This window comes from Lolium perenne, chromosome 7 (genome assembly GCF_019359855.2).
Source record: "Lolium perenne isolate Kyuss_39 chromosome 7, Kyuss_2.0, whole genome shotgun sequence".
Lineage (NCBI taxonomy): Eukaryota > Viridiplantae > Streptophyta > Magnoliopsida > Poales > Poaceae > Lolium > Lolium perenne.
This window is the reverse complement of record NC_067250.2, coordinates 286,482,633-286,626,811: the sequence shown is the minus strand read 5'-3', so window position 1 is coordinate 286,626,811 and position 144,179 is coordinate 286,482,633. Positions and strand designations below refer to the sequence as shown.

At 45.2% G+C, this 144,179-nt stretch overlaps 7 protein-coding genes, 1 long non-coding RNA gene and 2 pseudogenes across 8 annotated transcripts in view; 7 read left to right on the top strand and 3 right to left on the bottom strand.

The window, feature by feature from the left end:
* Window positions 1–4,890, bottom strand: part of LOC127312377 (adagio-like protein 1) — a 9,694-nt gene extending 4,804 nt beyond the window's left edge. Inside the window, exon 1 of the mRNA XM_051342908.2 lies at window positions 4,161–4,890. Within this exon, the coding sequence (XP_051198868.1) occupies window positions 4,161–4,462 (302 nt within the window). The 5' untranslated portion in view covers window positions 4,463–4,890. The remainder of the gene's footprint in view (window positions 1–4,160) is intronic.
* A 14,510-nt stretch (window positions 4,891–19,400) lies between these two features.
* Window positions 19,401–22,156, top strand: LOC127312379 (G-type lectin S-receptor-like serine/threonine-protein kinase At2g19130). Its single transcript, XM_051342910.2, has one exon. The coding sequence runs from the start codon at window positions 19,469–19,471 to the stop codon at window positions 21,932–21,934; it is 2,466 nt and encodes an 821-aa protein (XP_051198870.1). The 5' UTR covers window positions 19,401–19,468; the 3' UTR covers window positions 21,935–22,156.
* A 44,053-nt stretch (window positions 22,157–66,209) lies between these two features.
* LOC127312380 (G-type lectin S-receptor-like serine/threonine-protein kinase At2g19130) lies at window positions 66,210–69,035 on the top strand. Its single transcript, XM_051342911.2, has one exon. It carries the CDS (start codon window positions 66,379–66,381, stop codon window positions 68,785–68,787), a length of 2,409 nt encoding a protein of 802 aa, XP_051198871.1. The 5' UTR covers window positions 66,210–66,378; the 3' UTR covers window positions 68,788–69,035.
* Window positions 69,036–78,814: 9,779 nt separating this feature from the next.
* LOC139833064 (uncharacterized) lies at window positions 78,815–101,568 on the bottom strand. The gene is made up of 3 exons (XR_011748136.1): window positions 101,280–101,568; window positions 99,379–99,538; window positions 78,815–79,257 (listed from the first exon to the last, which is right to left on the bottom strand). It is a non-coding gene; the product is annotated as an uncharacterized lncRNA (long non-coding RNA).
* Window positions 87,934–89,751, top strand: LOC127315199 (G-type lectin S-receptor-like serine/threonine-protein kinase At2g19130; annotated as a pseudogene).
* Window positions 96,485–99,151, top strand: LOC127315201 (G-type lectin S-receptor-like serine/threonine-protein kinase At2g19130; annotated as a pseudogene).
* A 4,696-nt stretch (window positions 101,569–106,264) lies between the features above and the next one.
* LOC127312381 (G-type lectin S-receptor-like serine/threonine-protein kinase At2g19130) lies at window positions 106,265–108,996 on the top strand. The gene has a single exon (XM_051342912.1). The coding sequence runs from the start codon at window positions 106,347–106,349 to the stop codon at window positions 108,777–108,779; it is 2,433 nt and encodes an 810-aa protein (XP_051198872.1). The 5' UTR covers window positions 106,265–106,346; the 3' UTR covers window positions 108,780–108,996.
* Window positions 108,997–109,485: 489 nt separating this feature from the next.
* Window positions 109,486–113,704, top strand: LOC127312383 (uncharacterized protein At2g39910). The gene is made up of 7 exons (XM_051342913.1): window positions 109,486–110,061; window positions 110,270–110,356; window positions 110,499–110,689; window positions 111,491–111,686; window positions 111,897–111,961; window positions 112,053–112,154; window positions 113,379–113,704. The coding sequence occupies exons 1-7, from the start codon at window positions 109,555–109,557 to the stop codon at window positions 113,494–113,496; spliced, it is 1,266 nt and encodes a 421-aa protein (XP_051198873.1). The 5' UTR covers window positions 109,486–109,554; the 3' UTR covers window positions 113,497–113,704.
* Window positions 113,705–114,844: 1,140 nt separating this feature from the next.
* LOC127312384 (G-type lectin S-receptor-like serine/threonine-protein kinase At2g19130) lies at window positions 114,845–118,420 on the top strand. The gene is made up of 2 exons (XM_051342914.2): window positions 114,845–117,360; window positions 118,012–118,420. Exons 1-2 carry the CDS (start codon window positions 115,126–115,128, stop codon window positions 118,183–118,185), a joined length of 2,409 nt encoding a protein of 802 aa, XP_051198874.1. The 5' UTR covers window positions 114,845–115,125; the 3' UTR covers window positions 118,186–118,420.
* Window positions 118,421–130,013: 11,593 nt separating this feature from the next.
* On the bottom strand, window positions 130,014–131,964 carry LOC127312385 (acetylajmalan esterase). The gene is made up of 5 exons (XM_051342915.2): window positions 131,614–131,964; window positions 131,238–131,453; window positions 130,988–131,136; window positions 130,603–130,876; window positions 130,014–130,508 (listed from the first exon to the last, which is right to left on the bottom strand). Exons 1-5 carry the CDS (start codon window positions 131,876–131,878, stop codon window positions 130,267–130,269), a joined length of 1,146 nt encoding a protein of 381 aa, XP_051198875.1. The 5' UTR covers window positions 131,879–131,964; the 3' UTR covers window positions 130,014–130,266.
* Window positions 131,965–144,179: the final 12,215 nt, after the last annotated feature.

Below are 144,179 nucleotides of genomic sequence, written 5' to 3'. Positions count from 1 at the left end.
CTACTTTTTTAGATTTGTACGACCAAACTTGTAAAATCGACTAATGATAAGTTAACTTTGAGTCGATTAAGAATAATTTGTCCTCTAGATGAACAAATTAATACAACACAGTGGACTGAGATATTGTTACAAACCATAAGACGGGTTAAAGAAACACAACACAATGGACGACATTGAGAACCACTAGCACTATGACGTAGATAACGATTGCTAGGACGAGATGGGGATAACACTAGGAGACCTTCATTTTGATGGTGGAACATGCACCACCCACATGATGTTCCAATGAACACTCAAACCAAATAATAATGTACTAACTACACAATAGAAGTTAATAAATTATTCCCTTGCCTACTGTGGGCCTGGCCGTTGCTTAAGGCGAGGGAGCCGGCTATGGTTTGGAACGAAGGACGACATGTATCTTACTTTTCGCTGATGAAAGAACTTGAGTAGTCCAAACTAACGTAAGAAAAAATAACTGCTTAAAATCCAGGTATTAATAAAAAGGAAATAACAAGCCTTCGATCATCCACTATAATTAAGATTACGGGTCCGGTCAACGTGGTCACATACTGTACACATAGATTATTCCTAGAGAAAACAGATAGAAGCTACGTAATATGCTATATGTTAAACAAATATGGCCAAAGAAAGGATGTATATTAGATAATCTCAATAAAAAAATACACCCAAGCATCAATATAATGGATGTTGTTCTTATTAGTAGACTACAACCAATAGATTTCCTCAAGTGTCCAAACAGATCCTTCTTGTTGAAATGGTATCAGAGCCCAAGGTCTCAAGTTCGAGTCCTGGCTTTCGCAATTTATCCTAAAATTGTTGTTACCCCCTCGGAGTCCTCGTAGTCCTCGTATACGCACGTGTAGGCCTGTTGAGCCTACCTCTGACTCTACACGTGTTGACTTGTCTTCCTATCTTCCCGTCACATGTGAGGGGGGGTGTGGAAGTGTATAAGTAGATTGCCTAGCACTTTCCATCAGTTTCTTTTTTTTAACAAGTCCATCAGTTCGGACTTTTGGTTGCATTAGCTAGTGCATGAAGCTTAACACTTCTAACAGTTCATCATAACTTCAACCGGACATAAATAAATTAGACTCTATTTGGCAAGCACGATGTGTAAAAAAAAATATGCTGGAAATTCTTATATCAAAGAAAAACATCCGATCAAGCTAAAGAATTTGTAATTAATATACTACAAGCAATAGATTTGATAACTGTATGACCAAGAACAAAACAAACTGAGCATCAAACAAGTAACCAAAAGATCAAATATTGTAGATCTACATAGTTCTAATAATACATTAACTAGAACAATACTACTGGAGAAGGCAGCTCTCACAGGTACAGGCTAATATAACGACAAGCAATCACAAGGAATCTTCAGCATAACAGATGCACGACACTGTTCGATATTTTGCAACCAAAGCATGCATCCTCTAACAAACAAACTGAGCAATTATACTAATTCAGGAATGGAACTGAAGAAAAGCATATGGTGATCGATGGGGACCAACCAGTTCCCATCGATTAGTCACAGGCTAATAACCATAAACAATCACAAGGAATCTTTAGCATAACAGACACGCGTCACTGTTCGATATTTTTGCGGCCAAAGCATGCGTCCTCCAAAAAGTAACCTAACCAATTCGCCAATATAGACACAAAAAGTAACCTGACCAATTCCCCAATATAGGCACACTTCTAGTGCTACAAATCACTGCTACAGAGGCTCGTGACGGAACTAACTGTAGCAAGCCAAACTAACGATTTAGGTTTTCATTCGATTCCAATTGTAAGTGGTGGCAGAAATTCTACTAATTATGGAACCGAACTGAAGAAAATCATATGGTGATTGATGGGGACCAACCAGTTCCCATGGAATTACAGTCACATGCTAATAACAACAAACAATCACAAGGAATCTTTAGCATAACAGACAAGCGTCACTGTTCGATACTTTGCTGCCAAAGCATGCGTCCTCCGAAAAGTAACCTAACCAATTCGCCAATATAGACACAAAAAGTAACCTGACCAACTCCCCAATATAGACACACTTCTAGTGCTACGAATCTACAGAGGCTCGTGATAGAACTAACTGTAGCAAGCCAAACTAACGAATTAGGTTTTCATTTGATTCCAACTTCTAAGTGGAGGCAGCAATTCTAACAATTCAGGAACCGAACTGAAGAAAAGCATATGGTGATCGATGGGGACCAACCAGTTCCCATGGAATTACAGTCACATGCTAATAACCAACAAACAATCACAAGGAATCTTGAGCATAACAGACAAGCGTCACTGTTGGATATTTTGCTGCCAAAGCATGCGTCCTCCAAAAAGTAACCTAACCAATTCGCCAATATAGACACAAAAAGTAACCTGACCAATTCCCCAATATAGACACACTTCTAGTGCTACGCTACAGAGGCTCGTGATGGAACTAACTGTAGCAAGCCAAACTAACAAATTAGGTTTTCATTTGATTCCAACTTCTAAGTGGTGGCAGCAATTCTAACAATTCAGGAACCGAGCTGAAGAAAAGCATATGGTGATCGATGGGGACCAACCAGTTCCCATGGAATTTGGTAGGGGCTAGGGTTCTACCGGGTCTAGGGCGGAGGTTGTAAGGGTGGAAGTGAGGGCGGAGAGGCTGGAGAGCTCGGCGCCGGCGGCTGGGCGCCGTCGCGGAGGAAGGAGGCGGCGGCTAGGGTTGGTGCGGCGGGGCGCAGGGGTCTCCCGTCTCCCTTCAGGAGACGAGACAGTAATGATACTGAATATTGTCTGATTAATCTCGAAGGGGTACAAGTGTTTATATAGGAGGACGGCCTCCTCTAAACCCTAATTTAATTGGGCTAAGCCCCTAATTTACTTGGGCTAAGCCCACAACTAGCCACTAGTGGGCTTCCTGCGTGTATAGGTCAGACCGACCATAACAGAATTACAGTCACATGATAATAACAACAAACAATCACAAGGAATCTTGAGCATAACAGACAAGCATCACTATTGGATATTTTGCTGCCAAAACATGCGTCCTCCAAAAAGTAACCTAACCAACTCGCCAATATAGACACAAAAAGTAACCTGACCAATTCCCCAATATAGACACACTTCTAGTGCTACCAATCACTGCTACGGAGGCTCGTGACACTGTAGCAAGCCAAACTAACGAATTAGGTTTTCATTTGATTCCAACTTCTAAGTGGTGGCAGCAATTCTAACAATTCAGGAACCGAACTGAAGAAAAGCATATGGTGATCGATGGGGACCAACCAGTTCCCATGGAATTACAGTCACATGCTAATAACCACAAACAATCACAAGGAATCTTCAGCATAACAGACACGCGTCACTGTTCGATATTTTGCTGCCAAAGCATGCGTCCTCCAAAAAGTAACCTAACCAATTCCCCAATATAGACACAAAAAGTAACCTGACCAATTCCCCAATATAGACACACTTCTAGTGCTACCAATCACTTCTACGGAGGCTCGTGACAGAACTAACTGTAGCAAGCCAAACTAGCGATTTAGGTTTTCATTCGATTCCAACTGTAAGTGGTGGCAGCAATTGTAACAATTCAGGAACCAAACTGAAGAAAAGCATATGGTGATCGATGGGGACCAACCAGTTCCCATGGAATTACAGTCACATGCTAATAACCGCAAACAATCACAATCAGTGGCGGAGACAAGCCCCAGGCTGCACGGGCGTTGGCCCGGGGCGTGGGCGGAAAACACAGGCTTGATTGTAGCAAAAGTTACACTGTATCATACTTTAGCCCACTGTAGCAAGAAGATGGCCTGGGGCGTCGTGAGATCCTGGCTCCGCAACTGATCACAATGAATCTTCAGCGTAGCAGACAAGCGTCACTGTTGGATATTGCGTCCTCCAAAAAGTAACCTAACCAAATTCACCAATATAGACACAAAAAGTAACCTGACCAATTCCCCAATATAGACACACTTCTAGTGCTACAAACAAATCACTGCTACAGAGGCTCGTGATGGAACAAGCCAAACCAACAAATTAAGTTTGCATTCGATTCTAATTCCTAAGTGATGCGGTAGCGATTGTACTAATTCAGGAATCGAAGTGTAGGAAAAAAGCATATGGTGATGGATGGGGAAGGGACGAACCAGTTCCTGCCGAGCACCTCCTCGGCGCGGTACCCGGTGGCCTCCTCGAAGCCGCGGTTGACGTAGATGATGGGGCAGTCGGGCTCGAGCGCGTCGGTGACCACGAGCCCGTAGGGCCCGGCCCCGCGGAGCATGCCCTCGATGGCGAACGTGAACATCCCGCCGACCCCGTCGCCTCCTCCGCTGCCGCCCTCGCTGCCGCCAGCGCCCCCGACGACCACCTCCCCTCCCGTTTCCTGCTCCTCCATCTCGTCCCCGCTCCCCGCGCTGGCGGCGCCGTCGGACTCGCTGTCCCACTCCATGGCGCGCGCGCGCGGGCGGGCGGGCGGGCGGCCGAAAACCCTAGGTCCGGATCCGGGCTCCCCCGCCGCCGCGGCTCAGCTCATGGCGGCGCGCGCGCGTGCGGATTGAGGTCGGGATTGGGTGGGAGGTTTTGTGGGAATGGTGGGCTGGGGCTGGGTTGCTGCCTCGCTGTCGGGGGAGGAGGAAGACGAACGAGTGGACGGGGAAAGCGGCGGCACGCGCGGTGGCCTCGTCGACGTCGTCGCCCACTGGAGCCGTCCTCTGCGATGGATCTGGGCCGTCGGATCGGATCTGCGGGGCACGCGGACGGCTCCGATGGGCGGTTCCAGAAGTGACCAGGCGCGGCGAGGCACACGGACCAGGCCACCAGCTGCACGGGCGCCCCCGGAGTAGCCTACTGGCGTGGTTGGTTTGGTTTCCCCTCCACTTCTCTCAAAGCATCTCCCGCGCTATATAGGCCGCGCGAAGACGGAATCGCTCCTCCGGCAGACGCGCTATACGGGTGGCGCTGTAAAAGAATTGGGGTATGCGGCTTTTTGCACAATCCCGAGCGCTAAATGTGACGCGTCGGCTACAGCGTGTGGCATCGCTTCGGATACGCGCGAATACCCCAACGGCTGGAACCCCCCCCCCCCCCTCCTGCGCCCTCCATTTCCCACTGCGCCGCCTCCGGTCGATTCCGCCGCCGTCCCCGCTATTGCTCGCCGCCACGCCGTAGATTCACCTCGCCCGCGTCTCCTGCCAGCAGTACCGGCCGCTCCGCCGCGCTGTACCGACCGGGCACCATCACCACCGATGGGCATAAGGCCGACGCTTCTCCCCGCCTCGTCCGCGCCTTCTCCTCTCCATACCCCGTGCCGCGATCGCCATGTCGTCGTCTTCGAGCCTACTGTCAACATGGCACTGTTGGAGATATGCCCAAGAGGCAATAATAAAAGTAGTTATTATATATCTTTATGTTTATGATAAAAGTTTATATATCATGCTATAATTGTATTAACCGAAACATTAGTACATGTGTGATATATAGACAAACAAGAAGTCCCTAGTATGCCTCTTAAACTAGCTTGTTGATTAATGGATGATTAGTTTCATAATCATGAACATTGGATGTTATTAATAACAAGGTTATGTCATTGTATGAATGATGTAATGGACACACCCAATTAAGCGTAGCATAAGATCTCGTCATTAAGTTATTTGCTATAAGCTTTCGATACATAGTTACCTAGTCTTTATGACCATGAGATCATGTAAATCACTTATACCGGAAAGGTACTTTGATTACACCAAACACCACTGCGTAAATGGGTGGCTATAAAGGTGGGATTAAGTATCCGGAAAGTATGAGTTGAGGCATATGGATCAACAGTGGGATTTGTCCATCCCGATGACGGATAGATATACTCTGGGCCCTCTCGGTGGAATATCGTCTAATGTCTTGCAAGCATATGAATGAGTTCATAAGAGACCACATACCACGGTACGAGTAAAGAGTACTTGTCAGGAGACGAGGTTGAACAAGGTATAGAGTGATACCGAAGATCAAACCTCGGACAAGTAAAATATCGCGAGACAAAGGGAATTGGTATTGTATGTGAATGGTTCATTCGATCACTAAAGTCATCGTTGAATATGTGGGAGCCATTATGGATCTCCAGATCCCGCTATTGGTTATTGGTCGGAGTGAGTACTCAACCATGTCCGCATAGTTCACGAACCGTAGGGTGACACACTTAAAGTTGGATGTTGAAATGGTAGTACTTGAATATGGAATGGAGTTCGAATATTTGTTCGGAGTCCCGGATGAGATCCCGGACATCACGAGGAGTTAGGAATGGTCAGGAGAATAAGATTCATATATAGGATGTCATTTTATGTGAAATAAAATGTCGCGGAAGGTTCTATGGAAGGTTCTAGAAGGTTCTAGAAAAGTCCGGAAGAAACCACCAAGGAAGGTGGAGTCCACATGGGACTCCACCTCCATGGCCGGCCAACCCTAGTGGGGGAGGAGTCCCAAGTGGACTCCCCTTAGGGGCCGGCCACCCCCCCATATGGGAGGTGGAAATCCCACCTTTGGTGGGAGTCCTAGCTTGGCTAGGTTTCCCCCTCTTATGGAAGGTTTTTTGGTTCGGGTCTTATTCGAAGACTTGGACACCAACACTTGGGGATCCACCTATATAATGAGGGGCCAAGGGGAGGGGGCCGGCCACCCAAGAACCACCAAGGTGGCCGCACCCCTTAGTGGCCGGCGCCCCCTCTCCCCAAACCCTAGCGGCCTCTCTCCTCCACCACATCCTGCACGCTTAGCGAAGCTCCGCCGGATTTCTCCACCACCACCGACACCACGCCGTCGTGCTGTCGGATTCAAGAGGAGCTACTACTTCCGCTGCCCGTGAACGGGAGGTGGACGTCGTCTTCATCAACAACCGAACGTGTGACCGAGTACGGAGGTGCTGCCCGTTCGTGGCGCCGGACCCGATCGTGATCAAGATCTTCTACGCGCTTTTGCAAGCGGCAAGTGAACGTCTACCGCAGCAACAAGAGCCTCATCTTGTAGGCTTTGGAATCTCTTCAAGGGTGAGACTCGATAATCCCCTCGTTGCTACCGTCTTCTAGATTGCATCTTGGCTTGGATTTCGTGTTTGCGGTAGGAAAATTTTTGTTTTCTATGCAACGTTATCCTACAGTGGTATCAGAGCCGTGTCTATGCATAGATGGTTGCACGAGTAGAACACAATGGTTTGTGGGCGTTGATGCTTTTGTTATCTTTAGTTGAGTACTTTGCATCTTTGTGGCATAGTGGGATGAAGCGGCTCGGGCTAACTTTACATGACCGCGTTCATGAGATTTGCTCCACGCTCGACATGCAACTTGTATTGCATAAGTGGCTTTGCGGGTGTCTGTCTCTCCTACTATAGTAAAGATTCAATTTACTCTTCTATTGACAACACTAGTATCACCGTTGTGGTTCATGTTCGTAGGTAGATTGGATCTTACTCGAAAATCCTAAACCACGTAAAATATGCAAACCAAATTAGAGAACGTCTAACTTGTTTTTGCAGGGTTTGGTGATGTGATATGGCCATAATGTGATGATGAATATGTATGAGATGATCATTATTGTATTGTGGCAACCGGCAGGAGCCTTATGGTTGTCTTTAAATTTCATGTTGAGTAGTATTTCAAAGTAGTTGTAATAGTTGCTACATGGAGGACAATCATGAAGACGGCGCCATTGACCTTGGTGCTTCACCGACGATGATGGAGATCATGCCCGTTGATGATGGAGATCATGTCCGTGCTTTGGAGATGAAGATCAAAGGCGCAAAGACAAAAGGGCCATATCATATCACATATGAACTGCATGTGATGTTAATCCTTTTATGCATCTTATTTTGCTTAGATCGCGACGGTAGCATTATAAGATGATCCCTCTCACTAAAATCTCAAGATAATAAAGTGTTCATCCTTAGTAGCACCGTTGCCAAGACTTGTCGTTTCGAAGCATCTCGTGATGATCGGGTGTGATAGAATCAACAAGTGCATACAACGGGTGCAAGCCAGTTTTGCACATGCGGATACTAAGGTGGCCTTGACGAGCCTAGCATGTACAGACATGGTCTCGGAACACGTGATACCGAAAGGTAGAGCATGAATCATATAATTGATATGATGAACACTTTGAGTGTTCGCCATTGAAGTTACATCTTGTCTCGTGATGATCGGACTTGGTGTGGTGGATTTGGTTCGTGTAATCACTAAGACAATGCGAGGGATATTGTTTTGAGTGGGAGTTCACCTAGTTTTTTAATTATATTAAATTAAAATTTGAACTCAATTTATCATAAACATTAGTCTAAACTATTGCAAATATGTTGTAGATATGGCGTCCTCAATCAATTTTAACCAGTTCCTAGAGAAAGAAAAGCTTAAGAGCAACGGTAGCAACTTCACCGACTGGTTCCGTCATGTGAGGATTTTCCTCGCTGGCGGAAATCTGCAATATGTGCTTGATGCACCGCTAGGTGACCCTCCTGCAGAAACTGAAACCGATGAAGTAAAAGCTGTTTACGCAACTCGGAAAACTCGGTACTCTCAAGTTCAGTGTGCCATCTTATGCGATCGAAGCCGATCTTCAAAAACGTTTTGAGCACCACGATCCACATGAGTTAATCAATGAGTTGAAGACTATATTTGAGACTCATGCGGCCGTGGAATGCTATGAAGCATCGAAACACTTCTTTAGTTGCATGATGGAAGAAGGTAGCTCCGTTAGTGAGCACATACTCGTTATGACCGGGCATGCGAAGAAACTCAGTGACTTGGAAATAGTTATTCCTAACAGACTGGGGATTAATCGTATCCTTCAATCACTGCCACCTAGTTACAAGAACTTTGTGATGAACTACAATATGCAGAACATGAACAAAGAGTTACCTGAACTCTTCTCCATGCTTAAAGCTGCTGAGATTGAGATCAAGAAAGAGCACCAAGTGTTGATGGTCAACAAAACCACCAGTTTCAAGAAACAGGGCAAGTCTAAAGGCAAATTCAAGAAGGGTGGCAAGAAAGTTGCTACGCCTCCTGTGAAACCTAAGACTGGTCCTAAACCTGATGCTGAGTGCTATTACTGCAAGGAGAAGGGACACTGGAAGCGTAATTGCTCCAAGTATTTGGCGGATCTGAAGAGCGGCCTTGTCAAGAAGAAGAAAGAAGGTATATCTGATATACATGTTATAGATGTTTATCTTACTGGTTCTCGTACTAGTACCTGGGTATTTGATACTGGTTCGGTTGCTCATATTTGTAACTCGAAACAGGAACTAAAGAATAAACGAAGACTACTAAAGGATGAAGTGACCATGCGCGTTGGAAATGGATCCAAAGTCGATGTGATTGTTGTCGGCACACTTCCTCTACATCTACCTTCGGGATTAGTTTTAAGCCTCAATAATTGTTATTTTGTACCAGCGTTGAGCATGAACATTATATCTGGATCTTGTTTAATGCAAGACGGTTATTCATTCAAGTCTGAGAATAATGGTTGTTCTATTTTTATGAATAATATCTTTTATGGTCGAGCACCACAAAAGAATGGCTTATTTCTGTTAGATCTCGATAATAGTGATACACATATACATAACATTGATGCTAAGCGAATTAAATTGAATGATAATTCTACTTATATGTGGCAATCTGCCTTGGTCATATTGGAGTGAAACGCATGAAGAAACTCCATACTGATGGATTACTTGAATCACTTGATTTTGAGTCACTTGATAGATGCGAAGCATGTCTGATGGGAAAAATGACTAAGACTCCATTTTCTGGTATGATGGAGCGAGCTACTGACTTATTGGAAATCATACATACCGATGTGTGCGGACCAATGAGTGTAGCATCGCGCGGTGGTTATCGTTATGTTCTAACCTTCACAGATGATCTGAGTAGATATGGGTATATCTATTTCATGAAACATAAATCCGAGACTTTTGAGAAGTTTAAGGAATTCCAAAGTGAAGTAGAAAATCAACGTAACAAGAAGATTAAATTTCTACGATCTGATCGTGGAGGTGAATATCTGAGTTATGAGTTTGGCATGCATTTAAAGAAATGCGGAATACTTTCACAATTGACACCGCCGGGAACACCACAACGAAACGGTGTGTCCGAACGTCGTAATCGAACTCTCTTAGATATGGTTCGTTCTATGATGTCTCTTACTGATTTGCCGTTATCATTTTGGAGTTATGCATTAGAGACAGCCGCATTCACTTTAAATAGAGCACCATCAAAATCCGTAGAAACGACACCGTATGAATTATGGTTTAATAAGAAACCTAAGCTGTCGTTCCTGAAAGTTTGGGGTTGCGAAGCCTATGTAAAGAAGTTACAACCGGACAAGCTAGAACCCAAAGCGGAGAAATGCGTCTTCATAGGATACCCTAAGGAAACTATAGGGTACACTTTCTATCACAAATCCGAAGGCAAAATCTTTGTTGCTAAGAACGGAACCTTTCTTGAGAAAGAATTTCTCACTAAAGAAGTGACTGGAAGAAAAGTAGAACTCGATGAGATTAATGAATCTATACTCGTTGATCGAGTAGCGCGATGCGGAAGTTGTACCAGTACCGCCTACACCGGCAACAGAGGAAGCTAATGATAATGATCATGAAACTTCAAACGAGATAGCTACTGAACCTCGCAGATCGACAAGGGAACGTGCCACTCCAGACTGGTATGATCCTTGTCTAAATGTCATGATTGTGGACAACAATGATGAGGACCCTGCGACGTATGAAGAAGCGATGATGAGCCCAGATTCCAACAAATGGCAAGAAGCCATGAAATCCGAAATGGGATCCATGTATGATAACAAAGTATGGACTTTGGTAGACTTACCTGATAGCCGAAAGGCTGTCGAAAATAAATGGATCTTCAAGAGAAAAACAGATGCTGATGGTAATATTACTGTCTATAAAGCTCGACTTGTCGCAAAGGGTTTCCGACAAATTCAAGGAGTTGACTACGATGAGACTTTCTCACCTGTAGCGAAGCTAAAATCTGTGAGGATTTTGTTAGCAATAGCTGCATTTTTCGATTATGAGATTTGGCAGATGGATGTCAAAATGGCGTTCCTTAATGGAGACATTGAGGAAGAGTTGTATATGGTACAACCCAAAGGTTTTGTAGATCCTAAAAATGCTGACAAAGTATGCAAACTTCAGCGTTCAATCTATGGACTGAAGCAAGCATCGAGAAGTTGGAACCGACGCTTTGATAAGGTGATCAAAGACTTCGGGTTTATACAGTGTCATGGAGAGGCCTGTATTTACAAGAAAGTGAGTGGGAGCTCTGTAGCATTCCTGATATTATATGTAGATGACATATTATTGATCGGGAATGATATAGAACTATTAAGCAGTATAAAAGGTTATTTGAATAATAGTTTTTCAATGAAAGACCTTGGTGAAGCATCGTATATATTAGGCATCAAGATTTATAGAAATAGATCAAGACGTCTAATAGGGCTATCACAGAGTACATACCTGGACAAGATTCTAAAGAAATTTAGAATGGACGAAAGTAAGAAAGGATTCTTACCTATGTTACCAGGCAAGGTCTTGAGTAAGACTCAAGGTCCGGCTACGGCAGAAGAAAGAGAAAGGATGAGTCAGATCCCCTATGCCTCGGCAGTAGGCTCTATCATGTATGCCATGCTATGTACAAGACCGGATATAGCACATGCTGTTAGTTTGACTAGCAGATATCAAAGTGATCCAGGAATGGAACACTGGACAGCGGTCAAGAATATCCTGAAGTACTTGAAAAGAACTAAGGATATGTTTCTTTGTTATGGAGGTGACCAAGAGCTCGTTGTAACTAGTTACACCGATGCAAGTTGGAACACTGATCCTGATGACTCTAAGTCACAGTCTGGGTACGTGTTTATATTGAATGGTGCTGCAGTAAGCTGGGCAAGCTCGAAGCAGTGCACGGTGGCGAAATCCTCAACAGAATCGGAGTACATAGCGGCTTCAGAGGCTTCATCAGAAGCGGTATGGATGAAGAGGTTCATTGTAGAGCTCGGTGTGGTTCCTAGTGCATTGGACCCACTAGTCATCTATTGTGACAACATGGGTGCCATCGCCAATGCACAAGAACCAAGGTCACACAAGAGGCTGAAGCATATCAAGCTACGTTATCATTCGATTCGCGAGTACATCGAAGATGGAGAAGTAAAGAATTGCAAAGTACACACTGATCTGAATGTAGCAGATCCGTTGACTAAAGCTCTCCCTAGGGCAAAGCATGACCAACACCAGAATGCCATGGGTGTTAGGTACCTTACAATGTAATCTAGATTATTGACTCTAGTGCAAGTGGGAGACTGTTGGAGATATGCCCAAGAGGCAATAATAAAAGTAGTTATTATATATCTTTATGTTTATGATAAAAGTTTATATATCATGCTATAATTGTATTAACCGAAACATTAGTACATGTGTGATATATAGACAAACAAGAAGTCCCTAGTATGCCTCTTAAACTAGCTTGTTGATTAATGGATGATTAGTTTCATAATCATGAACATTGGATGTTATTAATAACAAGGTTATGTCATTGTATGAATGATGTAATGGACACACCCAATTAAGCGTAGCATAAGATCTCGTCATTAAGTTATTTGCTATAAGCTTTCAATACATAGTTACCTAGTCCTTATGACCATGAGATCATGTAAATCACTTATACCGGAAAGGTACTTTGATTACACCAAACACCACTGCGTAAATGGGTGGCTATAAAGGTGGGATTAAGTATCCGGAAAGTATGAGTTGAGGCATATGGATCAACAGTGGGATTTGTCCATCCCGATGACGGATAGATATACTCTGGGCCCTCTCGGTGGAATATCGTCTAATGTCTTGCAAGCATATGAATGAGTTCATAAGAGACCACATACCACGGTACGAGTAAAGAGTACTTGTCAGGAGACGAGGTTGAACAAGGTATAGAGTGATACCGAAGATCAAACCTCGGACAAGTAAAATATCGCGAGACAAAGGGAATTGGTATTGTATGTGAATGGTTCATTCGATCACTAAAGTCATCGTTGAATATGTGGGAGCCATTATGGATCTCCAGATCCCGCTATTGGTTATTGGTCGGAGTGAGTACTCAACCATGTCCGCATAGTTCACAAACCGTAGGGTGACACACTTAAAGTTGGATGTTGAAATGGTAGTACTTGAATATGGAATGGAGTTCGAATATTTGTTCGGAGTCCCGGATGAGATCCCGGACATCACGAGGAGTTCCGGAATGGTCCGGAGAATAAGATTCATATATAGGATGTCATTTTATGTGAAATAAAATGTCGCGGAAGGTTCTATGGAAGGTTCTAGAAGGTTCTAGAAAAGTCCGGAAGAAACCACCAAGGAAGGTGGAGTCCACATGGGACTCCACCTCCATGGCCGGCCAACCCTAGTGGGGGAGGAGTCCCAAGTGGACTCCCCCTTAGGGGGCCGGCCACCCCCCCATATGGGAGGTGGAACTCCCACCTTTGGTGGGAGTCCTAGCTTGGCTAGGTTTCCCCCTCTTATGGAAGGTTTTTTGGTTCGGGTCTTATTCGAAGACTTGGACACCAACACTTGGGGATCCACCTATATAATGAGGGGCCAAGGGGAGGGGGCCGGCCACCCAAGAACCACCAAGGTGGCCGCACCCCTTAGTGGCCGGCGCCCCCTCTCCCCAAACCCTAGCGGCCTCTCTCCTCCACCACATCCCGCACGCTTAGCGAAGCTCCGCCGGATTTCTCCACCACCACCGACACCACGCCGTCGTGTTGTCGGATTCAAGAGGAGCTACTACTTCCGCTGCCCGCTGGAACGGGGAGGTGGACGTCGTCTTCATCAACAACCGAACGTGTGACCGAGTACGGAGGTGCTGCCCGTTCGTGGCGCCGGAACCGATCGTGATCAAGATCTTCTACGCGCTTTTGCAAGCGGCAAGTGAACGTCTACCGCAGCAACAAGAGCCTCATCTTGTAGGCTTTGGAATCTCTTCAAGGGTGAGACTCGATAATCCCCTCGTTGCTACCGTCTTCTAGATTGCATCTTGGCTTGGATTTCGTGTTTGCGGTAGGAAAATTTTTGTTTTCTATGCAACGTTATCCTACAGGCACAGCCAAGATGCTCGTCGATTTGCTCGCAAGGTATGCGCCTCCGTCGGGCGGCCGCCATGATTTTGTCGATTTCTTTTGCCACTAGTTAGTTGTAGTTAAGTCATTTCATATGTATGTTTGTAGAGTTCATCATACGGTTCATCGGATGACGAGTACGACCAAGAGGAAGAGGAGAACATATCCTTACTATTAGCATACCGCACCGTCAAGAAGCCAAAAATTGGTGGATCGGTGTTCGGTAGACAGAAGTTGTGAAGAGAAAGGATTAAAGGGCATGAGAAGTTGATGCGCGTATTTCAGTGAGAATCCGATATTTCCCGAAAGCTATTTTCGGCGGCGTTTTCGGATGAGCATCGACTTGTTCAAGCACATCGCAACGGAGGTGACCAAGCATGATCGATTCTTTGAGCAAAGGAGAAATGCCGCCGGAGAACTTGGTCATAGCACATATCAGAAGGTGACCGCTGCCTTGCGTATGTTGGCATATGGTATACCGGCAGATCTAATTGATGATCATTTGGCCATGGGAGAGAACACTTCTATATTTGTGTGTGAAGCGCTTTGTCGTGGCAATTGTGAATGTTTTCGGATCCACATACTTGAGAGCCCCCAATGCTCAAGACACGGCAAGACTTTTTGAGTTCAACGCCGACCGAGGATTTCCAGGTATACTTGGTTCCATTGATTGTACGCATTGGAGTTGGAAGAATTGTCCAGTGTCATGGCATGGACAACTCAAAGGGTACAAGAAGGATGCCACTATAGTCCTTGAAGCGGTCGCGATCATGAGACTTGGATATGGCATGCATTTTTTTGGAATGCCCGGTCTTGCAATTACATAAATGTTCTTCAACGATCACCACCAATGACAAGACTTGCAATGCAGGAAGGTCCATTGGTGGAGTTTGAAGCAAATGGCCACAAGTACAATTATGGCTACTTCCTGGCCGACGGCATATATCCAAGGTGGCAAACATTTGTGAAGCCGGTTATTCAACCATGAGGTAAGAAGCAAACCCAATTCCACAATGCACAAGCGACAGCTAGGAAAGATGTAGAGAGAGCATTTGGGATTTTGCAAGCTCAATTTGCCATTGTGAGAGGGTCGACTAAATTTTGGGACCAAGAGTGCCTTTGGTATATCATGACCGCTTGTGTCATCATGCATAACATGATTATAGAGGATGATCGTGGGAAAGATGTGGATCATACCCACTACGAGTTGATGGGGTTCCCGTGCAAGTGAGGAGGTCCGCACATAGGATTGCCCGGTCCATTGCCTCGTACCATGCCATTCGCTCCAACGACACACATGATGAGCTCCAAATCTCATGGAAGAATGGTGGAATTGGCATGGACGACAATTGCATACTTTTTGTATTTGTTTGATAACTATATGTTGTATTGTCTCAAAACTATATTATATTGTTGTATGTTGATCCTTAAACTTGTTGTATTTGGTGTGAACAATTTGATGTACTTATTTATTTGTTGTGAAAAAATTATTGTATTTGTATGGTACAGTTTATTTGTGAATTTATGATGCTTCTTTGATCTTCTTTGATGCATACTTGTGTGTGTTTGTTATTTGCGCCGCGCTGCTTGCTGCATAATGGAGTACCCGGCGGAGGAGCTTTTTTACCGCTTCAACACGCGTTGCAAAATAGAGCATCTGTCAGGGGAAATTTCAGCGCAGCGTGCTATACGTTTACAACGCGGTGGAACCGACGTTTAGTGCGCCGAAATTTAGTGCGCATGTGGAGATGCGCTCAGAGCACCTCTAGCAGCTACCTTAAAACATGAGCTGTAAATGGAGGAGTTCAGTTCACCGAATTCCGTATTTTTAGTTTGAGAAACTCGCGAGCAGATCACTGAATTTTAAACTGAGATTTTAAAAATTGGGTGTGCCTATATCTCAGTTGACTGAGATTTTTCTTAAGTCTCAGTCACCTTAGAAAAGTGCAACTGCAGTTCAAAAAAATGTGCAACTCGTATCAGTTGCACTTTTCTAGTAAAGTGCAATTGCACTTTTTGCAACTCAAGTTCATTTTTGTGGGTGACTGAGACTGAGACTTAAGAAATTCTCAGTTGACTGAGACATAGCAAAACCGTTAAAAATTTCTTGTTCATTGCATTCCCGAGAAAAAATCCAGATAAAATTCAGTAAGATCACACACACAGTTCAAGATCATAGTTCAAACGTCGCTAGGAACAGAGCGATCATACAGGGCAAAAGAAGCTAGCACGCATCTACCTACATTGGCTAGGTAACTACGGCAGCGACGGCGATGATTCATTCGATGACGATAATGTCCGCCGCACCCCTCCACCTTCTGGCGCTGCTGAAGCTGATGCACCGCCTCCTCCTCCGCCTTTTGGCGCTCGATGAGGCAGAGGACCTCCTCCAGCTTGGCGTCGTTGACGGCAACCTCGCAGAGGCGGGTGCGCTCGGAGCGCCGCTTGATCAGCACGAGGACGCGCGCCTCGGCCTTGTTCGTCGCCGTCGACGTCTTCTTCGGATTCCTCAGAGCTAAACCCCAAGGAGAGGGAGGGCGGCGGAGAGGGAGTATGGCGGCAACGGCAGCGGCTACTGTTGCTCCCCGCACCCAAAGAGGAGGAATCGCCGTAGGCATACGGTGTGCGAGGGAGGGAGGCACCAGCGCTCCCCATTTGGTTCAGCGCCGCGCTGCCCACTTCTTGCTGCTAACCAAGCGACTTGCTCGGAGCTCGGCGCTAGTCTTGAGGCGCTGGCCGCGGGCACCGAAGCGCGGCGGGAGGGCGGTGGGACAGCTCCATGTCAACACGGCGGAGCGATTTGCGTCGACGGAGGTGTGGATTAAGTGGTTGGGGTGGAGTATTTGGGCGTTGGAGGTTCGGCGGCGGCGGCGGCGGTGGATTTGGCAAGGGAGTGCAGTGGAGTAGATAGGGTTTCTGCTCGGGTCCGGCTAGCCGAGCGGCGTATGTACCATCCGAAGCGGGATTTTCTCGGGCCACTGAACAGCGCTGCACGAAGCGCAAAACAGAGAGCGGCCTGTATGTCGCCGAAGTTTTTGGTTTTGAGCCTATTTACGGTAGCTGTTAGAGCTGCTCTCGGTAGCGCCGTAGCAGCTGTTTACAACAATTGGAGGTCAACTCGTAGCAAGAGACACACCAGTTCAGATTGACTCGAGTTAAGGGGAAGAGTTAAAAGGGTCTCAGCACAAAAAGGTCAAACAACAACTAGCTTCCAAACTCATGCTGGGTTGTGAGTTGTGACGATTTCGAGCTACTTTCAGGAGGATAAATAATTGAGAAAATTCCATGATCACATGTTCCCAAGTAACTATCAAAGTCTCAAAAACCTGTCTGCTCTCCCTCTCCCCTATCTCTTGCTACAGTAGAAGACGCGAAAAGGGAGGAGCCCCATTTCCCTTCGTCCACCGCCGCCGGCGAGGGCGCTGGCTCCCTCTCTCTTCTCTCGTCGCTCCGGCGGTGAGGGGAGAGTGGGGGAGCTCCAGCTCCTTTGGCCCGACGTGTAGATAGGTTAGGGTTAGGCTTTGGGGGCGGCGTTGCCATGATGGCGGCGGCGACGACGCTTACCATAAATAAGATCCACCACCTCCGGCCCCATCTCGATTTCTTCGAGGGGAGTGGTGGCGTAGTCTCCAGCCGTTCCTGCTGGACGGTGTGGCTAGGGTTTCCCAGGATGCGTCGGCGAGGCGGCGGCGGCGCCGCATCCAGGGGATTTTGTTCTCAAGCTTCGGCCCCATTTCGATGGCGTTTCCTCCGGCATTGTCGCGAAGCTTGGAGATCCTGCCCATGAGTGAAGATGACGGCTGGCGTCCGTTGCTTTTGGCGGCGGCGGCGTTGGCCTTCAGGAGAGGATGGCGGCTCGGGAGCAGGATGGTGGCTTGATGGTGGCAGGTTCGCCGGGTTTCCCCGACGTAGTCGGCGTGTTACGGTGGATCTGGGGTCTGATCTGCAGCATGGGGAAGATCCCCGGTCGACGCTCCCCAACGCTCATGGCTCCTCCGTCTGCGAGGAGCTTCTCCTTCGATCCGTAAAGCCAGCAACGGCGATGGTGCTCGCTCGGATCCGGCGACGATTGGAGAAGACGATGGATGCAGGGTCCTCAAGGAGCTTTTCTTTATTTTCCTTTGTTGGGGGGTCTTTCTGCAATTGTTCCTCGACGTGTATCCTTTCCAGTCTCTTCCTGAGGTTTCCGCGTGTGTGTGCTTGTTCTGTGTGTTTTAATATATGAACGTGGTTACTTTCTCAAAAAAAACTATCAAAGTCTCATTCTATCATTTCATATGTCAAATAGGAGTACAAGTCTTCGTGGAATGTTAGCAACAAATCTTTTCTAACTTTAGCCATCTTTTCATAAAAAGAATGGGTGAGCTAAGCCGTTGCTCATACGTACAAGGCGCATTTTTCAAGTCTATCCAGAGTCGAACGAGTCGGAACAACAGCACTATCTACAGTGATACGTTATGTAAAAAAGATAGATAAAAAAAAGTACTGCACATTTTAATGCGAAGCCATGCACCTACTGGAGAAGGGGGTGCTAAGATAGGAAATGTAGGAATATCTCAAAATGTTAGAACCAATGCAAAGTTGGATATAACTGACGAATGAATTCAGACCAAAATTTTCTATCGATTGTAATCCTACAAATCAAAGAGTCCACACCGGAAAAATTACTGAGGATTACAATCCTTAGAAAGTCCTCCCAAGAGAACATAATGAGAATATCCACAAGGTTATTTGTTATAGCTAAACTAAAATACGTCCTGGCTGTTGCCCTGTTTTTAATATGTCAAAAACATACTGACAACGACAGAGGTGATAAATAGGGCACTACGCATCAGGGTAATAATGCTAACGACAACCTTACACGACCTGTATCAACTGACATCTGTTTGCATATATGAAGTCTGTCTCATAGGAGCAATTTGTAGCCTTACAAAAGAGGAAATCGTGATAATTTGGTGAATATAATGAACCTCTAGAAATCAGCTAAAACATGACAACTTATGATCAGGATAGCACCTGAGCTGTTCACAGGCTTGCGAAGTTGTGATGGTAAATACCTTGATGTGGACCAGTAGCCAAATGTTAGGATCTCATGCCCCACGCGTTCATCTTCATTCACTCCTCTCCTCTACACCACTCAAACCCAGTCCAGAACAAGACCAGGTTACATCGTTGCCCTTCTGTGATTCCGTGGATGCGACGCAGTTGATCATATAACCACTACTAGCATAAATGTCAATTCAAATAGTCTGTGCTGTTTTAATTGACTGTTGACTCCACCGTGTGCTTATTTACTGCAATGGCCAGACTTTCGAGCACCCATCCTATATTTGCAGCCTCCTCATCCGCACGCTTGCCTCCTCTTCAGTTCATCATGCCTCTCCTCATTCTTTTCACCTTGCTCTTGTACCTACGCATCCCAGCAAGTTCTGCCGCGACGGACACCATCTTGGCAGGCCAAGCACTTGGCATCAACAACAAGCTCATCTCCAAAAATGGCAGGTATGCTCTTGGCTTCTTCGAAACAAATGGCAAATCCTCTGGAAACACGAACAACTGGTACCTCGGCATATGGTTCAATACAGTCCCAAAATTTACTTCTGCATGGGTTGCAAATAGAGACAAGCCAATCAAGAACACCACCTCATTGGAGCTCACAATATCCCAGGATGGCAACCTTGTCATCTTAAACCGGTCTACCAAGTTCATCATCTGGTCAACACAAGCAAACATCAAAAGAAATAGCACCACTGCTGTGCTGTTAAATAGTGGAAATCTCATTCTGTCTAACTCTTCAAATTCATCAGAATTTTTGTGGCAGAGTTTTGATCAGCCAACAGATACATTTTTCCCAGAGGCAGAGCTTGGATGGGACAAGGTCACTGGCCTGAACCGCCGTATTGTTTCTTGGAAGAACTTGGTCGACCCAGCTACCGGTGTGTATTGCTATGAGTTAGACCCTAGTGGTGTTGACCAGTTATTGCTTGCACGACTGGGCCACTCTGTACCATATTGGTCCAGTGGTGCATGGGATGGCAAATCCTTTGCCTTGGTTCCAGAGATGGCACGAAATGTTAGATGGATTTCAAAATTTGTCAATAATATCCATGAGAGGTACTACACATATAGCTTACTAAATGAAAAAGCGGTTACTCGTCATGTAATTGATGTCTCCGGTCAATTAAAGGTGTTCGTTTGGTTCGAGGGCTCAAAGGATTGGCAAATGGTCTTCGCCAAACCAAGAACTCCATGTGACGTCTATGCGGTTTGTGGACCTTTCACAATTTGCAGTGATAATTCACTTCTAGATTGCAAGTGTATGAAGGGCTTCACCATCACATCCCGTAAGGACTGGGAGGTAGAAGATCGAACTGGTGGGTGCTCGAGAAATACTCCATTAGACTGCAGTAGCAACAAAAGCACAACACATACCACAGACAACTTCTACTCCGTATCATGTGTTATGTTGCCCCACAATGCCACAATAGGAGAGGCTGCTAAAAGCAAGAGTGAGTGCAAACAATTTTGCCTGAATAATTGCTCTTGCACCGCGTATTCCTTTAGCACCAATGGATGTTCCATCTGGCATAATGAATTGCTCAACATAAGACAGGTACAGTGTGGTGTCAGTATCAATGCAAACGGAGAAACTCTTTACCTTCGCCTTTCTGCTAAAGATATCCAAAGTTTGAAAAACAAGAGAAAAGGGATCCTTATTGAAGTTGCAGTTGGTACAGGTGTTTCTGCCCTCGGCTTATTCGCACTCATCCTCCTACTAATGTTTTGGAGCAACAAACAGAAGAGGTCTGTCCACGTAGTGCATGATGCTCAAGGTTGTAATGGAATCATTGTATTTCGATACACTGATTTACACCGTGCAACGAAAAATTTCACAGATAAGTTGGGGAAAGGCAGTTTTGGTTCTGTATTCAAGGGGTTCATAAATGATTCAGTTTCCATAGCAGTGAAGAGGCTTGATGGTGCTTATCAAGGAGAGAAGCAATTCAGAACAGAAGTGAGCTCGATTGGAGCCGTTCAGCACATCAATTTAGTTAAGCTTGTTGGTTTCTGTTGTGAGGGTTCTAGGAGGTTGCTTGTTTATGAACACATGTCAAACCGGTCTCTTGATATCCATCTATTTCGAACCAATCCTATGATGTTGAATTGGACTGCTCGTTATAAGATAGCCCTGGGAGTTGCTAGAGGGTTAGCCTACTTGCATGAGAGCTGTCGAGACTGCATCATACACTGTGATATTAAGCCAGAAAACATACTTCTTGATGCTTCATTCCACCCGAAAATTGCAGACTTTGGGATGGCAAAGCTTTTAGGAAGGGATTACAGCCGAGTCTTGACTACAATTAGAGGAACTGCAGGGTACCTTGCACCTGAATGGATTACTGGCGTTCCTATTACACCAAAAGTTGATGTTTATAGCTATGGGATGGTGTTGCTGGAAATGATATCTGGAAGAAGGAACTCGTGTGCACCATCTTCTAGTGGTGGCAACCTTGATGTTTATTTCCCTGTGCATGCCACACATAAGCTTCTTGAAGGAGATGTGGAGAGTTTGCTAGATAACAAATTACAGGGTGGTGTCAATCTGGATGAGGCTGAGCTGGTTTGCAAGGTTGCATGTTGGTGCATCCAAGATAAGGAGTTTGATCGACCAACAATGGGAGAGGTGGTTCAGATTCTCGAGGGTCTAGTTGATATCAGAATGCCCCCGATACCAAGGCTACTTCAAGCTATTGGTCGAAGCTAGCATTCTACGTGATCATTTACCTTTTTTCAAGCAAAACTAGCTCGATTGAATGCCTAGGTGTTACGATTAAACACCAGACTTATGTTTATATTTGAAGTGAGAGTTGTATTTACTATACAAATGTGATGCTTGTAACCAGAAATATAGTTGTGTTAGTTACAACATTGTAACTCTTTTGATGTACTCTTGATAAAATGCCCAGTATAATGTTAGCCATGAAAACAGCAGTTTGTAATTACTGACTCTGTTATGGTCCCTATATGCTTTTAAAATATATTATTGACTCCCGGTGATGTATCTTCTGATAAGAGTCAGACGGTTTCCACGACAACATAGATCGGCTTAAACATGACTTTGACATTATCACATTACAACACAATGGAGGTCTGTGGATGTAACAAATGGAATCCCGGTGCATGTGCAAAGATGTGGGTTGCTGTGGCGCTCATATTGGACTATTGGTATAGGGCGATGTGGTAGTGACGGCGTGAGGCAACCTCATGGTGCAGCCATCACCAAAGCCAAACATATGGCAATGCTACCGCTAAATTGTACTGCACTCAAAAGGCCCTACGGCTATGGGTTTTACAACATTACCAGCATACGAAGCAGACGCCAGGATGGTCTGAGTTGGGGTGGGTTGCTGGGGTGATGGTGGGGGGCTCGGCCTCTGATTTTGTGAAGTGAAGCAGATCGCGGGCATGGCGAGTCACCAGGTGCTCGACTGCGAGCACTGTGAGGGAGCGCGCGTACACACGGGAGAGGGAGAGAAAGTATCCTGTAATCTGTACTCAGATGGCGCAGGTAGGTTGAGCAGAAGGCTGGAGCGCAGGCGGCAGCAACGGGAGAGGCTTGGGCGCACTCGGGGGACGCTTGAAGCTGGGTAGATTCGACGCGAGCGCGCGGGAGTTGAGCCCTCATCGCGCGCTGATGCCGGTGACTGGTGAGGGCGGCGCTGCTTCGCCGCCGTTACCGGGGGCAGCAGAAGAGGCGGAGATGGAGGTTAGGGACATGGCAGACTTTTCTTCCGTGGCGCCCTGGGCAGCGTCGGGCCAAGTCAAGTCCGCCACGTTTTGCAACCAAACGCCGCACCCGCACAGGGCGTGGGGTGTTTCCGGGGCGTTTCCTATACACCGACCTGGTCGGCGCGTACCGCGCACCACACACCCCGCGCGGATACGGGCCGGCCCAGTTAGTTAGGTGCTGTCCCTTTTTTTTTTCTATTTCTATTTCTGTTTCTGTTTTCTTTTTTGTTTCTTTTTCTTTTTTCTTTAAGATTTAATTTAGAACGTTAAATTTTGAAATTCTGCATATTCAGAAAGACATTTTTAAAAAAACTAATATTTTCAGTAAGTATGCAGATTTTAAATTGTTTAAATTTCAGAAAAATGAAATTTGAAAAATGTTTAAGTTAGAAAAATGTTTAAGTTTTCATAACCATTTCTTCAAAAGGTTGCTTTTATTCAGAAGAACTATGTCCGTCAGCCTTCACCGGTTTACTAGAACTTCATGGAGCTCCTTTCCGGCCGCGTTCGCAGTTCCATATCCCGGAACAGGGAGTGACAGGTCACGGTTCTTTACACTCTGCAGAGGTGTGTTGCTTTACCCATAAGAGATCTTAACCTTGGTGCCAACCGGGCGCGCAACCCGTCCACACTTCCTATGGTGTGAGGCCCGGTATAAGGTCTAGCCAATCATGTTCCTCCGCTACCTCGAACACCCACCCTTTGTTGCATACCCCGACCCTGGGTCCTCGTCGGTCCTCTTATACCACTTAAGGATGGACCCCGACCACGACAACAGTTTGGGACTCGTTAACCAAACTCCTTCGCCGGTAGCTGCAACCCATCATAGACCGCAATACCGTGGGGACTTTAAGCTTCCCCAGCCCACCGCTTGCACTTCGAGCGACAAGTGTCTACGGACTATGCCGTGGGGACTTAAGGCTTCCCCAGCCCACCGCTTGCCCTGACAGATACAAGTGTCTACGGTAAAGCGCATCCGTTGATGAACGAGAGGTGGAAACACTTTTGACTACTCTGTCCCACTCCGGATCTTATGGTTAACACGGATATTACGGCACAAGAATCACTGGCGACATTTGTTGTTTAATCCTAGATGGATATAAGCCCATGCAATGGAACCTCCACCATATCAACACAATCCATGGTTCCATTGCCCACCACATAGTCATATTCATAGTTATGAAAGTAGTGGTTTTGATTTTTGTGTAATAGTGATAACCATAATACTTTGCATATAATTTGGTAAAAATACTCAAATGACATGAGCAAGTGATGAACTTGCCTTTCTTGACTGCAAGATTATGCAGACAAGGTCTTCGATACGCAACAACTCCAAATTCTGAAATAGCATCATCGTCCGGTAAGGACGATGTTTAAAAGATTGGCAAGGATGCAATAATGCATAAGTATGAGATGCAATCGTTCTAAGCGTGATCTAACCCCGATGATTTAGGATTAGTGAGTGGTAATGATTAGGGTAGGGTGTGTTACACTTTTAGAGTGATTCTCATACAAGGTTCTTATTCAAGTGTGGTTACATGGTATCTTAAACAAGTGCTGCAATGTATCATATTAATAACACTAATAGCATATAACAATAACATTGAGTATAATCCTTACATGTAATGAATGGTGGTTGGTTTTAGCACTATATGGCATGGTTAATGATTAATTATCATATACTTCAAAAGAATAACTTTTGAAGAACATGTTCTTTAATAAAGAACAAGTATGATAATTAGGGTTGTGGAGTTCTAGGGTTTACTATGGTTTTCCACTAGTTTCTAGGGTAAGGATTAGATGGATCCCAACCTAGTTGGATTCATCAACACCTGTGTCTTGTAAGGTTGAGTTAAGTCTAGGTATCCTAAGCACTGATTTATACATGGTTGTTGTCAAGGTTGGTACAACTTGCTGGTGATAGGTAGCTAGGGTTTATAGGTCCTGTTAGGTGGGGTTGATGATGATTCCTTATTTACTTCAAAAGAATAACTTTTGAAGAACATACTTCTTAAGAAATAAGAAGTATTACAATTAGGATTGAGGTTGTCTAGGGTTTGTTACTTGATCCATTAAGTAAGGAATGATTGACTTCTAAATAGGATGGTTAATAAGTATCCAACACTAGTGGGTTTTAGTGGAGTATGGTTAGGTAATGTAAGATAATAAGCATAGTTGCTATTTGGTTTCATCACAATGGTGTGATGCTAATCATGGATAGTTAAGGATGGTGATCTTGGGAATAGGGACTAGGGTTTTACACTTAGTTGATCCTACTAGATCAACAAGTTGTATTTAAATGAGAATATAGCATAGCAAGTAACTAGTGATATGGTTCTTACATTTTATGTGGTCATGGCAGGTTTTTATTTGCTACTATGGTTCTATGATTTGAAAGGAGGTACCATGATCACATGTTCTAACCTAGGGTTTTAGGTTTAGGACAATTTAGGGTTCACATATACTAATGGAACTAGGGTTTTAGGGTTCCACATGAAATCATAGAGTTAGGTTTTTAGAGTTAAAACAATTTGGGGTGATCACATAAAATAATGGGATCAAGATTCTTACTTAAAGTAGTATTAGGGTTTCTAATTTGTGTTACAATTCTTAAAATAAGAATTGGTGATAGATTTGAAATCATTAACAACTTTGAGATAGAAACAATAATGAGTTTAACATTATATTACTTTTTAAAAGACTTAGTAAAATATGATAAATACTATTAGGGTTTAGGATTTTAATTAATAGTTGAAGTATTTATCAATTAGGATTTTCATGTGATTAAACATAACCATTAAGAAACAATTGTTGTTTTATATGGCACCTTAAGGTGAAGTAAAATTTAATATCTTCTTCATGTGAAGAATTGAAACAAGAAATTATAAGCTTAATTTTTAGGTTTTAATATTTTAAGATTTAAAATTTGGTCTTTTAAAACTTTAGAGGAAATTCATATTGTTGTTCTTTTAAACTTTAAGTATTTGTTTTCTATTTTATTTATAGAGGTCATTTTGTGATACTCACTTCTATTTATTGACTTATTTTTATTTTACTTAAATGTTTAAAATATTTTCCTAAAAATAACAAATACAAAAAAAAAAAAAAAAATAAGAATGCAAATAGACCAAGTGGTCCGCTGGGCTGGCCCAATTGGGTTTGGCCCAAACCTGGCCCAGCCGAATTGGTCAGGTTGGGTCAGGTGAACCCAACCCCGACCCAGCCCCACAGTTCCTCGACGACCTCATCCTCTCTCGTCCCTCTCGCTCCTGCCCAGGCGACCCTTGCTCCGCCGCGCCGCCTCTCACTCCTACCCGACTCTGGTCCTCCTCGACGCCGGTGTGGTGGGGTTATGGACCGTCTCGTCGAGCTCTACCACTCTGTCCAAATCGATTTGATTTCCATTGTCTCTCGCGGTCGCCTCGACCCCGAAACCCTAGTGGTCACCGGCGGGTCTACCGTCGCCTGCTGCTGCTCCGGCCGTCGTCGGTCTCCTCCTCCGACGCTGCTCCCTGGCGTGGCTTCACCACGGACCTCCCGGCCATCAGTCGCTACCTCGGCGCCGCCTCCTTTCCCGCACGCGTTCCTCATGGCCACCCTAGCCCACGGATGGCTCAGTCGCCGGCGTGTTTCCGACGCCGCCGCGGCCAGGCTGCTGTGATGACGGTGAATTGGTGGTGTGGCGGCTACTTCGTCCCCGATGCCGGCTGGACGGTGCCGTAGACGCAACCCCGGCGTCGATGGCTGCGACTACGCCTCTACTACCCTGTGAGCAATTCCTCTTTTCTTTTTGTGCTCATAGCTAATGCTATCTGGTTACTACTAGATTGTAGTTGTATTGGTTCATTCAATTGATCATTGAAAGCTTATGGTCATGAGGTGATATTGGTGAAATATATGGGTATAATGCTGCTAGAGGATACCTGTTTGTAGCTGTCCTGGTTCATCCATTTGCTGAACTGAATATACTGGTTTTGCTATTGCTAGCTAATCCAACACACTTTGTAGCACAAGTTTAGGATCAGGCGATGTATGGATAATTGGCCAGTGTGCAGCTATGGCTCTAATGATCTATGCCTTATATCTATGTATTGCTGCCTCTATTTGATATCTGCATAAGTATCCCTAGCATGTGCAGCTGGTTGTGTTGCTTTTACTGATGAAAAGGTGTATTATTTACTTGATGGTTTGTGGGTGAGCATGTATGCATATTCATGGTAGCTTTGCTGGAGATTCGAGATGGTCCATTAATGGTCTGAAATTTATGTGTTGAGCAGTGTTGATTGTTTAGCAATTCCATGATGGATTAACTATTGCTGCTACTTGGGTTACTTGGTTGGCCTGGGAATAATTCCTGGACCCCAAGTAAACCCTGGTAACATGTTGACAAATGATGGCTGCTTGAATATGATCTAGTTGCTGGTTAGCAACTAAGAAATGATTTTGGTATTGTTGGATTTTACTGGTGGATCTTGCTGTCCCTTATTTGATAGTTTCAACTGATAAGAACATGTATAGCTTGATTCGTTGGCCCTGCCTATGATGCAAAGGCTGAGGCACAACCTTGGATAAGAACAGATACTATTTATGCCCATAAACTCTGTGATGAGACTAGCATACCATTTGTATGCAAATCTGAGAGTTTCCCCCCTACCAAAATGCCTGGAACTAAACTGAGAATAATAATATGCTAGATGATCTAAAGATCAACCTGCTGTAGCAGAGTGGACTAGCTTGTGGTGATGTTGTTCCAGTGGTGAATCTTAATCAGCTGTAACTTGTGGTTAGCCTGCTCCTCCTCGCTGCTTGTATATTTCCAAAGATCTACCAATATATTTTTGTGGTTGGTTTGGCTATTCTTGTTATTCCTCTAATGGATCTTGGTGTTTGTTTAATGGGGATGGATGTGATCTAGCTGGTAGATCATGTACTAGGCTGGCAAGAGGATCTATTGATGCTGTTCTTGATATTTGGGTAGATCTTGCTAGTGCAAGTGATGGCTAGCCGGGCTGCTTGTGCCTAATGTGAATGTGAGCAAAGTGTGATGCGGTTGGCTGTTGTCATGTTTTTATATTGCTGAACTGATGTTGTGGTGATGACAGCACACAGGCTGCATGTTGTGACTGTGCTGCCTGTGTGTACTATTCAGTGTATGTGGTCAAATTGGCCTCCTTTGCCTACAAGGCACGGCTAGCTTGTAGTTATCCTGGATTGGCTTTAATTTGTGGCTGCCAACTGTATTACTTTGATTGGCTGTGATGGTTTTGTGCTGATACAAGATGTGAGTTATATTACTTAGTATTTGTGGCTATTGATTCATCTTGACTAACTATTGTCAATGGTGAATTACTTAATTTGAAACTTGTGGCTTTTAATAGACACTAGCTAGATTAGAGGGAAATGAAAAATAATTGCCTTGTTGCCTCAATTAGTGTTGCCTTGCCATCTGGATCTATTGTTGTTGCCTAAGTGATAATCAATTCCTGATGTTGCCTCTAGTCCTTGTTGCCTCATGATACTTCTGACCCTGCCTCCTAATTGATGTTCAATCCCTCTAATCACCATTTGGGTATTAAGACAAGTTCTTAATTCCTAATAGCTAGTTTCCAATATTAAAATGTCTCCCAAAATGTGGAGACAAACATTTAACCTTAACAAAACATTTCTTTGTCTTTATTGTTTCTTTTGCAGGAAAAGAAGAATTAGAGGATTGAGAAGATTAGATTTAGGAATTCTTTTATTTCCATTTTCTATTCTTTGTAGTTTGGTTTCTTTTCATGGAGTTGTAAATAATTGAATTATGATATTTGTAATAAGGTTTAGATTATCTATCTATTTTGAATTATCAAATGTGTTAACTTTTACATATTGTATTTCATATTATAGTTTGGAATTCAAATCCATTTCAATATCTTATTTGAGTTCATGTTATTCATATTTGATTTGAATTCAAACTTGTTCTCCCCAAAACACATGAATGCATAAAGGTCATGTCGAAATTTGTCGCACTTACATCGATGACTAACTCAATTCCACCGATGGAAGAGAAACCTCGATCACTTTGACAATTTTAAACAAAAGCGCGAAAATTCCCCGGATTTTCTATGCATGAATGCAATGCACACATATGTTTCCTCTATTTTTGTAACCCCAAATCCTGGGATATTACAGTCTCTACCCCTTAAACTAAACTTCGTCCTCGAAGTTTGAACTCTCTCACGTTTCCGAAGTGTGGATCTGACTTGTGCAGACTACGACTTTTCTCGAACTCCGTGGTGATCTTACTGGATATAATTGAATATATCCCTTGTCCAGATTTTTCCTGGAATCCATTAGGGTTTGTCTCTGAACATTAGTTTCTTATTCCAGTTCTATGATTTTCTTCCTGGAATCTAATAATACCTGTCTCTGAGCCATGGCTTCTAACTTTAATGATTTGATTTCTTTCAACCCTATAGTCCTGTTTCCTTTCTCATTGAAGAATCAATGATTAGGACTTCTTCTTGTCCTGACAGTCTTAATTGAGGGCTAATTGGATAACATTCTCCTATTTGATAAAATAGGTCTTTGTTTTCCCTTACTACCAAAACTGCAATAATGGTACTTGGTAAGGTACTAAACATGGAATAGTCGTGATGGTTTATTTTCCTAAGAATGGATTAGACTATTTTAGTCCATCCAATCATGGTTTATAGTTGATACCTATAACTATTTTATGTTCTTTAGGTTCCATGAAAGGAATCTTTCAAATAGACTTTAATTTTGGTATAGTCAATCTTCTCCAGTCTTTGGTCTTCTTGTGCTATATTTGGTCTTCAATATTTCCTTCATCCAACTTCATTAACCTTAGTTTACTTGAGCTTTCGTACTTCTGAGTAAATCTTACTCACTTTCTCAAGTTGTAGTCCAATTCTTACTTCCTCGAGGTATGAACCTCGGCTTCTGGTCTGACATCCTTCTGAAAGTAGTGTTCAACAATCTTATGAAAATAAGATCGAACTTCCTCTCAGTTCAGACCTTCTTCAACTTTCTTGCTCAAAATATTGAGTTATTGTACATTCAACTCCATGTTTACTCTACCCCTTGGAGTTTTCTTATGGTCGCCAACTCCTTTTCTTCCAACCATTAGACTTATGGTTAGAATATTGGTCTGGGTCTAACTTATGGTTTATACTTTTCCAAAAGTCTCACGAAGACTGTTTGTGGTGTATCCACTCAATTGTGGACATCCAATGTGAATCCTTCGACTAAATGATTATATGTCATGGTTATTTGGCTAACAAAATTTTATTTGTTCACAACTTCTTGGTACAAATAATCCAATGGTGGACTACTTAATACCAATCGTGGCTATTTGTTATCTAAAAATGGATTCTAATATAGGTTCTGAGCAACTGGACGAGACATCTTCTACTCTATCTTCCAGTATTGATCCTATACCAACTGTGGTCTTCTGATACCAACTGTGGTCTTCTTATATCTACTATGATTTCATATATCATTTACCTTCATTCAGGGTTTATTTTGCAAGAAAACCACTAGCTGACACTAGGAATATAGTATCCTAGGTGATTTCCCATGCATTCCCTCTTCCTTAATGACTATGGATCTGCTTGAGCTTTACCATAATCATCATATTTCTCACCTTCATGCTTCTTCTGTACTAAAGTACTCCTCTGTTGAGGTAAGCATGAGTTTCTGATTGTACTTCTTTCAGAGTATTGTGGTTACTTCCCACAACTTTACTTCATTTCTCCGATGAACCTTCATCTTGTCTTCGGAATCTTCCAGAATTCGTCGCTTCCTCACACGAATACTATTACCCTCTAGATCTATAGCATCAAGTCAGAACTTGATATTACAACATGCATTTGCATATCAAAGTCGAACTTAATGTATGGATCTAGTCAATCAATGAAAATCCAATAAAAATCCAAGAAGATTCAGCTTTGTGCTTATAATACACATCATCGTAAGCCTGAATATAATAGTTGAGTAAGACATCTCTAAACATCAGGCTCTGATGTGTAGTATATAACACCACATAAGATAGGTTTATATCGTGATACTTAGCACGAATATTTGGGATTCTACTATTTGTCTCAACCTTTACCTTAATTGCACAATTGCAATGAGATAAGCTTGAAACAAAGGGGTCTAGGATAGTTGAAGTTAACCTAATTTTCTTTGGAAGTACGAACTTAGCTTCCATTTTGGTGGAGGACTATTTCACATGGTATATCTGGGTTCTAACATTGCTACTCTTAACTCATAACAATTGGAATATTGCTCCGATACTTCAAAGTGTTTCTACCATAAACATATGGTCTTGATGTGCTTGGCACACTTCCCATTGTTTTGAAGCACAATTCTTACACTATTGTTTTGCACTTGGCTTCTTATTGTACTCCTCTTAATTAATTATGAGGTTCTAGTCCATCACATAATGATTCTCAGGTGAATCATATATGATTTCTATCTCTATCATGTAAGTAGGCATATTTTATTCCTATCTCTCTTCCTTACCTCCCATGATTGACTCGTCATGGTTTATACTACCTCGTATAACTTATATTCATCCCTTACTAACAGTTGTTTTACAAGTTTGGATAATTTACTTACCCATTACTTGTATTGGTTTACACCTTCTAATAGGATATTTTTCTTATACACCTATCTTCATTATTTGGTATTACTCTTATTACACATCTAAACAATTCTTACTTAACCATCACATGTGTTGGTACACATCTTCCAATAGGATATCTTCCTTATGGTTGTATCCTCTCTTTGGACTACCATGTATTGTATACCAACTGTGATCTACTCCTCTATTGTTTTAAGGTCTTCATGGTGTACTACATGTTTGGGATTAACTAACTAACTTTATTTTATCTTATTAAGCTGGTAAAACTGTTGACTCAAGTGTGTCAGGATTATTCTCAAGTGAATATCCATCTCAAGTCATAAGAAGCATTTGGTTTACCTAGGACAACTTCCTATAGACACTACCAATCCTATAGGTCTCCTTTAAAGGGTTTCAATCCTAAGGTCAAAGCATTTGCTCTGATACCAACTGTGGTGACCCGACATACCACTGCATGGTGTAGTATGCAAGTCTGATATAACACCAATGAAACACCGTTCCACTAGCATTATATCGCTCAGAGTGGTACAACAGAAACATATGCGGGTCCAAGGTATGTCTATAGAATTACAACAATGACTCTGTTACATAAGATCATCACAGCCTCCTACTTTACAATGAGGTAAAACTGCAGATAACTCCAGAAGAACGACTCGTAGTCTAATCCTATCACGAACTCTATTTGTAGAGTATTTAACTAGCTATAGAGGCTATGAATAGATTCTAGCTAAATAGGAGCTAGGTTTGGGAAACTAGTTCCTTTCTATTACTAAGCTAGGTTTTATCCTTGTTGGATGAGGTGTTTGCCTCTCCTGACAGGTTCCTGTCCCTTGAAGTAGTTGTTGATTCCTCGGTCTTCGAGTTGCACTGTAGAGCCTCCTTCGATGCCTTCATATCTAAGCAGGGGATTTAAGAGTGGTATGAGTACGAGCGTACTCAACAAGTTCATTATAGGAAAGAGGTGTTTAATGCACTAGCTACAGTATTAGACCAGAAAGTCTAATACCAATGCAAGTTTTCATAACCATTTCTTCAAAAGGTTGCTTTTATTCAGAAGAACTATGTCCGTCAGCCTTCACCGGTTTACTAGAACTTCATGGAGCTCCTTTCCGGCCGCGTTCGCAGTTCCATATCCCGGAACAGGGAGTGACAGGTCACGGTTCTTTACACTCTGCAGAGGTGTGTTGCTTTACCCATAAGAGATCTTAACCTTGGTGCCAACCGGGCGCGCAACCCGTCCACACTTCCTATGGTGTGAGGCCCGGTATAAGGTCTAGCCAATCATGTTCCTCCGCTACCTCGAACACCCACCCTTTGTTGCATACCCCGACCCTGGGTCCTCGTCGGTCCTCTTATACCACTTAAGGATGGACCCCGACCACGACAACAGTTTGGGACTCGTTAACCAAACTCCTTCGCCGGTAGCTGCAACCCATCATAGACCGCAATACCGTGGGGACTTTAGGCTTCCCCAGCCCACCGCTTGCACTTCGAGCGACAAGTGTCTACGGACTATGCCGTGGGGACTTAAGGCTTCCCCAGCCCACCGCTTGCCCTGACAGATACAAGTGTCTACGGTAAAGCGCATCCGTTGATGAACGAGAGGTGGAAACACTTTTGACTACTCCGTCCCACTCCGGATCTTATGGTTAACACGGATATTACGGCACAAGAATCACTGGCGACATTTGTTGTTTAATCCTAGATGGATATAAGCCCATGCAATGGAACCTCCACCATATCAACACAATCCATGGTTCCATTGCCCACCACATAGTCATATTCATAGTTATGAAAGTAGTGGTTTTGATTTTTGTGTAATAGTGATAACCATAATACTTTGCATATAATTTGGTAAAAATACTCAAATGACATGAGCAAGTGATGAACTTGCCTTTCTTGACTGCAAGATTATGCAGACAAGGTCTTCGATACGCAACAACTCCAAATTCTGAAATAGCATCATCGTCCGGTAAGGACGATGTTTAAAAGATTGGCAAGGATGCAATAATGCATAAGTATGAGATGCAATCGTTCTAAGCGTGATCTAACCCCGATGATTTAGGATTAGTGAGTGGTAATGATTAGGGTAGGGTGTGTTACACTTTTAGAGTGATTCTCATACAAGGTTCTTATTCAAGTGTGGTTACATGGTATCTTAAACAAGTGCTGCAATGTATCATATTAATAACACTAATAGCATATAACAATAACATTGAGTATAATCCTTACATGTAATGAATGGTGGTTGGTTTTAGCACTATATGGCATGGTTAATGATTAATTATCATATACTTCAAAAGAATAACTTTTGAAGAACATGTTCTTTAATAAAGAACAAGTATGATAATTAGGGTTGTGGAGTTCTAGGGTTTACTATGGTTTTCCACTAGTTTCTAGGGTAAGGATTAGATGGATCCCAACCTAGTTGGATTCATCAACACCCAGGTCTTGTAAGGTTGAGTTAAGTCTAGGTATCCTAAGCACTGATTTATACATGGTTGTTGTCAAGGTTGGTACAACTTGCTGGTGATAGGTAGCTAGGGTTTATAGGTCCTGTTAGGTGGGGTTGATGATGATTCCTTATTTACTTCAAAAGAATAACTTTTGAAGAACATACTTCTTAAGAAATAAGAAGTATTACAATTAGGATTGAGGTTGTCTAGGGTTTGTTACTTGATCCATTAAGTAAGGAATGATTGACTTCTAAATAGGATGGTTAATAAGTATCCAACACTAGTGGGTTTTAGTGGAGTATGGTTAGGTAATGTAAGATAATAAGCATAGTTGCTATTTGGTTTCATCACAATGGTGTGATGCTAATCATGGATAGTTAAGGATGGTGATCTTGGGAATAGGGACTAGGGTTTTACACTTAGTTGATCCTACTAGATCAACAAGTTGTATTTAAATGAGAATATAGCATAGCAAGTAACTAGTGATATGGTTCTTACATTTTATGTGGTCATGGCAGGTTTTTATTTGCTACTATGGTTCTATGATTTGAAAGGAGGTACCATGATCACATGTTCTAACCTAGGGTTTTAGGTTTAGGACAATTTAGGGTTCACATATACTAATGGAACTAGGGTTTTAGGGTTCCACATGAAATCATAGAGTTAGGTTTTTAGAGTTAAAACAATTTGGGGTGATCACATAAAATAATGGGATCAAGATTCTTACTTAAAGTAGTATTAGGGTTTCTAATTTGTGTTACAATTCTTAAAATAAGAATTGGTGATAGATTTGAAATCATTAACAACTTTGAGATAGAAACAATAATGAGTTTAACATTATATTACTTTTTAAAAGACTTAGTAAAATATGATAAATACTATTAGGGTTTAGGATTTTAATTAATAGTTGAAGTATTTATCAATTAGGATTTTCATGTGATTAAACATAACCATTAAGAAACAATTGTTGTTTTATATGGCACCTTAAGGTGAAGTAAAATTTAATATCTTCTTCATGTGAAGAATTGAAACAAGAAATTATAAGCTTAATTTTTAGGTTTTAATATTTTAAGATTTAAAATTTGGTCTTTTAAAACTTTAGAGGAAATTCATATTGTTGTTCTTTTAAACTTTAAGTATTTGTTTTCTATTTTATTTATAGAGGTCATTTTGTGATACTCACTTCTATTTATTGACTTATTTTTATTTTACTTAAATGTTTAAAATATTTTCCTAAAAATAACAAATACAAAAAAAAATAAGAATGCAAATAGACCAAGTGGTCTGCTGGGCTGGCCCAATTGGGTTTGGCCCAAACCTGGCCCAGCCGAATTGGTCAGGTTGGGTCAGGTGAACCCAACCCCGACCCAGCCCCACAGTTCCTCGACGACCTCATCCTCTCTCGTCCCTCTCGCTCCTGCCCAGGCGACCCTTGCTCCGCCGCGCCGCCTCTCACTCCTACCCGACTCTGGTCCTCCTCGACGCCGGTGTGGTGGGGTTATGGACCGTCTCGTCGAGCTCTACCACTCTGTCCAAATCGATTTGATTTCCATTGTCTCTCGCGGTCGCCTCGACCCCGAAACCCTAGTGGTCACCGGCGGGTCTACCGTCGCCTGCTGCTGCTCCGGCCGTCGTCGGTCTCCTCCTCCGACGCTGCTCCTGGCGTGGCTTCACCACGGACCTCCCGGCCATCGCCGCTACCTCGGCGCCGCCTCCTTTCCCGCACGCGTTCCTCATGGCCACCCTAGCCCACGGATGGCTCGCCGCCGGGCAGCAGCCCGACGCCGCCGCGGCCAGGCTGCTGTGATGACGGTGAATTGGTGGTGTGGCGGCTACTTCGTCCCCGATGCCGGCTGGACGGTGCCGTAGACGCAACCCCGGCGTCGATGGCTGCGACTACGCCTCTACTACCCTGTGAGCAATTCCTCTTTTCTTTTTGTGCTCATAGCTAATGCTATCTGGTTACTACTAGATTGTAGTTGTATTGGTTCATTCAATTGATCATTGAAAGCTTATGGTCATGAGGTGATATTGGTGAAATATATGGGTATAATGCTGCTAGAGGATACCTGTTTGTAGCTGTCCTGGTTCATCCATTTGCTGAACTGAATATACTGGTTTTGCTATTGCTAGCTAATCCAACACACTTTGTAGCACAAGTTTAGGATCAGGCGATGTATGGATAATTGGCCAGTGTGCAGCTATGGCTCTAATGATCTATGCCTTATATCTATGTATTGCTGCCTCTATTTGATATCTGCATAAGTATCCCTAGCATGTGCAGCTGGTTGTGTTGCTTTTACTGATGAAAAGGTGTATTATTTACTTGATGGTTTGTGGGTGAGCATGTATGCATATTCATGGTAGCTTTGCTGGAGATTCGAGATGGTCCATTAATGGTCTGAAATTTATGTGTTGAGCAGTGTTGATTGTTTAGCAATTCCATGATGGATTAACTATTGCTGCTACTTGGGTTACTTGGTTGGCCTGGGAATAATTCCTGGACCCCAAGTAAACCCTGGTAACATGTTGACAAATGATGGCTGCTTGAATATGATCTAGTTGCTGGTTAGCAACTAAGAAATGATTTTGGTATTGTTGGATTTTACTGGTGGATCTTGCTGTCCCTTATTTGATAGTTTCAACTGATAAGAACATGTATAGCTTGATTCGTTGGCCCTGCCTATGATGCAAAGGCTGAGGCACAACCTTGGATAAGAACAGATACTATTTATGCCCATAAACTCTGTGATGAGACTAGCATACCATTTGTATGCAAATCTGAGAGTTTCCCCCCTACCAAAATGCCTGGAACTAAACTGAGAATAATAATATGCTAGATGATCTAAAGATCAACCTCGTCAGAAAGCGAGTGGACTAGCTTGTGGTGATGTTGTTCCGGTGGTGAATCTTAATCAGCTGTAACTTGTGGTTAGCCTGCTCCTCCTCGCTGCTTGTATATTTCCAAAGATCTACCAATATATTTTTGTGGTTGGTTTGGCTATTCTTGTTATTCCTCTAATGGATCTTGGTGTTTGTTTAATGGGGATGGATGTGATCTAGCTGGTAGATCATGTACTAGGCTGGCAAGAGGATCTATTGATGCTGTTCTTGATATTTGGGTAGATCTTGCTAGTGCAAGTGATGGCTAGCCGGGCTGCTTGTGCCTAATGTGAATGTGAGCAAAGTGTGATGCGGTTGGCTGTTGTCATGTTTTTATATTGCTGAACTGATGTTGTGGTGATGACAGCACACAGGCTGCATGTTGTGACTGTGCTGCCTGTGTGTACTATTCAGTGTATGTGGTCAAATTGGCCTCCTTTGCCTACAAGGCACGGCTAGCTTGTAGTTATCCTGGATTGGCTTTAATTTGTGGCTGCCAACTGTATTACTTTGATTGGCTGTGATGGTTTTGTGCTGATACAAGATGTGAGTTATATTACTTAGTATTTGTGGCTATTGATTCATCTTGACTAACTATTGTCAATGGTGAATTACTTAATTTGAAACTTGTGGCTTTTAATAGACACTAGCTAGATTAGAGGGAAATGAAAAATAATTGCCTTGTTGCCTCAATTAGTGTTGCCTTGCCATCTGGATCTATTGCTGTTGCCTAAGTGATAATCAATTCCTGATGTTGCCTCTAGTCCTTGTTGCCTCATGATACTTCTGACCCTGCCTCCTAATTGATGTTCAATCCCTCTAATCACCATTTGGGTATTAAGACAAGTTCTTAATTCCTAATAGCTAGTTTCCAATATTAAAATGTCTCCCAAAATGTGGAGACAAACATTTAACCTTAACAAAACATTTCTTTGTCTTTATTGTTTCTTTTGCAGGAAAAGAAGAATTAGAGGATTGAGAAGATTAGATTTAGGAATTCTTTTATTTCCATTTTCTATTCTTTGTAGTTTGGTTTCTTTTCATGGAGTTGTAAATAATTGAATTATGATATTTGTAATAAGGTTTAGATTATCTATCTATTTTGAATTATCAAATGTGTTAACTTTTACATATTGTATTTCATATTATAGTTTGGAATTCAAATCCATTTCAATATCTTATTTGAGTTCATGTTATTCATATTTGATTTGAATTCAAACTTGTTCTCCCCAAAACACATGAATGCATAAAGGTCATGTCGAAATTTGTCGCACTTACATCGATGACTAACTCAATTCCACCGATGGAAGAGAAACCTCGATCACTTTGACAATTTTAAACAAAAGCGCGAAAATTCCCCGGATTTTCTATGCATGAATGCAATGCACACATATGTTTCCTCTATTTTTGTAACCCCAAATCCTGGGATATTACAGTAATGATCATAAACCCTAAGAACTTGAGGTAGAAGATATTAAGAACAAGTTGATCATGTCTAATCCATGACCATGCTTTGGAGTTATATAATTACCAGTTAAACCTTAGTGGGTTAAGCAGATATTATCCAGCACATAAAATCATATGGGAACTATTAGCAACCTTACACCATTTCCAATATGTCAATCAGAGAAACAACTGAATAGTAACAAACCTTGCATAGTTCAGCCCTATATCAACCTAAATGATCTTTGATGGAACTACCCTATGAGTGGTGAGGGAGAGCAACCCTATGATGCGCGTGGTTGATGTATTGTCTTTCCGTTCGACACGCGTCCGTTGGGAACCCCAAGAGGAAGGTGTGATGCGCACAGCGGCAAGTTTCCCTCAGTAAGAAACCAAGGTTTATCGAACCAGTAGGAGTCAAGAAGCACGTGAAGGTTGATGGCGGCGAGATGTAGTGCGGCGCAACACCAGGGATTCCGGCGCCAACGTGGAACCTGCACAACACAAACCAAGTACTTTGCCCCAACGAAACAGCGAGGTTGTCAATCTCACCGGCTTGCTGTAACAAAGGATTAGATGTATAGTGTGGAAGATGATTGTTTGCAGAAAACAGTAGAACAATTGCAGCAGATTGTATTTCAGTATAGAGAATTGGACCGCGGTCCACAGTTCACTAGAGGTGTCTCTCCCATAAGATAAATAGCATGTTGGGTGAACAAATTACAGTTGGGCAATTGACAAATAAAGAGGGCATGACCATGCACATACATATTATGATGAGTATAGTGAGATTTAATTGGGCATTACGATAAAGTACATAGACCGCTATCCAGCATGCATCTATGCCTAAAAAGTCCACCTTCAGGTTATCATCCGAACCCCTTCCAGTATTAAGTTGCTAACAACAGACAATTGCATTAAGTATTGCACGTAATGTAATCAATAACTACATCCTCGGACATAGCATCAATGTTTTATCCCTAGTGGCAACAGCACATCCATAACCTTAGAGGTTTCTGTCACTCCCCCAGATTCACGGAGACATGAACTGTGGTGACCCGGCATACCACTGCATGGTGTAGTATGCAAGTCTGATACAACACCAATGGAACACCGTTCCACTAGTATTATATCGCTCAGAGTGGTACAACAGAAACATATGCGGGTCCAAGGCATGTCTATAGAATTACAACATCGACTCTGTTACATAAGATCAGCACAGCCTCCTACTTTACAATGAGGTAAAACTGCAAATAAACTCCAGAAGAACGACTCGTAGTCTAGTCTTATCACGAACTCTATTTGTAGAGTATTTAACTAGCTATAGGGGCTATGAATAGATTCTAGCTAAATAGGCGCTAGGTTTAGGAAGCTAGTTCCCTCCTATGGCTAAACTAGGTTTTCTCCTTGTTGGATGTGGTATCTGACTCCTCTGATAGGGTCCTATCTCTTGAAGTAGTTGTTGACTCCTTGGCAGTTGAGTTGCACTGTAGATCCTCATTCGCTGCCTCCATACCTAAGCAGGGGATTTAAGAGTGGGATGAGTACGAGCGTACTCAACAAGTTCATTATAGGAAAGAGGTGTTTAATGCACTAGCTACGGCATTAGACCAGAAAGTCTAATACCAATGCAGGTTTTCATAATCATTTCTTCAAGAGGTTGCTTTTATTCAGAAGAACTATGTCCGTCAGCCTTCACCGGTTTACTAGAACTTCATGGAGCTCCTTTCCGGCCGCGTTCGCAGTTCCATATCCCGGAACAGGGAGTGACTGGTCACAGTTCGTTACACTCTGCAGAGGTGTGTTGCTTTACCCATAAGAGATCTTAACCTTGGTGCCAACCGGGTGATCTTCCCGTCCACACTTCCTTTGGTGTGAGGCCCGGTATAAGGTCTAGCCAATCATGTTCCTCCGCTACCTCGAACACCCACCCTTTGTTGCATACCCCGACCCTGGGTCCTCGTCGGTCCTCTTATACCACTTAAGGATGGACCCCGACCACGACAACAGTTTGGGACTCGTTAACCAAACTCCTTCGCCGGTAGCTGCAACCCATCATAGACCGCAATACCGTGGGGACTTTAGGCTTCCCCAGCCCACCGCTTGCACTTCGAGCGACAAGTGTCTACGGACTATGCCGTGGGGACTTTAGGCTTCCCCAGCCCACCGCTTGCCCTGACAGATACAAGTGTCTACGGTAAAGCGCATCCGTTGATGAACGAGAGGTGGAAACACTTTTGACTACTCCGTCCCACTCCGGATCTTATGGTTAACACGGATATTACGGCACAAGAATCACTGGCGACATTTGTTGTTTTAATCCTAGATGGATATAAGCCCGTGCAATGGAACCTCCACCATATCAACACAATCCATGGTTCCATTGCCCACCACATAGTCATATTCATAGTTATGAAAGTAGTGGTTTTGATTTTTGTGCAATAGTGATAACCATAATACTTTGCAAGTAATTTGATAAAAATACTCAAATGACATGAGCAAGTGATGAACTTGCCTTTCTTGACTGCAAGATTATGCAGGCAAGGTCTTCGATACGTAGAAACTCCAAATTCTGAAATAGCATCATCGTCCGGTAAGGACGATGTTTAAAAGATTGGCAAGGATGCAATAATGCATAAGAATGAGATGCAATCGCTCTAAGCGTGACCTAACCCCGATGATTTAGGATCAGTGAGTTGTAATGATTAGTTCAGGGTGTGTTGCACTTTTAGAGTGATTCACAAACAAGGTTCTTATTCAGGTTTGTGTTGTTTTTAGGATTATAAGCAAGTGGCAAAATGAATAGTAATAATCATACACAACCAGGAATTGTAGCTGTATACTAAGTAAAGAGCAGTTGTCAATTTTAAGTCCTATAAGGCATGGTTGATGATTACTTGTTATATTCTCTAAAAGAATAACTTTTGAAGAACATGTTATTTGATAAAGAACAAGTATGATTATTGGATTTGTGGGGTTCTATGGTTTTCTATGGTTCTAATTGTTTTCTGGAGTAAGTGTTAGATGGATCACAACCTAGTTGTATTTATCAGCTACTAGGCTTGTGTTGTTGAATTAAGCCTAAATATCTTAATTACCAATAGTTGCTAACAAGGTGGTATACATTGTTGGTGATAACTGGCTAGGGTTTATAGGTCCTTATAAGCAGGGTTGATGATGATTCTTTATTTACTTCAAAAGAATAACTTTTGAAGAACATACTTCTTAAATAATAAGAAGTATAACAATTAGGGTTTAGGTGGTCTAGGTTTCTTGTTGGTGCTATTTAAGTAAGAATGAGTGGCTCCTAAATGGAATGTTGGATGAGTATCCAACACTAGAAAGGTTTAGTGGATTATGGTATGTGATACAGAATAGCAAGTATAGTTGCTATTATGGTTCATCACAAGGATATGATGATAAGCATGGTTAATTAAGGATGGTGGTTTTTTGTAATGGAATCTAGGGTTTCCACTTGGTTGGCCCTACTGGATTATTTAGGTCTAATGAAGATAAACACATGGGATGCTAGTTAGTAGTGATAGGATTTCCCATATTTTATGTGGATTCTAACTAGTATTTAGTTGCTAGATATGAATCTATGTTTACTGGTGAAGTAACATGATCACATGTTACTTAGGTTTAGGTTTGGGATCCATTTAGGGTTCATAAGAAGTAATGGATCTAGGTCTAAATGGCACTAGGGTTTTAGGATTACACATGAAATGATGAGGTTATCACTTTGTTTCTAATGGAACTAGGGTTTCCTAATTACCCTATAATTATTGGATTAATAACTTCATTAATAAAGTTGAAGTTATTATTAACTTTGAGAATAAAATAATATTGAATTTGGCATTTTATTATTTTTAAATAATTAATAATTAAGGTAATTATTAATTGGGTTTTAAATCCTCTTATTAAGGATTTAAAAAGTTAAAAGAAAAGGAAAACTAATTTTAATGTTTTCCTTATTTACTTACTGGTTTTTATTTATTTTATGAGATTTTTACTAATTATTGAATTTTTATTGAATTTTGGAATTAAAATTAAAGGCTTAATTAACAAGTATATAATAAGTAAATTTTTATTAAAAATAAAAATTCCATATTATATTTTTATTAAATAGAATATACTTTTATAAGAATTTTGATGTCTTATTCTTATTTTTCCGAGTTAATAAGATTTTTCTATATAATTTTAAAGTTGCGATAATCATTGAATTGAAAAATAAAACAAAATGACTAAACCTACTCCGGCCAGCTTACCCACGCAGCCATCGATCGGGTGGGCCAAGGCGACGTCACCTGCCACGCGTCTTTTGACCAGAGTCAAAATCGAGGTCGTGGCGAGGAGCATGGTGACCGGCGGCTGACGGCGTTGATCGCCGGCGATTCCAGGCGCGCTAGGATGGGCGACTGGTTCGAGTCGAACCAAGTGCACCACAAGGAGCCAAGAGGTGGCGGCGCCGCTCGGTATGGTCACCGGAGCTTGGTCGGCGACGACGCGCGGCGGCGGTGGTCACGGGCTTACGGTGAGAAGCATGCTAGAGGATGCTAGGGAAGGAGCTAGGATGCCCTGGAGAGTCAGCAACTCACCGTGAGCACGACAGGCTTGTCGGTGAGGCGAGTGGAGGTCCATGTCGCCGGAATTGCTCGATGCCGGCGTCGGAGAAGACAACCAGGCATGGTCGATTGCGAGCACCTCGGCACGATTCCTTGCGCACGGTGAACTTGTAGACCATGGCGGTGCCGATGGTGATCACGGTTGGGCTTGAGGAGGCTCTGAACGGCGGCGAGGGAGATGACCGGGACGAGCTAGGGTTTCGGTGTGGGGGAGGAATTGGACAGCGACGGAGAAGAAGACGTCTAGGGTTCGTCCAGAACTTTTATACGGCGCCTGGGCGCGTGCCTCGTCACACCGTCGAGGAAGGAGGAGGCGCCAGCGAGAGGGGAAGATGGGCACGCCGTCGTGCGTCGTCTGCGAGACGAAGGGATGAGGATGAGCTCGTTCTTTTATTTTGTTGCCGAAGGGGTACGTGGGCTAGCGTTGGGCTGCGGCCGCTGGATCGGGCTTGGCTTCTGGTGGGCTGTGTTGGTGGACTTGGCCGAACAGGTAAGGTCCAGGTAAGCTTCTTTCTTTTTATTTTGTTTTCTGTTTTCTTTCTTATTTTTCTGTTTTGAATTCTGCTTTTAAAATTCAAATTTGAATCCTATTTATACCTTGCAGGATTTTAAATGTGTGAATCCCTTTGGAGTTTACAAACATACTATTGTAAATATAAGAGCTTTAAAATATTTCATATGTGTAGTGACACCCTTGGTTATTAAATGTTAATAGAGATTGAAAATGGGCAATTATATAGTCCTAATTGCCAATATCAATTTAGGTGATCCAAACTATTTCTCAAGAGGTTCTTCTAAGTACCTATTGATAGTTAAGTTTTTATATTTATCTTTTGTTACATTGTATTAAACAATTTACAAGGCATAGCTTAATATCAAGTTTCTTATTTGAGCATATGATCTCATAACATTATTTCATGTGCTCATGGTGGTTTTTGATTTGGAGAATTGTTTAGGGTTATTTTAAAGTATTATTGTCATCTTTTAAACCCTTAGTTTAATATGGTTAAGGTGGATCTCATTTCTCTCATGAGACTTCTATTTATATGAAAACACTAGTTAGTGGCACCCACATAGGCATGGCTTGTGAGATATGTTCATTTGCTATCTTGTTTCATTTCAGAGTTGGTTAAATAGTTCCCTTGCTCATATCTGAGCTTAAGCATGGTTTTAGGTTTATACTAGCAATCCCCATGTGATGCACAGACTAGGGTTGAGATATAATGCTAGGTTGTAGATAAGAGATGACATCATATTGCATGTGCTAGGGTTAATCTCCCTAACCATGATAAAATGGTTACTTGCTTAATATTTTATGTGCTTCTCTTGTTACTAAGGATTTGGGAATTGGTTTTATCTTCTACCAATTAATTTCTATTAGTATTCTCAATTCTACCATTCAAGTTACTACATTATTTATAGTTCTCTTTATAGTTAACTTTGGTCATATGGATATATGGTTTCTCACCATATGAAGTATAGTGTTTAACTCTAAGGTTTCCTTAGGTTCATTAACTAATGAATGAATGAGAAGATAGATGTGGTAAGATTCTACTTATTATCACCAATTGATTTACAATTATAGGTTGGAATCTCAGCCTAGGGTTGCTTATTAGTTTCCTCCCTATGATTTCATGTGGTGAATGATATCCTCTTATCCTATTAAGATTTAACTTATCCTCACATACCTCAAGAGCATGATCATGGATTAGGCATGATCCACTTGTTCTTAATATCCTTACCTCAAGTTCTTAGGGTTTATGATCATTACCCAATTTATAATGATAAAGGTTTGGCTTCCTAAGGGATCTCTCATTAAATGGGTTTCTCACTTCCATGATCAAGCATTGTCTTGATGAACTAAGGTATAGCACTCTATTTTATTTTCTAGGATGAGCTATTATGGTGGCCTCTATAATTGATATCCCAGGAGATTGCCTGAGATAATTCTTAGGGTTCTTTCCAGGGAATGATGATAATATCATCTGAGTATATGGATAGTTCTCTTTCCCAAGTCCAAGTGTTGCCTCATTAATTTGAGTGTAACACCATAACTTGAGTTCTCTCATATAGGAATAGTTATTCTAGGGTTTATGGTGTACTCCTAATATTTTAGTGCAATGGTTGTCCTTTATTCTTAAATAGGTAAAGCTAAGATTGGCATGATTTGAATACTTGGATGTATATCCAAGGTTTTAGCTCAAGGTTTGTTGCTTCTCTAATAATTATTGTAGAACTCTCATCTCTCTTGGTTTGATGTATAATAATATGAAATAGAGAAGGATATATATTTCTAGAATTGATCTCCTTGTCTTGTTTCCAAGATTGAAAAATAATGAATACCATGAGGTTTCATGGTAGGATCATGGATTAGTTTTAAGATATGGAGAAGATAGTCAAGAATAGTTTCTTCAATTATTGTTACTTGATTTCCAATTAAATGGATGTTCACATGTTATGGCTAGGAATATCATGTTGTGATATTTAATAAGATCAAGTAGTTGATCAGAGTAAAGTGTTGTTGTGTTGATTATTAGTTCCATTTGATCTAACCCCTTAGATCAAATTATCTCTACCCAAAACAAATTTTTAACAAAGTCACTTTGAGGTTTATAGCGCCTGACTTGATGAGCTACTTCAATTCCACCAAGGTCAAGTGAAACTTCAGTTACTGTGACTGTTTTATTTTAAAGCGCGAAAATTCCCCAGATTTTCTATGCATGAATGCAATGCACCATCTGTTTCCTCTATTTTTGTAACCCCATTACCTGGGATATTACAGTCTCTACCCCTTAAACTAAACTTCGTCCTCGAAGTTTAATCTCTCTCACGTTTCGAGAGTGTGGTTCGACTTATACGAGACTTAAACTTTTCTCGAACTCCATAGTGATCTCCTTTGGATATAATTGAATATATCTCTTGTCCAGATTCTTCCTGGAATCCATTAGTATCTGCCTCTGAACCATGGTTCTTACTTTGATTCATTGATTTCTTCCAATATCATTATCTTATTTCCTTTCTCATTGAATATTCAATTATTGGGATTTCTTCTTATCCTAACAGTCTTAATTGAAGACTAATTGGATAACATTCTCCTATTTGATAAAATAGGTCTTTGTTTTCCTTACTACCAAAGCTGCAATACTGGTACTTAGTAAGGTATTTACCATGGAAATGGTTTTGATTGTTTATTTTCCTAAGAATGGATTAGACTCATTTAGTCCATCCAATCATGGTTTATAATTGATACCTATAACTATTTTGGGTTATTTAGGTTCCATGAAAGGAATCATTCTATTAGTCTTTGGTATTGGTATGTTCAATCTTCTTCGATCTTTGGCCCTTTTGAACTGTATTTGGTCAATGGTATTTCCTTCATCCAACTTCATTAAACTTAGCTTACTTGCGCTTCCGTATTTACGAGTAAATTTTACTCACTTTTTCAAGTTATAGTCCATTTCTTGCTTCCTCAAGGTATGATCCTAAACCTGATGCGACATCCTTCTGAAAGTATTGTTCATCAATCTTATGAAAATAAGATCGAACTTCCTCTCGATTCAGACCTTCTTATTCTATCCAGCTTAAAGTATTGAGTTATTGTATATCTAACCCAATGTTTACTCTACCCCTTAGAGTTTTCTTATGGTCTTCAACTCCTTTTTCTTCCAACTATTAGACTTATGGTTGGAATATTGGTCTGGTTCTAACTTATGGTTTGTACTTCTACTAAGATTTTGCGAGGAATATCGGTGGTGTATCCACTCAATTGTGGACATCCAATGTGAATCCTTCGACTAAATGATTATAGGTCATTGTTATTTGGCTAACAAAATTTTTATTTGTTCACAAACTTTTGTTACAAATAATTAAATCGTGGACTATTAGTAATACCAACTGATACCAGCTGTGGTTATTATACCAACTGTGGCTATTTGATATCTAAAAAAAAATTGGATTCTATTATAGGTTCTGATCAACTGGACGAGACATCTTCTACTTTATCTCGCAGTATTGATACTATACCAATTGTGGTCTTCTGATATCAACTATGTTCTTCTTATATCTGCTATAGTTTCATATATCATCTTCCATCATTCAGGGTTTATTTTGCAAGAAAACCACTAGCTGACACTATGAAGATAGTATTCTAAGTGATTTCCCATGCATTCCCTCTTCTATGTTGACTATGGATCTGCTTCAGCTTCACCATAATCACCATATTCCTTACCTTCATGCTTCTCATGTACTAAAGTACTCCTCTGTTGAGGTAAAGCATGAATATTAATTGGCACTTCCTTCAGAGTATTGTGGTTGCTTCCCACAACTTTGTTTCCTTTAGCTGATGAACCTTCATCTTGTCTTCCGAATCTTCAGAATTCGTCACTTCCTCACACGAATACTATTACCCTCTAGATCTATAGCATCAAGTAAGGACTTGATATTGCAACATGCATTTGCATATCAAAGTCAAACTTCATGTATGTATCTAGTCAAACAATGAAAATCCAATAAAATCCAAGAAGATTCAGCTTTGTGCATATAATACACACCATCATAAGCCTGAATATAATAGTTGAGTAAGACATCTCTAAACATCAGGCTCTGATGTGTAATATATAACACCACATAAGATAGGTTTATATCGTGATACTTAGCACGGATATGTGGATTTCTACTATTTGTCTCAACATTTATCTTAATTGCACATTTGCAATGAGACAAACTTGAAACAAAGTGGTTTGGGATAGTCAAGGTTAACCTAATTTTCTCTGGAATTAGGTTTGGGATAGTCAAGGTTAACCTAATTTTCTCTGGAATTACTACTTAACTTCCATTTTGTTGAGGACTATTTCACCTGATATGTCTAGGTTCTAACATTGCTACACTAAACACATAACTATGGAAATATAGTTCCTATACTTCCAAGTGTTTCTCTCATAAGACTATGGTCATGATGTGCTTGGCACACTTCCCATATTTTTGGAACACAGCTCTTGTACTATTATTTAGCACTTGGCATGTTATTGTATTCCTACCAAATGTCTATGATGTTCTATTCCATCACATAATGATTCTCAGGTGAATCATATATGATTAACAACTCTACCCTATAGACATATTTTATTCCTATCACTCTTCCTTACCTCCCATGATTGACTCATCATGGTCTAAACTACCTCATATCACTTGTTTGCATCACTTACTATCAATTGTTTCACAAGTTTAGATAAATTTTACTTTCTCATTACTTAACTATAACATGTGTTGGTACACATCTTCCAATAGGATAGCTTCCTTATGGTTGTATCCTCTCTTTGGACTACCATGTATTGTATACCAACTGTGATCTACTCATATATTCTTTTCAGGACTTATTAATGTGCTACATGTTTTGGATTAGCTAACTATCTTTACTTAAGAAAGATAGGTAGGAAAGGTTGACTCAAGTGTGTCAGGATTATTCTAAAGTGAATATCCATCTCAAGTCATAAGAATTATTTGGTTTAACTAAGACAACTTCCTATAGACACTACCAATCCTATAGGTCTCCTTTAAAGGGTTTTAATCCTAGGGTCAAAGCATTTGCTCTGATACCAACTGTGGTGACCCGGCATACCACTGCATGGTGTAGTATGCAAGTCTGATACAACACCAATGGAACACCGTTCCACTAGTATTATATCGCTCAGAGTGGTACAACAGAAACATATGCGGGTCCAAGGCATGTCTATAGAATTACAACATCGACTCTGTTACATAAGATCAGCACAGCCTCCTACTTTACAATGAGGTAAAACTGCAAATAAACTCCAGAAGAATGACTCGTAGTCTAGTCTTATCACGAACTCTATTTGAAGAGTATTTAACTAGCTATAGGCTATGAATAGATTCTAGCTAAATAGGCGCTAGGTTTAGGAAGCTAGTTCCCTCCTATGGCTAAACTAGGTTTTCTCCTTGTTGGATGTGGTATCTGACTCCTCTGATAGGGTCCTATCTCTTGAAGTAGTTGTTGACTCCTTGGCGGTTGAGTTGCCTTTGTAGATCCTCATTCGCCGCCTCCATACCTAAGCGGGGATTTAAGAGTGGGATGAGTACGAGCGTACTCAACAAGTTCATTATAGGAAAGAGGTGTTTAATGCACTAGCTACGGCATTAGACCAGAAAGTCTAATACCAATGCAGGTTTTCATAATCATTTCTTCAAGAGGTTGCTTTTATTCAGAAGAACTATGTCCGTCAGCCTTCACCGGTTTACTAGAACTTCATGGAGCTCCTTTCCGGCGCGTTCGCGATTCCATATCCCGAACGAGGGAGTGATCGGTCACGATTCGTTACACTCTGCAGAGGTGTGTTGCTTTACCCATAAGAGATCTTAACCTTGGTGCCAACCGGGTGATCTTCCCGTCCACACTTCCTTTGGTGTGAGGCCCGGTATAAGGTCTAGCCAATCATGTTCCTCCGCTACCTCGAACACCCACCCTTTGTTGCATACCCCGACCCTGGGTCCTCGTCGGTCCTCTTATACCACTTAAGGATGGACCCCGACCACGACAACAGTTTGGGACTCGTTAACCAAACTCCTTCGCCGGTAGCTGCAACCCATCATAGACCGCAATACCGTGGGGACTTTAGGCTTCCCCAGCCCACCGCTTGCACTTCGAGCGACAAGTGTCTACGGACTATGCCGTGGGGACTTTAGGCTTCCCCAGCCCACCGCTTGCCCTGACAGATACAAGTGTCTACGGTAAAGCGCATCCGTTGATGAACGAGAGGTGGAAACACTTTTGACTACTCCGTCCCACTCCGGATCTTATGGTTAACACGGATATTACGGCACAAGAATCACTGGCGACATTTGTTGTTTTAATCCTAGATGGATATAAGCCCGTGCAATGGAACCTCCACCATATCAACACAATCCATGGTTCCATTGCCCACCACATAGTCATATTCATAGTTATGAAAGTAGTGGTTTTGATTTTTGTGCAATAGTGATAACCATAATACTTTGCAAGTAATTTGATAAAAATACTCAAATGACATGAGCAAGTGATGAACTTGCCTTTCTTGACTGCAAGATTATGCAGGCAAGGTCTTCGATACGTAGAAACTCCAAATTCTGAAATAGCATCATCGTCCGGTAAGGACGATGTTTAAAAGATTGGCAAGGATGCAATAATGCATAAGAATGAGATGCAATCGCTCTAAGCGTGACCTAACCCCGATGATTTAGGATCAGTGAGTTGTAATGATTAGTTCAGGGTATGTTGCACTTTTAGAGTGATTCACAAACAAGGTTCTTATTCAGGTTTGTGTTGTTTTTAGGATTATAAGCAAGTGGCAAAATGAATAGTAATAATCATACACAACCAGGAATTGTAGCTGTATACTAAGTAAAGAGCAGTTGTCAATTTTAAGTCCTATAAGGCATGGTTGATGATTACTTGTTATATTCTCTAAAAGAATAACTTTTGAAGAACATGTTATTTGATAAAGAACAAGTATGATTATTGGATTTGTGGGGTTCTATGGTTTTCTATGGTTCTAATTGTTTTCTGGAGTAAGTGTTAGATGGATCACAACCTAGTTGTATTTATCAGCTACTAGGCTTGTGTTGTTGAATTAAGCCTAAATATCTTAATTACCAATAGTTGCTAACAAGGTGGTATACATTGTTGGTGATAACTGGCTAGGGTTTATAGGTCCTTATAAGCAGGGTTGATGATGATTCTTTATTTACTTCAAAAGAATAACTTTTGAAGAACATACTTCTTAAATAATAAGAAGTATAACAATTAGGGTTTAGGTGGTCTAGGTTTTACTGTTGGTGCTATTTAAGTAAGAATGAGTGGCTCCTAAATGGAATGTTGGATGAGTATCCAACACTAGAAGGGTTTAGTGGATTATGGTATGTGATACAGAATAGCAAGTATAGTTGCTATTATGGTTCATCACAAGGATATGATGATAAGCATGGTTAATTAAGGATGGTGGTTTTTTGTAATGGAATCTAGGGTTTCCACTTGGTTGGCCCTACTGGATTATTTAGGTCTAATGAAGATAAACACATGGGATGCTAGTTAGTAGTGATAGGATTTCCCATATTTTATGTGGATTCTAACTAGTATTTAGTTGCTAGATATGAATCTATGTTTACTGGTGAAGTAACATGATCACATGTTACTTAGGTTTAGGTTTGGGATCCATTTAGGGTTCATAAGAAGTAATGGATCTAGGTCTAAATGGCACTAGGGTTTTAGGATTACACATGAAATGATGAGGTTATCACTTTGTTTCTAATGGAACTAGGGTTTCCTAATTACCCTATAATTATTGGATTAATAACTTCATTAATAAAGTTGAAGTTATTATTAACTTTGAGAATAAAATAATATTGAATTTGGCATTTTATTATTTTTAAATAATTAATAATTAAGGTAATTATTAATTGGGTTTTAAATCCTCTTATTAAGGATTTAAAAAGTTAAAAGAAAAGGAAAACTAATTTTAATGTTTTCCTTATTTACTTACTGGTTTTTATTTATTTTATGAGATTTTTACTAATTATTGAATTTTTATTGAATTTTGGAATTAAAATTAAAGGCTTAATTAACAAGTATATAATAAGTAAATTTTTATTAAAAATAAAAATTCCATATTATATTTTTATTAAATAGAATATACTTTTATAAGAATTTTGATGTCTTATTCTTATTTTTCTGAGTTAATAAGATTTTTCTATATAATTTTAAAGTTGCAGTAATCATTGAATTGAAAAATAAAACAAAATGACTAAACCTACCCGGCCGCTTTACCCACGTGATCATCGATCGGTGGGCCAAGGCCACGTCACCTGCCACGCGTCTTTTGACCAGAGTCAAAATCGACGACGTGGCCAGGAGCTATGGTGACCGGCGGCAGACGGCGTTGATCGCCGGCGATTCCAGTGCGCGCTTAGGATGGGCGATCGGTTCCATTCGAACCAGTGCACCACAAGGAGCCAAGAGGTGGCGGCGCCGCTCCGGTATGGTCACCGGAGCTTGGTCGGCGACGACGCGCGGCGGCGGTGGTCACGGGCTTACGGTGAGAAGCATGCTAGAGGATGCTAGGGAAGGAGCTAGGATGCCCTGGAGAGTCAGCAACTCACCGTGAGCACGACAGGCTTGTCGGTGAGGCGAGTGGAGGTCCATGTCGCCGGAATTGCTCGATGCCGGCGTCGGAGAAGACAACCAGGCATGGTCGATTGCGAGCACCTCGGCACGATTCCTTGCGCACGGTGAACTTGTAGACCATGGCGGTGCCGATGGTGATCACGGTTGGGCTTGAGGAGGCTCTGAACGGCGGCGAGGGAGATGACCGGGACGAGCTAGGGTTTCGGTGTGGGGGAGGAATTGGACAGCGACGGAGAAGAAGACGTCTAGGGTTCGTCCAGAACTTTTATACGGCGCCTGGGCGCGTGCCTCGTCACACCGTCGAGGAAGGAGGAGGCGCCAGCGAGAGGGGAAGATGGGCACGCCGTCGTGCTGTCGTCCTGCGAGACGAAGGGATGAGGATGAGCTCGTTCTTTTATTTTGTTGCCGAAGGGGTACGTGGGCTAGCGTTGGGCTGCGGCTGCTGGACTGGGCTTGGCTTCTGGTGGGCTGTGTTGGTGGACTTGGCCGAACAGGTAAGGTCCAGGTAAGCTTCTTTCTTTTTATTTTGTTTTCTGTTTTCTTTCTTATTTTTCTGTTTTGAATTCTGCTTTTAAAATTCAAATTTGAATCCTATTTATACCTTGCAGGATTTTAAATGTGTGAATCCCTTTGGAGTTTACAAACATACTATTGTAAATATAAGAGCTTTAAAATATTTCATATGTGTAGTGACACCCTTGTTTATTAAATGTTAATAGAGATTGAAAATGGGCAATTATATAGTCCTAATTGCCAATATCAATTTAGGTGATCCAAACTATTTCTCAAGAGGTTCTTCTAAGTACCTATTGATAGTTAAGTTTTTATATTTATCTTTTGTTACATTGTATTAAACAATTTACAAGGCATAGCTTAATATCAAGTTTCTTATTTGAGCATATGATCTCATAACATTATTTCATGTGCTCATGGTGGTTTTTGATTTGGAGAATTGTTTAGGGTTATTTTAAAGTATTATTGTCATCTTTTAAACCCTTAGTTTAATATGGTTAAGGTGGATCTCATTTCTCTCATGAGACTTCTATTTATATGAAAACACTAGTTAGTGGCACCCACATAGGCATGGCTTGTGAGATATGTTCATTTGCTATCTTGTTTCATTTCAGAGTTGGTTAAATAGTTCCCTTGCTCATATCTGAGCTTAAGCATGGTTTTAGGTTTATACTAGCAATCCCCATGTGATGCACTGAGACTAGGGTTGAGATATAATGCTAGGTTGTAGATAAGAGATGACATCATATTGCATGTGCTAGGGTTAATCTCCCCTAACCATGATAAAATGGTTACTTGCTTAATATTTTATGTGCTTCTCTTGTTACTAAGGATTTGGGAATTGGTTTTATCTTCTACCAATTAATTTCTATTAGTATTCTCAATTCTACCATTCAAGTTACTACATTATTTATAGTTCTCTTTATAGTTAACTTTGGTCATATGGATATATGGTTTCTCACCATATGAAGTATAGTGTTTAACTCTAAGGTTTCCTTAGGTTCATTAACTAATGAATGAATGAGAAGATAGATGTGGTAAGATTCTACTTATTATCACCAATTGATTTACAATTATAGGTTGGAATATCAGCCTAGGGTTGCTTATTAGTTTCCTCCCTATGATTTCATGTGGTGAATGATATCCTCTTATCCTATTAAGATTTAACTTATCCTCACATACCTCAAGAGCATGATCATGGATTAGGCATGATCCACTTGTTCTTAATATCCTTACCTCAAGTTCTTAGGGTTTATGATCATTACCCAATTTATAATGATCAAGGTTTGGCTTCCTAAGGGATCTCTCATTAAATGGGTTTCTCACTTCCATGATCAAGCATTGTCTTGATGAACTAAGGTATAGCACTCTATTTTATTTTCTAGGATGAGCTATTATGGTGGCCTCTATAATTGATATCCCAGGAGATTGCCTGAGATAATTCTTAGGGTTCTTTCCAGGGAATGATGATAATATCATCTGAGTATATGGATAGTTCTCTTTCCCAAGTCCAAGTGTTGCCTCATTAATTTGAGTGTAACACCATAACTTGAGTTCTCTCATATAGGAATAGTTATTCTAGGGTTTATGGTGTACTCCTAATATTTTAGTGCAATGGTTGTCCTTTATTCTTAAATAGGTAAAGCTAAGATTGGCATGATTTGAATACTTGGATGTATATCCAAGGTTTTAGCTCAAGGTTTGTTGCTTCTCTAATAATTATTGTAGAACTCTCATCTCTCTTGGTTTGATGTATAATAATATGAAATAGAGAAGGATATATATTTCTAGAATTGATCTCCTTGTCTTGTTTCCAAGATTGAAAAATAATGAATACCATGAGGTTTCATGGTAGGATCATGGATTAGTTTTAAGATATGGAGAAGATAGTCAAGAATAGTTTCTTCAATTATTGTTACTTGATTTCCAATTAAATGGATGTTCACATGTTATGGCTAGGAATATCATGTTGTGATATTTAATAAGATCAAGTAGTTGATCACTGAGTAAAGTGTTGTTGTGTTGATTATTAGTTCCATTTGATCTAACCCCTTAGATCAAATTATCTCTACCCAAAACAAATTTTTAACAAAGTCACTTTGAGGTTTATAGCGCCTGACTTGATGAGCTACTTCAATTCCACCAAGGTCAAGTGAAACTTCAGTTACTGTGACTGTTTTATTTTAAAGCGCGAAAATTCCCCAGATTTTCTATGCATGAATGCAATGCACCATCTGTTTCCTCTATTTTTGTAACCCCATTACCTGGGATATTACATGAACCCACTATCGAGCATAAATACCCCCTCTTGGAGTTACTAGCAAAAACTTGGCCAGAGCCTCTACTAATAACGGAGAGCATGCAAGATCATAAACAACACATAGATATAAATTGATAATCAACATAACATGGTATTCTCTATTCATCGGATCCCAACAAACACAACATATAGCATTACAGATAGATGATCTTGATCATGTTCGGCAGCTCACAAGACCCGACAATTAAGTAAAATGAGGAGAAGACAACCATCTAGCTACTGCTATGGACCCATAGTCCAGGGGTAGACTACTCACACATCACTCCGGAGGCGACCATGGCGGTGTAGAGTCCTCCGGGAGATGATTCCCCTCTCCGGCAGGGTGCCGGAGGCGATCTCCTGAATCCCCCGAGATGGGATTGGCGGCGGTGGCGTCTCTGGAAGGTTTTCCGTATCGTGGCCCTCGGTACTGGGGGTTTCGCGACGAAGGCTATTTGTAGGCGGAAGGGTAGGTCAGGGGGCGTCACAAGGGGCCCAGGAGACAGGTCGGCGCGGCCAAGGGTGGGGCCGCGCCGCCCTACCTCCTGGCCACCTCGTGGCCTCACTTCGTTGACTCTCCGGTCTTCTGGAAGCTTCGTGGCAAAATAGGCCCCTGGGCGTTGATTTCGTCCAATTCCGAGAATATTTCCTTACTAGGATTTCTGAAACCAAAAACAGCAGAAAACAGCAACTGGCTCTTCGGCATCTCGTTAATAGGTTAGTTCCAGAAAATGCATAAATATGACATAAAGTGTGCATAAAACATGTAGATATCATCAATAATGTGGCATGGAACATAAGAAATTATCGATACGTCGGAGACGTATCAGCATCCCCAAGCTTAGTTTCTACTCGTCCCGAGCAGGTAAACGATAAACAAAGATAATTTCTTGAGTGACATGTCATCATAACCTTGATCATACTATTGTAAGCATATGTAATGAATGCAGCGATCAAAACAATGTATATGACATGAGTAAACAAAGGAATCATAAAAGCAAAGACTTTTCATGAATAGTACTTCAAGACAAGCATCAATAAGTCTTGCATAAGAGTTAACGCATAAAGCAATAATTCATAGTAGAGGTATTGAAGCAACACAAAAGAAGATGAAGTTTCAGCGGTTGCTTTCAACTTATAACATGTATATCTCATGGATATTGTCAATGTAAAGTAATATAACAAGTGCAATATGCAAGTATGTAGGAATCAATGCACAGTTCACACAAGTGTTTGCTTCTTGAGGTGGAGAGAGATAGGTGAACTGACTCAACAATAAAAGTAAAAGAATGGTCCTTCAAAGAGGAAAGCATCGATTGCTATATTTGTGCTAGAGCTTTGATTTTGAAAACAAGAAATAATTTTGTCAACAGTAGTAATAAAGCATATGTGTTATGTAAATTATATCTTACAAGTTGCAAGCCTCATGCATAGTATACTAATAGTGCCCGCACCTTGTCCTAATTAGCTTGGATTACCGGGATTATCGCAATGCACATGTTTTAACCAAGTGTCACAAAGGGGTACCTCTATGCCGCCTGTACAAAGGTCTAAGGAGAAAGCTCGCATTGGATTTCTCGCTATTGATTATTCTCAACTTAGACATCCATACCGGGACAACATAGACAACAGATAATGGACTCCTCTTTTATGCATAAGCATGTAGCAACAATTAATTTTCTCATATAAGATTGAGGATGTTTGTCCAAAACTGAAACTTCCACCATGGATCATGGCTTTAGTTAGCGGCCCAATGTTCTTCTCTAACAATATGCATGCTCTAACCATAAAGGTGGTAAATCTCCCTTACTTCAGACAAGACGAACATGCATAGCAACTCACATGATATTCAACAAAGAGTAGTTGATGGCGTCCCCAGGAACATGGTTATCGCACAACAAGCAACTTAATAAGAGATAAAGTGCATAAGTACATATTCAATACCACAATAGTTTTTAAGCTATTTGTCCCATGAGCTATATATTGTAAAGGTAGAGGATAGAAATTTAAAGGTAGCACTCAAGCAATTTACTTTGGAATGGCGAAGAAATACCATGTAGTAGGTAGGTATGGTGGACACAAATGGCATAGTGGTTGGCTCAAGTATTTTGGATGCATGAGAAGTATTCCCTCTCGATACAAGGTTTAGGCTAGCAAGGTTATTTGAAACAAACACAAGAATGAACCGGTGCATCAAAACTCACATAAAAGACATATTATAAACATTATAAGACTCTACACCGTCTTCCTTGTTGTTCAAACTCAATACTAGAAATTATCTAGACCTTAGAGAGACCAAATATGCAAACCAAATTTTAGCATGCTCTATGTATTTCTTCATTAATAGGTGCAAAGTATATGATGCAAGAGCTTAATCATGAGCACAACAATTGCCAAGTATCACATTATCCAAGACATTTTAGCAATTACTACATGTAGCATTTTCCAATTCCAACCATATAACAATTTAACGAAGAAGAAACTTCGCCATGAATATTATGAGTAAAGCCTAAGGACATATTTGTCCATATGCTACAGCGGAGCGTGTCTATCTCCCACACAAAGAATGCTAGGATCTATTTTATTCAAACCAAACAAAAACAAAAACAAACCGACGCTCCAAGCAAAGCACATAAGATGTGATGGAATAAAAATATAGTTTCAGGGGAGGAACCTGATAATATTGTCGATGAAGAAGGGGATGCCTTGGGCATCCCCAAGCTTAGACGCTTGAGTCTTCTTGATATATGCAGGGGTGAACCACCGGGGCATCCCCAAGCTTAGAGCTTTCACTCTCCTTGATCATGTTGTATCATCTCCCTCTCTTGATCCTTGAAAACTTCCTCCACACCAAACTCAAAACAACTCATTAGAGAGTTAGTGCACAATCAAAATATACATGTTCAGAGGTGACATAATCATTCTTAACACTTCTGGACATTGCACAAAGCTACTGAAAGTCAATGGAATCGAAATATCCATCGAACATAACAAAACAGGCAATGCGAAATAAAAGGCAGAATCTGTCAAAATAGAACAGTTCGTAATGACGAATTTTATTGAGGCACCAGACTTGCTCAAATGAAAATGTTCAAATTGAATGAAAGTTGCGTACATATCTGAGGATCACTCACGTAAATTGGCTTAATTTTCTGAGTTACCTACAGAGAATTAGGCCCAGATTCGTGACAGCAAAGAAATCTGTTTCTGCGCAGTAATCCAAATCTAGTATGAACCTTACTATCAACGACTTTACTTGGCATAACAAAACACAAAACTAAGATAAGGAGAGGTTGCTACAGTAGTAAACAACTTCCAAGACTCAAATATAAAACAAAGGTACTGTAGTAAAAACATGGGTTGTCTCCCATAAGCGCTTTTCTTTAACGCCTTTCAGCTAGGCGCAGAAAGTGTGTATCAAGTATTATCAAGAGACGAAGTGTCAACATCATAATTTGTTCTAATAATAGAATCATAAGGTAACTTCATTCTCTTTCAAAGGGAAGTGTTCCATACCTTTCTTGAGAGAAATTGATATTTAATATTACCTTCCTTCATATCAATGATAGCACCAACAGTTTGAAGAAAAGGTCTTCCCAATATAATGGGACAAGATGCATTGCATTCAATATCCAAGACAACAAAATCAACGGGGACAAGATTATTGTTAACGGTAATGCGAACATTATCAACTTTCCCCAAAGGTTTCTTTGTAGAATGATCAGCAAGATTAACATCCAAATAACAATTTTTCAATGGTGGCAAGTCAAGCATATTATAAATTTTCTTAGGCATAACAGAAATACTTGCACCAAGATCACATTAAGCATTACAATCAAAGTCATTGACCTTCATCTTAATGATGGGCTCCCAACCATCCTCTAGCTTCCTAGGAATAGAAGCTTCGCGTTCTAGTTTCTCTTCTCTAGCTTTTATGAGAGCATTTGTAATATGTTTCGTGAAAGCCAAATTTATAGCACTAGCATTAGGACTTTTAGCAAGTTTTTGTAAGAACTTTATAACTTCAGAGATGTGGCAATCATCAAAATCCAAACCATTATAATCTAAAGCAATGGGATCATCATCCCCAATGTTGGAAAAAATTTCAGCAGTTTTATCACGAGCGGTTTCAAGCTTTTAGCGATTTCAGGCAGTTTTTCGCGCTTTGCGTTAGAAGTGGAAACATTGCTAACACCAATTCTTTTATTATTATTAGTAGGAGGTGCAGCAACTTGTGTAGCATTAGCATTGCTAGTGGTGGTAATAGTCCAAACTTTAGCTATATTATCTTCTTTTTCATTTTCTTCTTTCTCCCACCTAGCACGCAATTCGGCCATCAATCTTATATTCTCATTAATTCTAACTTGGATGGCATTTGCTGTAGTAACAATTTTATTATTAAGATTTTCATTAGGCATAACTTTCGATTTCAAAAGATCAACATCAGCAGCAAGACTATCGACTTTAGAAGCAAGTTTATCAATTTTCCCAAGCTTTTCTTCAACAGATTTGTTAAAAGCAGTTTGTGTACTAATAAATTCTTTAAGCATGGCTTCAAGTCCAGGGGGTGTGTTCCTATTATTGTTGTAAGAATTCCCATAAGAATTACCATAGCCGTTGCCATTATTATAAGGATATGGCCTATAGTTGTTACTAGAATTGTTCCGGTAAGCATTGTTGTTGAAATTATTATTTTTAATGAGGTTTACATCAACATGTTCTTTTTGAGCACCCAATGACGCTAACGGAACATTATTAGGATCAACATTAGGCCTACTATTCACAAGCATAGACATAATAGCATCAATCTTATCACTCAAGGAAGAGGTTTCTTCGACAGAATTTACCTTTTTACCTTGTGGAGCTCTTTCCGTGTGCCATTCAGAGTAATTGATCATCATATTATCAAGAAGCTTTGTTGCTTCGCCAAGAGTGATGGACATAAAGGTACCTCCAGCAGCTGAATCCAATAGGTTCCGCGAAGAAAAATTCAGTCCTGCATAAAAGGTTTGGATGATCATCCAAGTAGTCAGTCCATGGGTTGGGCAATTTTTAACCAAAGATTTCATTCTTTCCCATGCTTGTGCAACATGCTCAGTATCCAATTGTTTAAAATTCATTATGCTACTCCTCAAAGATATAATTTTAGCAGGGGGATAATATCTACCAATAAAAGCATCCTTGCATTTAGTCCATGAATCAATACTATTCTTAGGCAGAGATAGCAACCAATCTTTAGCTCTTCCTCTTAATGAGAAAGGGAACAATTTTAATTTTATAATGTCACCATCTACATCTTTATACTTTTGCATTTCACACAATTCAACAAAATTATTGAGATGGGCAGCAGCATCATCAGAACTAACACCAGAAAATTGCTCTCGCATAACAAGATTTAGTAAAGCAGGTTTAATTTCAAAGAATTCTGCTGTAGTAGCAGGTGGAGCAATAGGTGTGCATAAGAAATCATTATTATTTACGGTTGTGAAGTCACACAACTTAGTATTTTCAGGAGTACCCATTTTAGCAGTAGTAAATAAAACAAACTAGATAAAGTAAATGCAAGTAACTAATTTTTTTGTGTTTTTGATATAGCAAACAAGATAGCAAATAAAGTAAAACTAGCAACTATTTTTTTTTGTATTTTGATTTAGTGCAGCAAACAAAGTAGAAAATAAAACTAAGCAAGACAAAAACAAAGTAAAGAGATTGGGATGTGGAGACTCCCCTTGCAGCGTGTCTTGATCTCCCCGGCAACGACGCCAGAAATTTGCCAAGGGTGGGGCCAAGGGTGGGGCCGCGCCGCCCTACCTCCTAGCCACCTCGTGGCCCCACTTCGTTGACTCTCCGGTCTTCTGGAAGCTTCGTGGCAAAATAGGCCCCTGGGCGTTGATTTCGTCCAATTCCGAGAATATTTCCTTACTAGGATTTCTGAAACCAAAAACAGCAGAAAACAAAGAATCGGCTCTTCGGCATCTCGTTAATAGGTTAGTTCCAGAAAATGCATAAATATGACATAAAGTGTGCATAAAACATGTAGATATCATCAATAATGTGGCATGGAACATAAGAAATTATCGATACGTCGGAGACGTATCACCCTAGCCAAGGTAATATGGTGTTAAATCACATATAGAACCTATACCCATATCTCAAACTAACTTGTGAATTATTTGATGATCACAAGTAAAACCCTAAACCATACCTCAATATGAGTTTGTGTAACACTTGGGTGATCACAACTATAAACCTAGTTCACATTTGAGTTCCAAACCATATGCCATTAGGTGAATATAATTAGAACCCTAGAATTGCTCACTAGTTAAAGCTTATGCATAATTTTGGGAACATAAGAAACACCTAGTACTAAATCCTATAATTAAACCCATGTGTGGTGATCAACCACTTATCCTTATAACCAAGACCAAACCATTATAAGAGTAATATCCACTCTAGGTATTTCAAGGTGTTATTAAAATATAACACTAGTGCTAATTTTGAAATAGGGTTATAATAAAAATTACAAGACTTCAACAAATAGATGCTCACATAAAATCATATGCAAGAAGCCAAATTCTCAAATAAGAGATCAAGTCTTTAGAGATATTTTAGCACATGAAATCATGCCATTAAATCACTTTCTTATTAGAAATCCATAAATAAATATTACTTTGAAATTGTTTCTTGCAAGGTAATACCAAATAAAACTCTACATATCACTAAGTAAGAAAACTATCATTTGGAAAATAATTTGAATATTTCCAAAGATAATATTCAAATTCATGCCTATATGGATATTTAATTCAAATCCCAATAGTAATTAATAAATCAATGTTTTAGTATTCATATTAAATTTTATAATACACAACAATAATCTTTAAAGTGTCTTGGGTGAATTACATTAGAATTCAAACAATAAAGTTTTACAAAACATGATTGAATTCAAACAGAATTTGAATCAACAAAATAGAAAATAGGAAAAAGAAAATAGAAAATAGATGGAAAAAGAAAAGAGAGGAGAAGGGCTTACCTGGACCTCACCTGGCCGAGTCAGCCCAGCACGGGATCCCAGCAGCAGCCCATGACCAGCCCACCAAGCAGCCCATGTACCCCTTCATCTAAATATCGGAGAGGAGGTCATCCTCATCCTTTCTCCACACATGGAGGATAGCACGAAGCCGTGCTCGGCTTCTTCTGGCTGCTGTCGACTCCTCCTCGTCTAAATGCATGACAAGGCACGCTCCCGAGCCCTATAAAGACCCTGGACAACCCTAGCTTTGACTTCTTCCTTTCTCTGCTCCAATTTTGCCCCAAACTGAAACCCTAACTCACCCCGGCCACCTTCATCGCCGCCGTTCGGAGCCTCCCCACGCCTCGCCATGGACGCCATTGTGAGCGCCATCCTCGACTTGCTCATCCTGCAAGAGGAATCGGGCCGCAGCCTCCCAGAGCGTCGTCGTCGACCTCGTCTTCTCCGACGACGGGAGCCGACGATTCTGACGACCAGGAGCTCTTCCGACCCTGCCGTCGCCTCCATCATGCTCGCGGTGAGCTACTGATTCCCCAACGCATCCTAGCCCTCCTCCTAGCGCCCTCTATAGTGCTAGCGCCGTAGACCCGTGAGCGCCGCCGCAGCACCTCGCCGGCGAGCAAGCTCCGGTGACCGTTTTCCAGCGGCGCCGCCACTATAATGTTCACCGCACTCACGCGCGTTGAATGCGCTTGGCCGCGTTGTCTCGTGCTCGCCAGAACGTCGAGGCCGTCCAGAACGTCGAGGCCGTCCTCGACTGAGCGCCGGCGGTGGCCATGGTTGCCACGTTGGCAATTTTGACCTTGGTCAAAGCCATGTGGTAGCCAACGTGGCCATAGGCCCACTAGTCAGCCACTGGGTGTAGATTTAACCCGGGTATATTTAGTATTTTCGATTAATTCAAATTCTAGAAAATATATGAAGCCACTGGGTGTTAAGCAGAAGGCTGGAGCGCAGGTGGCAGCGACGGGAGAGGCGTGGGCGCACCCGGGGACGCTTGAAGCTGGGTCTATTCTACGCGAGCGGGAGTGAGCCCGCTGCTGGTCTGCACGATGCGTAGCGGAGAAGTGCGCGGGCTCTCATCGCGCGCTGATGCTGGCGAGTGGCGAGGACGGCGCCGTTACCGGGGGCAACAGAAGAGGCGGAGATGGAGGTTAGGGACAGGTCTGACGAGCGGGACCGTATGACTTTTCTTCCGTGGGGCCCTGGGCAGCGTCGGGCCAAGTCTGAAGTCCACCACGTTTCGGGCCAGCCTAATGCAGCCCCTATCTGGAGCGCTGCACAGGGCGTGGGGTGTTTCGGGCCAGCCCGTTGACTGCCTGTTTTTATTCTGCCAGCAACTGTCCTTTCCCAGTTTACTTCGTTTTTTCGTCCGGTTTTCTTGTTTTTAATTTCCTCCGGTTTGAATAATTATTTTTTTTAAAAATTCATGTTTTAAGTTTTGAAAATTTAACCCATGCGGTGCAAGGTCAGACGACGAGCGTCACTTTCCCTGTTGGGGGTGTTATCTTGAAGATTGTGTTGCTCTGGGTTGTACTTGCACGACATCGTGGTTGTCCATGGTGGTGTGGCGTGCCATCTACCGCATTGACGACAACGAGACTCGGCGGCGTGGCACAACAAGGTCTGAGTGGCGAACGCTTGATGAGCGTGCAGAGCGGTGGCCTCGTCTTGCATCGTGATAATGTCGATGGCAGGTCTAGCAAGGTCAATGCTTTGATCCCTGTCCTGAAGATGGGTTGGCGGAAGATGGTGGTGGCAGCTTCTGAAGCATGCGCATGTGGTGTGCGTTGTCGCTGTTGGGTGGCTTGGTGAGGCCCTCGGATTTGAATGATGCGGTTGATGTGAGGTTGGGGCATATGGCACCGATCAAGACCACCCCTTCATTGTTGTTGTAGATGTGCCAGGATGGTGGTTTGAGGTTAATCATTGTATTCGTCCTGTTAGGTTTTGTTGAATAATATAATAAAAAAAGGCTGTGTGCATCATTGTGATGCAGAGGCTTGGGGTTTTCATCCTCCATTTCAAAAAAAAAAATTGACATTCCTATGGATAAAATGAACTTATTGAGAATAGGTACAACGATCCTTTGCATAGATAAACCAAAAAAATGTAATGGCGGTTGTCCTCTTAAATCATGATAGTAGTAGAATACTAAGAGCATCTCCAGCCGCGTCCCCCAAAGCGTCCCCCAACCGTGCCGGGTTGAGCGTTTGGGGGACGTGTTTTGTTCGTGCCGCCTTTGGAGGACGTCGCTCCCCAGCCGCGTCCCCCAAACGCCGCCCCCAAATGAATATTGGTGCACGAAAATAAAGGTTTTCATTCAATTTTGATTATATATTACAAAGTTTGAATGAAAACGGCTAGATTTCATCTAAACCTAGACTACTGACCGCCCGGCGGTGCGTTCGACGGCCCCGTCCCGTCGTCGCCTCCCCTACGCCGCAGATCCTCCTGCGCGCGCCTCCTCTCCTTGCGTTCGGCGGTGGCCCGACGACTCCGTTCCCGCCGCGCGTCCTCCTCCGCCCTCCCCTGCTGCGCCGCCTGGAGAGAGAGCTCGATGGCGCGTAGAATCTGCGCCTCTTCGCGGGCACGGGCGTCGTCCTGGAGCTTCTACTCCGACTCGAATGACTCGACGAGCGCGCGTTGCTGATCGGCCGTCTCGTCCGGGTGCGGCCCGTCGTCGTCGGACCACTCGAACTCGTCGTCGTCATCCTCCACCTCGGTCTCCTCCGCCTCGGCCTCCTCCTCCTCCATTGGCGCATCGTCCTCCACATCTGTTGGCGCCTCCATCATCGCCGCCGCCAACACGTCGGCCTCCGCCGCCAACTGGTCCGCCCGCCTCCCCCAGATCGCCGCCAGCGCCGCCTCCCGCTGCCGACGCTCCTCCGCCGCCAGCTGCTGCTGGCGCTCGATCGACTCCCGCCGATCTCGTGATACAGGCGCATCCCGCTCAGCGTGCTGGCGCCGGCGCTCGTCAGCCCTCCGCTGCTCCATCTCCTCCCGGTACCGGCACCGTCGCGCCTCTTGTCCCGTCGAGGCATCAGACGCCGCAACGGTGGCGCACTGCTGCTCGTGCCACGCTGCTGCCGCCGCGGCCTCGCCAGCAGCGGGGCCATGGGCGCAGAACGCCGCTAGATCCGCCGCCTGCGCTGCCTCCCGCTGCTGGCGGGCCTGCTGCTGCATTGCATCCCGCCGCTGCTGACGGTGTGCACGCCACCGCTCTTCCCGGGCGGCGACGTCGATGCCGAACTGCGAGTCCGGGAGTGGAAGTGGAGGAGACGGCGGTGGAGGGAACTGGCCAGCGCCTGGGCGGTTCGCCATTGCCACTGGTGGTGGAGGAGACGGCGGTGGAGCGACGAGGGCTGTGTTTGTTGCCAGCGGGGTGTGTTGGCTACCATTGAGCCGGGAGACCTTTTATAGACGCCGACGTCGGGAAGAAAGCGCGGGAACAGGCGAGAAGAGGCGGGAAGAAAGCGCGGGAACGGGCGGTGGCGTGCGAACGCCGGCGACACGTCTCGTCGGCGCAGCACCGACGAGGCGTCTCGCCTGCCCCTCCGTCGCCATTAAGGCAAAGATGACGCCGTGTGTCACTGCGCGCGAATAACTTCCGTCGCGAGGTAGGCAACGATTAGGTTAACATTAACTGTACCGCTGACGGGTCGGCCCCGCCACTCCCCGTCTCGCTTTTCGTTGTGTCCGGCGTGCCTGGTGCGTCCCCTGTGGGACGGGCTCGGGGCGCCGGACACCGTATCGGGGCGCGCCGGACAAAAATGAGCTTTGGGGGACGCGGCTGGAACGGTTTTTTGGTCCGGCGCGTCCCAAATCCCTTTGGGGGACGCTTTGGGGGACGCGGCTGGAGATGCTCTAACAGCTGTGATCAAGACAACATTCTAGGGGGAAGTGTAATGCTAACAAAACCTAACTTGATCTGTATCAACTGACGTTTGTTTGCTGAAAAATATGGCAACTTAAGATCAAGCCAGCGCCTGAAGTTTCTGCATACATGTCAAGGTGTGATCGCAAACAAAATACGTACCTGATCTCATGCCCACACGCTTTTTTTCTTCTTCCAGCACTTTCCTCTGCAGTTTACACCACACAAACCTAGTCCAGAAAAAGTTTTCCACGCCTGTCAAAGAAAAAAACTAACAGAACAAGACAGCACTACATCGTTGCCCTGCTGCGGTTGAAATAAGATTCTACCCAATAGTTAGGCTGTTGAGCACTGTGCACTCGTGACTGGCTTTTCACTCTACCGTGCCTTTTACGACTACAAATAGATCACTGAGCATATCTCTTATAGCTACGGTCTCTGCATCTGCAATTTCACCATACCCTTTTCATAATCATGCATCTCCTCATATATATCACACTGCCCCTCTTCCTATTCATCCAAGCAAGTTCTGCCATGACGGACACCATCTTATCCGGCCAATCACTTGCTGTCAACGACAAGCTCGTCTCCAAGAACGGCAGGTACGCGCTTGGCTTCTTCAAAACAAACAGCAGCAAATCATCCCAGGACATTACCAACTGGTACCTTGGCATATGGTTCAATACAGTTCCCAAATTTACTTCTGCATGGGTCGCAAATAGAGATAAGCCAATCCAGAACACCACCTCACTGGAGCTCACAATCTCCCAAGATGGCAACCTCGTAATGTTGAATCAGTCCACTCAATCAATTATCTGGTCAACAGAAGCAAATATCACAAGAAATAGCACAACTGTCATGCTGTTGAGTAGTGGCAATCTCATATTAGTAAACTCTTCAAACTTATCTGAAGTTCTGTGGCAGAGCTTTGATCACCCCACAGATACACTTTTCCCTGGGGCGAAACTAGGATGGGACAAGGTCACCGGCCTGAACCGCCGTATTGTTTCTTGGAAGAACTTGATTGACCCAGCTACCGGTGTGTACTGTGATACGTCAGACCCCAGTGGTGCCGACCAGTTCTTGCTTACACCATTGAACTCCTTCATACCATACTGGTCGACTGGTCTATGGAACGGCAAATCCTTTGCCTCAGTTCCAGAGATGGCAGGCAACAACAATCTTTTCTGTTCGACATTTGTCCACAATGACCAAGAGATGTACATGAAAATTAGTTTAGTCGATGAAACTATGGTTACTCGTAATGTACTAGACATCTCGGGTCAATCAAAACTGTTCATCTGGTCAGAGAGTTCACAGGATTGGACAGTGATCTATTCCCAACCGAAAGATCAATGTGATGTCTATGCAATATGTGGACCTTTCACAATCTGCAATGTTAATGTGTTTCCACATTGCACTTGCATGGAGGGCTTCATCATAGCATCCCCCGAGGATTGGGATCTAGAAGATCGAACCTCTGGGTGCTCAAGAAATACTCCTTTGGACTGCATTAGCAACAAAAGCACAACACAAACCACAGACAAGTTCTACCCTGTACCATGTGTTAAGTTGCCCCAGAATGCCCAAGAAGTAGAAGTTGCTGCAAGCGCGAGCGAGTGTGAACAAGTTTGCCTGAGTAATTGCTCCTGCACAGCATATTCCTTCAACGATGGCAGATGTTACACCTGGCATAATGAACTGCTCAACATAAAAGCCCTACAGTGTAGTGGCACTACCAATTCAACTGGGGAAACTCTTTACCTTCGTGTTTCCGCTAAAGATCTCAACAGATTAAAAAACAATAGAAAGGAGATTGTTATTGGAGTTGCAGTTGGTACAGCTGTTTCTGTTCTAGGCTTATTTGCCCTCATTCCCCTAATAATTATTTGGAGAAATAAAAGGAAGGGTTCTGGACATATACCGGATGGTGTTCAAGGTTGTAATGGAATTATTGCATTTGGATATAGTGATTTACAGCGTGCAACAAATAAATTCACAGGAAAGTTGGGGGAAGGCAGTTTTGGTGCTGTATTCAAAGGGTTTATAGATGACTCAATTGCTGTAGCAGTGAAGAGGCTTGACGGTGCTTATCAAGGAGAGAAGCAATTCAGAGCAGAAGTGAGCTCGATTGGAACTATCCAACACATCAATTTAGTTAAGCTTGTTGGTTTCTGTTGTGAGGGTTCTAAGAGGTTGCTTGTTTATGAATACATGTCAAATAGCTCTCTTGATGTCCATCTATTTCGAATCAATCATACACCGTTGAATTGGACTGCAAGGTATCAGATAGCACAAGGAGTTGTCAGAGGGCTAGCCTACTTGCATGAGAGTTGTAGAGACTGCATAATACACTGTGATATTAAGCCAGAAAACATACTTCTTGATGATTCATTTATTCCAAAAATTGCAGACTTCGGCATGGCAAAGCTTTTGGGAAGGGGGTTTAGCCGAGTACTAACTACAGTGAGGGGAACTGTAGGGTACCTTGCACCTGAATGGATTGCCGGTGTTGCTATTACACCAAAAGTAGATGTTTATAGCTACGGGATGGTGTTGCTGGAAATAATATCTGGAAAGAGGAACTCGTGCACTTCCAGTTCTAGTGGTGGCAACCTTGATGTTTTTTTCCCCGTGCATGCCGCACGCAAGCTTCTTGAGGGAGATGCTGGAAGTTTGGTAGATCATATGCTACATGGTAATGTCAATCTGGATGAGGCTGAACTGGCTTGCAAGGTTGCATGTTGGTGCATCCAAGATGATGAGCTTGATCGACCGACAATGGGACAGGTAGTTCAGATTCTCGAAGGGCGAGTTGAGATCGGGATGCCCACAATACCAAGACTGCTTGAAGCTATGGCTGGGAGCACGCACTCACCGTGACCCTAATCCTTTTGCATGAGAGAAACTAGCTGGACTGAGTGTCGAGATGATCTATTACATATGTCTACATTTAAAATTATAGATATATTTACTATGCAAATGTAGTGCCCAGGATTGGAGATGCAGTTGTATTTCAAATAAAGTTGTAATGGTTTGTATGTTGCCAGTACAATTCTATTTTTGTTTTGGATCCATATGAACATAGGCGCATAATATATTTCTCGAATTTTTGATCATCTTAACATTAATCTCATATTGACCTTGTCTTGCCAACTAGCATGGTGGTGCGCAGGCATCAGCATATCAGAATGCTACTGCCAAAATAATGTGTGCAATTAAACGGTCGTAAGGTTACCGATTCCCATATATTCACGACTCACCCATGCAGTGTAGGCAGACTGCTCCGAGATGGACTGAGTTATGCAGTTTTTGACGCAACACCCCATGACGACGCAGAAGTGCCGCACTTACCCGATCGCGTGGGATCTAGAGGCCCGAACGGAGGAGCGAGACCGCCGCCTCAACAACGCCATCAAGAGAGATGCGTGGTCCGAGGGCGTCACTGCCATCTTCCATCAAGAGAGAGGTGGTCAGCGAGGCCCTCAGCCACCGTTTTGATCTTGCGCCGCCGCTTGGGGATGCAGGAGTAGAGCTGCGGCGCAAGCTCGCGGACGGACTGGCAGTTGATCCAGCAGTCTTCCCAAAGCGCCATCAAAGTGGAGGCGAAGAATAGGGCTTTCTCCTCGGTGCTGAATTGAAGGTCGAGGTCACTCCATGCCCTGTTGTTGTCGGTTCTGCAGAACCATTGCCACCGCAAGCGTAGCGCGAGGCTCGTGCGCTCGAGGTCCTGGATTCCAATGCCACCAAGGGAGGTTGGTCGACAAACACGCTTCCAGTTCACGTGGGAATTGCCACCGTTGGCGGCGGCGCGTCCCTCCCAGAGGAACCCCCTTTCAATCTTCTCCATCTTCTTTAGATTCGTCTTTGGCGGCGCGAGAACGAGCAGCTGGTGCAGCGGAATCGCCCCAAGGACAGACTTGACCAGGGCAAGCCGGCAAGGTTTCTCCATTAGCCTTGATTTCCAGCTTGGCAGTCTCCCCGCCATCTTATCGACTAGAGGTTGCAGTTGAGCCGCGGTGGGTCTCCTGATCGTGAGAGGGATGCCTAGATAGGAGACGGGAAAACCGTCACCTGGCAGCACAAATGTTGGATGGCCGCAGCCGCAGCGCCATCGTTGTCGCAACGGATCAAGGTGTCCGAGCTTTTGGCGTAGTTGACAGCAAGCCCAAAGCACTGCCCGAACAGCTCGAGGATCCCCTTGACGGCCATGGCGTCCTCGATCGAAGGGTGGCAGAACAAGATCACGTCGTCCACGTATAGTACGCGGAGGGGATCATGCATCTCGGGTGCAGTCGGTGCAGGATACCGGCAGTCGGTGCAGGATACCGGCATCCACGACGCACTTGATCATTCTGCCAAGCACATCCACCGCAAGCACGAACAATTGCGGGGATAGCGGGTCGCCTTGCTGCAAACCTCGATGAAGCCAGATTGGTGGTCCAGGGCCGCCGCTCAACATCACTCTCGTACTCGCGGAGGACAAGAGGATGGCAAGCCAGCCTAGGAACCGCTTGAAGAAGCCATAGTGCCGTAACACCTCGAAGAGGAAGGGCCAGTATAGTGAGTCGAAGGTGCACGCCACGTCGAGCTTGAGCACGATCCGCGGGGCTCCCAGCTGGTGCAACAGGCTGGCAGATTGCTTGACAAGGACAAAATTGTCATGTAGGCTCCGACCGGTGATGAAGGCGTTTTGCACAAGACTGACGAGGTTGTTGAGCTTTACGCCAAGGCGCAACGACAACAGCTTGGCAAAGATCTTGGCCACCAGGTGGATGAGGCTAATAGGGCGGTAGTCGTTTAGGCCGGCCGCATCAGCACGCTTAGGGAGCAAGGTTAGGAGGGCTTGGTTGAGCTTCGCAAACCCTCTTCCTCGTAGCCCGTATAGCTGCTGGAAAACTGCAACGAGTCCATCCTTGACGATGCTCCAGCAAGCGCGGATGAACTCTGCAGCCGTCAGGCCTAGGTGCCTTGCGAGCAGGGAGGCGCTTTATCGTGCTCCAAATCTCCTCGACGCTGAAAGGTGTATCTAGGTCGACAAGGTCAGAGACGGGCTCGACGAGGTCAGTGAGGTCTAGTGTGTGGTCATGGGGCACATCCGTGCCGAGGAGGTTGTCGAAGTGCTGGAAAGCCGCTTCAGCCATGTCATGGTGATCAGCAAGCACGCGGTTGTCAACCACCAGGCTATGCACGCGGTTTTTTCTGAAGGCGGTAGGTGCATTGCCGATGGAAGAATGAGGTGTTGGCGTCGCCGTCTCTGAGCGCCATGATGTGAGCACGCTATCGGGCGATCGTGCGCTCCAGAGAGGCAAGCCCCAGGTAGGACACCTTGATCTGCTTACGCAACCAACACTCGTCATCAGTTAGGTCTCGATCCTCTTGCGCCTTGTCGAATCGGAGCAGGAGCTAGCATGACAACGCCAGCTTGTGGCGCACATTCCCGATGATCCTCGCGCTCCAGCTTGTTAGGGCACGTGCCGTTGCTTGCAGGCGCAAACGGAGCCGTTGGAAGGGGTCCTCGTCATGGACGGAGTGCCAAACCGTCCTGTCGCATCCAGTACTCCTCGAAGTGGAAGCACCTATGTGAGATTGGCTCGGGCGTATAGTCGAGCAGCATCGGGCTGTGATCCGAGACCACGGAAGCTAGGCAGCGCAAGTGACACTCGCCGTATATATCCTCCCAGTCGGCAGTGCAAAGCACGCGGTCGAGATGGACAAGGGTGGGGGGATTCTACTCGTTGGACTAGGTGTAGCGGCGCCCGTTGAGGTACACTTCCTTTAGCGCGAGTTCATTAATGGTGCGGCGGAACCTGCCCATCATCTGCCTGTTAAGGAGCCCGTTGTTCTTGTCCTCATCCTTGTATATTAGATTGAAATCGCCGCAGATCATCCAGGGTCCGTCGCAGTCTTCGCGCACGTCACGCAGCTCTTGGACGAACGCCACCTTCTCCTACTCCTCCTGCGACCCATACACGACGGTGATCCACCATGGTGTCGCAGCGCCGGGCGTGTTGAGCTTGGCGGTCAGCGCATTGGTGGAGAGCAAGGGGTCCGAGATGCTCATGTCCCGGCTCTTTCAGGCCAAGAGGATGCCGCCGCGCGTGCCGTCCGCGCCTCCGCGGGGAGGTTCACGTAGTTGAATGGATCGTTAGCGAACAAAAGGGGGGGGGGGGGGGTGAGTGGTCGCTACACAAATTTTATAGCTTTTTCAATTTTAGGCGCTATGCGGAATTAATGGTGGCAACTTTGATGATAAGGCTGATCCTAGTATCAGCCTATGCGATGCAACGAGTAAAGAAACCGACAAGATAGTAAGAGAGAGGGAGCGGGACAACCGGGGTAGCGGAGACGAGGCGAGGTTTGTTTCCCGCAGTTACTCCCACAAAAGGGAGTACGTCTGCGTTGAGGAGGTGTGAACCACGAAGGCTCAACGGCCACACAGGCCTCACCTTGTTCCTCGCGAAAGCCCCACGAAGGAGCTTCCCTTTCTCCACTAAGTAGCCGGTCGAGGCAGCGGTTCCTTCACAAGGTTGGGGCGAGCTCCACAAACACCGGAGGCTCCCAGCACCCTATGGGGCTAGCACAACTCCAAGCTAGCCTCCATAGGAGCTCTTCTTCCAAGATCCCACCATAGGAACCCTAAATCCAAGATCCACTAAGGACTAGATGATATTGATGAAATCTCTCTTGGTAGAACTATAGATCGGGGTCTCCTCCACCACTCCTCAAAGTTTGGGCAAGATTGATTGGATGGGGAGGGAGCACTCCAAGCGTGGCACTTCTCCACGGCCGCCGGCCTGGTGCCGATAATGGAGGAGGCCATGGCACGACGCAGGACCTCCTCGGCTCTCTCCATCTCCACCGTGCGCGAGAGGGTGACGCGCGACAGCATGGAATCCACGGCTGCCGGCGGAGGTGGCACGCGCGACGAGGCAGCGGCGTCAATGGCGGCTGTAGCGGCCCGTTCGGGCGCAACGTCACGCGAAGGAGGATCATGCGGGGGGGGGGGGGGGGGGGTGCGGAGCCGTCCTTGGCGTGGCTGCAACCGTCGGCGTGGCATGCGCAACAGGCTGCATCTGGCCGTCGGAGTCTCGGGGTTCTCGCACTGCCAGGATTCGTGACCAGGGAGCAAGCACTTGTGGCAGCGCACCTTGTTGGTGCAGTCGCGGACGACGTGGCCGGGGTCGAGGCAGTGGAAGCAGATGTCGGCGGTCTCCTCCGGCGAGGGGCTGCGATGCGCCCTTGACGGCGGCGGGGGGTGGGCGACGCTCGCGGCACTTCCTATCCTTGCAGCTGGGCAGCTGGAATCCTTCACCGTTGACGGTGCGCTGGACCCGGTGGATCTCCGATCGCGGGCCGACACGTTCCTTGGCCGGGATGCGGGCGGCGGCGGTAGCGGCGGCGCGGGGTGCGGCGGTCGCTGGCGGGGCGGTGGCCGGAGGCGGGGGTGGGGGTGGTGGTGGCGTGCGCGCAATGTCGCTGTAGGAGCGGCCGCTAGAGGACTCCCCGTCGCAACCGGACCACCGGCGCTCGCTCGCCGGGCGGTGGCCGCTGGCGAAGGAGCAAGAGGCGGAGGTGGACATCACGAGGACTGGGCTCGGAGGAGGGAGGAGGCTGCCGGCAGGGTGAGGCGGCGGCTGGTGGTGGCTAGGCTAGGCTAGGCTAGGAGCGGAGCCATCAGAAGTAATGTGCATATTTACAATCACCGTCAAATGAGGCAAGCGAGACAATGCTTGGACCCAGGGTGAGGCTTTCACCCAACAATGGCAGAATGACAGCCCCACGCACCCAAGGGTCCATGGTAAATTGTGTGGACAGAGGTGAGGGCCTAACCTGAGGTAGAAGGAGGCTGCAGGGAGGAACTCTCTCAGCTTAGGGTTACAGAGATAGAAGCAACTTATATAGGTCACGACTGGGCTGGGCCAGATGGGCCACAACAGAGAACAAGAAGATAGCCCAACAGATACTCCAACACTCCCCCTCAAGATGGGTGATAAATGTCAATCATCCCCATCTTGTCACAGGCAAGATGACACTCCTTTGATCCTAGTCCTTTTGTTAAACAGTCTGCCACTTGTTGTCTTGATCTCACATAAGCCAATGAGATAATCCCTGCATCAATCTTTTCTTTAATGAAAAATCTGTCTATCTCCACATGTTTGGTGCGCTCATGCTGGACAGGGTTGTTTGCTATGTTTATGGCAGACATATTATCACACCACACTTTCAAGCTTCCTTGCCTTAAAATTTTCAGCTCTCTTAGAAGGTTTCGTACCCACAACATTTCACCCAGGCCCTGTGACATAGCTCTGTACTCTGCTTCGGCTGTTGATTTCGAGACAACAGATTGTTTCTTACTTCTCCATGACACCAAATTTCCTCCAACAAAAACACAATACCCTGAGGTGGATCTTCGATCATCTAGGCAGCTAGCCCAATCTGCATCACAATATCCATCTACATTTAGGTGTCCATTACTTTTAAACCACAATCCTTTTCCCGGAGTGCCTTTCAAGTATCTCAAGATTCTTTGAGCTGCTTCCAAGTGTCCATCCCTCGGATCATGCATATAGCGACTCACTACACTCACTGCAAATGATATATCTGGTCTTGTGTGGCATAAGTATATTAGTCTTCCAACAAGTCTTTGATATTTCTCCTTGTCTATGGATTCTCCAGACTCTGCTGTGATTTTATTATTCTGGTCAATAGGAGTTGAAGCCACTCGGCACCCTAGCATGCCCATATCATCTAAGAGATCCAATGTATACTTTCTTTGAGATAGTGCTATCCCTTTTGACGATCTTGCAACTTCTATTCCAAGGAAGTATTTAAGTTTTCCCAAATCTTTCACCTCAAAGGCTTGACTCAAGCATCCTTTCAGTTTTGCGATTTCAACATCATCATCTCCCGTGATAATAATATCATCAACATACACCGCAAGGATAGTGATTTTCTGCTCAGAATGTCTGTAAAATAAGGTATGGTCTCCATTGCATTGACCATATCCCATGCCACACACCACTTGTCTAAACCTATCAAACCAGGCCCGTGGAGATTGTTTGAGACCATATAGAGATTTCTTCAGTCTACATACCTTCCCTTTAGTTTCAGGTCTGACAAATCCTGGTGGCATCTCCATATACACCTCCTCTTGAAGATCACCATGCAGAAATGCATTTTTGACATCAAGTTGATGCAAGGGCCATCCGAAATTTGCTGCACAAGAGATCAATATTCTGACAGTGCTCATTTTTGCCACTGGTGCAAACGTCTCATCATAGTCAATGCCATAAGTCTGACTATATCCTCTTGCCACAAGTCTTGCCTTATATCTCTCCACTTTTCCTTCTGCATTTTGTTTTACAGAATAGATCCACTTACAACCTACTGTGTTCTTTCCTTTAGGGAGATCTGTCAACTCCCATGTTTTATTTTTCTTCAAGGCCTCCAATTCTTCCATCATAGCATTGCACCATCTCGGGTCCAACCTGGCTGCCTTCCAATCCTTAGGAACAGATACAGTTTGAAGTGAAGCAACAAAAGCCCGAAAAGAGGGTGACAGTGCCTTGTAAGAAATATAATTTCCTACGTCATAGTCATCATAACTCAGTCGCTTTGGGGGCCCAACTTTCCTTACCCCTTTTCTTATTGCAATTGGCAAGTCTAGGCTATTATTGGACTCAGTCTGAGATTGATTCTCCTCAGCAGAATCTACACTTGTGCTTTCTTGATTTTCAGGTCCAATAGGTTGCTCCCCCTGCCCCTGGTCTTGTTGCTCCTCCACAGCATCTACTTGCTCCCTTTGTACTTGTCTTCTAGAGTACACAAGTGGATTCTGCAGCCATCTTTGTGGTGGTACGGGTCTAGGTGGTGTAGGTGTACCAGGAATTGCAGGAATCTCCGCTACAATAGGAATTTGTTGATGTTGCTGTTGATCACCATCTTGCTGCTCTTGATCACCACCTTGCTGTTGCTCCCCCTCTTGAGCATCACCAAGATGGTCAAGCCCCTGGAACAAGCCACTAAGATCACTCTCACCGTCATAAAATGGTTCTGACTCGCGAAACGTAACATCCATGCTTACAAATGTCCTCCTGTCAGTGGGACTCCAGCACTTGTAACCCTTCTGTCTGGAGGAATAGCCAATAAAGATACATTTGATAGCCCGATGATCTAGCTTGCTAACAGACGGTCTGTGATCCCTTACAAAACATGTACAACCAAAGAGTTTGGGTGGTACAACAAAATCATTGTTATTCAGAAGGAGTTGGCAAGGAGACTGCATACCTAGAATCTTTGAAGGCATTCTGTTGATCAAATACGTAGCAGTCATAACTGCCTCACTCCATAAGAATTTGGGAACATTCATGGTAAACATAAGAGATCGGGCCACTTCAAGAATGTGCCTATTCTTCCGCTCAGCAACTCCATTACGGGGAGGAGTGTCAGGACATGAAGTCTGGTGCAGTATACCTTGCGAAGATAAGAAATCAGCAAAAGGTTTGTTGATATATTCAGTACCATTATCAGTTCTGATCACTTGCACCTGAACATTAAATTGGTTCTTCACATAGGCACAAAAACTCTGAAAACAAGTGAATACTTCATCTTTGTGACGCATAAGATAAATCCAAGTCATTCTGGAATAGCAGTCAATAAAAGTCACAAAGTACTTCATGCCACTTACTGACACAACAGGACACGTCCATACATCAGAGTGCACTAACACAAATGGGGATACACTTCTGATCCCTCTACTAACATAAGAGGTTCTCGTATGCTTAGCATATTCGCAGGCATCACAACATAATTTGGTTTTGTCCACTCCATTCATTACATCAGGAAAAACTCGAAACATTTTATCAAATGCCATGTGGCCCATTCGACAATGATGAACTAGGGCTATACTGTCCTTTCCTCCAACAATCGCAGCAAACACAGAACTAGCATCATGCCCCATCTTGTCACGATCTATGTGCCAAAGACCCCTATGCCTGGTTGCAGTCCCAATCTTCCTGCTGCTCTCCCTTTCCTGAATTAAACACATATATCTGTCAACTATTATACGGTAGTCCCGCTTTGATCAATCGGGGCACTTAGAGATAGCAGATTCATCGAAAAGCAGGAACATGTAGAACTGATGACAATTTTATGTTGGGTGTACATTGCACAGACCCCTCCCCTTTTATAGATTGTGCTGTGCCATCTGCTGTTTGGATAGTGCCTCTATGTGTGGGAGGATACTTAGTATAAGAGTCAAACTCACTAATATTCCCAGTAACATGTTTGGATGCTCCAGAATCAAGAATCCAATCTGAATTAGCATTATGAGTGGCTATAGAAACTCGATCAATATTACCTTCATCTTTGTAGACATAGTGAGCAAAGTTCCCAAAGGTTGCTTCATTCTGTCCTTCTTCCTTTGATTGTCCTTGAGAGGTACTGGTAGTTGGCTCTGAAGCTGCTGCCATATGTGCCTTGGGTGATATAGCGTGCTGCTGTCCACCACCCCTGCCATATTGTTGTCCATATGGCTGTCCACCACCTCTGCCATCACCTCTTCCTCTGTAGCTTCCTCTGCCATGTGTGTATCCTCCTCTCCCCCTACTGGGTGTAGCAAAGGAGGTACATTGATGCTTCAAGTGTCCCTTTTGTCCACAAGTATAGCAGTCTCTCATCTCTTGTCTCTCAGTAGTGTAGAAGGTCGGATGCGGGACAGAATCGCTTCCCTTTGTCATATTCAGACGCACTTCCTCTCTGGATATAGCTGCAATGGCTTCTTTGAGAGAAGGGGTAGTGGTTTGATGCAGTAAAGAAGCCCTTCTCCCCTCAAAATCTTGATTGAGACCTTTCAAGAACTTCATGACTCGCCGACGTTCAATCCAGCTTGCAGCAGCACTCACACACTCCCCATGGGCAAGTTCCAGAGGATCAGCATGATCTAAATCTCCCCAAAGATGCTGCAACTCAGACACATATGCCATCACAGTTTTGTTTCCTTGTTGCAAGTCATGCACTTTATCCTCAATCTCAGCAATCAACATAATGTTCCCCTTTCCAGAATATAGATTTGATAAGGGGTCCCATACCTCTGAAGCTTTTGTGAGTGCCTCTACAGAAGCAGCAATGTTAGGAACCAAAGAGTTAAGCAACCATGCCACAATCAGAGAATTTGTGGCATTCCACTGTTTCCATTCCGGACTAGCCTTGTCCGCTGGTTCTGCAGCTTCACCACTCACACGTTCATCCAGCCCTTTCGAGTTCAAAATCAACAGCGCCCTCCTTGACCACCGGAGATAGTTGGCCACTCCTTCCAACTTGATTTCATTCGCCGGCAGCTCAAGTTTCTGACCGATGTTGGTATGAGGAACGATTGCTCCCCCTCCAGCAGATCCTCCTCCTCCATCTCCTTTGGTAGTGATAAGTTCTGCCAGCTTCTCCAGAGCCTTGGCCAAATCCCTGTTGTCCCCCATGCTTGACACCAAACTAACCTTTCAGAAACACCAAAGGGCTTACCCGCAGGATGCCCTCTTCGTCTTCTTACTCGTCACTGCCTTCCCCTCCTTGCCGCCGCAGCAGCCTGCTCCCTTCTTCTTCCTCCTAGCCGCCGCAGCAGCCTACTATCTTCCTCTTCCTCTTCCTCCTAGCTGCCACAGCAGACTAGGCTTCCAGATCGGCAATCCTTCCCGTCGTTGCCCTCACTGCCCTTTGCTCTGATACCATGTGGACAGAGGTGAGGGCCTAACCTGAGGTAGAAGGAGGCTGCAGGGAGGAACTCTCTCAGCTTAGGGTTACAGAGATAGAAGCAACTTATATAGGTCACGACTGGGCTGGGCCAGATGGGCCACAACAGAGAACAAGAAGATAGCCCAACAGATACTCCAACAAATTGTATTTTTCGTACTTGCACAGTTTTCACCCAGTTGCACTTTTTTCTAGAAAGGTAAAACTAAACTGCAGTTGCATGTCTAAAAAAAAGAACTGTTGTTGCATTTTTCACTAACCTGCTATTGCACTGTTTTCGGATCAGGGGCTTGTATTACTCAGGCAGCAGAGTTATAATCGTGTTGAATATATGAGGCTAACCACGAACGCCCGAGCCCGGGAAGACCAAATGAGCTACATGCTTCCACATTAGCAGACCGCCTAATAAAAACAATATAAGAGGCAAGAAAAGCCTCACTAAGCTCCTTTGTCTGGTACAGTGGTACTCTGGTTAAGGATAAGGAGAACAGCATCCTATGTTCCGTCTTCGTCTTCCAGAGGGTTGCCAGCGCTTGGCAAACGGTCTCAAGTCTCTCGACAACAATTCTCCGAAGGTTTGAACTTGTGACCATCTGGACACCACCCCTGCATGCAGTAGCTTCTGCCGTCAGTGCATTTGGCAAGGTGGAAAATCAGTATATCACTTGGAACCAGCATCTGCAGGCCAACACAAATCATATACCCTACAAGAGTTTATGGGCTGTTGACCCTATTCAGACAAAACGATAAGACAAAAAGAGGTGACAAGTAGATTTATTTATTTACAGCGATGTCATGCAAAAGCGAACTTAGCATTACCTGTATCAATTCTCAAAGTCTTCTACACATGTGAGCCTATTTTGCAGCAATAATTGTGATATCATAAACTGTAGAAGGCCGCTGAGAAAAAATCAACTTAACATCAAGCTAGCCCCCTAGGTGCTTACATACTTGTGAAGACAAATGCCTTGATGTGAGCCGGTACAGGTGTCAAGATCTCATAAGCGAACCCACACGTTCTCCTTCGCTCACTTCCCTCTCCAGTTTACACCAAATAATCCATGTCCAGATCATAGTTATAAAAGAGGCTAAAAAGAATAAGTCCAGAACAAGACCAACTGCAAGCCAGCCCTTCTGTGGACGCTAGGCAGTTGTTCATCACCAATGGAATAAAAGTCAACTCGATTAGTTTAGACGTTATATTTGACTATTGACTTCACCGTGACACCGTGACAATATTTTCTATTTTGATGATGACAGTGGCTGCTATGACCAGATAATAAGCACTCATCCTATATTTGCAGTCTCTGGGCCTCCAAGTTCTCCCTCCACCTCACTTCATCATGCATCTCCTTATAGATTTCATTTTCCCCTTGTTCCTAGGAATCCTGGCAAGTTGTGCCGCAACGGACACCATCTTGCCTGGCCAAGCACTTGACATCAACAACAAGCTCATCTCCAAGAATGGAAGGTACGCACTTGGCTTCTTTAAAACAAGCAGCAAATCGTCCCAATGGTACCTTGGCATATGGTTCAATACAGTCCCCAAATTTACTTCAGCGTGGACCGCAAATAGGGATAAGCCAATCAAGAACACCACCTCAATGGTGCTCACGATCTCCCAGGATGGCAACCTTGTAATCTTGAATCAGTCCACTCAATCAGTAATCTGGTCAACACAAGCAAACAACAGAAGAAATAACACAACTATTGTGCTGTTGAATAGTGGTAATCTTATCTTAGCGAACTCTTCAAACTCATCAGAGGTTATGTGGCAGAGCTTTGATCACCCCACAGGTACACTTTTCCCTGGGGCAAAGCTTGGATGGGACAAGCTCACCGGCCTGAACCGCCGCATTGTTTCGTGGAAAAACTTGATCGACCCAGCTACTGTCAAAGCTTAGACCCCAGTGGTGTCAACCAGTTCTTGATTGCACCATTGAACTCGTCCATACCATACTGGTCGACCGGTGTATGGAACGGCAAGTATTTTGCCTCAATTCCAGAGATGTCAGCCAACAATAATCTTTTCACTACAACATTTGTCGACAATGACCAAGAGAAGCACATCACATCAAACATAGTCGATGAAAATATGGTTACTTGTCATGTTCTTGACGTCTCAGGTCAATCAAAAATGTTCATTTGGTTGGAGGGGGCACGGGACTGGACAACGATCTATGCCCAACCCAAAGCTCAATGTGATGTCTATGCAATATGTCGACCTTTCACAATTTGCACTGATAATGTGATTCCACACTGCACTTGCATGGATGACTTCACCATAACATCCCCTCAGGACTGGGAGGTAGAAGATCGAAACGGTGGGTGCTCCAGAAATACTCCGTTAGACTGCATTACCAACAAAAGCGCAACACAAACTACAGACAGGTTCTACTCTGTGTCATGTGTTAAGTTGCCCCGGAATGCACCAAAGGTAGAAGCTGCTGCAAGTCCAAGTGAGTGCGCACAAGTTTGTCTGAGTACTTGCTCCTGCACAGCATATTCCTTCAACAATAACAGATGTTGTATCTGGCATAATGAACTGCTCAACATAAGAGCACTGCAGTGTACTGGCACTACCAATTCAACTGGAGAAACTCTTTACCTCCGTGTTTCTGTTAAAGACTGAAAAACAACAAAAGAAAGATTGTTGTTTTTTTGCGTTTCAGCTCTAGGATTATTTGCACTCATTCTTGTAGTAACGATTTGGAGAAGCAAAAGGAAGAGCTCTGGCCGCATATTGAATCATGCTGAAGGTTGTAATAGAATCATTGCATTTGAATACAGTGATTTGAAGGGGTATAGGGATGCAAGAGGTTACAGGGAGGGATAGCCACATGAGCTCTTGCGAACGTGTGGGCGACGCTGCGTCGCCGACGCGCAGCACCTCGCCGGCCGCCACTCCACCTCAACCACGACTAGGATCCGTCCCTGCTAGCCTCCTCCCTCTCTCCACCTCTGCGCCGCCCCTGCTCACGCCGGTTGGGTCCCTGGGATGCCCTGCCGTTCCCTCGATGGCGGGAACCTGGGCGACCGGAGATCCTAGCGCCAACCTCCACCCTCCTTGCGCGGTCAGCTTGCCTGCTTCCACCGGCGTGTCAGACTGCGATGCCTCCATGCAAGCTCCTTCCCCTGCTCCCGGTACAGCCGGCGTGCTGTACCGCTCCCCAGGTGTAGCCTTCTTGGACTCAATTCTTTCCACCTTCCACTCCATGGTCCATTGCGCGGTCGGTGGTTCGTGCGAGCTCAGTCGGTTTTGGATCACTCCCGCGAGCCTGTCCCCCCGCTTCAATTCATTCTGTGTGGCAAATGCCCTGAACTTCCACTTCACTGCCTGGCCGGACCGCTTCGTCGTCTCCGACCACGGCGGCGCCATCTTCTCGGCCTATGCTGCCACCTTCCCCGTCAAGGAGTTCATCCTTGCTCGTCGCTCCATCTCCCTTGGCCGCTCGGTCTACGTTCTACACCGTTCCGCCGGCGACGCTGCTGCAGCGGTCGCTCGTCTCCCCTCTTGGCCGCCGTACTGGGAGCTCGTGCCCTTCGACGTCGCGCCTAGGGTTTTTCCGGTCGAGGACGACGAGTCCTCGTCTACGTCTCCTGCAGCAGACGTGGCATCGCTGGTGGCCCCGCCTGTGGACCTCGATAGGTTGCATGCAGAGGTCGCTGACCACCCTTGTCCGGTCGTGCATGTTGACGCTGGCCCTCTGGGCGTGCTGATGGGCCCACCGCCTTTCTGGGCCTCTCCTCCTTTTCCACGCAATCTTGCCCGAACAGCGCATGCGGCGCACCCATCCCCTACCTCCAGCCCATGCCCACCCTCCCTCATAGTTGTGGCACCGCGAATCCTGCAGTTGACCCCCTTCTCCCCGGTGCCTCCGCCCTTGCCCTGCTGACGGAGGCGCACCTCTCCACGCCGGACCGTGCCTCTGTGCCGTCCCCTCTGAGGATGCCTCGTTCCCCCCCTCTCCTTAGAGCCGGCGTGTGCTCAGGTTACCCGCAACGCAGCTTGGCCCAGTGGATCCTTGCGCATCCCCTCCCTCCTCGCCGCCCAACGGCTCCTCCTCCCCTCCGCGCTCCTATAAGGACGTGCTGCTCTCCTCTCCGCCCCGGCAACCCACCTCTCCTGCAACCAGACTTGTTTTCTCTCCGATCAAGGGCCGGCGCCTTTGCTTCCGGTGTCTCTCGCCGGAACACGGGGTTGGAGACTACCGGGGTCAAGGCGGTGCGGCAGGGTCGGCCATCAGCGGAAAGGATGTGAGTTGCCCCCTATCTCATACTCCCGTTCGCCCCCCTCCTTGCTCTCGCTGGCAACTCCCTCTGAGGACTCCTCTTTGCCATCTCCCAGGTTTCGCCTGACGCGGTCGCGTTCCTTCTTCCCTCCGTCCCCGCGGTGCGCTGTCGGAGGCTTGAGCTCTGCTGTTGCGGGTGGGACGCGTTTCTGCTGTCTGATCGACGAAAGGAATGCTCGGCTTCCTCCACCGCGCCCTGCCACTCCCTATCCCCGTGGCATGGCGGCCTCGGCTTCGCCCTCTTCGGCGGCGCCGACGTATGCTGAAGGCGCTTCTTCGACTAGGGCTCCACTGCCCTTGCGGCACAAGGGGCTGCCCACATTTGCCCATGTCCTTCCTGACTCGGTGCGTGCGGCACCACCTGAGGTCCACGCCTCCGTTGGCAGTCACCACGCCGGCGTCGCGGAGGTCTACATGCCTGCGGCGGTCAATGTTTCCGCCAGCCACCGCTTTGCCTACACCATCATCGACCCTGCTATCGCGGCGCCCGGCTTCCTCCTCTGTCGGGTGCTTGAAGAACGGGGCAGCAACCCCAACGTCGGGCTCTCTACGAGTGACTACGACGCCATGATGCTCGTCTTTGCCTCTCCGGAGGCTCAGGAGGCCGCCATGCCCTTGTTCCCTCTCTCCTTTGAGGGGCATATCTTTCGTCTGGAGCAGCCGGAGGAGGGGTGCAATCGGTTCACATGGAACTGCTCAAGCTTTGTGCAGGTGTCTGCCACGGGTTTTCCGCTTGAACATTGGAGCGAAGATGGGATCCGTGCAGCTTTCTGCCCCATTGGAGCAGTTTGCTGCATCGACCCACTTTGCCTCAACGAGCTGGACTACTCCGCGTTGCGGGTCGTGCTCAAGCTCGAGCAGTCCGAAGACATGCCACCGACCCTCCTCGTCTGCGACGCCTTCGGCAGCAGCTCTGCGCTGGTCTCCATCCGCATCATCCGCTCCTGGCCATGCGGCCGTGACGGCGCGCCACTGCTCCTGGCCACTCGACGTCTTCCCTTTGGATGAGCCTACACCTCCGGCGGACAGTGAGCACCGCGCACCATGCATGAGTGACATTGACGAGGACTCGGTGCGCGGTGCCCCACCCTCGCCGCCGCTACCAGCCTCCTCCATCCTCAACCTGTGGGGCCAGATCGCCGCGCACCGCCAAGCCAACATGGCGCGTGCGGCTTCCCTGGACTGCATCGATGGCATGCCGGTGGACGATGCCATGGCGCCCCTCCCCGAGCCGCCTGCAGCTTCACCTGTGGAGCTGTGGGATCGCATGCTCACTCGTCACTTGTCCTCGCAATTCCCTGATGCTGGGCTTGATGCTGATCAGGTGTGTGCCTCACCCGATCCCTCCCTTGTCCATTACGACCTCGGCCCTAACCCCTCTCCTTCCCCGCTTCTTCTTCAATGGTATGACACGCTGGGCGTTCCGGCCACGCCGCTCCTTCCCTCTGATGAGGATTCCCCTGTTCCTATGGACGCCGCTCCTTCCCACCTTGCGGCCGAGGTCGCCGCTCCCGCTCTGGTTCCTTTCGCCGTCACTGGCGACGAACATGAGGACGCGGTGCGCAAGAGGAGGGTGCGGAACAAGCGCGCGGTCGACTCTGCCTTCAAGGCGTGCCGCAGCTCGCGCCTGGCTTCCAAGGAGCCTGCCCAGTTCGTCAACATGCTCAGCAAGGCGAAGGCCGTCAAAGCCTCGCGTTTCGTCTGTTCCGGCGGCTCACCACGCCTCCGAGCTGCTGTCGATGCGGCGGACTTCGACGGGGCGTCCTCCTCCGACACCATCGCGCCTCCAAGCGCTTGCCGCTGCTTGTGGTGTCGAACCTGACGCCATCACAGCTGCGTCGCCGGTGCCCTCCCCGTCGACTGATGCTGCGAGCGTTCAGCGCTCGCCTTTCCCTGGCGCACCATTCCTTGGTGGACGCCAGCGACCCTGGGCCGTTGTCTCCTCCTTGCACGGAAAGGAACCCTAGTTGAGCTGCTTTGTTAGTCCGTTTCGGACTCTGTCACCTTTTTATTTTCTCTTTTCCCTTAAGGCTTGTCTTAGTTCAACAGCCTGCTTTTTTTAATCTTGTCATGGTGCCTCCCACGTGAATCAATGAATGGCAACTTGTGTTTTATTATTGGCTCGTAGAATATTCGGGGTCTTGGTGACTCCGATAAATGCCGTGACGTCCTCGCTGATCTCCTGCCCGCCCGTCCCTCCCTGCTAGCCCTCCAGGAGTCCAAGCTCGTGGATATCTCGGCATCTAAGGCCAGCTCTTTCCTGCCACCTAACATTTGTTCCTTCCGCTCTGTTGACTCTGTCGGCTCTGCTGGTGGTCTGGTCTCTGCCTGGGACCTCAATGTTTTCTGCCTCGTTGATGTGAAGCCCTCGCAACATGTGCTCTCCCTCGACCTCTCGATATGGGCCAATGGTAGCACAATCCTCTTCTCTAATGTTTATGCTCCCTACGATCATTCTGAAAAAGCCGCTTTCCTTCTTCACCTTGCTACCCATGACCCTGGGGATGACGTGCCCTGGGTCATTGTTGGCGATCTTAACCTCACGCGTAGTCCCTCGGATAGGAACAACTCGAATTTCTCGGGCGCGGAGGCAGAGCTTTTTAATGAAGCCAGTAACAATCTCTGCCTCATCGAGCTTCCGTTGCGCGATCGTTCCTTCACTTGGTCTAACCGGCGTGCGGTCCCTACCCTTATCCGCCTAGATCGGTTCTTCATTAATCAAGCCTGGAATTCGCGGTTCCCTACTTCCACTCTTGCCTCCTTGGCCCGTGACACCTCCGACCACGTATCTCTTATGGCGACTATCTCTACCGAAATCCCCAAGAGGGGCTCCTTTCGCTACGAGGCTTCTTGGAGCCTTAATGAGCGTTTTCGCTCTCTTATCTCGTCAGCTTGTACGTCCACTTTCAGGCCTGATCCTACCGCTAGGCTGGTTGCTCGCCTTCGCCTCTGCAGGTCTAAATGCATGTCCTGGTCAAGACGCACTCCTCCCTGTGCCCAACGTGAGAAAGACTGCCGCATCCTCATCAACCTGCTTGATATCCTGGAGGAGGGGCGTCCCCTTTCCCACCTCGAGGCTAGGCTGCGCTCCCTGACTATGGACGCCCTCCACCTCTCTGTGAAAGAGCGGTCTGTCTATTGGAAAATCAGAGCAAAAATCCGCTACACGCTTGAGGGGGGCGAAAACACTAAGTTCTTTCATGCCTCTGCAACTTGCCGCCTTTGGCGCAACTCAATTGCAACCTTAACTCTGGACAACGAATCTGTCTCTGACCATGGCCTTAAAGTTGTTGTTCTGAAGCACTTCTTCTCCGGCCTCCTTGGTACTGTTGTTGAGCCCGACTGGCGCTTCGACCTTACCGCTCTTTACCCCAACACTCCCCCCCTCCCGAAAAGTTTTAGCGCCCCTTTCTCTCCTGAAGAGATCCGGGGAGCTTTTTCTGCCATGAACAAGCTTTCCAGCCCCGGCCCCGATGGCTTTGGGCCTTCTTTCTATTCTACCTTCTGGGACACGGTGTCAGCTGACGTTCGGGAAGTTTTCTCCTCCTTCTACGATGGCACTGTCGACCTCTCCCGTATCAACCGAGATTTCCTGGTCCTTCCCAAGATTGACGCGGCTACTCACCCCTCACAGTTCCGCCCGATCTCTCTCCAGAACTGCATTATGAAGGGCATCACCAAGGTGCTTACCTCTCGTCTGCAAAACGCCATCCACTCCCTCGTTGATGCTGATCAAACAGGGTTCCTCTCTGGGAGACGCATCTCAGAAAATATCGTGTATGCCGCTAACCTCCTTAGGTGCTGCCACACGAGGAAAGCTCCCACCATTGTCTTTAAGATTAACTTCCGTAAGGCCTTCGACTCCGTCAACTGGGCCAGCCTCCTTAAGATCCTCAGAGCCCGAGGTTTTGATGATAGGTGGTGTACCTGGCTGGAAAGGATTCTTGCCACCGGGCACACTGCAATCCTCATTAACATCGTTCCTGGGGACTGAGTCCGCTGTAGGAATGGTCTCCGCCAAGGAGACCCTCTCTCCCCCTACCTCTTCATTATTGTCGCCGATGTTCTTCAGCGCCTTATCCGTCAGGGCTGGTATAATGGTTCCCTCATGCATCCCCTCTCGCTTTCGGTTCCTTGCCCGGTCCTTCAGTACGCGGATGACACTCTCATCCTATGTAAGGCAGGCAAGGAGGCGGCTTCCTGCCTCAAGCAGATCCTCGATGACTTCGCCTTTGCTACTGGGCTGGCTATCAACTTCCACAAGTCTTGCTTCATTCCGATGCACGTCTCTCCCCAAGACGTTGGAGCCATGGCTGCTTCCCTTGGCTGCCCCATCTCCTCCTTCCCCCAACCTTACTTGGGCTTACCTCTCTCACCTACGAAACTTCCTACATCCGCTTTTGCACCCCTCATCTCATCTTTCGACCGTCATCTTTCTGGTTGGCAGGCCAGCCTTCTGTCGTCGGGGGGACGCCTTGTGTTGTGTAACGCCGTGCTGATTAACCTCGCCACTTACTACATGTGCTCGTACTTGCTTCCTGTGGGGGTGGTGGAAAGTATTGATAAGAGACGCCGGGCCTTTTTTTGGACTGGGAAGGATTCTTGTTCTGGTGCTCGTTGTCTAATCGCTTGGGATAAGGTTTTGTTGTCTAAGCAGGAGGGTGGCTTCGGCGTCAAGGACCTCCGCCGGCAGAACAGGTGCCTGCTACTTAATTTTATTCATAAACTCCACCTTTTAGACTCTTTTCCTTGGAAAGGTCGGTTTTTCAGGAACTCTGCACGTGATCTTGGAGACGCCTCCTCTTCTCCGACCTTCCTCGACCGGATTGTGGCGGAGTGCCTCCCCCTCTACCGCTCCATCACTAGGGTTGAGGTTGTGGGAGGCGCCTCCAAGTCGTTCTAGCTTGATAAGTGGTGTCCCGGTGGGCCACTTGCGGACTGCTTCCCCGCGCTGTTTTCCCACTGTACCTGGCCTCACGCGACGGTTGAGATGGTGGCGTCCCAGGGGCTCGAGCTCCAGCCTCGTCTCTCTTCTGCCGCTGCACGTGAACTCTCCCTCGTCCGCGACATCATCGACACCACTATCCTGACCCAGGGCCAGGACCGCCGCTTCATCGACTCTCCTTCGACCCCCCCCTTCAGCTCGCGGCATGCATACCGCATGTTGTCGCCGACTCGTGCGCAGGACTCCGACGCCAGGGCCGCGTGGGAGCTACGCCTCCCCTCCAAACCGAAGATCTTCTCCTACCTGGACAACATCAACAGGCTCAGTTCGCGGGCCAATCTCTACTACAAGGGCTGCGCCCCCACCGACGCATGCGCCGCCGTCGAAACCTGTAGGCACCTGCTCTTCGAATGCTCTCTTGTGACCTCTGTTTGGGCTCGGATTGGGGTGCCTATTCCATCGGGCCCCTTTTCCTTCTGGGACCTCCAGCACCCGGCTGCGATTAGCGACCGTATTTGGCGCGTCGGCGTAGTGGTGATCCTATGGTGCATTTGGAAAGCACGGAATGACGTCGCCCTCCGCAACGGCTCCCCCTCTACTGTCTCCACCCTCCGGCTCATCGGCGAGGAGCTCATGGTCTGGCGGTGGCGCTTCAAACCCGAGGACCGCCCCGCGCTGGACACCCTACGCTCCTTCTTCCTCTCTAGGGTTCCTACGCCACCGGGGACCCATACACACTCGGCATCCTTTCCCCTCCCCTTTCTTTACATGTACTATTGGGACTGGCTGCTAGGCCATTTTTCGGGAATAAAGAAATAACAAACGGTGGGTCCCCCCCCCCCCCCCCCCCCCGTCGCCCTCGAAAAAAAATACAGTGATTTAAGGCGTGCAACAAATAAATTCAACCATAAGTTGGGTGGTGGCAGTTTTGGTTCTGTATTCAAGGGTCTTATAGATGACTCAGCTGCCAGAGGTGAAGAGGCTTGATGGTGCTTATCAAGGAGAAAAGCAATTCAGAGCAGAAGTGATCTCAGTTGGAGCTATCCAGCACATCAATTTAGTTAAGCTTGTTGGATTCTGCTGTGAGGGTTCTAAGAGGTTGCTTGTTTATGAATACATGTCAAATCGCTCTCTTGATGTCCATCTCTTCGGAAGCACTTCTACAATGTTGAATTGGAGTGCTAGGTACAAAATAGCCCTGGGAGTTGCCAGAGGGCTAGCGTACTTGCATGAGAGCTGTAGAGACTGCATCATACACTGATATTAAGCCAGAAAACATACTTTTTGATGCTTCACTCATTCCGAAAATTGCAGACTTCGGAATGGCAAAGGTTTTTGGAAGGGACTTTACCCGAGTACTGACTACAATGAGAGGAACTGCAGGGTATCTTGCTCCTGAATGGATTACCGGGGTTGCTGTTACACCAAAAGTCGATGTTTATAGCTATGGAATGGTGTTGCTGGAAATAATATCTGGAAAGAGAAACTTATCTGCATCATGCTCAGGTGGTGGCAAAATTGATGTTTATTTCCCTGTGCATGCCACAGATAAGCTTCTTGGAGGAGACGTGGAGAGTTTACAAGATCACAAATTACACGGTGGTGTCAATCTGAATGAGGCTGAACTGGCTTGCAAGGTTGCATGTTGGTGCATCCAAGATGATGAGCTTGAGCGACCAACAATGGGACAAGTAGTTCAGAATCTAGAAGGGCTAGTCGAGATCAGGATGCCCCCTATACCGAGACTGCTCCAAGCTATGGCTGGAAGCACACATTCAACATACTCCTAATCCTTTTGTTTCATGGAAACTAGCTGGATTGTGAGTGGAGATGTTATGACACATTTGTCTACACTTAAGACTACAGTTGTATCTGCTATACAAATGTAATTGCTTTATGATTGAAGAAGTATTGTATTTTATATAACTTTGTACCCTCACTGCATCGTTATAATCTGGTGCCATACCAAATAGGAGCACAGATGTTTCTCTTCTTCTCTCCTTAACATGGAATTCTGTAGCTTTTTTATAAAAAATGGAAGGTCATTTTAACCTTGTTAGTTGGCCTTACAGGATCGTTGCTGGACGGCAGATCGTCTTGAACGACGCGGTCAACAATATCATCCACGCTGCATGCTCTGAGCCAGAGACCATGCGCCACCTGCTCATCGAATGCCCATTCTCCAAGCAGGTTTGGCACAAAGTTCTGCCCTGGCTTCGGATGACATGTAGGCCCCCAAGCAACGCTGATACTTCTCTGATTGACTGGCTTGTCGCCCTGAAGCCTGCAACCCCGAAGCCATCGCGCAAGGGCCTAGGCACCACTGCGCTGCTCATGACGTGGATGTTCTGGAAACACCGGAATGCTTGTGTCTTTGAAGGGGCACGGCCCTCCTTCAGCAATATCATGACCACGATCAAGGACGAGGCAGCCCACTGGGCTCAGACCGCCGCACTTGGTTTGAGCGCGCCGACAACCTGGTCCTTTTTCTTTTCTATGTTGTAACTCACCTCTTAGGAGGCCTATAAACTCAACTCTATCTGTTCAATGAAATGAGACACAAAGGTCCTTTGCATTTTCTCGAAGAAAAAAAGCCACCAGCGGACCTCTTTCTCATAATACTCAAATGCCTGGCGTAATAATTTGGCATAACGAAAGATTTCCCCTATGCCCCCTCTATGCTCCACAGTAGCTATTCATCGGCAGATGATGATCTTTTCGATAAGAGTGTACACAGGTTCCACAAGAAAAGGGCAGGTACTCCCTCCGTCCACAAATAAGTGTACATGCGCGGTTTTCAAGATACATTATGGAGTGAAGTAAAAAATGCATTGGGAAGATGCATCTCCCCTCTTTAATTAGTTCACCTCCAATGAGCTAAGTGCTTGTAGAAACAAGGAAAACATATGGTCAATATTATTGGGTTTGATTTCCGTGCGATGAGAGAGAAGCAATTAAAGTGCATAGAAGTACACTCTTTTGTGGACAAAGTTTAGGGCTAGATGTCCACTTATTTGTGGACGGAGGGAGTATGCGGCTTGGGGATGGACAAAATAGAACCGTGGTGGTTGTCACGCATCTCACCAATGTCCACAATGGTATGCAGATGACGAGCGGCACAGTCTTAAATGCTAAGAGCACCTCCAGCCATCTTCCCGACTCGGCTCCCGGCAGACGTTTTTTTCATCCGGACGGCGTTATTCGGTCCTGCCGTGCCCCCGGTTCCTCGTTTTCCCCCGGAATAGGGCCTTAATCCATCCGAAGAGCTCAGGCCATCCCCGCCCCCCCGGGGTGCGCTCCGGGACTCCGGACGAGAGAAAAGCAGGGACGGGCCCGCTCTGTCGGCAACCTCACCACTTTCTCGTCGCAAATCCCCCTCCCCTCTCGTTGCTCTGTGGCCGCCGACACCACCCCTCGCCAATCCGCCGGCCGATTGCCTGAACTCCGCCGTCCCTCCACCCAGCAGCCTATATTTCGCCGCCGTCGTACCGTCTGCCTATATTCCGCCATCGGGCAACTCTCTCGCGTCCCGCCTCATCGACACGCCCGGCAGGTGTTCGTCCATTTGCCTCGCCGGACATGGACTCCGACGACGAGGAGGAGCAGATGTTCGCCGAGCTTTTTGAAGAAGAGATGGCAGCCGCCGCCCAAGAAGAGGAGCACATGTTGATCCTAACTTGCCTGTCCGGCTTGTACGCCGAGAAGGCCATTGGCCGCCGTGGTGGGCCGGCACCGGGTCGCCGGAAGTGCAAGCCGAGGCAGCGAATGGAGGGCTACTGCATGCTCTACGCCGACTACTTCGCGTCGTTTCAGGATGAGCCGGAAGCTCTTCCTGGGAATTGTGTATGCCCTTCGAGAGTACGGCTCCCATTTCAGATGCAAGTTGGATTGCACCGGCATGGCAGGGTTTTCCGCCCTCCAAAAGTGCACGGTGGCAATGCGGATGCTGGAATATGGAGCTCCTGGTGATTCTGCCGATGCCTATCTTCGGATGGCGGAGTCCACCGCCCTTGATTGTTTCTACCGGTTCTGCAGGGTTGTGATAGCAGTGTTCAGGGACATCTACTTGAGATCACCCACTGTCGAAGATACTGCTCAGATCCTAGCTTTCAATGAAGCTCGAGGATTTCCAGGGATGCTTGAAAGCATTGACTGCATGCATTGGAAATGAAAGAACTGTCCGTTTGCCTGGCAGGGAATGTACAAGGGTCACAAAAAAGACTGCTATGTAATACTTGAGAAGCAGTGGCTACCCATGATCTCTGGATTTGGCACTCCTTCTTTGGTATGACGGGATTCAACAACGACATCAACGTCCTGCAGTGCTCGCCGATCTTCTCCAAGCTTGTTGAGGGTCATGCTCCCCCGGATGACTTTGTGATCAATGGCCGGCACTACAGCAAGGGATACTATCTTGCATATGGTATCTATCCAAAGTGGGCAATATTTGTGAAGATTATCTCAAACCCCGTCCTCCCGAAGGAGGTGGAGTTTGTCAAGGAACAAGAAGGTTGCCGAAAGGACGTCGAGCGTGCATTTGGTGTCCTCCAGCAGAGATTTGCTGTAGTCCGGTTCCCCGCTTTGACTTGGTCCAACGATCAGATGTGGGAGATGATGAACTGTTGTGTGTGCTTACACAACATGATTATCGAGAATGAGCGAAAGTATCCGGTTCCTCTGAGCGAACAAGCTACACCATATGACAGAGAGGGTCCCTTGCACAGCCTCCAGTTGCCGGCATCGTGGGCTACGCTCATCGCTATGCGTCAGGAGATTAGGGACTCCACAATAGCTGGTGGAGCACATATGGAGGCTTCGAGGCAACACCAACTAGTTTCCATTTGATTTATTTGAAAACTTGTCAAATTATTTGCATGTTTTGTTCAACTGTAACGTTTATTTGTAAAAATAAGCCAATATTGGCAAAATTTGTCAAATTCGCCGAACTGTAACGTTTATTTGTGAAACTAAGACAAAAACGCCGATCTTCGGGCATCTACCTGGGGAGACGGATGGAACTTCGGCGCTCCCCACGCCAAAGTTTCATCCAATCCGGCACTATTTAGCGCCGGATTTGGCCGTGGGGAGCGCCAACGGCTGGAGTTGCTCTAAGCCATACTCTGTCCGTTCACAAATAAGTGGACATCTAGCTCTAAATTTTGTCCACAAAAGAGTGTACTCCTATCTTCCCAATGCATTTTAATTGCTTCCCTCTCATCGCACGGAAATCAAATCCAATAATATTGAGCACATGTTCTCCTTGTTTTCTACAAGCACTTAGCTCATTGGAGGTGAAATAATTAAAGAGGAGAGATGCATCTTCCCAATGCATTTTTCACTTCACTTCATATTTTATCTTGAAAAACCCGCATGTACACTTATTTGTGGACGGAGGGAGTAACTACGGATAGAAGGAGTACTATGTTTTGGATAGGTACTGTGTCCTGCCCAATTTTCGTGGCCCAAAGTTCACAAGATGAAATACGACGTTGTTGGCACGGCTCAGTTCTCATTGATTCAGGATTGCACCGCCGCCATGAGGATGCTTGCATACGAAGCACCTGCCGATACACATGAAGACTACCTTCGCATTAGTGAGTCTATTGCCATTAAGTTCATGTATAAATTTTGCCGAGCTGTGGTGGAAAGTTTGGCAAAATGAGAGGGCCAACTGAAAAAGAGACTGCAAGGATCATGGCCCAAAATGCAGCAAAAGAATTCCCTAGGATGCTTGGAAGCATCGATTGTATGCACTGCTCATGGAAGAACTGCATGTTTGCTTGGCAAGATATATACAAAGGGCATCATGGATATTGCAGTGTGGTGTTTGAAGCTGTGGCAGATTATGACCTATGGATCTGGCATTCTTTCTTTGGCATGATAGGTTCACACAATGACATCAACGTGTTGCAACGGTCTCCGGTGTTTAGCAAACTAGTGGAAGGTCATACTCCACCATGCAACTATAAGATCAATGGCCATCAATATATCAAAGGCTATTATCTAGCCGATGGTATATATCTAAAATGGGCGACATTTGTCAAAACAATCCGATGCCATCAGGGACAGAGGATTTGGTATGGGGATGGGAGGGGATTTGGTGTTCATCCAATCCCCTTAAATACCCTTCTCTAAAAATACACTGATATGATGGAGAGTTTTAAATTTAGCCAAAAAAATGTAAGATGGAAGGGGATGGGAGGGGATATCTCGGGATTATTTGGTTCAAACCGGAGAAGTAAACAGACTAGTAAATAATTCCCTCCCATCTCCATAAATACATTAGAAGCAAACAAGACCTCACCCAAACAGCTGGGAGCACCGTGTCCCCGCTGCTATGCGTGGTATGCGATGCGCGCTGAGTTGAGTTACGAATGTGCCGAGTACCCAGGAGCTAGTCTAGGATAGGGAGAATGGCATCCCTATGTCCCGTCAGCGCTTGGCAATCGGTTTTCGACAACAATTCTCGGAAGGTTCAGACTTGTTGCCTTCCGACGGAGAAAGCAGTGGAGTAATAATTTGATGTGATACCATAACCTGTAGAAGGCGGCTGAGAAAATGCAACTTAACATCAAGCTAGCCGCCTAGAGACAAATACTCCGTACTTTGGTCTGAGCCGGTACAGGTGTCAGGATCTCATAAGCAAAAAACCACACGTTCTTAGTTGACCTCCTCTCCAGTTCACACCAAGTAAAACCCTCTGTCTCTGTAGAGAACATTCTTTAACAAAGATGTTGAAACGAACAAGTCCAGAACAAAGACCATACCACATGGCTGCCCTTCCCTGGACGCTAGGCGATTGTTCATCACCAATCTATCTATCTATCTATTATATACTAAAAGCAATATAAGGATGTTTAATAGAGACACCACATTAAGCCACATCATCTAAATTATATTAGCAGTTAGATATAAATTAAGTGGCTATGATTTAATGAACGATTATTAATTACGTAACAGTTTGTAGTTGTGCTTGACACGTTTAATATAAAGAGTAGACACGTATCTATAGTTTTTTTTTTTTTTGCCGGTCCATAGTTGTCCCGTGAACAAGATGGACTCTCAATAAAAAATTTATGGCCGAGCATACCTGTTTGAGATTTGGGAATAAGAAAAGGAAACATGTGCTCGGAGACTCCAATCAGAACATAAAACGTAGGCTCGCTAGCTAGCTTGGGTAGTCCTTCCGACAGAAAAAATACACCATGAGAAGTGTATACGTACAAGTTTAGCTGCATGATTTAGCTGATTTGTTTTGCTATACCTTAAATTTACAATATAATAAAGTATAAATGTATGTCAATGTATAGATATATGTATGTGTATGGTCAAGTTTATTATTCCCCCCATCCAACAAATGATATCTCAACTTTGTCTAAATTTGGATATAAATATGTTTTTCGAGCCACCGGGTTAATCCACATATGCTAAATAATATAAACCGATGATTTCAATCTTAACATCTAGGATTATACGTGTACAAAGCGACCAGCTGTAACCAACATAGCGCGGGTAGAATCGAGCAATCGATGGAGTCCCTTCATCGACTCTTTAATTCAACAGTATACAAATTAAGAAATCAGGATGATACACGTACGGGGAATTAGACCAACTCATTTTAAAAACAATCTTTTTTCTACCTACCGTATCAGGCTAGGCTCCACAAATGCACCAGCACATCTATGTAATTGTAATGGCACTAGATCTTTGATTCTCAAGAATAAAATGTATATAGGATATTTTAGTGTCATTAGTACCCGATTTTTCCAAAACTTAATTTGTACCAACAAAAGATTATTTCCGATAGTTTCGAGTGCGATGAAAACATAATTTGAAAAACTATAGCAAAGATAAATTTGTAGGAAATAACCTACTCCAATCCTACAAAAAAAACTAATAAAAACGCTACGAAACAAAATCCCTATAAAATAAAAGTCCCAAGGAAATATAAGCATGCCACAAACATAATAAAAATCAACATGATTATACATTAGAAATGTTAAATTCAAAAAACACAAATTTCAGTAACAAGATTACATCACATATAGGAGTACATAAACTACTTTTCGTCATAATTGTTCATGAGCATCAGAGTGACTTCTTAAAGCGTACATGAATTATGCACTCAAGGTAGCACAACATCTGGATATTCTATATCTATATTCTAGACAATTATTTTGTTAAGTAAAGATAATGGTGTCAACTGGTTAAATCTAGAAGACTGCAACAGTAAAATATTCAAGTATCTCGACATGTATTGTCACATTGGCTTAAAGTGTCATAGAATTTAGAGAACTGAGGGGGGGGGGGGGGGGGGGGGGAATCAAAGATTATGTATTTAAAATAAAGTAATATATTTCCTACGACACAATAAATACAATGCCTAACTTCGTAAGAAAAAGATGATGCCCTCGCATTTGCGAGGGCCACCATGCTAGTGGAATAAAAGTCAGCTCGATTAGTTTAGAGGCAATATTTGACTATTGACCCACCACGACACCCCGCTTAATTATGTACTGCTGTGACGAGACGATAAGCACTCATCGTATATTTTTAGTTTCTGCACCCGCAAGCTCTCCCTCCATTTCAGTCCATCATGCATCTCCTGATAGATTTCATCCTGCTCTTCTTCATAGGAATCCTGGCAGGCAGTGCCGCGACGGACACCATCTTGCCCGGCCAAGCGCTTGCCGTAAAGGACAAGCTCATCTCCGAGAACGGCAGGTACGCGCTTGGCTTCTTCAAAACAAGCAGCAAATCCTCAGATTGGTACCTTGGCATATGGTTCTATGCAGTCCCCAAATTTACTTCGGCATGGGTCGCGAATAGGGATAAGCCAATCAAGGACACAGCCTCCTTGGAGCTCACAATCTCCCCGGATGGCAACCTTGTAATCTTGGACAAGTCCAGCGAATGTATAATCTGGTCAACACAAGCAAACATCACAGGAAATAACACCACTGTTGTGCTGTTGAGTAGTGGTAATCTCATCCTGGCAGACTCTTCAAACTTGTCAGAGGTTCTGTGGCAGAGCTTTGATCACCCCACGGATACACTTTTCACTGGGGCTAAGCTTGGATGGGACAAGCTCACCGGCCCGAACCGACGTATTGTTTCGTCGAAGAACTTGATCGACCCAGCCACCGGTGTCTATCGTTATCAGGTAGATCCTAGTGGTGTCGACCAATTATTGCTTACACCATTGAATTCCACCATAGCCTACTGGTCGACCGGTGTATGGGATGGCGAATATTTTGGCTCGGTTCCCGAGATGGCAGCCAACAACCATCTTTTCACTACAATATTTGTCGGAAATGGCCACGAGAAGTACATCACAACAACCGTACTCGACGAAAATGTGGTTGCTCGTAATGTGATGGCTGTCTCAGGTCAAATAAAGACATTTATTTGGACGAAGGGCTCACAGGACTGGGTAATGATCAATGCCCAACCAAAATCTCAATGTGATGTCTATGCAGTTTGTGGACCTTTCGCAATTTGCACTGATAATGTGACTCCACCTTGCACTTGCATGGACGGCTTCAGCATAACATCCCCTGAGGACTGGGAGGTAGAAGATCAAACCGGTGGTTGCTCCAGAAATACTCCGTTAGACTGCATTGGTACCAAAAGCACAGCACAAACCACAGATAGGTTCAACTCTGTGCCATGCGTTAAGTTGCCCCAAAATGCCTCAAAGGTGGAATCTGCTGCAAATCAAAGTGAGTGCGCACAAGTTTGTCTGAGTTATTGCTCCTGCACAGCATATTCATTCAACGATGACAAATGTTCTATCTGGCATAATGGATTGCTCAACATAAGAACACTACAATGTAGTGGCACTACCGATTCAACTGGAGAAACTCTTTACCTTCGTGTTTCTGGTACAGTTTTGAACAGATTGAATACTAACAGAAAGAAGAATGTTATTCGGGTAGCTACAGGTTTAATTGCTTCTGCTCTAATCTTATTTGCACTCATTCTCCTAGTAATGGTTCGGAGAAACAAAAGGAAGAACTCTGAGCGAATACTGAATGGTGTTCAAGGTTGTAATTGTAATGGAATTGTTGCATTCAGATATACTGATTTACTGCATGCAACTAATAAATTCAAACATAAGTTGGGTGGTGGCAGCTTTGGTTCTGTATTCGAAGGGCTTATAGATGACTCAGTTGCCATAGCAGTGAAAAGGCTTGACGGTGCTTATCAAGGAGAGAAACAATTCAGAGCAGAAGTGAGCTCGGTTGGAGCTATCCAGCACATTAATTTAGTTAAGCTTGTTGGTTTCTGTTGTGAGGGTTCTAAGAGGTTGCTTGTTACGAACTCATGTCAAATCGCTCTCTTGATATCCATCTATTTCAATCCAATTCTGCGATGCTGAACTGGGCTGCTAGGTATCAAATAGCCCTGGGAGTTGCCAGAGGATTAGCCTACTTGCATGAGAGGTGTCGAGACTGTATCATACATTGTGATATTAAGCCAGAAAACATACTTCTTGATGCTTCATTCTTTCCCAAAGTTGCAGACTTTGGGATGGCAAAGCTTCTGGGAAGGGAATATAGCCGAGTACTGACTACAATGAGAGGAACTGCAGGGTACCTTGCACCTGAATGGATTAGTGGCGTTGCTGTCACACCAAAAGTTGATGTTTATATTTACGGTATGATGCTGCTGGAAATTATTTCTGGAAGGAGGAACTCGTGCACACCATGTACTAGTGGTCATAGCCTTGATGTTTATTTCCCTGTGTATGCGGCACATAAGCTTCTTGAAGGAAATGTTGGGAGTTTGGTGGATCATATGCTCCATGGTGATGTTAATCTGGAGGAGGTTGAACTGGCTTGTAAGGTTGCATGTTGGTGTATCCAAGATAACGAGTATGATCGACCAACAATGGGACAGGTCGTTCAGATTCTCGAAGGGCTAGTTGATGTCGCGATGCCCCCAATACCAAGACTGCTTGAACGAATGGCTGGGAGCACGCATTCAACACGATGCTAATGTTTTCATTTAAGGGAGACTAGCTGGGATTCCTTGTCGGGATACCAAGACTGCTCCAAGCTATGGCTCAAAGATTTGTTTTCAACATGCTTGTAATCTTTTAGCTTCAGTGAAACTAGCTGGACTGTACGTCTAGATGTTACAATACATATTTTTACACTTAAGACTACAGTGATATTTATTATACAAATGTAAATTTCTAATGCTTATGATTGAAGAAATAGGTGTATTTTGTATAAATCTGTAATGGTCTTAATGTACCCTGCTGCATCATTATAATCTGGTGACATACCAAATATGCATCATCATAGATGTTTCTCTTTTTCTCTACTTAACATGGAAATATATAGCATTTTAAGATCCAGAATAGAAGACCATTTTAACCTTGTTTCAACTATTACAGTGGGGATGCAAACATCGTCTTTGTAGAATGTTGTAAATACCCGGCATCATGGTAGACATGGCACGGTCATGAAAGATAGGCCATACCAGCGAGGTTGCTGCCAAAATAATGAGTGTGTCTTCGGCTACAGGTTCCCATCATCCCATGAAGTCAGCAGCATTGGCAGCAGTCTCTGAGATAGTCCGAGGCATGCAGGAAGTGAATCCGATGGTGTTGGCGATCCTCGCTCAGTGATAGCAAACTAGGCTGAATCAGAAAGGAAATTTGGGTCAACATGGAGTACAGGTAGTTAACATGGTGCTATTGAAGCAATGAGGTTACAGAGAAACTCTTTTTTTTCAGAGAAAACATAAAGCTTGCATTTCGTTGCATTGACAGAAAGAACAGTCTTACAAGCCTAAGACAAGGCCGAAACACCGGACCACTCAGGGGCAGACCTACGTTCATCCAGCAGGGGTCAGAGGACACCGGGTCCAAACCCATTTTCTTCTATACAGTACATGTATTTAGAGTGTGACACACCAAATTAAAATGAATGATCACTTGGAGGACACCGGGTCCGGAGTCCAGACCCATCTTCTTCTATACAGTACATGTGCTCTAGGTCTGCCCCTAGGACCACTCAAGACAAGATGACATCCAACGGCCACAAGACAAACATTACAACAGGCGCCACCAAACTACCATCGGCCTAGATGCCATCCAAACAAGTGCACAGGACGGGACAGGCCCACCGACCCAAGAAAGGATGGCCAGCCGACAATATTGTGGACTGGCCTCGCACTTCAGGGATGTACTCGCCACGCCGGGGTGACCTCGAACCCCCCACTGAGCTATCCAGATCCGGCGTGGACCATTCAGTGGGGGGAGGAGGCCCCAACAGGCCCGGAAGGGCACGATTAGTTCAGCTGACTGCAGAGGTCACGAAACCGCCAATGCGGTCCACGCCTTGAACACTGCTCCATCATGCCTTGCCGCACCCCTCGCCTGTAGCAACATACGCCTGCAGCCATCAGCCAATACTCGCTGAGTGCTCCCATGTGTCCAAGAGCAGCAGCATAGGATCCTCCGCGGCACCACGGTGGCAGTTTTGGATCTGACAAGTGGACCGCGGAACCTCGAGATCTAGTGCGGGAAGCTGGAAAATGCCTTTGAGAAAAGCGCATCACTCCCAGTTCCTTTACTCAAGTTGTGTCCAGACCCACCATCATCCAGGTACACCAGGTTTGCAGGATCATCAGCCACCACAGGCCTAATAATCTCGCCTTATTCCGTGCCATCAGTCCCCGTTCTCTAAGGGGGAAATGGAGCACCCCCACATTAGAGAGACGATGCACGGAATGTGGAGTTCATTTCAGTTTCTGAGCTACAGCCACTGAATTCATCATATACTTTGCTACAGGACATGTAAGAAATAGATGGTCGATAGACTCATTGATGCCACATAAATAACACGATTTAGATCCAGTCCACCCCCTTTTTATCAACTTATATATTTATATTAGTAGGAACACTATTCTTTACTAGCAACTACTACATGAAACCTTGATTTTCAAGGGCGTTACATGCTGGACCTCCTGACCATCTACTAGATATGCTACCGGTCTAGGTTAACAAAGTTAGCCTGTATAGTTCTTTTTTCCTTCTTCTTGTCTTTTGGCTCTTGCCTTTTGTACATTTGGTTTGCTCCCGTCTTCTTGACGGCTTCTTCTAATATATAATGACGCATGCTTTGGCATGTGTTCAAGAAAAAAGGGCATTTCAATGTCCAAAAGTGCTTAATTAAAAGGGAAATGAACCTGCTGAGAAATTGAGCAACATAAAAGGAATGTACAGAAAAAACAACCATTCTTCCCAAGTATCCATACACATCTATCATCATCATCATCATCATCTGTTTAAACCAACCCCATCTTCCTTCAGAAACTGGGGGGGGGGGGGGGATAGATGGAGGAAAAGGGGGCGAATGGAGTCGGACGAGGCTCACCGTTCAGGGAGCAGGCGAAGTGGTAGATGGAGGCGACGCGAGCTCATTAACGTGCCCAGCCTCTGCTTTTCTGAAGGGGGGCCGTCAAGGGTAAGGCGAGCCACCAGGGGGTCGATTGCCGGAGATGGTCCTGCAGGCAGCCGCCAGGTGATCGATTCGCGCGTCTATGCTTGCGAATGGCGAGAGCGGGGCCGCTTCGATGGCGCCGGCGCAGCGAGCAGGGAGGTTGGGGATGGATCTGACAAGTGGGTCCTGGTGGAAGCCGGAGGTTGGTGGCAGCGGTATAATTATTTTTTTCCATTTCAGAGATGTTGTAACCGCGCTCCTAACATGGCTGATCTAACAAATTATGACTTTTTTGGGTAAATTACAAGATTTTGCATAGTTTTAAATAATAATTCAATTCAAATAATATTACATAAATTGATTCAGATAATAATCCAAATATATAAATTAAATTATTCTTATAAAAAATTGTGATTCAACTTGTTCAAGAATCAGACGATTCTACTCTCCACAAATTGTCCACTAGATCATTTTGAAGTGTAATATGAATCTATGCATCTCGGGTTTCTGGACATTTCATATGGTTGTGGCACCTTTTGGAGTTTGTGTTCCCGGCGGCATCGCGCAGCTAGCCACATTCATAGGGTTGACCCCGCTGCGCTCTGCAAAGCATCTTCTTCCCCCTTCGAAGGATTTTCCCTAGCCCTGGCACAACCATTCAAGCTCCAGCTCTCCCAACTGGTGTCGTACCCGATGAGAGTAGGAGCGGCGGTGCCTGGAGGTTCACCAACATCATGGAGGTTCACCAGCGTCGGCATCAAGCAAGGTTGGATCACGTTTCTGCGGTCTTCTTTACGGTGTGCTTTGGAAAAAGGCAAGAACTTATTGTAATTTCCTTAATCTATAAGGTCCTTTATGTCATTGTGCATCCACCACCGAAGTAATACAAACTCCAGGTCCTTCGGAACCCTTCCCGTAAAAAACGTGGGTAAGTCATGCGTAAGGTCCTGCCTACATTTTCGCTTTAGACGAACCACCTCGCTCGGCCGTTAGCGTCGTCGCGGATAAAAACGAACGCCATTGACACATCGAGAAACTGATCTCGCCAGATCTGAAGGACCGATCATCACACGTTGCCATCAACTCTGAGACGTCGCCCAGAAGGTCATCACTGGTGTAGGAGTAGAGTTGATGCAGATTTATTAGTCCGAACACCGCTCTCACCACCCCAACGACGCACCATAGGAACCAAAACCTAACCCTAACTACTAGGCCACGACGGAGGAACAAGATCCCCCTCCCTCATACTGCCGCTGGAGCAGCGAGAAGAGGAAATGGGGACTAGGGCCAACGCCCTAGTCGGACGAGATCGGGGGAGCTGGCTGCCGCCGCCTCTCACGAGAGGAAGAGCGGAACGGTTCGCTTGTCTTCTCCTGTTGTTCTCCTTGGAAGTAGGACGTTGGGGATGGATGTGACGAGCAGGACCCACTGCCAGGATTGCTTGTGAGTGGTGACTCCTTCAACTCAAAATTCAAGTAGTGTCAAACAGTTTGGGGTATTTTTTAATACGAAAAGGAGCTTAGCTGTGTGCGGATCTATAGGTGACAGGGGATGTGCTCCCCACGAATAGCGAGGGCTAAGAGCATCTCCACTGGTCCTCCCATAGCTTTCTGAATAGCATTTTGGGGATCCTAGAGAGAGAAACTGCCCACACCGACGGTTCCGAAAAAGCGCCGGCCATTTTTAGACCTTACTAAAAGCGCCGACACGCCCGTAGCAATCCCTTCGCGAAGGGACCCGATTGGGAGTGCCGGCGTCCAATTTCTGCTCAAAAATTGCATGTGGCCCACTTGCATGTGACACAGCCTCTAAAGATCCTCCTCTCTCCTACTTTTTCTGTCCCCCCTTGCATATGCATGCATGGTGTCGACGTCTCTATTAGGTTAATTGATGTGAGACACGGTCCACAAATGCTAAGTGCATGCAGCCGACGCTCCCTATAGCCTGCTGCCGGCGTGCATGCCGGCCCTTTTTTAGGAGGACCGGTGGAGATGCTTTAACTGGGCCAACGATTTTTGTGTTTCGCTTTGCTTCGGTCTGCTCGTTTGATTTTGGGTTTTCGGGTTATCATCGGTTTTTTGTTTCTACTAGCCATTTTTTATTTTTGAAAATGTTCAAGTTTGAACTATTTTTGGACATTTTTGTTTTTTGAACATTTGTTAGTTCAAATATTTTTCATATTTTGAACTTTTTAAAATTTAATTTTTTAAATATGAAAGCATTTTCAAAATTTGGATTTTTTATATTTTGGACATTTTTTATTATTTTTAAATTTTGAACCATTTCCAATTTTAAGCTTTTAAAATTTAGAACGATATTCAATCTTGAATATTTTTTATTTTTGAACATTTTTAAAATTTGAATTTTTTTCAAATTTAAACAATTTTTGATTTTAAATAGAAAAAAGGAAAAAACGAGTACCTTTTGTTGGACCGCTTTTGGAGCGGCCCATGATGAAGTCGCTTCAGGATTCCCTGTGCTCCCGCCGGTGGTGCTCAAGCGGACCTCTAGAAATATATCATCACTCATGACCGGGTAGGCCTGGATCCTCTTCCAGTCCATGGTGAGGACGAGAAATAACCTAGCTAGCCTTGCTAGATAATCCTAGGCGACAGGCTATACCATTGCCAGGATTTGGTTGGCGATCACTGGATGAAAGCTGCATAAAAGTCAATACTGATGCTGGTGTGGGGGAGCGGGAGGTGTTGAGATCACTAGTCCGATGATTGAAGTGGCAATGGCACTAAGGGAGGGTGTGATCTTCGTCAAGCTGTGTGCGCGAGTGGTGTTTGAAGTGGATTGCTTAGAGATTGTTAACCTCTGGGACTCGAGGGCTCGTTCTCGCGCAGTTGTTGAGCCGATTTTACAAGACATCGCAAAGCATTCTAGTTTGTCTTCTTCTTTTGCTATTCAACATGTAATAAGATCGTCTAACGCAGTCGCTCACATATGTGCCAAGCACGGTTGCACGTTGGAGTTGACAAGTGTTTGGATGGAACTTCCCCCTTAGCTTCCTTATTGCCGGTCTTCAGGCTGACATCGTAGGAGCAGTTGTTGATGGTTAATAAAGCCCTGAGATTCCATGCAAAAAAAGCACGACACCAAACGGTCGTCACGAGGCTATACATCGCTTTTCCGTGGACCAGGAAGACGAACCTCGCCTTGGAGGCTAATCCCCTAAATAAGAAGTGTTGCCATCGCGCGTCTGGTGGTCTTCAAGCTGTCCGGCTTCTCCTGGCCACTCGTGGCGGCGAGGGGAAGATTCTAGTAGCTTGATGACAACCGTACTTTCTAAATGGCTCTCGGAGCTTTTGGAGTTTGTGCTCCCTGCAGCGGCTCCCAAGCGACGACGTGGTCTGGCCTCTACTATTCATGGTCATAGTGTTGACCTCGCCGCGCTCTGCCGTGGCCGCTACTTGAGCATCTTCTTCCTACTTCAGTAGCCTCGGCGCGGCCATTCAAGCTCCAACTCTCCCAAGTGGTGTTATCCCCGACGAGAGTAGGAGCGGCGGTGCCTAGATGTTGTCCACTGCCAGCATTGAGCAAGGACTTTATTACGTTTTTTCGATCTACTTTCTGGTGTTCTTTGTAAAAATACAGGACCTTATTATAATTTCCTTATTCTGCAGGGCTCTTCGTGTAATTATACACCCACCATTTCCCATTTTAGAAAGGAACCACCCTATTTCCCTCGCATCCATGGCCAATCAGAAGAACCAAAAGCACCTCAACATATCTCGGTTGAGGAGGTCGCCGACGACAACGAGCTTGGCCTTATTTGCGAAAATCCCGGATTTGGACCCGCTCGCCATCAACTCCGACAGCCGCAACTTGATGCAGGAGCATCTCGCGCATCAGATGCACTAGGTCATGCCAGAAAACATTGTCACCCTACTACAAACTACCCCTGCCAGCAGACCACCACTACTCGTAGATCTAGCTACAGGCCAACAACAGCTCCCCCTCCCACTCTGGCCGGCGAGGCCACCAGAAGAGAAGGGCCAGAGGCCATGGGGAAAGGAGGGGGACTCTCACACCCTAGTTTTCTCAAGAGAGGGGGGGGGGGGGGGTGGGCTTCTTGGTGATTTCCAACGGGCCAGTTCCAACACCGACCATCGAGCACCGAGCGCTCAACCAATGCGACATGCCTCTACCACCACCTCGCGATGAAAACATGATGAAGAAATCCAAACGCCTGACCACTACGCTGCGGACTTCAGACCAAGAGTTGAAGAAGAATAAGAAGAATTGAAACAAACAAAGGCTATACATGTTGAGTTACCGTAGCTAAAGATCGGTCAAGGTAGCGCGCAAGTACATTTTTTGTGATGCCAAATGCCTTTATTTGGGCCGAGTAGAGCGTTGCCCGTAATAAACTAGTAGTAAGTTCAGATATCAGAAAAGGAGATCAAAATCATTCTATTTTATGACCAACAGAAAAAACCACAATTTGAAGCAAGTCAAATTATTACAATTTTTTTTTTAGATTCTCCTAACAAATAATGAATCCGAACTTAAGTTTTCAACATTGTACATCAAACCTTGAGGAAACCTATTACTTCTTGTCCGGAATTTATTTCCGACTTCTTTTAGTTGGACTGAGCGAAGATCGCACATAATATGAGACAGCACACATTTTTTCATATCACACTCTCTATGTCACATGCCATCCCAACACGCCCACGGGTCACCCGGACATGCTAGGAAAGACCACCATCAACAAATAAAAGAGCTTCACCTTCACCACAAATAAATCACGTAGACATCCGTACTATAACTACTATTCAGGCCCAAGGTCCTTTTTTGGCGGTCTGGCCGGTCCGATCAGTAACTGAATGAGGGCGACAAGATTTCGACCAGCAAACAAGATGACTCCACTAATTTGGGTGTTGTGCTTTACACCATAGTGATTATATGTCCCGATGACCACTGAGCTCCCAGCCTAAGTTTGCAGACTCCGCACAGCAAGTTTCAGGACGCCCTCACCACCTTAAGCTCACCATGTCTCTCCTCCACATTGTTTTCACCTTGCTCTTGTACATGCGCATCCCAGCAGGTTCTGCTGCGACGGATACCATTTTGGCTGGCCAAGCACTTGCTGTCCACGACAAGCTCGTCTCCAAGAATGGCAGGTACGCGCTTGGCTTCTTCAAACCAAACAGTAGCAAATCATCTCAGGACACTACCAACTGGTACCTCGGCATATGGTTCAATACAGTTCCCAAATTTACTTCAGCATGGGTTGCAAATAGGGATAAACCGGTCAATAACACCACCTCACTAGAGCTCACAATCTCCCAGGATGGGAACCTTGTCATCTTTAACCGGTCCACCAAGTCCATAATCTGGTCTACACAAGCAAACATCACAACAAATAGTACCACCGCTGTGTTGTTGAGTAATGGAAATCTTATCCTCACAAACTCTTCAAATTCATCAGAGGTTCTATGGCAGAGCTTTGATCACCCCACAGATACATTTTTCCCCGGGGCGAAGCTTGGATGGGACAAGGTCACCGGCCTGAATCGCCATTTTATTTCTTGGAAAAACTCGATTGACCCAGCTGCCGGTGGTTACCGCTATGAGTTAGACCCCGGTATTGGTGTCAACCAGTTATTGCTTGTGGCATTGAACTCATCCACGCCATATTGGTCCAGCGGTACATGGAATGGAAAATACTTTTCCCCAATTCCAGAGATGACAGGCCGCCATGCTATTAGTGCAAAGTTTGTTGACAATGAGCACGAGAAGTACTTCACATACAATTTACTAGAGGAATATATGGACCCAAATATGCTTACTCGTCATGTAATTGACATCTCAGGTCAAATAAAGACATTCACTTGGGTGAAGGGCTCACAGGACTGGGTACTGATGAATGCCCAACCAAAAGCTCAATGTGATGTCTATGCAGTTTGTGGACCTTTCACAATTTGCACTGACAATGATTTTCCACATTGCATTTGTATGGTGGGCTTCACCATAACATCCCCCAAGAACTGGGAGCTAGAAGACCGAGCAGATGGGTGCTCGAGAAATACTCAACTAGACAACTGCATTAGGAACGCAAGCACAAAGCATACGACAGACAAGTTCTACTGTGAGCCATGTGTTAGGCTGCCCCAGAATGCCCGAGAAGTCGAGCCTACTAAAAGCTCGGGTGAGTGCGCACAAATTTGCCTGAATAATTGCTCTTGCACTGCGTACTCCTTTGGTGACAGTGGATGTTCCATGTGGCATAATGAATTGCTCAACATAAGACAACTAGAATGCAGTGACTCAACCAATTCAAATGGAGAAACTCTTTGCCTTCGTCTTTCTGCTAAAGATGTACAAAGTTTGAAATACAACAGAAGGGGGATTGCTATTGGAGTTGTAACGGGTACATCCATTTGTGCTCTAGGCATATTTGCACTCATACTGTTACTAATGATTTGGACAAACAAAAAGAACAACTCTGGTCTCATACTGAATGGTTCTACAGGTTGTAATGGAATCATTGCATTTAGATACAAAGATCTACAGCGAGCAACAAAAAAATTCACAGATAAGTTGGGGGCAGGTAGTTTTGGTTCTGTATTCAAGGGGTTTATTAGTGACTCAAATGCCATAGCAGTTAAGAGGCTTGATGGTGTTTATCAAGGAGAGAAGCAATTCAGAGCTGAAGTGAGCTCACTTGGAGCTATCCAGCACATCAATTTAGTTAAGCTTGTTGGTTTCTGTTGCGAGGATGCTAAGAGGCTGCTTGTTTATGAATACATGTCAAATCGCTCTCTTGATGTCCATCTATTTCGAAGCAATTCTACAGTGTTAAATTGGGCTGCTAGGTATCAGATAGCCCTGGGAGTTGCAAGAGGGTTAGCCTACTTGCATGACAGCTGTCGAGACTACATCATACACTGTGATATCAAACCAGAAAACATACTTCTTGATGCTTCATTCCTTCCAAAAATTGCAGACTTTGGGATGGCAAAGCTTTTAGGAAGGGATTTTAGCCGAGTATTGACAACGATGAGAGGGACTGTAGGGTACCTTGCACCTGAATGGCTTACTGGTGTTGCTATTACACCAAAAGTTGATGTTTATAGCTACGGGATGGTGGTGCTGGAAATTATTTCTGGAAGGAGAAACACATGTGGACCATTTTCTAGCAATGGCAACATTGATGTTTATTTCCCTGTGCATGCTGCACATAAGCTTCTTGAAGGAGACGTGGGGAGTTTGGTAGATCACATGTTACATGGTGATGTCAATCTGGATGAGGCTGAACTGGCTTGCAAGGTTGCATGTTGGTGCATCCAAGATCATGAGCTTGATCGACCAACAATGGCAGAGGTAGTTCAGATTCTCGAAGGGATAGTTGAGGTCAGGATGGCCCCAATACCAAGACTGCTCCAAGCAATGGCTGGAAGCTCGCGTTCAACCTGCTCCTAATGTTTGTGCTTCTTGGGAAACTAGCTGGCTGAGCGTCTGCATGTTATATTATACTGTATGTGTACACCTAAGACTATAGCTGTATTTATTATACAAATGTAATGCTTATGATTGAAGAAATAGTTGTATTTTGTATGAAGTATTAAATTTGTAACAGTCTCAATCTACCCTCAATGCATCATTATAATCAGGAGTTATATTGAAAATGGGTGCCATACATATTTCACTTGTCTCTCACAGAAAATCTCCAATTTGGTCTATGAAGTTGCCCTGAATGTATGCTTTAGTCACGAATTTGCAAATCGTGAATTCTTGGCCAAGAAGTTGCCCCGCGCGAGCGTTTTGGTCATTCCGTCGCTTCAACTATTAGTTTTCTGACGCGCCTAATTGTTTTTTCTACAAATTGCCCCTAAGTAAGTCAAACCGAGGACTAGAAAATTAGAAAAAACAAATTTTTGCAGGCTAATTTGCAAAAGAAAAATATAAAATTGGCCACGTCAGCAAACTAACGGTCGCCGTGACGGGAGTGACGAAAACACTCACGCGGGGCAACTTTATAGCCCAAAATTCACAATTTGCAAGTTCGTGGTCAAAACGCACATCCGAGGCAACTTCATAGATCAAATTGGGTTTTTTCTCTTTTTGTAAAGTCGAACTACGAAGCATATTTGAGCCTTGTTTCAACTAGGACGGTGCTTACTGGTTGTTGCGAACTCATCAGTTCTCGAACGGGCCGGGCCAAAAGTGTTCCGTCACTCGATCAGCCCAGGCCACAATGCCGCCGCCACCCGCCGCCGCAGCCTCGGCGGCGCTCCGCCGCGAGGACCTCCTCCGCATCGCCTCCCCGCTCCGCTCCTCGCTCGCCTCGGCGCCCTACGCGCCCCCGGAGGGCTCCTCCACCTCCGTCAAATCCCTCCTCGCCTCCCTCCTCCCTTCCCCCTCTCAACACCCCCCGGCGGTCGAGGCCGGCAAGGAGGCCGTGGACCTGCTCCTCTTCTGCGCCGCCGCCCGCGCGGCTTCCGCGGAGGCCCCCGCGCTGCACTGGGTCCCGGAGGGGCTCTCCAAGGCGGCGGCCGGCGCCATGGAGGAGATGGCCGCGGCTGGCGGCTGGGCCGATGCCGGGGAGATGTTGCTGGCGCTGATGCCCGAGGCGGTGCCGCCGCTGAAGGCCGTGCTCAAGGAAACGGATGTGGACGCTGAGGATGACATGATTTGCGCCGACAGGCCGCCCAAGGAGCACGCCTTCGTCGCCGCGCACCAGTTCCGTTGGCTGTTGTCTCAGGTTTGTGCGCTCAGTCATTGGTACATAAAGCATCCTTCTCTTTGCAATTGATTCATTCTATCTATATGACCTAGATAATAGTTTATTCAGGAAAACTTGGCTCCTGCCCGAATAAAACTTATGGCAGCACCAGCAGCATTATTCAGTGAAGTTTCAGACGATGTGGTGCTAGAGGTGTTTACTGCAGTTGCTTCTTTGAGTGTTTCAGGTTAACTATCCGAAGCTTGGGGATCTTTGTTGGTTAGTCATTCCTTGTGCTTTGACTGCATTGGATCATTGGTCACCAGATGTTAAGGTATGGACGGTATTCCTTTTTGGTTTCTCTATTGAGGATAAATTTTAGTCCATGCTGTATAGCAGTGCACAGTTTGCCATACTGTGATGTTAGACGACGTTAGCGGGCATTTTGAGTGAAGTTTTTCTTATATGGTTGACAGGAACAGGGAATGGTTAGCTTCATGCACATAGCAAAGAATGTCAAAGTAACAGAATTAAGTTTGTACGAAGATGCAATACTCGATGCGTGCTGCAATAACATTCCTGCAGATGATGAATTATGGTACCGCATTGTTGAGGTATCGGTCCTGCTGTTGACTTGCACCCAAAGAAGTAACCCGCGTAGCCCTTGGTATGCTCTTTTCCTACTTGTAAAGTGTCCCATTTATTCCCAGTTCGAATCATATCTATCCTTCCAAGCTCTACAGCCTCTGAACAAACCAACCTTATCCTTCTTGTAGGGTGTCAAGTAGGATCCCATCTAAATCCCACTTGTAGTGCATTTTGCTTTTTCTAGTGTAAATATTGACACAAAGATTTGAACTAGAAAAGACAAAATACACTATAAGTGAAATCCCGGTGGAATCCCCACCTTGACACCTTACCTTCTTGGAAAATAGATTAGACTATTTGGAAATGTTCAAGATAATTATGATATAAACATATTAGTTATCTGACATTTTGAGAACTGGGGTATAGCCTTTTTCTTTTGCACCAAAAGGCAAGCGAGGCGCATGATACTAGACAGAACTTTTACCTTTTGTTCAAACGAGACCCTCCTACTTCCACGATGGATCAGGAAATTCACAATTTTGAATGGAGTCGTTTAAAACTGAGAAATTGGTTTAAGTGAGATGCGTCTTCTCTTTTTATTAGTCGCTGTTTTGAAAAGTAACTTAGCTGGACTCTGCTTAACTTATATTGATGTACAGTTTCATTATTGATGAATCTGAGGTTAATGCTGTAGTCGTTGTTTGGAGAAGGCAAGGCTAGGGAAATAAACACTTCTACTTACTGAACTTTTTACTGTAAATGTTTGCATGCTAGTAAGAGTTTTATACGTACACTATCATCATTCTGGATCGGCTCTAGCATAAACATAAACAAAATACTTGTTTCTTTTCCTTGAACTTCAGTTTTCCATTGTTTCCAGGTACAGTAAAATGCTTGCTGAGATGTTGGGTCACCTGGAACGGCAACCACTAAACAAAGAACGTCGTGTTGCATGGCTTAGCCTTATCGGGCCAGTTTTTGATGCTATGGGCCTCTTTCTATTGGCACATTTTCGTCTCCTCTTCTCTCTCTTTTTCCAATGGATGCATGCTGATGATGATAGAACAGTTCTACTGGTAAGCAAATTGTCCAGGCTATGGACAATGCATGATACATTTCATCTTGGACTTTTGGCTTTCTGTTACTGTCAGATAGTCATGCTAAGTTAGTTTTATAGTATTTGCAGGTTATAATTTTTGTAACCATGTGAATATAGGAAATGTTGTTTATGTATTAATAGTACCATGTTATGGTATTTTAGTATTGTAACCACGTATCATTTACAGGTTTTAGAGCGAACTCATGCAGTTATTAAGCTCACTTGGATCAGACAGTCACCCTATATTTCAAGGTATTAGGAATCGTGATTCTTCTCATAATTATCTGCCATTTTCTTTGCCTTCTCAATATGGATATTTCCAACTCATTTTATTTGTATTTAGGTTGGTGGATGAGCTTGTTCTTTTATATAAAGAGTCTGCCACACGAAAGAGCCGTGAGATCATGAGAAATCACATAGTAGGAATACTTGTGCTACTCCAGAAGTAAGCTTATCCTTCACTGTGGTGTTACTATTTGCATCACTTTTGTATAAATTGCAGTTGGACTGTTGGACTGAGTCTTTCAGAGTTCATTAGGTTTAGAAATCAGAATAGTACAGTGGTTCGGAATGACTCCTTATGACCCACCTTGTTGGCTGTCATTCTACTCTCTTGGTGCTACTTTCTGGCATAGGGGTCAAATTGGATATTTAATTCTTCGCTGTACTTTTCTTATTGTCTTTTGGAATTAGTTATTCAAGATAGGCTTCTATTATTTCATACCTAGTTAGCTTAAAGTTAATGGTAATTTATCCAACTCGACAATACTAGTTGGAACAAAACCTTCTCCAGTGGTAAAATAATTCATTTTAACCCGAAACTTAAAATAGAGGACGAGCTCCATGTAATTCTTTATTTTGACAAAAAAAAACATATTTCAAAGTTTTAGAAAAATCTGTTGGTAGACATTGTTATATACTATAAACGTGCATAATCTCAATGCAAAATACTATGTATTCTAGGCTACACAAAGATGACAAAAACATGGATCTGAGAATAGTGAAACAGTACACATTTTGAAAACTCTAAAATTGTCAGATTTATCATTTTTGTGTAGCCCAAAATACCAAGAATTTTGCACGCCTATAGTATACATCATTGACCACCTATAGAATATTTTTCGATTTTTTGAAAGTAAAGGTCCCCATGGAGCTCGGGAGCCATTTGTCCACACCCCATTTTAACCTTATATTGTGTTTCCCCATTTTAACCTTATATTGTGTTTCTGGGGTGATTATGAAATGTGTTTCTCTTTAGAGTTCACACGAACTAAGTGAGTTTCTGTCCTGGAGCAACTGCTTACCTAAATTAGTTTGTTCCATTTATATTAAGCGGCGATTTGTTGTTGTTTTTGTTAGATATTCCTACCAGCCAACTTTCCCAAAAGACCGATCTGATAGGAAGTCGAGATATAATATACTCCCTCCATCACATGAAAGTTGTCTTAGATTTACACAAAGTTGGATGTATCTACACACTGTTTAGTGTCTAGATACATCCAAATTTTGATAAATCTAAGACAGTTTTATGGGACGGAGGGACTACTAATATTCCTACCTACATCCCAAAAGACCGATCTGATAGGAAATTTTATGTACCTTGTTTCATCCTTTCTTACTCTGGTGATCTCTCCTTCAGTATTTTTCATAGTAAGATGTACTCATGCAGATGCAAGGGACAGCTATTTGAGGAAGCTTGGAAAAAGCATGAAGTTGACCCAGATTTAACACTCCTGCGATCCTGTTTGAAACAACTTTGCACCAAAGATAGTTCGCCAGACTTATGAGTTTATCTGTTAGATGTACATAGTTGCAACTTGTATCAACTTAGGGCTGTTACATCTTAGTTGTTAGTTCTTGAATTTGGATGCATTGTATTTGCTCGTATTTTTTTCCTTTAAGGTCAGCTGATAGAGGATTCATGAAACCGTGGTAACACTGATAGATACACTGAACCGAGGCAACTTATCAAGGCAAACCACTCTTATCTTGTAAGTTCTGCAACTTCTCTCTTTCTTTTTCTGACAGTGTACCTGGCTTCGGCTGGGGCACTAAACACGTAAAATCCTATCAATTTCTCTTTTGCCATATGATGCATAGTATCTCAGATTTACCATGAGCCATAAAATACAACGTGTCTTACGTTCATCATGATACATTACATAGGTTACATACCATCGAACATATATATGCTGATGTAAATTGACTAAATATGTTACGAAGTACTCCAGATCAGATGGAAGAACCCATTGAAGGCTCAAAATGTCACAGCAAAGGGATTTTCCATCATGGAGCGTCAGACAGCTTATCATGTCCGCAATTTATATCTCTCTGTCGACAGATCTCCATTTAATAAGAAGATCCCTCCATTTAATAAGATCATTGGATCTGCGTCTCCTCGCCTCCCTTGGTTGCTGCTGCGCAGGCCCGATGAAATCTAGTGAGGACGTGCTATCCGCGGTCACCGAAAATCCAACCCAAATTTGTGTTTCGGAAAAAGTAGCCTACTTGACATAAGGGGTGGGCACTCGTCTTTCAAGCCCACCGTCATCACTTTGAAGTTTGCGGGGCACTGTTTACGTACAGCCTCTACGAGTTGCAAGTGAATGGGGCCGGTGCGTGGTGAACGGAATAGTTCATCGAGCCATTTCTCGCCTTAACCCAAAACTAAATAGGAAAAGGGGTACTTGATATTTATTTCAACCCGGGAGTAAAAATCATGATCTGGTAAGTAAGATGTCAGAAAAGAAGTACACAACCATTATGTTTTATGACCAAACAGGAAAAACTAACAATTTGAGAAACTCAAATAGTTCTAGTTTTATTTTTATTTTTTATTAGGTTCTCTCCATATTAATGAATCAAACTTAAATTCTCAGCATTGTAGATCAAACCAGGAGTAAATCTATATTTTTTTTTGTCTGGAACTTAATTGTGACGATTGCACGTCATGTGATATGGAGTACATTTTTTCATATCACCATACTCTCTTTAATTATCAAATCCATTAAACACTCGGAATACTCACCAACGAGTGGTTATTCAGGTCCAAAGACTGTTTCTGGCCTTCTGGGGCACTTATGGTAACCAACGAACGGGCGAATGGCTACTCAGGTCCAAAGACTTAATCGTACCATGCGGGCGAACCAGGTGTCCGGCGCTCATGTCCCCAGCGTTCTTCTTCGGTTCTTCCTTCAACCCTTCCCTTTCAAAACAACACGACATTCTTTGCCTGCCGTGCATACTATGCAAAATGCACATCATCATCATTCATCAGCACATGACTAACTTTTGACTCCAGGAGTTTGGATGTTGTGCTTGACTCCACGGTGTGCTTATTTATAGCCATGCCCACAGTCTACGTTTACAGCGTGTAAACAACAAGTTTCTGCCCGGCCTCGCCACTTCAGCACAGCATGCCTCGCTTCCTCCATTTATTCACCTTGCTCTTCTACCTACGCATCTCAGCAAGTTCTGCCGCGACAGACACCATCCAGGCCGGACAAGCACTTGCTGTCCACGACAAGCTCGTCTCCAGCAATGGCAGGTACGCGCTTGGCTTCTTCAAACCAAACAGCAGCAAATCATCTCAGGACACTACCAACTGGTACCTTGGCATATGGTTCAATACAGTCCCCACATTTACTCCAGCATGGGTTGCAAATAGGGATAAACCGATCAAGAACACCACCTCAGTGGAGCTCACAATCTCCCAGGATGGGAACCTTGTCATCCAAAACGAGTCCACCAAGTCCATAATCTGGTCTACACAAGCAAACATCACAACAAATAGCACCACCGCTATCCTCTTGAGTAGTGGAAATCTCATCCTCACAAACTCATCAAACCAATCAGAAGTTCTATGGCAGAGCTTTGATCACCCCACAGATACATTTTTCCCTGGGGCGAAGCTTGGATGGGACAAGGTCACCGGCCTGAATCGTAGTTTTGTTTCCTGGAAAAACTTGATCGACCCAGCTGCCGGTGGGTACCGCTATGAGTTAGACCCCAGTGGTATCGACCAGTTATTGCTTGTAGCATTAAACTCATCCACATCATACTGGTCCACCGGTCCATGGAGCGGAAAATACTTTTCCTCAATTCCAGAGATGGCAGCTCGCCACTCTATTAGTGCAAAATTTGTCAAGAATGACAGAGAGAGGTACTTGACATATAATATAGTAGATGCATATATGGATCCCAATATGCTTACTCGTCATGCAATTGACGTATCAGGTCAAATAAAGACATTCACATGGATGAAGGGCTCACAGGACTGGGTAATGATCAATGCCCAACCCAAAGCCCAATGCGATGTCTATGCAGTTTGTGGACCTTTCACAATTTGCAATGATAATGATGTTCCACATTGCATTTGTATGGAGGGCTTCAGCATAACATCCCCCAAGAACTGGGAGCTAGAAGATCGAGCGGATGGGTGCTCAAGAAAAACTCAACTAGACTGCATAAGGAACATAAGCACAACACACACCACAGACAAGTTCTACCATGAGCCATGTGTTAGGTTACCCCAGAATGCCCAAAAAGTGGAAGCAGCTGGAAGCTCGAATGAGTGCGAACAAATTTGCCTGAATGACTGCTCTTGCATTGCATACTCCTTTGGCGATAGTGGATGTTCTGTCTGGCATAATGAATTGCTCAACATAGGACGACTAGAATGCAGTGACACAACCAATTCAAATGGAGAAACTCTTTGCCTTCGTCTTTCTGCCAAAGATGTACAAAGTTTGAAATATAACAGAAGAGGGATTTCTATTGGAGTTGCAACTGCTACAGTCATTTGTGCTCTAGGCTTATTTGCACTCGTCCTATTACTGATGATTTGGACAAACAAAAAGAATAGCTCTGGTCACATTGTGAACGGTTACACAGGTTGTAATGGAATCATTGCATTTAGATACAATGAACTACAACGAGCAACGAAAAAATTTACAGATAAGTTGGGGGCAGGTAGCTTTGGTTCTGTATTCAAGGGGTTTATAAATGACTCAAATACCATAGCAGTTAAGAGGCTTGATGGTGCTTATCAAGGAGAGAAACAATTCAGAGCTGAAGTGAGCTCAATTGGAGCTATCCAACACATCAATTTGGTTAAGCTTGTTGGTTTCTGTTGTGAGGATGATAAGAGGCTGCTTGTTTATGAATACATGTCAAACCACTCTCTTGACGTCCATCTATTTCGAAGCAATTCCACAGTGTTAAGTTGGGCTGCTAGGTACCAGATAGCCCTTGGAGTTGCAAGAGGGTTAGCCTACTTGCATGAAAGCTGTCGAGACTGCATCATACACTGTGATATCAAGCCAGAAAACATACTTCTTGATGCTTCATTCCTTCCAAAAATTGCAGACTTTGGGATGGCAAAGCTATTAGCAAGGGATTTTAGCCGAGTATTGACAACAATGAGAGGGACTGCAGGGTACCTTGCACCTGAATGGATTACTGGTGTTGCTATTACACCGAAAGTTGATGTTTATAGCTACGGGATGGTGCTGCTGGAAATAATATCTGGAAGGAGGAACACATGCGCACCGTTGTCAAGCAATGTCGATGTTTATTTCCCTGTGCAAGCTGCACATAAGCTTCTTGAAGGAGACATCAGGAGTTTGGTAGATCACAAGTTACAAGGTGATGTCAATCTGGATGAGGCTTTTTTCGAAAAAGGAGCATAGCCCCAGCCTCTGCATCAATAGATGCACACGGCTTGCTTTATTAATAAAAGTATCAAGTCACAACCAATTCAACATCACTTATTACAACCACGGAATAGCTAAGGTCGATACAAGAATCAACCAACTGAAAATATGGCAAACAGAAAAGCTATGCATTTGCTATTCTATTAAGATGCCGCCACCCAGTAGCCTGGAAAAAGAAGTCCTGCGCAACCACTAGCATCCGGTTGCATCCAATAACCATATCCTCCCGCTGCTCCACTGGGAGGAGTAAAACCCATTGTTGAATTGAATGGGCAGCTCGCCGGATAACCTGCAAAAAATTAGTTCCACTTTGTTTGTTAAAGATGATATCATTTCTAGTTCTCCAAATAGCCCAACAAAGAGCTGAGACACCCATTCTAATTTTTTGTTTGTCCTCTTTCCTCACCCCATTCAGCCATCTACCGAACATATTAGTAGTATTAGCTGGTGGAGGAATATTATAAGTAAGGTACATCATACGCCATATTATCTTCGCAAAAGGGCAATCGAGAAACAAATGATTAACAGTTTCCATGGAATCACAGAAACAGCATTTTTGGCATCCTTTCCACTTCCGTTTCGCAAAAGGGCAATCTGGATGAGGCTGAACTGGCTTGCAAGGTTGCATGTTGGTGTATCCAAGACGATGAGCTTGATCGACCAACAATGGGAGAGGTAGTTCAGATTCTTGAAGGGCTAATTGAGACCACGATGCCCCCGATACCGAGACTACTCCAAACTATGTTTGAAAGTTGCTCCTAATGTTTTTCTTTCAGGGAAAACTAGCTGGTTGGGCGCCTACATGTTATACTGTACTATGTGTATACCTAAGACCATAGCTGTATTTATATTATACAAATGTAATGCTTATTACGGAAGAAATAGCTGTACTTCGTATGAAGTATTACTTTGTAACGGTCTCAATGTACCCTCACTGCATCATTATAATCTGGAGTTATATTGAATAAAGGTGCCATAAATATTTCACTTTTCTCTACTTACTTATAATGTGGAAATTCTAGCTTCTTGCCCTCAAAAAGAAATTCTAGCTTCTAAGGTCGAACTAGGAAGATTATTTGAGCCTTGTTTCAACTAGGACGGTGGTGCCCAAATGGTAGCCATGGCGGCGTCGGTGTTGTCATGACTGCTATGCCGTAGCAGCAATGGTAGTAGCAGAACAATGTGTGTGCCTTCACCTACAGGCTACGGTGTTCCCATAAACTCACCTGCATTCGAGTTCAAAAAAAAAAACTCACCTGCATTGGAAGTGGGATCTGATATGCAGTGGTGGATTAACGTTGTTGGCGATCCTTGCTCAGTTATTTTTTTTTTGACAGGTCACCGGGGGGAGCAGAAACGCTCCCGCCTGAATATTTTCCATTAATCACCAAAGATCGGGCGGAAAAGCCCCTTTTTTCGAGATTTTACATCAGGGGTAGGGGAGCAGGTCCAACGCACGGGGACAAGCTCATAAAAGGGAAAAAAAGAAAGCAGGGAAGCAAGGGTCGCTCAGGCACCAGGTAGGTAAGCCAGAGATCGACGTCTTCGCGATGATCAGGGGGGAGGCGGGCGCGCCAAAGAGAGGCGTAATCCCTGCAGCACTTGAGCAGGAGGGGTAGAGAGGGCGCGAGCCCGTTGAAAACCACCCCGTTACGGTGTTTCCAAAGGTGCCAGAAGCAAAGAAGGCGGAGTGTGGAAGCAGTCGCCGGCGGCGTCGAGGGAGGTAGGGGACAGCTCGAAAATTCAGAGGGAGCAAGCTCGGGGGAAGCATCAGCCCCAATAGCAGCCCAGAAGCTGCGAGCAAAAGGGCACCCGAACATGATGTGACCAGGCGATTTGGAAGGGGCGGCGCAGATGGGGCAGACGCTGGCAGCCTCGTCCAAGATACCCTTCCGGTGGAGGTTTTCACGGCATTGGATGCGACCTTTGACGAGGAGCCAAGCGAAGAACTTGACGCGGGAAGGAGCCTTGCACCCCCAAACGAACTCGACGTGAGCATCGTCGACCCCTCCGATGGTGCAGAGCTTGTACAGGGCGGAGGTGCGCAGCGCGCCGCCCTTTCTCGTGCAAAGAGGGAGGGAGCGCTGGTCGGGGGAGTCCGAGAGCGCAGTCTCAGCCACAACCCGCACCAGAACGTCCCTCTGCCAGGAAGCAGTGGAGGAGAGGCGCGGCACCAAGAGGATGTCGATGCCACAGGCGACGACCTGACGGACAGTGGCCTCCTGGAGCGTGCAATGGGAGAGGAGCTCCGGCATTGCCACACTGAGCATGCCGAGGGGGTGCCAGCAGTCGAACGAGGTGCGGGATCCATCGCCGATGCTAACGCGCGAGATGGACCGGTAGAGAGGCAGGAGCTGTCGCAGCGAGCTCCAGTGCGCTCCAGCCAAGGGAGAGGCGGGACCGGTCGTGTCGAGCGGCAGGCCTGCCAGGCTCGTCCAGACCCACCGAGGCCAGGATTCAGAGGGAGAAATGTGGAGGCGATGCAGGAGCTTGACGAGGAGGCAGGAGTTGACGTCCTTTAGGGAGCGCACGCCGAGGCCTCCCTCGATCTTGGAGCGGCAGACGGTGTCCCAAGACACCAGGCACTGAGCGCCGGAAACGCGGTCCGTGGCCGCCCAAAGAAAGGCGCGAGGGAGCCTGTCGAGAGCCGTTAGGACCCCAGGTGGGAGTTCCAGCGCGCCCATGGCGAAAGCGGGGAGAGCGTCGAGGACGGCGTTGATGAGGACGAGCCGCCCGCCCAGAGACAGCAGCAACGCGCGCCACCCAGGTACCGATCGACTTTGGCGATGAGGGGCGAGAAAGCCGAGAGACGCAGCTTCTCCGCCGAGAGGGAAAGGCCCAGGTAAGTCTGGGGAAACCCCTCCACCTTGCAGCCCAAGGTTTGTTGGATGACATCAAGGGTGGCAGCGTCGACGTGCATGGGGACAATGGTGCTCTTCCCGAAGTTGATGTAGAACCTCGTCGCCCGCTCGAACTGGTGGAGGAGGAGCTTGAGCCTCGCCGCCGCCCTAGCGTCCGCTCGCAGGATGATCAATGTATCATCCGCGTATTGGAGCACCGGGCAGGAGACGCCGTCGACGAGGGGATCGTCCCGCCGGACAAGGCGTTGGAGAACATCAGCCGTGAGGAGGAACAGGTAAGGCGAGAGGGGGTCCCCCTGGCGGAGCCTTGCTCAGTTATAACTTATAACAAGCTGGAAGAACAGCAGCATTATTATTCAGTAAAGTTTGAGACAGTGACAATCTCGAGATCAGATGGAATCCAATGGCGCATTGTGTGTTGAAACGCGAATAGAATCGGACGAGGCTCACCGGCCGGCAATCGGCGATGTGCCACACGGTTGCATGGCAGGGGGACTCAAATCCATGCTCGCCTCCTGGCCTTCGGAGAGTGAATGGCAGTTGGGAAAGTTGTATAGATGGATGCAATCCAAGGTCATGGCAGTTGGGAGAAGCCACGGCCAGTAATAGGGGAGGAGTCACACTCGGGTGGCTCGGGCAGCTGGAGCAGAGGGCTGGAGCCAAAGGGACGCGGCGGGATGGGGGCACTCTAGCGCGCGGCCACGGTGAGGCGCGGCAAGTCGATGCGACGCGAGCGGGAGTAGGGCTGCAGGTCCGCGCGACGCGGGGGAGGGCGCGGGCTCTCCTCGGGCAGTGGTGGTGGCCAGAGCGGCGCTGCTTCACTGCTGCGGAAGGCTAGAGCCTAGAGGGGAGAGGCGAAGCCTAGGGACGAATCCATTAATTTAACTTGAGCATCTCCTGAAGAGGCAAGATTACCTCTCCCGCACCCCACCTCTCCCAACCCTAACCGCCGCCGCCGGTAGCGCCGCCGGGGCAAAGACCCACGGGGCGTGGCGGCGGCGGGGGGCCCTCCTCGTCGATGCGTGGTGGACGACGGCCGGATCTCCCCTCCTCGACGCATGGCGGACCGGCCAGCGCGGATGGTGATGGGCGGCGGTGGCCTACGCTGCGGTCCCCCTCCTCCCGTCGGCTCTTCCCCGCAGCACTCCGGCAGGGGCTGGTGGTGGGTGGCGGCCAGGCCCATGGTCTGCGCCAATTCCCCCCGCCGCCTCTCGTCGGTGAGTGGAGGCGATCTCGGGCTTCTCCCGCGACATGAGGTCGCCCGAGGCATCAGCCTTGGGTTCGACGGTGGAGGTGGCCCTCTTCTTCGCCGGAGAGGGTCGGCCTGCGGTTGGTGGTGGTGGATCTATCGATCTATCACCGCGTTCCGGCGGAGAGATGGAGAAGTGTGGAAGCCGGCGACGGCTGATGTCACCGGTGGAGGGTTGGAGTTGCCATCCCGGGATGTTCGCCGACGTTGGGGTCCGACCTGAATAAAGGCGGCGGTCCTAGGGTCTCTCTTGCGTGAAGAGGAAGACCTGCCGGAAGCCTGGACTCGCGATCTGGCCGGTGTGTTGAGTTCCGGAAGGCGCCGCCGGCAAGTGTAACAGTGCTTTTATTGCCTGGAGTTTGCTGAATCGGCGGTATTCGGTCGTGCGCACCCATGTTTTTATTCCGACCGATTGGTCTGGAGGGAGCGGCGCGAAGCTCTTTTCTGTGTTGACACCAAGTGACAGCTGATCCATGGTGAAGTCAAAAGAAGAGAATATCATGAAGGACGGATTGGAGGACTAGCTAATGGAGGTTCAAGTCTTTACGCTGTTGAGGGGCTTGCTTGGTGTTCCGGACTTAGCAACGGTGGTATGGAAGTGGGGGCGGCAGCACATGTGAAGTTCAGAGTCTTACCTTTCAGGGTAAAAACCCAAGGTCTGGCCTTAACTGGTTGTGCTTGGCAATGTCCTTGTTGAAGGCTTTGTTTTGAGAGTGAAGACTATCTTCAGGGTGAAAACCTAAGATCTTTGATCGGACGACGGCGGCGCTGGTGCATTGTTCCCTTCTTGGAGGTCGCTTTTGAAGAGTCTGATTTTCAGGTGTTGTTTTGGTGGCGGTTGTATTACTGTTGCTAGGGCTGTGATGCTGTAGCGGGACTTTTATTTCTTAGTTTTCTCTTTCTTTTTTTAGCTGTGTGCATCCGTAATGTTTTAGGGCATTGCGTTGTTGTAGAGGCTGGGTGTAATTGGTATCCTTCGATATTAATATATTCCCTTTATCGAAAAAACTTGAGCATCTCCACCGGCGCGCCTCGTAGCGGTCCGATAGCGATTTGGGGATTGGGAGCGAAAATAACTCACACCGACGCGCCTCAAATAGCATCAGCGCTTTCCCGAGTCCAATAGAAACACCGGCAACCCTAGCCATAGGATGCCATAGGATGGCTTAGATTGGGGCCGAATGGACGCTAGAGGATTCGGGGGAGGGTTTGCGATTAGATGGGAAGAACTTCTGGATGCTTTCCTCAAGAACACAGCCAAGGGCCGGTATACAAGAAGAGAGACAAGAGGAAGAACTCTTTACTAGATCGCTGGCTTCATTGATTTCAACATGATTACAAGTGCATGAACACAAGCTCTATCGTCTAATCTCCTCTGCCAACACGCGCCTGTAAGAGGCAGTACCCCCTCTCCTTATATAGGGGAGAGGGTGGCTTACAGAACAAGGAACCCTAATGGCATCTTTGACTGGACAAACTACTTTACAAAGCTACTTTAATCATGGATGACGCTGGGTCCTCTTTAATCAGGCACGCTGACGTCCTCCGGCTTCTTTCAGCGTCATCTCTCTCTTTGGCGCCAGGGCTCTGATTAAAGCCACTTTGCTTAGCTCATCCTTGTCTTCTTGCTCTGAAGAGAATCTTTGACCAGTCTTGCCGACGTGCTACAGTGACCCTGGTACCGGTTTTCCGGTACCTTTGCCTGTTATGCCGGTATCTTTTTACCGGTATCTTTGATCCGGTATCTTTGATCCGGTATCTTTGATCCGGTATCTTTGATATCACCGGTTGCCTTTACTCCGGTATACCCCTCATGGTATACCGGATTGTTTCATCCAACACTGTTGAACTCAGCCATCATAATCCGGTTTACTCTTCAATCCGGTATCTTATTCTTTTATCCGGTATCTTTGGTTAGAGACGACCATTCCGGTATCAATATTAAACCGGTATCTTGATGGCTCATACCATCCGGTTTGGCATGCCTTTGGCATACCGGGGGTCATCCCCCCAACATTAGTCCCCGAAGCTGGTATAGTCCGGTGGATCCTACCCAACGGACCATGCCAGGTTCTATTTTCTCAAGGTACCGGTTTAAACCTTCCGGCGTCTAGTTGAAAACCTTCCGGCGTCTCTACCGAAACCATCTCATCACACCGAATTCAGCTTTGGTATACTTGCTCCGGAATCTTTGCTCCGGTATCTTTGCTCCGGTATCTTTGTTGTCAAAAACTTTCTCGGTGAAGTCGAGAATATGTGGGGAGCAGTGCCTGTCAGAGACATACGCACTGTTTCTGACGCGTCATGCCAGGTTCCCATTCCAAACGTACCGGATTAATCCTTCCGGTTTCCATTTAAACTCATCCGGCTCCTTGCCGAACCCACTTAGCTGAACAACCATCATTGAACACCTCCGGCTTCTTTCTGTCGGTTCCTTGGTCTTCAATGCTTGTCTTGACGAAGTCCAGAATACCCCAAAACTTGTGCCTGTGAGAGACATGCGCACTGTACCTGGCGTGCCAGCGTCAGGCTTCAAATCCTTCGTCTCCCTCGCGCAGTTAATGTGGCGCACCGGATCCATGTGACCCTTCCGGAACTTGGGCCACCGGTTCCGGCTATGATGACAACGACTGTGTTGTGCTTGAGGTATTTACATCACTTGCGTTATCTTGTGCTTTCATTGTGGCGCCGATTTCAGCCGACTGGTAACCCTCGGTGCTATAGCACGTGACTTCCATTGGTGCCAAAGTCTGGGATCCTCCGGCTTCCATAGTGCAGAAGGCTTCGGCTTTTGATGCCAGAAGCAGCGCTGCTCCGGATGCCAAGCGCCCTCAGGCCGAAAGAGGAAGAACCAGATTGCGGTTTCCTTCGGGTGAACCTTATCATCACAGCCTTCCGGTTTGCACCCTTGCATTTGCCCATACTGGAAGCGTCGCAAGGGAAGCCGGCGAGAAGGTCTCAGCGCAGCTGGGCCGGATCACTGAGCTCAACCGCGGCGAGGTCAACCTGGGCCCGCTGCTAGAAAACGCTGAGAAGTGGAACCAGGCGGAGTTGTCTCCGGCTACCCGCGGCCCGGGCAAGGACAAGCTTCCGGTCGTTGTTACTTCCGGTTCGCGGAGCACGGCGCAGCACTTGAGCCGGCTTACGCGCGTCGTCAAGGAGTTTGACACCACTTGGCACGATGCCAGCGGCAACGTGGTGGTAAGCCGCACACCTTAAACTTCAAAGCTTCATCTTTCAAATCTATGCCGGTTTTCAACTTCCCAGCTTATATGTACATCCTCCCAGTCCCCGAGTTTCGGGTTGAGAACGCAGTTCTTAGCGCGAAACTTTGCTGGAAACAAAAAAAATCGGCATAGCCAGTCCCCGAGTTTCGGGTTAAGCAGGCAGTACTTAGTGCGAACTTGCCAAGAAACCGGCATCTTTTTTTTTTTTTATACCGGTATATAGCCTTCTTGGGCGTTTACCGGAATAGATTTTGCCATCTTGGGCATGTTTGACATTTTGCCTTCTTGGGCTTGTCACATATCGGTGTATAGCCTTCTTGGCGTATACCGGATTGAAATTTTGCCATCTTGGCATGTTTGACATTTTGCCCTCTTGGGCTTGTCACATACCGGTGTGTATAGCCTTCTTGGCGTATACCGGATTGAAATTTTGCCATCTTGGCATGTTTGACATTTTGCCCTCTTAGGCTTGTCACATACCGGTGTGTATAGCCTTCTTGGCGTATACCGGATTGAAATTTTTGCCATCTTGGCATGTTTGACATTTTGCCCTCTTGGGCTTGTCACATACCGGTGTGTATAGCCTTCTTGGCGTATACCGGATTGAAATTTTGCCATCTTGGCATGTTTGACATTTTGCCCTCTTGGGCTTGTCACATACCGGTGTGTATAGCCTTCTTGGCGTATACCGGATTGAAATTTTTGCCATCTTGGCATGTTTGACATTTTGCCCTCTTGGACTTGTCAAGATGATATTCGACGAGCTATGGCCACTGGTCAACCCAGATATGCAGTGGTTTGACTTAGTAGTCAATGCCACGTTACTTGTGACATGATGTAGCTAACTTTGGCATGATACTTTGGCCAACCAGAATAAACAACGATCTGGGATATTAGATGGTGCCATGATAAACGGCGATCTGAGAGTTTGGATGATGCCATGATAAACGGCGATCTGAGATACTAGATGGTGCCATGATATATTATGAGCTAAGAAAAATGATGGTAGCGATGAATTTTCATCGGAAAACAGTTGTGCCTGAAGACAGGGTTAGTCAATGCATATACATCATAAATATTTTACCTTAGTTGCAAGTCGACGCACAGGAAGGTCGGCCCGGCTTTGCTCGAGCCCGGCTTTGTCCGAGCTTCGCTGCCCCTAAACAAGCCACAGAAATACCTGCTACTTCCGCCCAAGCCCCGGAGAGCTCATCTCCATTTTACCTGTGAAAACTCTGTTCCTGTCTCATGAAAAGCAACCTCGTGAAATTTTCCCGGTATACCGGGTGGGAGTTGTATTAATGCGTTAAGCCCTCTTGGTGGTGCTGACTTTAACCGGTACACCGGTAGGCTTATAAGTTGAGCCGGTATTTACATGATTAAGACCTTGCCGGTTTGTTTTGGTTTTGCTCTGATCCTTGCATGGTGAAGATTCCAGATTTGTTTCCGAATCCAATCCGATGCACACTTGGTTCTTTTGCTTTGGCTCTGCCTACCTCTTTTGGGCGTTCTGCATATGAGACTCAAAGTTCTTTTGCCAAGCAAGCACTTTCTTGAATTTAGAAATAATTCGAAATGTTTCACAAAAAACCGGTATGACCGGGGTTAGTTAAATTTTCTTCTGGATTGTTCGTTTTCGGTCCCTTTTTCGCTTTTTCACGTGCTTAGGACCTTCCGGTTTATCTTGCTTGCCATGAAGCCGGGTTTCGGACAGCAGCAAAGTCGAAGACTCCGGTAGGTTTAGCACGTTACTGCACCGGAAGAGCGAACCTTAAGCAAACAAACCGGTATACGGAAAGAATAAACATATTGCATGCAATTTCGATAGAGGCCGCCCCCGAGATTCATTCGAGGTACCGGCATACTACGGACAAAGAAACCGAGCAGAGAAAAGAACTCCTTACATTACCGGGGTTAATAGCGATAGGCGTGGCCAACGAGCCAATGGCGGCCTGCAGCAGGGTTGCTGCCGGTGGCGCGGTAGAGGTGCCGGGATGATCCCGTTGGGCTCCGTTGGATGCTTTGCCATGTGCCCGAACTTGACGGGCCCAGCGCCCTCCTCAGCTGCCGCTTCGCCAACGCTTCCTGCGCCGGCCATCATAACCTCGACGCTGCCGGCTGCGCGGTCGGTGCGCAGCCCGCGAGTTGGTGAAGATCTTGGCGGGTCTTGGCGCCTCCAGTACCGGCGAGAGGTACTGGCGCTCCGAGACGGTGCCGAGGTAGATGCGGTGGCTGCCGAACTCGATGATGCGGCCGTTCTTGGTGAAGATGCCGCCGTTGGCGAAGCAGCCTGCGTTGTCGTTGATGAAGTCCGTGTCGAGGACGCGGTCGACGAGCGCGGTGATGACACGCTCGCCGTCGATGGTGAGGAGGCCCGCCCGAATATGTACTCCAGCAAGCGCCACTTCATGCCCCACGGTGGGCGCCAACTGTCGTCGTGGTGAACAGACAGATGCCATAGGATGGCTTAGATTGGGGCCGAATGGACGCTAGAGGATTCGGGGGAGGGTTTGCGATTAGATGGGAAGAACTTCCGGATGCTTTCCTCAAGAACACAGCCAAGGGCCGGTATACAAGAAGAGAGACAAGAGGAAGAACTCTTTACTAGATCGCTGGCTTCATTGATTTCAACATGATTACAAGTGCATGAACACAAGCTCTATCGTCTAATCTCCTCTGCCAACACGCGCCTGTAAGAGGCAGTACCCCCTCTCCTTATATAGGGGAGAGGGTGGCTTACAGAACAAGGAACCCTAATGGCATCTTTGACTGGACAAACTACTTTACAAAGCTACTTTAATCATGGATGACGCTGGGTCCTCTTTAATCAGGCACGCTGACGTCCTCCGGCTTCTTTTAGCGTCATCTCTCTCTTTGGCGCCAGGGCTCTGATTAAAGCCACTTTGCTTAGCTCATCCTTGTCTTCTTGCTCTGAAGAGAATCTTTGACCAGTCTTGCCGACGTGCTACAGTGACCCTGGTACCGGTTTTCCGGTACCTTTGCCTGTTATGCCGGTATCTTTTTACCGGTATCTTTGATCCGGTATCTTTGATCCGGTATCTTTGATCCGGTATCTTTGATATCACCGGTTGCCTTTACTCCGGTATACCCCTCATGGTATACCGGATTGTTTCATCCAGCACTGTTGAACTCAGCCATCATAATCCGGTTTACTCTTCAATCCGGTATCTTATTCTTTTATCCGGTATCTTTGGTTAGAGACGACCATTCCGGTATCAATATTAAACCGGTATCTTGATGGCTCATACCATCCGGTTTGGCATGCCTTTGGCATACCGGGGGTCATCCCCCCAACACTGGGTGTAATTGGTATCCTTCGATATTAATATATTCCCTTTATCGAAAAAACTTGAGCATCTCCACCGGCGCGCCTCGTAGCGGTCCGATAGCGATTTGGGGATTGGGAGCGAAAATAACTCACACCGACGCGCCTCAAATAGCATCAGCGCTTTCCCGAGTCCAGTAGAAACACCGGCAACCCCGTGCCTGCCCCTTGGCCAAGGACGCGAATCTGGCGCGCCGACGCCTCGCGAGGCGGAAAATTTTGAGCGTAGGAGCCGCCTGTCAGCCACAAATCCCAAAAATCGACGCCAGCGCGGAGTGGCGAGGCCGACGCGTCAGCGGCACCTTCAATTTTAACCTAACCGTCGCCTACCTCACGACGGGAGTTATTGGCGCGCAGCGGCGGTGCAGTTTCCGCATACGCGCAACGAACCGTCCCGTCATGCTTAGCTCTCCGTGCCGGCGTTAATGAGCGCCACGACTCCCCCGCCTCCCTCCGGCCTATAAAAAGGACGCTCTCGCATCGTCCCTCCCACACAAATCCTAGCGTCTATCTCCCCAAGGCTAGCTGCCACCATCAGAAGAGACGACGCCATATCTGTTCGAGGCCGAGGTCGCGGCCGTGGTCGTGGTCCTGGCCACGACAAAGCTGCATGCTCGCCGTCATCTTCATCGTTGGACATGCAGGAGGTGGAGCGGAAAGTGATGTTCGAGTTCGTCGTCGTCCTCAAGAACGAACCACTCGGTAGGCTGCCGGACAAGTTCGCCGACTTCGTCGCCGGCAACGAGCCAGCCTCTCTGCATCTGTGGGAGGCTACCTGCGGCTGCTGCCGGTGGATTGTGGACGTGATCCGCGACGCGTGCGGCAAGATGTACCTCCACATCGACTGGGAGAAGTTCGCGCGCTACCACCACCTCGAAGTCGGCTTCGTGCTCACGTTCTCCTACCTTGGCGAGGCCGACATGAGCGTCAAGGTGTTCGATGAGACGCGCTGCCGCCGGCACTACCACGGCGACTGCGACTGCGCCGAGGAGGACGATGACTGAGTGTTGTTTCTTCGCAGCGAAAATAGACACGCATGTTTTTGGATGTTCTTCCTCGAAAGAACCAACAGGGATATCATCACTAGTTGGATTTTCTAGTTTGGGTGACTGAGAGTGGCTAAGAGTGTTCTTTCTTGGCAGCGAACACATGAAACCTGCGATTCCAACACTAGTTAGATTTCATTATTTTGCAATGTTTTATATTTGTGTCAACCATGGTTCAAACTATGTATTAGTTTGTGAAAAACCATGTTCCAAATTATATCTTCGTGTAAACCATGTTCCAAATTATATCGTCGTGGAAACCATGTTCCTAATTATGTATTAGTTTGTGGAATGTTTCTTCTCCTTATTCGAAATTTTATACTTTTATTTGAGATTTTAATTCAAATCATCTATCGGTGCCGCCGGTTTAGGGGCGCCGGTGTGGGAACAACACCCCCAAAATAGAGGATGCAGTGCTGGTGTCTCTGCCGACGACTATTTGGGACGCGCCGGTGGAGATGCTCTTAGATGTTCAAATTTTAACCATCAAAAAATATTAAGGTGAAAAACTGAAAATGGTCCATGCCTTCGCGCCATTAAAAATACAAATTCGCGAGCATTTCAAGGAACAATATTTCAAAAGGTTAAAACACATGTAAAAAATAAAGAAATAGCAATAGGACAATATGATCTGCCATAGCGCTTGGAAGTCACATGGCTTCCCTGCACCCCTTACCGCTACCCGCGCATCGGCTTTCTTCTTCCCTTCTCTGCTTGGCTAGACGTGAGACATCGGAGCAATGGGCCGTTAGTGTTTGAATTTCGATGCATGTATTTTGATCACATTTTTCCCTGCTCGCATGCTCTGAAGGCTGATAGTATCATGTAAGTTTGTAGCTGTGTTCCCTGGTTCGGTGGCACTGAATCAAAACCTTATCATTTTTCTTTTGGAATAGTGTATCATTTATCACCTGTCAGATTTCTCATGAGGTAAAACTGCAACGTTCACCTACTGGATACATTACGTGCATATCATTCTAGCATATATATGCTGATGTAACTGACTGACTCTTATGCAAAGTACTATTGGCCACCAGATCAGACGGAAGAACCCGTTGAAGGCTCAAAATGTCGCGGCAAAAGGTTCTTCCATGGTGGAGCGTCAGACAGTTTATCATGTCTGCCCATTCCCCTCTGGGAAATTCAGTATCTGCGGCTGCAGGTACTTCCCGTGGTAGATCAGCCTGGACATGGCCTTGTACGCCGCCTGCGTCATGTGTATGCCGTCCCAGCTCAGGTACGCCGACGGGTCCTCGCACGTCGTCGTCCCCTCCACGCCGCACATCTTCATCTCGTCGTAGTTGTACTTGCCGCCGGCGCCGCAGCACGCCTTGTGCGTGCTATTCGCGTCGAAACCTGAAGAAAGTGAAAATGGGTTAACCAACGGGAGCATAAAGTAAGCAGAGCCATTTTGTGTGACTGAATTGTGTTGAAGCTCTTAGTCTTGTACCGAGGTCTGAGGCGCCTTTGAGGAGGCTGAAGAAGGAGTTGAAGTAGTCGGCGTAGGCTATGGACGCGTCCGGGTATGACGTGCGGAGGTCGGCGATGGCCCGCTGGAGCTTGGTGTTGTGCTTGGCGGCGAAGAGATTGAGCTCCTTCAGGCAGCCCATGGAGTCGTAGGCGGACGGCTCTGACGATGCCATCGAAGTCAGGTACCCCGGGATGCAGCCAATGGGGAAGTTGCCCGGGATGATGACCCTGCTTGCGCCCATGTCAAGCACTTCCTGCGATTGAGGCAACTCGACAGAATTATCACCATGTTTGGTTTGCGATATTTGTTCGTTATCTCTAGTTAGCGACTAATTGTACATGCGAGAGAAGATTGTTGAGCATACCTTGGCGGCATCGATGATGGTCTTCACGACACCTGGGACCAGTTTCTCCACCTCTCCCATAGACTTGTTGCCGAAGAATGCGAAGTTGTAGTCGTTTCCCCCGATCTCCCCGACCATGACAAGAGAAGATTGGAGCCTTTTGCGTATTGCTGCACCACACATTTTTTACATGAACCGTTAGAAAAAACAGAGTGTGCGTGATGAGCAGAAAGTGATACGCGCGAGGAGCGGAGGAGGTTCAAGAATTTGCCTTGATCGGTGGCGAAGCTGGACTTCATGAAGTTCTTGAACCACCGGAGCTGCAGCTTGAGGGAGTTGACGGTGAAAGGCATGGAGGAGGAGCTGCCGTTAAACTGGTCGGCGGGGTCCATGGCGGTGGCTCCGGCGACGGCGAAGTTCGCCCCGTGGTCGAAGCTCCTGTTCTTGGCCAGGTACGGGTTCAGGAACGGAAGGCCCATGTCCTGAGCTGCATTACAGAAATCGAAACACTCAACGTCACCAACGTTTGCTGCTGCTTAATTTCATCATTGTGCCAATTGTCGAAGTAAGTTCACAGCAACTACTCAATCTGAAGTCTGAACCAGAGCATCTAGTTCAGAACTTCAGAAACGGATGTAAGTGAGTACCGAGGTAGTCGATCATGAGGAGGCCGTCGGAGCAGCGGCCGGTGGGGTAGCCAAGGGTGACGCCGTAGGGGAAATGTTTGATGGTCTCGAACGCGCCGGGCGGCGCCTCCTTGATCAGGTTCCCCGTGTCCGTGATGGAGTCTCCGAGGCTGTAGATCGCGGCCACGGCGCCGCCATTGCCAGCATTACCTTGCCCGTGGCAGCAACCGAAGTGCAGTAGCAAAGCAGCAGCAACGAGGAAGAAGAAGGCTGCGGAGGAAGCCATGCAGAAACACAGTAAACGACCCGGTTCAGAGAGAAGTGCGTGTATGTATCTCGAGCACCCCGAGCAATGGTCGATGAGGAAGTCCGTTCTCGCCATGGCCATTTTATAGGCGGATCGAAGAGACCGGGCAGCAGTGAGCGACTGAGCTCTCTGCCGCGCGCACCACCGGGCGTTCTAGAGGAAACCAAAGCGTGCATGGTGGTGTGGTTATCGTCGCCGGGACGGCCACGGTCGGCGCGCATGTGTGCGTGCGTGTTGGAAAATCTATCCATGCATCTCTTCTTTTTCTGGGGATCTAATTCTGTTCCTCTCACTTTGCTGCTGAAATGGACGTCAGCTCGGATCGTGTCCGAGAGATTGTGGGGGACTCCTTTTGACTACAGTCATCTTGACCGCAGAAAAAAAGGTTCAGCAGAAAAAGTGGAAAGTAACAGCACCAATACAGCGCAGCTTGCCATGCACATTTTGCTCCACGGGCTTCTCTTGAAAAAAAAAACTATGCATCATTGCAGTTTTCAGTGCGTACATTGGACTGTGAAAAATGCAGGGAACCGTATAATTCAAAAATAGCAGTTTAAAGTTTCAACATAAAACCTGAAAATAAATCTAGATGAAGACATGTTGTGTTCTACCAACCTGTAAAATTTCAAATCCAAATAGCTTATACATGTCAGATTTTGTTATTTTTGCACAACACCAAATATAAGATATTTCGAGTTGAATTTTACAAGTTGGTCCAACACAAAAATTTCTAAATCTAAATTTATTTTTAGATTTTGTAAAATAACTTTAAAATGATTTTTTTATTTTATTAAAGAAACAAGCTACATTTGTGGTTTCCGTGGAACCATAGTGCTAGAAATGTCAAGGAGATTAGTATTTTTGTGAAAAGGACCGCCGATTTATTAATAATCATGAACAACACTACAAAGAACACCAAAAGTAATAGAAGTTAGAAATAAGTCCTTAGACCACCTAGCGACGGCCACGGGAGCAAGCTGAAGATGCGCCGTCGTCCTCAATCCTCCATCACCGGAGCATGCAAAGCATGTGAAAGTATAGCTTGTTGTAGTACATAGATAAAACGTTGGCGTGCTAAAATGCCAAAGGACCAGCGCATCAGAGCAGCAACCATGATGAGAATTGCAGATCAAAAGAACCCAACAAGTAACCACACCGATAGGCACGAAGATGGATTAGATCCTAGAAGATTCACCGGACATACGACTTCATGCACCCTCCATTGACTCTAGTAGCACCGCCGAAACGAAGATAGGGCGGGAATATCTTATTCTACCTTCAGGATATCGCCACCGCCTCACCATCGCAAAAAAAACAACACTAGAACTTCCTAAACAAGGAACAGAAATCCACCGCCCGATGATGGGTTGTGGTCCACTGCACCTCCAAGAACCCAAGGGCCGCCGGAGGTGGGATGGAGCACCGGCGTCGCCACCAAGGGGGACGGGAAAAGGTATATTGCTTTTGATTGCCTCATGCATGTATCTTTTCCTTGGCTGTACCGGCTCCAGTAGGTTAGGTTCTTTTTTGTGTTGCAATGTTACTACTACATGTCACCATCTATATAACTGATGTGACTCTTTCTGAACTCTGAACTTGAACAGTGAACCTTGCATGTGTATATGCATATGCTGATGGAGGACCCGCACCAGAGCAACAACCATGATGAGAACCATAGATCAAAAGAACCAAACATGTAACCACGCCGATGAACATTAAGACGTACCAAATCCCAGGAGATCCACCAAACACACAATTTCATGCACCCTCTGTTGACGCTAGACACGCCACTGAAATGAAGATAGGAAAAAACTAGGAAGAAACTTCATGACGTCGCCACTGCCTCATCATCCAAAAGAAAACAAACACTCGAACTTCCTAAACAAGGAATGGAAACCACCGCCCAATGAGGAGCTATGGTCCACTGCACCTCCAAGATTCCAAGGGCCACCGGAGGTGGGACGGACCACCGGCGTGTCCACGAATGGGCCGGAAAAACCTAGATCGCTATTGATCGCATCATGTTTCTTTTCCTTGGTTTTACCGATTCTAGTAGAAATGAGAACAAAATATCTGAGGAATTCTGGTATTTACTTTGCCAAACATAGAAATGGTCATTGTCGTCTATGGTCTGACATGTTGCATATTAGAGATATTTACTTGTGTGGCAGGAGAATGTATGTTGGAAATGGATGCATAACTAGCTTCTGGAAAGATGCTTGGTGTGGAAAGATAAATTACCTGATCTGTACAACATATGCAATGAACAACTCATTACTATGGCTGCTGCAAAAAAAATCTGGGTTAGAGACTTTCCTTCAGAAGATGGTTGTCTATTAACCTACAAGAGCAATGGTGTGGCCTTGTTGATATTCTCAATCAGGGTGTGCTAAATGACTGTGTGGACAAACCAAAATGGAAATGGATAAAAGATGGAATTTTTTTTACTGTCAGGAGCATGTATAAGCAGCTGTGCAGTAATGAAATGGATAGATCTTTCAGACACACCTATGAAAGAGAAAAATCCCTCTTAAAATCAAAGTGTGGCTGGTGGTTAATTTGGCACAATAACATAGCTACAAAAGATAACATGCTGAAGCAAAACTGGACTAGAGACCCTCTTTGTCAACTATGCAATGATTTTGAATTGATCATACACCTCTTCTTTACATGCCCTGTAGCTAAATATGTTTGGAGCGTGGCGGAACTTGCAATTAGAGCACGTACATGCTCTAGATCTTTTGCTCAATGTATCTGGTGGTTGCCACAATTCTCCCGAGCTAGCCGCAATATTCAAATTGCTGATGTAGCTGCGATTTGCTGGGTCATTTGGAAAAATCATAACAAAGCTTCTTTTGAGAAAATTTTCCTTCAAAATCCTATTGAGCTAATCTGTCTTCCTGTTGCTTTTTGCTTTTATGAAATACTTGGCAGGTCTTCACTCCTGTGCAGATGCTGCTGCTCTTCGGCAAGGAGCCGATTCTCTCCTCAATCTAGCCCTTGCACTAGTATGAAATTGCATATCTATGCGCACGTTTTTGACTTTCTGTGACGCACGGTTTTTACTTTCTGTGGCGCATATTTAAGTCACGCCACTAAATTTTATTTTTGTAGCGCATATCCACGGTATACCACATAATTCTAAAAAATTAAAATTCAAAAAAATTTCAGGGAAAAAATGAAATAAACTGGAAAAACTGCTCCAACCTAATATTTTGAACATCTAGTAACACTGGGAACATATCTCAAATAATATTTGAATGATGACTTTCCTCTAGGTCACATATCCTCAAATTGCTCCAACCTAAGCACGCTTAACTTCTAAGTTCTATTTAATTGAGCTACCCTTATGCTACTATATATGGGCGTGTTCGGTAGCTCTTCGGCTCCCAGCTTCTTCAGATTCGGGCAGAAGCTGAGCCGAACACTCCAACTCCGCGAAGCGAGATCGGCGGAGCAAGACCATTTTCATGTACAAATCACGGAGCACCATTTTCGGCGCTTCACGGATCAGCAAACGGTGGAGCAGCTCGAAATTACACGGACATGCCATCGCGTAGTGAGAAAAACGTTTCCTTTCTCCCAATCCCAATCGACCCCATCACTCTTCTCTCTCTCCCTTATCCCTTCGCTCCAGGCGATAAGGCAGGCGACCAGGGAGGTTCCCATTCCTCGCTCCGCTGCGGCCCAGTCCGGCGGTTCCCTCGCCCTCCGGCGGCCGCTCCGGCGGCGGGAGGGTGGGGGAACCCTGTGGCTTTTGTCCTCCGGCTTCATCCCTGCCACGGCGATGCCCGCTCCATCGTCTCCGTGAGGCTTGTGAGGTGGGCTCTAGGAGCTCTAGGAGCCTGGGCGAGGTCGGCGGCTGTTGCTGTGGGAGGAGGTCTGCAGGGGAGGGATTTGGTTTCCTTCGGCGAGATGTGCTCGCCTGGCCAGATCCGGGGTGGATGGAGCTCGGGGTGAGTCCCCGGCTGTTGGTCGTTCTGCGTCAAGATTCATCTCCACGGAGATGGTGGCTACTGCGGCTCGTTTTTTCCTTCGGGCATGGTGCTCATCCTGCCCCTAGGGTTTGCCACTTGGGCGTTGTTCTTCTCCGCCGTCTCCAATGGTCTCGCTATTAAACGGGCCTCAGCCCAGCCGAGCGGGAGCGGAGCGATCCATCGCTGCCGAACGTTCTCAGCGCCGCACGCGAAGCTGGCACACGGTCAGGAAGCTGGATTTCAGGATTTCGGAGAAGCCGGACGATTGCCGAACACGCCCTATAGTTCGTATTGATATTAGTATCATATCAACTCTCTTAAGCCAAAAATTTCAGAAGGAAATTGATAACGCGTGAAGCACACGTCCGTTGGGAACGTCAAGAGGAAGGTGTGATGCGTACAGCAGCAAGTTTTCCCTCAGAAAGAAACCAAGGTTATCGAACCAGTAGGAGATGAAGGCCACGTGAAGGTTGTTGGTGAAGGAGTGTTCTGCGGCGCAACACCAGGGATTCCGGCGCCAACGTGGAACCTGCACAACACAATCACAATACTTTGCCCCAACTTAACAGTGAGGTTGTCAATCTCACCGGCTTGCTGAAAACAAAGGATTAAACGTATGGTGTGGAGAATGATGTTTGCTTGTAGAAAACAACAGAGAACAGAGATTGCAGTTGATTGTATTTCAGATGTAAAAGAACGGACCGGGGTCCACAGTTCACTAGTGGTGTCTCTCCAATAAGAAATAGCATGTTGGGTGAACAAATTACAGTTGGGCAATTGACAAATAGAGATGCACATACATATCATGATGACTACTATGAGATTTAATCAGGGCATTACGACAAAGTACATAGACCGCTATCCAGCATGCATCTATGCCTAAAAAGTCCACCTTCGGGTTAGCATCCGCACCCCTTCCAGTATTAAGTTGCAAACAATAGACAATTGCATTAAGTATGGTGCGTAATGTAATCAACACAAATATCCTTAGACAAAGCATTGATGTTTTATCCCTAGTGGCAACAGCACATCCACAACCTTAGAACTTTCTCACATCCGTCCTGCATTCAATGGAGGCATGAACCCACTATCGAGCATAAATACTCCCTCTTGGAGTCACAAGTATCAACTTGGCCAGAGCCTCTACTAGCAACGGAGAGCATGCAAGAACATAAACAACACATATATGATAGATTGATAATCAACTTGACATAGTATTCAATATTCATCGGATCCCAACAAACACAACATGTAGCATTACAAATAGATGATCTTGATCATGATAGGCAGCTCACAAGATCTAAACATGATAGCACAAGAGGAGAAGACAACCATCCAGCTACTGCTATGGACCCATAGTCCAAGGATGAACTACTCACGCATCAGTCCGGAGGCGGGCATGGTGATGTAGAGCCCTCCGGTGATGATTCCCCTCTCCGGCAGGGTGCCGGAGGCGATCTTCTGAATCCCCCGAGATGGGATTGGCGGTGGCGGCGTCTCTGGAACTTTTTCCGTATCGTGGCTCTCGGTAATAGGGTTTTCGCGACGGAGAGTTTAAGTAGGCGGAAGGGCAGAATCGGAGGAGGCTCGAGGGGCCCACACCATAGGCTGGCGCGGGCCCCTCCTTGGCCGCGCCGCCCTATGGTGTCGCCACCTCGTGGCCCCACTTCGTATCTCCTTCGGTCTTCTGGAAGCTCCGTGGAAAAAATAAGACCCTGGGCGTTCGTTTCGTCCAATTCCGAGAATATTTCATTTGTAGGATTTCTGAAAACAAAAACAGCACAAAAAAAGAATTGGCGCTTCGGCATCTCGTTAATAGGTTAGTGCCAGAAAATGCATATAAATGATGTAAAGTGTGTATAAAACATGTGAGTATTGTCATAAAACTAGCATGGAACATAAGAAATTATAGATACGTTTGAGACGTATCGAGCATCCCCAAGCTTAGTTCCTACTCGCCCTCTAGTAGGTAAACGATAACAAGGATAATTTCTGAAGTGACATGCTGCTATCATAATCTTGATCAATACTATTGTAAAGCATATGAGATGAATGAAATGATTCGAAGCAATAGTAAAGACAATGACTAAACAACTGATCATATAGCAAAGACTTGTATAGTACTTTCAAGACAAGCATCAATAAGACTTGCATAGGAGTTAACTCATAAAGCAATAAATTCCTAGTAGAAAGTTTTGAAGCAACACAAAGGAAGATATAAGTTTCAGCAGTTGCTTTCAACTTCAACATGTATATCTCATGGATAATTGTCAACACAAAGTAATATGATGAATGCAAATAAGCAAGTATGTAGGAATCAATGCACACAGTTGGCACAAGTGTTTGCTTCTAAGATAGAAAGAAGTAGGTAAACTGACTCAACATAAAGTAGAAGAATGGCTCTTCGCAGAGGGAAGCATGGATTACTATTTTTGTGCTAGAACTTTTATTTTGAAAACATAGAAACAATTTTGTCAACGGTAGTAATAATTCATATGTGTTATGTATAAGACATCCTATAAGTTGCAAGCCTCATGCATAGAATACCAATAGTGCTCGCACCTTGTCCTAATTAACTTGGATTTACATGGATTATCATTGCATAACATATGTTTCAACCAAGTGTCACAAAGGGGTACCTCTATGCCGCATGTACAAAGGTCCAAGGAGATAGATCGCATTTGATTTCTCGTTTTTGATAGATCTCAACTAAGGACATCCATACCGGGACAACATAGAAAACAGATAATGGACTCCTCTTTAATGCATAAGCATTCAACAACAGATAATATTCTCATAAGAGATTGAGGATTAATGTCCAAACTGAAACTTCCACCATGATCCATGGCTTTGGTTAGCGGTCCAATGTTCTTCTCTAACAATATGCATACTCAAACCATTTGATCATGATAAATCGCCCTTACTTCAGACAAGACGAACATGCATAGCAACTCACATGATATTCAACAAAGGTGTATTAGTTGATGGCGTCCCCAGAAACATGGTTACCGCTCAACAAGCAACTTATAAGAAATAAGATACATAAGCTACGTATTCTTTACCACAATAGTTTTTAAGCTATTTTCCCATGAGCTATGTATTGCAAAGACAAGGAATGAAATTTTAAAGGTAGCACTCAAGTAATTTACTTTGGAATGGCAGAGAAATACCACATAGTAGGTAGGTATGGTGGACACAAATGGCATGAGTTTTGGCTCAAGGATTTGGATGGACGAGAAGTATTCCCTCTCAGTACAAGGCTTTGGTTAGCAAGGTTGTTTGAAGCAAACACAAGTATGAACCGGTACAGCAAAACTTACATAAGAACATATTGCAAGCATTATAAGACTCTACACTGTCTTCCTTGTTGTTCAAACACTTCACCAGAAAATATCTAGACTTTAGAGAGACCAATCATGCAAACCAAATTTTAACAAGCTCTATGGTAGTTCTTCATTAATAGGTGCAAAGTACATGATGCAAGAGCTTAAACATGATCTATTTGAGCACAACAATTGCCAAGTATCAAATTATTCAAGACAATATACCAATTACCACATGAAGCATTTTCTGTTTCCAACCAAATAACAATGAACGAAGCAGTTTCAACCTTCGCCATGAACATTAAAAGTAACGCTAAGAACACCAGTGTTCATATGAAACAGCAGAGCGTGTCTTTCTCCCACACAAAGAATGCTAGGATCCGAGTTTATTCAAACAAAAACAAAAATAAAAGCAAACAGACGCTCCAAGTAAAGCACATAAGATGTGACGGAATAAAAATATAGTTTCACTAGAGGTGACCTGATAAGTTGTCGATGAAGAAGGGGATGCCTTGGGCATCCCCAAGCTTAGATGCTTGAGTCTTCTTGAAATATGCAGGGATGAACCACGGGGGCATCCCCAAGCTTAGACTTTTCACTCTTCTTGATCATATTGTATCATCCTCCTCTCTTGATCCTTGAAAACTTCGTCCACACCAAACTCAAAACAAAATCATTAGAGGGTTAGTGCATAATCAAAAATTCACATATTCAGAGGTGACATAATCATTCTTAACACTTCTGGACATTGCCCAAAGCTACTGAAAGTTAATGGAACAAAGAAATCCATTCAACATAGCAAAAGAGGCAATGTGAAATAAAAGGCAGAATCTGTCAAAACAGAACAGTCTGTAAAGACGATTTTTTTAGAGGCACTTAACAGGCTCAGATGAAAAAGCTCAAAACTAATGAAAGTTGCGTACATATCTGAGGATCACGCATGTAAATTGGCATATTTTTTTGATTCTTCTACAGAGAGATCTACTAAAATTCGTGACAGATAGAAATCTGTTTCTGCGCAGCAATCCAAATCTAGTATCAACTTTACTATTAGAGACTTTACTTGGCAGAACAATGCAATAAAGTAAAGATAAGGAGAGGTTGCTACAGTAGTAACAACTTCCAAGACCCAACAAAACAGTAGTAAAAACATACATGAGTTATCTCCCAAGAAGTGCTTTTCTTTAACGCCTTTCAGCTAGGCGCAGCAAGTGTGAATCAAGTATTATCGAGAGATGAAGCATCAACATCATAATTTGTTCTAATAATAGAATCAACCATTCTCTTTATAGGGAAGTGTTCCATACCTTTCTTGAGAGAAAATTGATACTTAATATTCCCTTCCTTCATATCAATAATAGCACCAACAGTTCGAAGAAAAGGTCTTCCCAAAATAATGGGACAAGATGCATTGCATTCAATATCCAAAACAACAAAATCAATGGGGACAAGGTTATTGTTAACCGTAATGCGAACATTATCAATCCTCCCCAAAGTTTTTTTTGTAGAATTATCAGCAAGATTAACATCCAAATAACAATTTTTCAATGGTGGCAAGTCAAGCATATTATAGAGTTTCTTAGGCATAACAGAAATACTTGCACCAAGATCACATAAAGCATTACAATCAAAATCATTGACCTTCATCTTAATGATGGGCTCCCAACCATCTTCCAACTTCCTAGGAATAGAAGCTTCAAGTTTTAATTTCTCTTCTCTAGCTTTAATGAGAGCATTTGTAATATGTTTTGTAAAGGCCAAATTTATAGCACTAGCATTAGGACTTCTAGCAAGTTTTTGTAAGAACTTAATAACTTCAGAGATATGAAAATCATAAAAATCTAAACCATTATGATCTACAGCAATGGGATCATTGTCCCCAATATTTTGAAAAATTTCAGCAGTTTTATCACAAACAGTTTCAGCAGTTTTAGCAGTTTCAGGCAGTTTTGCACGCTTTGCATTAGGAGTAGAAACATTGCCAACACCAATTATTTTACCATTGATAGTAGGAGGTTTAGCAACATGTGAAGCATCAACATTACTAGTGGTGGTAATAGTCCAAACTTTAGCTACATTATTCTCTTTAGCAAATTTTTCTTCTATTTCCCACCTAGCATGCAATTCAGCCATCAATCTAATATTTTCATTAATTTGAAATTGGATAGCGTTTGCTGTAGCAAATGACTTAATATATTTATCTTCATTAGGCATAACTTTCAATTTTAAAAGATCAACATCAGCAGCAAGACTATCAACCTTAGAAGCAAGAATATTAATTTTACCAAGCTTTTCTTCAACAGATTTGTTAAAAGCAGTTTGTGTACTAATAAATTCTTTAAGCATGGCTTCAAGACCAGAGGGTGTACTCCTATTATTGTTGTAAGAATTACCATAAGAATTACCATAACCATTACCATTATTAGAAGGATATGGCCTATAGTTGTTACCAGAATTATTCCTATAAGCATTGTTGTTGACATTATTACTTTTAATGAAGTTCACATCAACATTCTCTTCTTGAGCAACCAATGAAGCTAAAGGAACATTATTAAGATCAACATTAGATCTACCATTCACCAGCATAGACATAATAGCATCAATCTTATCACTCAAGGAGGAGGTTTCTTCAACAGAATTTACCTTCTTACCTTGTGGAGTCCTTTCTGTGTGCCATTCAGAGTAATTGATCATCATATCATCAAGAAGCTTTGTTGCGGCGCCTAAGGTGATGGACATAAAAGTACCTCCAGTAGCTGAATCCAATAGGTTCCGCGAGAAAAATTCAGTCCTGCATAAAAGGTTTGGATGATCATCCAAGTAGTTAGTCCATGGGTAGGGCAATTCTTTACCAAAGATTTCATTCTTTCCCATGCTTGAGCAACATGTTCATTATCCAATTGCTTAAAATTCATTATGCTACTTCTCAAAGATATAATTTTAGCAGGAGGATAATATCTACCAATGAAAGCATCTTTACATTTAGTCCATGAATCAATACTATTCTTAGGCAAAGATAGCAACCAATCTTTAGCTCTTCCTCTTAAGGAGAAAGGAAACAATTTCAGTTTTATAATGTCTCCATCTACATCCTTATACTTTTGCATTTCACAAAGTTCAACAAAATTATTAAGATGGGCAGCAGCATCATCAGAACTAACACCAGAAAATTGCTCTCTCATAACAAGATTTAGTAAAGCAGGTTTAATTTCATAGAATTCTGCTGTAGTAGCAGGTGGAGCAATATGAGTGCATATAAAATCATTATTATTGGTGCTAGTGAAATCACACAACTTAGTGTTCTCAGGAGTATTCATTTTAACAGTAAAAAAAATAAGTAAAGCAAACTAAATTAAGTAAAGTAAAACAAGTAACTAATTTTTTTGTGTTTTTGATATAGAGAAAGCAAACAAAACAGAAAATAAAATAAAGTAAAGCAAGACAATAACAAAGTAAAGATATTGGATGTGAGAGACTCCCCTTGCAGCGTGTCTTGATCTCCCCGGCAATGGCGCCAGAAAAAGAGCTTGATAACGCGTGAAGCACACGTCCGTTGGGAACCCCAAGAGGAAGGTGTGATGCATACAGCAGCAAGTTTTCCCTCAGAAAGAAACCAAGGTTATCGAACCAGTAGGAGATGAAGGCCACGTGAAGGTTGTTGGTGAAGGAGTGTACTGCGGCGCAACACCAGGGATTCCGGCGCCAACGTGGAACCTGCACAACACAATCACAATACTTTGCCCCAACTTAACAGTGAGGTTGTCAATCTCGTCGGCTTGCTGAAAACAAAGGATTAAACGTATGGTGTGGAGAATGATGTTTGCTTGTAGAAAACAACAGAGAACATAGATTGCAGTTGATTGTATTTCAGATGTAAAAGAACGGACCGGGGTCCACAGTTCAATAGTGGTGTCTCTCCAATAAGAAATAGCATGTTGGGTGAACAAATTACAGTTGGGTAATTGACAAATAGAGATGCACATACATATCATGATGACTACTATGAGATTTAATCAGGGCATTACGACAAAATACATAGACCGCTATCCAGCATGCATCTATGCCTAAAAAGTCCACTTTCGGGTTAGCATCCGCACCCCTTCCAGTATTAAGTTGCAAACAACAGACAATTGCATTAAGTATGGTGTGTAATGTAATCAACACAAATATCCTTAGACAAAGCATTGATGTTTTATCCCTAGTGGCAACAGCACATCCACAAACTTAGAACTTTATGTCACTGTCCCAGATTCAATGGAGGCATGAACCCACTATCGAGCATAAATACTCTCTCTTGGAGTCACAAGTATCAACTTGGCCAGAGCCTCTACTAGCAACGGGGAGCATGCAAGAACATAAACAACACATATATGATAGATTGATAATCAACTTGACATAGTATTCAATATTCATCGGATCCCAACAAACACAACATGTAGTATTACAAATAGATGATCTTGATCATGATAGGCAGCTCACAAGATCTAAACATGATAGCACAAGAGGAGAAGACAACCATCTAGCTACTGATATGGACCCATAGTCCAAGGATGAACTACTCACGCATCAGTCCGGAGGCGGGCATGGTGATGTAGAGCCCTCCGGTGATGATTCCCCTCTCCGACAGGGTGCCGGAGGCGATCTCCTGAATCCCCCGAGATGGGATTGGCGGCGGCGGCGTCTCTGGAACTTTTTCCGTATCGTGGCTCTCGGTAATAGGGTTTTCACGACGGAGAGTTTAAGTAGGCGGAAGGGCAGAGTCGGAGGAGGCTCGAGGGGACCACACCATAGGCCAGCGTGGGCCACTCCTTGGCCGCGCCGCCCTATGGTGTCGCCACCTCGTGGCCCCACTTCGTATCTCTTTCGGTCTTCTGGAAGCTCCGTGGAAAAATAAGACCCTGGGCGTTCGCTTCCTCCAATTCCGAGAATATTTCCTTTGTAGGATTTCTGAAACCAAAAACAGCACAAAACAGGAACTGG

Excerpts from the sequence above, each read along its gene's own strand:
- LOC127312379 (XM_051342910.2), top strand. The coding sequence starts at position 19,469 with ATGGCCAGACTTTCGAGCACCCATCCTATATTTGCAGCCTCCTCATCC.
- LOC127312380 (XM_051342911.2), top strand. The coding sequence starts at position 66,379 with ATGCATCTCCTCATATATATCACACTGCCCCTCTTCCTATTCATCCAA.
- LOC127312381 (XM_051342912.1), top strand. The coding sequence starts at position 106,347 with ATGTCTCTCCTCCACATTGTTTTCACCTTGCTCTTGTACATGCGCATC.
- LOC127312383 (XM_051342913.1), top strand. The coding sequence starts at position 109,555 with ATGCCGCCGCCACCCGCCGCCGCAGCCTCGGCGGCGCTCCGCCGCGAG. Across the intron at positions 110,357-110,498 it reads ATTGGTCACCAGATGTTAAG|GAACAGGGAATGGTTAGCTT; the intron begins GTATGGACGGTA and ends TATGGTTGACAG. Across the intron at positions 111,962-112,052 it reads CAGTCACCCTATATTTCAAG|GTTGGTGGATGAGCTTGTTC; the intron begins GTATTAGGAATC and ends ATTTGTATTTAG.
- LOC127312384 (XM_051342914.2), top strand. The coding sequence starts at position 115,126 with ATGCCTCGCTTCCTCCATTTATTCACCTTGCTCTTCTACCTACGCATC. Across the intron at positions 117,361-118,011 it reads ATCACAAGTTACAAGGTGAT|GGCAATCTGGATGAGGCTGA; the intron begins GTCAATCTGGAT and ends GTTTCGCAAAAG.
- LOC127312385 (XM_051342915.2), bottom strand. The coding sequence starts at position 131,878 with ATGGCTTCCTCCGCAGCCTTCTTCTTCCTCGTTGCTGCTGCTTTGCTA. Across the intron at positions 131,454-131,613 it reads CCTCATGATCGACTACCTCG|CTCAGGACATGGGCCTTCCG; the intron begins GTACTCACTTAC and ends TCTGTAATGCAG. Across the intron at positions 130,877-130,987 it reads CCATCATCGATGCCGCCAAG|GAAGTGCTTGACATGGGCGC; the intron begins GTATGCTCAACA and ends CCTCAATCGCAG.